A 103485-nucleotide genomic window follows, 5' to 3' on the forward strand; every position below is an offset into this window, starting at 1 on the left:
TTAGCCTGTGTTCGGTTCATTCTTGGCTGATAGTAAAAGCAGAGTGAACACAGAGGACCAAATTGACTAAAGTCGCGCAGTCTAATTTCCTCATATGTCAATTAACATTTCTCAGTAGATTTCAAGAACCTCAAAGTATTCTGTCCATCTTTTGAAGAAGCAACTTCTTCAATGATATGTTTGTTTTTGCCTGAAGATATTAGAGGATATCTTGATGCATGCTCAGTCATCCGGACGTTTTCAGTGGGAGAAAAGTTTCGTCACTGATTCAGGTGACTTCTTCAGTCTCAGCTGACTGCAGGTTTCAATCTTATAAACAGTATTCACAGAGAGTTGGGGAATGGCTGCAATCACAGAATTGTAAGATGGTGAAAGATGTGCCCTCAGGCCCCCTCCATGATTCAGAGATGGTCTTTCCCTTTTCACGTAAATGGCCTCCTTGACTCCGCGCTCAAACCAGCGTTCCTCCCTGTCCTGGATGTTACATCCTCATCATTGAAAGAGTGTCCACTGGCCTGTAGGTGTAAATAGACTGCAGAGTCCTGGCCTGACGAGGTGGCTCTTCTGTGTTGTAGCCAGAGGTTGTTTGGTTTCCCCGATATATAAATCCTGGCAATCCTCCTGCACTTAGCAGCTACACTATGTTACTCTGGTTGTGTCGGGGGACCCGATCCTTGGGGCGGACCCATTTTTGGCGCAGCGTGTTTTGGGGTTTTTGGGGAAACCTGCAGTCAGCTGAGACTGAAGAAGTCACCTGGATGAGTGACGAAACGTTTGTCCCACTGAAAACGTCCAGATGAACAGAATCAACTTCTGAAGATATTAGAGGATGGTGATCATTTATATCATCTGGCTCAAGTATTTCAATGTCACATTTTTTCAGACACCTCCTGGTTTCTGAAATGTTGACTACATTGCCAACAAAGCTTTCTGCAGAGCAAAGAGACATTCTTAATGGTAGGATTTATACAAACAGTAACCAGTTCAGAGTGCACTGACCTGCAGATAACATCAAGTCTTCATGGAAGAGGACTCCATGCAAAAGCAAGTGATAGCATTTCCAGATGTGGAGATTTTTCCCACTATATTTCTTTCTTTCCGAGCTACATGTGCTGACTGTTTTGATGTTTCGCACTAACAAGGAAATGAGGCTTGAACTAGGGCTGGGCGATATATCGAGTTTTTAAAAAATATCGATATATTTTCATACGAGATATAAGATGTGACAATATCGTTTATATCGATATAGTCTATGTTACGTTATAATTATACTTGTGGAGCCGCAGGTTTGCCTCTCTTTCGTCCACTTTTGTCTCTACGCAACGTTACTCGGCCTCGCCTCTCCTGCACTGAACACAACTCCCCCATAGCTTCACCTGCAGGCAATGACAAGATGAAAGCGGAAAATCTCCGTTAGCGAGTTACCGTGCGTGGGGCTGGATGGCGTCAACGTGTTAGCGAGCTAACCGCGCTAACGACATGCAGCCCAGAGGGGCTGCACGGCCTAAAATCCTTTCCTTTTCTCAAAAATCGACAGTGCGCCTTATGTATGAATTCTGGTTGTGCTTACTGACCGCGAACCGATTTTATGTGGTACACAGCGCTCAGCAATCTGTCAAAAAATGTTTTAATATGACTTTGCTAAGCTACGGAGCTGCACCGCTTGATGGATTGTCGGAGAATTACGGCTACAGAGGAGGAGCCTCGCGGAGTGATACGTACTGTGTGTGTATAAGGACCACAAATGGCACCTGTTCAGAGACGTGGTGCAGCTGTGAAATCTGTCTCTTTGTTATTATGCTCAGCGTCTATTAGTTTACATTTTGACTGCACAATTGTGAGCTTTTTGTTATGCACAAAAACAACATTGTTTTCTTTTATTTATGGACCATGATTATTTAATATATGCTGATAATTTATTTTTGAGTAATATCTACGCTGTATGTAAATAAAAGTGCCCGTGTGACATCTGGGACACAGTGTGACTAAGAACTCTCTTTTTGTTCTTAACTTATGGCTTAAAAAAAAAAATCGAGATATATATCTTATATCGCCATCCAGCTAAAAAATATCGAGATATGAATTTTGGGTCATATCGCCCAGCCCTAGCTTGAACCACCCAGGTAGCCATTATTAACTCATGTTTGTTGGTTGAAAGCTTTTTTGGAAGCAATCTAGAGCAACAGCTGCAAGATGATCAGCACATAAACATAAGACTATTCAATTTAAACGTGACTCTATTACAAATATATGCTGCGAATCCACGTAATAAAAACCTAATTATACACTAACTAAGAATCTCAGAGCTCATGAGACCCATTAAAGGAAGTGCACATCATGGATTTGACCCATTAGGACTGGGAATGTGGAGGATTCATGCTACTGGTGACCACAACATATTTGATTATAACTTAAAATCTATTTTATCAATGTAATAAAAAGTGTTTCTTCCACTTAAAACTGTAGTATGCTTCATGCCTAATGTGTCATTTGACTTCTTAGCAAAAGTGGTTTATGTTAATGTTAAAAAATAAAGAATTTGATCATTTTGTTAGTTAATACTCAAAACCAAGCCATGATGTCATTAGGACCTGCTTTTAAATAAAGCACAGGAGTGTTCTACACAGGGACAACGACTGTCACGTAGTAAAGTGCACTGTATGATTTAATTCTTTAAAACAAAGTGTTATTAGAGGGTTTTTTTCAGGTCTTCTATTAAAATTGATATATATCAGCACTACTTGGTCTGAGTCATACTGCTACATGGTTTGTGTCACAGTCTTATAATACACTTAAAACTTTGACAGACTCGGATTTTGTGGTAGAAACAATGAGCATTGCTAATTAAGTAAACACTACAGGGACTAATAAGAGTTCACATGCCTGACGCGTCCAACCGACTGTAATCTAATTTGTAGAAACAACACCAACTTACAAAAGAAACAAAAAACATTCTCCTGTGCAGTTAGTGAATAGCCTGGGTGTGTGTGCAGATGTCTGGGTGTGTGCGTGGCTGGGCCTGGGTCTGGCTGAACCGTGGCTCCTTTGGAACATGGTTATGGATGGTGGGGGTTGCCCCTCTGGGCACTGGCCAGTATCCACACCCTACTTAGTGCCCTGTGGACCTGTTCTCAGCCTCTGGCTCTGACTGGGTCGGCTACTCGTTGCCTCTGGTTCTCTGAGACTTTGGCCACAGTTGTCATTAAGGTGTCGGGCTTCAGGTCTTTTGGGGTCTGTGGATGGGCCATCCTACCCCCAGCATGGCTCTAACGTCTTCTTCAAGAAAGAAAGCAGTTGGAGTCATAGGATAGCTCAACTTAAATATACTGAAGTTTCTTCATTAAAAAAAATATAAATAAGATAATCACAAAACATTAGTGAATACTTCACTGGGTTTTTAACAACAACAACATAGAAACACAACTGATAATGCAGGAAAATGTCTATGGGATGTTTGAAATTGCTTTACTTCATCCACTGTTTTGTAGCCCGTTAGCTCGCTTTGGTCACATAAGTTAGTATCCAGTCAGGTTCAGCTCCAAAGTGCTCCTGAATTCTAAGCAATTGTCCAGGTGTTGGGTCACATGCCTCCACACAAGTGTACTCGGCTGCAATGAAAGAAGCAGTGGATGGTGTACACCACAGTGAAACTCAGAGCTGCTCCTTTGTGTCAGGAGGTGATCCGGTGGCTCTGCGTCATCAAGGAGAAACCCGAATCAATCGGCATTCCCATGGGATCTTTGAATCCCCTGCCTGTAAAACAGGGATGTTACTGCATTAAATCAATAAATACTAATATTTCATTATCATCATGAAAATCAAATCAGGCCTCTCAAAATATGCCAATGCTTGTATATATGTCACACAGTGGAAATTTGTATTTATCTTGTATATTGTTTTTATTCTGATTTTTAGTGTTTATTTATGAGTGTCGTTTTATTTGCATGGTTTTATTCTGTTTCTATTGCATGGTTTTTAGTGTTTTATGTGACATGGTTTTTATCCACTGTGGACTGGCTGCACATGGGACAAATTAGCTGATAGGGACCACCTGCTGAGGCAGGGGTGTGTCCAGAGGTGGCCTATCAGCTGTATCAGCACCTTTTAAAAGCAGGCTAGCTGAGCACTGAAGAAAACAAAAAGGCCCCAGACTGGAAGGTGAATGCGAGATGGCCGGCGTGACACAGCGACCCAGTCCTGACCTCATGGAACAACAACAGTAGGAGACAGCGCGTGTGATTGGCAGCAGGGCAGAGGTTTAGGGTCTCTACTGTTGTTTCCTGGGTGCAGCTGGATTGGGAGAGGGTCGCCATGGCCATGACCCAGGGCCGTTTCTGGGAACATTGTTCTGGCCCCTATTTGTTATTTTACAGGACACCGACGCAAGGGGAGCTGTGGCGGTGGTCGCATGATGGATTCAGGTGCAGAGCGCAAGCTGGGCTGGGATATGATGGGCCCGTGGAAGGACAAGAAGATGGGAGGCGCTTCCTTGTCTGCCGAAGACGAGGCTGGCGTGGACTCTGCTCTAAAGCTGGAATTCCTGGCCTGCTGATGGACCCATAATGAACATGTGGCATAATTATAGCAGGGGTTTTTAGTGAATGTAGAAAATGGTGGTTTTTAGTAGATTGACAACATTTTATTACGTACATTTTAAGAGGGTTTTTTTTTTTTTTTAAATATTTGTGCTCCAAGGCCGTAATAAACTGTTTCTGATCAGACCTGCTTCCTCTCTGTGCCCTGGGTGTCTGACTCGCTTGCTCCCCTTGTATTTTAAAGAATCTTTAGCAGGACATTCTGGCACGACTGCTTTAGTGTCCCTATGTGTTACATATACATGGCTTATCCACACAGCTGATTATTAAGGGTGAGCATTTGTTTTCTGTGCGTTTTGTGTGCTTGTACAGCATTTGTCTATTTGCTGGTGTTTTCTTAAGCTGCAGAGCATTTGGCCTCCCAGTACTACAATGTGAATAACAGCTGGAACCCTCAGCTTTGTGTTTACAGAAGGGAAGGAGCTAACCTGAGGGTTGCATAGCTCTCTGATTGTCTCTCTGCTTCTTTGTAGAGACAGCAACATGTTCCCAGATCCTTGCAGCAAATGTGTACACCGTGTTATATTTATGCTAAATAATGGACAAACTATGACTGCTTTTATTTATCATATGCATCAGAGTTGTAAGAAGTGAGTAGATTGTGTCTGTATACTGAGACCTGCAGAAAAGTCGGTGATTTTGATAATTGGACAGACAGTGAGAGAAGAGACCCCCTCTGAGAGCCAAGCAAATACATCAGCTGGTTCTAATCTGTAGACTCTATTAGTCAGTACAGTCACAATGTGAGGTCCTGAATCATCCTGCTGTATTTTCTGTAAAAACACATTCCAAGGAAGGACTCTGCTGATAATAGTTATTTTTCCAATCACAGCATCCTTTTTCCCCTTTTCTGAGCTAATGACAGCAAATACTTCTAGGATTTTGAATACAGTAGTAAATGACAAGAATATCACAGCAATGACTGAAATAAATGGAAACCCTTGCTGCATATTTAATCTGCTCAGCAGCTTTGAGTGTTCAAATGCATTTAACAGATGCCACTTCCTGTCTCAGGTGACGTGATTGCCACTGCTCAAAGAAAGCTCTCCTCTAACTGAACTGTTATTTCCAATAAACTTTCAAACTCAACACTTTAACTTACAAATTCTTAACACAACCTGTTCTCCTCCCTTCTGGTACAGAGCACTGTACACCAACATAAGCAGCCATCTACAGTTTCTCTCCACAGGCTGTCACGCTGATGAACACTGTATTTAAACACACCACACCTGCTGCTGTATCACAGCATACTGTACATATTATTTTTATTCTGTTGTACATCTTTCTCTCATGTATATGCATTCATAGTTAATCCTTCTGTATATAGTAGGTAAGAGCCCAATTCCTTGTATGTGTACACGTACTTTCTCTGAGTCTGACAAGTGAACATCAGATAATGTCGAGGTGACTGTTGTTGTGATTTAGCACTGTTTATAAATAAAAACGAATGAATGAACAGATTTAGCTATAAAAATCATACCACATTTCATTAGTTTGAGTCGATTACTGTTATTATCTTTATTAGTATTTTTAGTACTCTATACAATCTTCTTTCCTCCCGTGTTAGTAGTCAGTTTTGAACGCAGGATACAAATCCCTTGAAATCTCATTGTCATTTGGGAATTTAAAAATCGAAGCTCCATCGGCAGCTGCACTGAAAGCAGTCTGTACACAGCTGGATTTCATCCAAGGTGGCCAGAAATGATTTCTTTAGTGCATTCAGGAATTAGCAGTACAAAGGGTGACTGATGGCCATTTCACAAACAAGGCCAGTGTCACAAAACAGCTGCTACAGCCACTCTCTGTGTAACAGTCACAGGGTTTATGGAGTGTGACATTATTTCAATGAACTATTACAAGCATTATACCTTTAAAATGGCAACAAGAAACAAACATGAAAGAGGGTTTTGTTCAATCGCAGCTCCACAATTCTGCTCCAACACAGCGAACTTGTGTTCAGCATTTTTCTGTGAGGGCAAATTGTGTCTCCTTCTGGACATTTATGTAGTTTCCCTTCATTCATTGCTGACTGAGGCAACCACACTTATAAAACACAGGTAACAGTTATGAGCAGAGATGTGAAACTGAGTCAAATTCCATTACAAAACAAAGACCTCTGTTACTTTTATAAGCAGGAATTACTTCATCTGGGACATGCTGAAACGAATAAACATGTCAATAATCAGGACGGTGTGTGTGTGCGTGCGTGTGTGTGTGCGTGTGTGTGTGTGTGTGTGTGCGTGTGTGTGTGTGTGTGTGTGTGCGTGTGTGTGCGTGTGTGCGTGTGTGTGTGTGTATTCTGTACCACATAGAAAACATATTCACAAAAAGACTTTCTCTGTACTTTCCCTCCTGTCACTATGAGTTTAGATTCAAGAGTTATTTAACTGTCCCGTAGTCCAGAGTCAGAGGGACCAGATGCATTCGTCACCATTCTTTCCCTCTGACACAGGGTTTGTTTATGTAAACGTCTTCACAGTTTTAAACACAGCTCTGCGCCCCTGCTGAGGGGTCAGGAGCTCCCTGTTTCTCATGAGACCCCGAGATCCAGTGGTAGCAGTCAGCGGCATTCTTATCGTGTGCCGTAACTCTATAGCGGTTGCAGTAGACAAAACCGAGTGCCACCATTACGACAATGAAGATGCAGATGGGTATGAAGAGTCCCACCATGAGCCAAGTGCTCCCCTTTGTCTGGACAGAATCCGAGCTGTCGTCACCTTCCTCGTCCTCTGTTAGGGGCGGCTGGGAAGAAGCCAGCCTGGTGGGAAAGGCCAGGTTTTGACTGGGGGTAGATTCCACAAAGGTCATTTCCTCTTTGCTTAACTCCGCCTCTGTGAACTGAAAGTTTTCCCTGAGGAGATTCGTCTGTGTTTCTCCTTCTGGCTCTTTGTGGTAACTGGACTCTTCAGGCATGTCTGTGACAGAACCCTGTGGAATCTTGCTTGAAGTAACGAGATCCGCCCCCCAGTTCCAAGCTCCTTCTACTGTTGAGGTGGGGTATAAGCGAAGAGCTGTAGTAGCTTCACCCTCATCTTCCTTGTACGGGTCTGGGGTAGCGCTGGAGCTAAGGACATGAGGAGTATTGGAGGCAGTTGCTGACAAAACCTTCAGCTCAGTCTGAAATCTCTGATCACCGTTTGACCAGTCAGCTCTGTCTACAGCTTCTTCTTCATCTTTATCAGTTCCCTGTGTCAGGGGGTCCAGCACCAGTGGGGGACTGGTGGCCCAAATTACATCAGAATTCAAAACTCTGGTGGACTCTGTCAGCCAGTCCAGAGACTCCTCCTCCTGTGTAGGCCAGTCAGTGTGGCGCTGCTCTGGGTTCCAGCCATAGTCCCACAGAGGTCCAGCCTGGCCTGTGACCCAAAGAGAAGGAGGAGTGACAGCATATTGGTCGTCTGCTTCCTCTCTCTTCTCACATGAATAGTTATCAGACATGAGTTCAAAGCCTTCACTGCAATAGCACTCAAAACCACCTTCATAATTCACACACATCTGCTCGCATGTTCCAGGAATCTCGCACTCATTGATATCCTGGCATTGCCTGGGATGCTCAGGCACTAAGGAATAGCCCAGATGGCAGTGGCAGATATGAGAGCCTGGGGTGTTCTCACAAGCATGTTCACATGGGTCATTTATACACTCGTCAGTATCCTCACACTCACCCCCATCGTTTATATCATAGCCCTCGTGACACTGACATTCAAATGTCCCCACGGTGTTCACACAGATCTGCTCGCAAGGACCTCCGAGGCACTCGTCTACATCGAGGCAAGTGCGTTCATCTGGTGCAAGCGTGTATCCATCAGCACATTCACAGTAGACATGACCACCAGCTGCCATGCAGAAATGCCCACATCCACCATTATCCTGGTCACATAGGTCGTGTGATATAGAGGAATGAGAACAAAGAGGAGTTTCTTTGGTCCATCCCACTGAGCCATCTTCCCTCGTCATACATGAAGCCGTCTTTTCTTCTTTGGCGCCTGAAGGACAGCGTACGGTAGCAACAGATCCAACGGGTACATGAGTCAGCAGTGCGCTTAGAAGGTTAAACGGTGTGGTGTAGGTAACATTGCCTTCTCCCTCACTCCACAGGGGAGGGCACATGCCTGCGTAGGCATAATGGCACAGATACCCATCTGCAGAGACTGCACAAGCACTGTCTATCCATTTAAAATTATGATCCTGGTCTTCAGTGCTGTAGCCCATAAACACACAGCGAGGCACTGAACACGAGTCAGGGGAGTCCGGGTTCTGCCAGTCGGTGTACTCTGTGTCCTGGTCACCGGTAGTCCAAGAGAAACCTCGCAGCGGGCGCGTGGTAGTGCACTGGCGAGGCTGGCGCTGAAGGCCAATCCATACTTGGACAGTAGTGCGTGAGTGGCGCAGATCCACAGTGGAAAAGAGAGTGGCAATAGCGGTTGCGTCCACCTTCCGCTTGATGGTGGCCAGGTTGCCACCTTTTTCTTTGCAGGCCCTCCATGACTCCAAAAAGGTTTTGCGTTGAAAATAGACAACAAAGCAGCCATCTGTGTTACAGAGTGCATCTCTTTGTCTCAGGTTCTGGGCCAAGACTGAAGAACATCCAAAAAGCAAAGCCAGCAGGGAGGTTAAGAGGAAAGCACTGCTCACCAGGGAGCCCATTCTTTATTTTAAACCGGCTTTATAGATCCTCTCTCTGCTTGCCTCTCACCCTGATTTTCTTTACACTTTTATCATCTGCCTTTAAAAGATTTTTCTTAATGTGATGTTTTAGTCTTGGTCTGAAATGTCCTCCCTGAATTTTAACTTCTTTTCCTCTGTGGTCTTCACTCTATACTGCTGAAACAGATCAGCACTGGAGTGTTTGCAGGCTCAAGACTTCAGGAAGCAGAGAGGGAGGAGAGAAGAGGAAATAGGAGTAAGAAGGAGGGAGTTATAGCAACAAGCAGGACGAGGAGAAGGGCAAAGAGGGAGGGAGTTAAAGGGAGATTAATATGTTATTGAAAGGGGAGGGGTGAGAGGGAACCCTGTGAATGTGTATGTCAGAGTTGGGGGAGGAATAGCAAACTGATTTCTTTTTCAGAGTATGTCATATGGTTTTCATAAGTTCCATCTGTGGACATAGTTGGTACTCTGCCATTTGGACAAGCAGACAGATATGTATGTGCTGATGCATCCAAACTCGTTCATATACAGAGATAAAATCGTGACACTTATCTCAAATGAAGATTAAATGATAGTTTGAATAAATATTCTTTCTAGAAAAACATCAAACATATTCTGTCTTCTCTTCTATATATTCCACCTTCTGAAACCTTTCAGTATGATTATGATAACACATTAACATGTATGCCACTCATGGCTTCCATTATGTCTCTTGCCTTTCAACATGTTTAGTGGTTATGATTGTCTTATCTTTCCTTTTCAGTTCTTCTGAAACTTTCCTTCTGTGCAAAGAGAGCGTTTTACCTACTTTTACTGAGGGCTTGCTCATAAGAAGTTAATCGTTTTCATTCTATGGAGCTGTGAGGTCCTGACTTTACAATGTAAATGTGCTGAGATGCCTGTTGTGTGAACTGGCTCTGAGTGAATCCAACCTGGAATCAAATTTGATTCCATAGAGTCCCATGCGTTTATTCATGTATTTTAATGTGCATGTGAGTTTGTTGATAATTAAATAATTCTCAGTTATTTATTCTTAATTATAATGTGGCAATGCTGACATCATGCAGCTCAATTCTGTTTTACTTACACAACAACATTCACCTCAAGGTGCTTTATACTGTAAGGTAGATCCTACAATAATACATAGAGAGAAAAACCCAACAATCACATGACCCCCTATGAGCAAGCACTTTGGCGACAGTGGGAAGGAAAAACTCCCTTTTAACAGGAAGAAACCTCTGACAGAACCAGGCTCAGGGAGGGGCGGGGCCATCTGCTGTGATTGGTTGGGGTGAGAGAAGGAGGACAGGATAAAGACATGCTGTGAAAGAGAGACAGAGGTTAATAACAGATATGATTCAATGCAGAGAGGTCTGTCAATGCATCACACAACCCTTGGACACAAAGAGGATACTTAGTTCAGCACAAATTGTCTTTACCTACATGAAAACAACAGCGCTCTCCTCCATGCTAATAATGCCAGGGCAGTAAAATGGAGACTAGTGCTTTAAATAGGACCTTTTAGATGGAGAAGGCTCTGGTTGTGTGTGTCTGGGAGAGAGGGTTAGGAAGTAGAGAATGGCTGGGGGTTCACTACTGGAGCCCTGAGAGTCTGACATAAATCAAGTTGCCTGCTTCAGAGTCTATAATGTGTTGGACGCACCTCTAAAGACAGAGATGTGAGGAGGGAATATTAATGCACCTTTTTTTTCTGTACTACACAAAAGAGCAAATAAGGAGATAATACATTTGGATATTGGAAACTGCTTACTTAATGTAAACAGATGTGATGTGATCTAAGTTACGTTTTCTATCTATGTTCTGTTTTATTATCCAAAATTCAGAGACCTAGTGCTCAAGACACAGACAACTTTTTCTCCACTGTGTGAGTCAAGCTCCAAAACCACTAATCAACAATTGACCATAATTAAAAATCACTATGTATTACCATTAGAAGGTATATACATATATTTTGGGTAAATTACAAGTAAAGAATACATCTTTTAGCTATCAGCTTGAGTATCTCATCTAAAGATATTTGGCATAAATACTCCAGTGCTACTGCGGGACAAGAATGGAAAAAAATATAATAAAAATAAATAAATAAAACCAAAACATAAAGAGTAGTCTGCAAAGACGAAGGAACTGTCGACAGAACAAGCTGGTTGACCTGTATCCTGCATCAGCGCTTGCTTCATCCTGCTGCATTAACTAGTTACCTACATGAAGACTGCCATAAGTTTGACTTATCCGATTGCTTTGTTTCACTTAATGCGCCTTATAATCCGGAAAATATGGTAAATCTACCTTCCTTTAGCATGTCCAGAAGTCCAACTTTTTGTGCGATGGTTAGCATCTTCCTCTGCCTCCTGGATGCTACCGCAGGTGCCTTTGTGGTGCAAAACATTTCGTTGTGTTAGTTGGGGAGAAAACATACAAACATACAGTACAGCACTTCAGAGTCACACTGCTAGGATAGAAGATTTATGTAAATGTCTGTACTGTACAGGAGACACGGCACAAGATTGATTGACAGCGGTCTGGACGCAGAACACAATGTGCTGTTACACAAATTACACAAAAACATTCGCGAAACAGCAAAACCGTAAAAGGTGAGCCGTGTTATAGCGAGGGACCACTGCATTCTTAGAGCCCAGTGCTCTCAGTGTATCAAAATGTGTTCAAGTAAGACAACAGAGATGTGGACTAACAGGACTGTTTTTAGCTGTGCACTTTAGTCTACACACACTAGGAAACTTTCTCTAATGGTGCTTCTTCACTCTGCAGGATCTTTCCTTCCTGCTTCAACACAAGATTTTCAGGGTTGACTTGTCAGTTGGAGTTATGTGACTAAAGAATTGAAAGGTGTGGTGCAATGTAAAGAGTTCCCTAACTGATCCTATTTTTAAATGAAATCTGTAAATAACTGTTTAGGAGCTGAAACAAGCTTCAAAAATGAGCTTTATTGTGAAATCAGCTGTAATTATAATTAAAGTGCATTTGTACTGTTTGTTTAACACGTTGCCATGTGATGTTGTTGCTATGGAAATAACTGTGTCCGTGATGCCACACAGTTCTTTAATTTAAGAAACACAACAGAAAACGGTCCTTTCCCTCCTGCTGGTAGGACAGCCCTTTTGCTGCTTGGAGAGGCTGTCCAGCATTAGCTGGAAGGGCTACAATTCCAGGTCCCGCCCCCAGCCCCCTTCCAGGTTTTCTGCTGTCAACAGAACCTGAAACCCAAACCAAGTCTGGTTTTAGACTGCTGCATCCAAATATAAACAACAACACAGATTTCAATCCAGTAAAATAGCTTCACGTCAGGTCTGACCACTGAACAAAGTCCTCTGGTTCAGCTCGCCTCAGTCCAAGCTGGAAGACAGAAGAGGGTTTGTAATACTCAGCTGATACCTATTGAAAAAAGAAAGGGCATTTTTTCCCTTCGCTGCATGAACCACCCCGCCTCTCCCAGTGTTTGGGAGGGTAGACCACTCACAGCTTGTCTTTCTCTGGTCGGCGTTGCCAGAGAGTGAAGAGTCTGTTTACCCTCTTATCAGCAAACCCCTGAAGGCTCCTGACTTCCACCAGGGCCTGGGCCAGCTTCAGGACATTTTGTCCTGACTAACAATCAGGACTTTGGACCTCATCCTGAGAGGACTCTTTGGCGCAGATGTGGATACTGGATTGTTCTTTCTTTGTGATATTTTATGTTTAACTCATTAGTTTGGTTTTTGCTTGTTTAGGGGCAGACAGTCTGCAAAGGGGATGGGATCTTCGGGGATAACAGGAGGAGAGAAGCAGCAGAGAGTCGTGTAAGACTGCAACTGCCTAGTTACGGGTTTTATATCAGCTGCAGACACCAGATCCTGTAAGCTGGGTTTGAAGAGGGTACCACCATCGATTCTGTTCAATGATAAGCCGTGGTCTCCCTGAGCTGTCCCTGGGAAACAGCATCACCATCTGTCCAGCACCATGCAAAGATGGTGCTGGACAGATGGTACAATGTGCTCACCTTCTTTGGCAGGGAACAGAAGTGGCTGGAAACTAAGGGAGGCCTCGAAGGGAGGTGATCTGTTGCTGAAGAGGTGAGGCTGTTGCGGGTACACTCTATCCAGCGGAGCTGCTCACTCCAGATGGTCTGAGTTGGTGGATGCAGCACAATGGAGAGCAGCCTCCAGCTCCTGATGAGCCCGCTCTGTCTGACAATTTGTTTGCAGTTGAAAACTCGAGGAAAGACTGACCATAGTGCCCAGAGTGGGACAGAACTTTGGTGCTGCGTGACCCGGATCTTTGGTGTGCTGAGGAAGGCCGATTTGGCCTGTGGCGAGATCGTGAGGCGAGGCGAGCAGAGGACCGGTCCAAATATGATCAAAATGACACAGCTCTGGATGGCCCAGTTACCAGGGCATGGAAGGATGACAGACTTTTTTAAATGAGGAGAAGGAATTTTCTGGGATTGAAGGTGCTCTGGGTAAGTGGTTGACTAAAGCATGCATAAAATAAAAGCTATCATTTTGTTATTGATTGGTAATAGATGGATAATTAGCCACATTTACAGCTGTATTGACTTGTTGTAGATGCAGTCTACTTCATGTTTAAGGACTTTAATTAACAGATTGAAAACAGCGACATTAAGGGAAGAATATGCAGCGCCACACTATCAGATGCCTATCAGCACCTTTTGTTCCTCCTTCAATTAACTCTCAATCACAGAAAACGCGGAGCTCCGAAATAAAACTTACACCGTTAGTTCATCATTTTCACTCTGTACCACTTCTCCTCATCAGGCTGTGTGAAGCACAGTAAACAAAGAACCAGTAAAGAACCAAGGATAAAGGAGGACTAGTGCTGTGTCCCAATTCCTAGGCCCAATCCTTCAGAGGACCCAGCCTTCGTGGGCCGGGTCCTTCAAAGACCGATAAGGCCGCGAGGCTGTGAAATTGGACGGTCTAACCTTCAGATTTGCGTCACCGCTGTCTCGGTGGAGTTTAATAAACTCGGCCGTCTGCTCCTTGCTATCTAAAATATAACAGGACACTGAAGTAAACTCTCGACCGTCTCACACTTCTGTTTAATCCGTTTTCTGAGTGACGTTTATTCAGCTGTGTGAAAACTATAACTTTAATCTCAGCCAAACCGATTTCCTCAGGATCAAATAAAACACTGAAAAAGCCAAACAATAACATTTTTAATTTTCTGGTGGAAGTTTCTAAAAATGACAGTCTTCATTAATCCCATGCAAACGTACACTGTCCAGAACAACCTGACATACTACAGAACAATAACACGATTCATTTCACAGATTGGAGTGTAAAGAAATTAAATACACATATTCAAAGGACCAGACTGATTCTGTTCTACAGATTGATGAAACTCCTAAACTCTTCATCCACTTTGAATGTGGATACCCTCAAATTAAAGCATCTGTGCTCGACACATTATGTCCATGTCCTTTAAATAACTCTACTTGGAATGTGACTCAGTCAACAAGTAAAAAAACAAAAGTCAGGTCCATATATATTTGGACACTGACACAACTGTGCACCCATTTTCTTACCTGAGCTTCATCATGAGCTTTGGGTACTACCAGGAAAAATGAAACCATGGATAGAAGCAGCTGCTGCTGTCACTACATCTCAATATATCCCGTCAAGGAAACGGATTTTGCCTTGACGGGGTGGCTGTAGTAGCTCAGGAGGTAGAGCAGGTCGTTGGATTTCTAGACATGCTAAAGGAAGGTAGAATTACCGTATTTTCCAGATTATAAGGCGCATTAAATGAAACAAAACTCATTCTTCTTACTTCCTCTACTTCCGTACCATTGATTCATTAATGTTGAGTTCTCTATTCCCATTTTGTGGACCTGAAAACAGGGTTTGATCTTTGGTTTCATTCTATAATACTGGACTTATGTTTCTACGAAGGTTTGAACTTTGAGAGTTTAAACAAGAGAGAAAAGTGTGAAAATGTTCGTGCCTGTATGAGAAAAGTCTATAAAGTGTGAGAAGTTTTACAGCCTTAAAACATCTATAATAGTTGTAAAGAATTAAGTTGGCTACTTCGTGGATTTCACCCATCGGATGTTATTTTTAGAACGAAACTCCCGCGATAAACGAGGGACCGCTGTGTATGATACAGTACTTTGTCGTTGGATCAAAGGGACTGTCTTGCTTTAAAAAACAGACAAAGGACAAGATTACTTAACAGTCAATGTTTAAGAGACAAAAGCACAGACGCTGGCAGTTTTATAAAACGACATTCTTTATTTACAAATTTATATTTTGCAGTAAATGCAAAATTCCTGTAAAAGACTGTTGTACTAAAACATGGTTCTGTAGCCTCTAACTGTAAAACAAGTGGGACACAGTGAGCATAAAATACATGCACATATCTGTACACTGTCACCAAAATACATCTGATTACAAAATATAGTGCTCGATACAAATATCTGGAGTTTGGATTCAGCAGATGTCTCAGATTTCACATATGCACGTGTGAAACAATCGTCCTTTGCATTTCTGTATGAAAATAAGGAGCCGTTTAAGCAAAAATAGACTCTGCCTTCTGCCTATTCTTTCACATGTACAGGTTGTGCATCTTCAGTAGCAAATACTCACTATTGGCTGAGGAAGTATTTTTCTCCAACAACAGTAAAAAACAAACAAAGAAAAGCCTCAAACCAGTGCTTCAGTCTGATCATCAATCCCACATCTTCAAGGTAATGTCAGTGGGAGGAAAGTGAAACACTTGCAGTCAAATGAAGACGAGGAGAAAATACTACGACTATTTGGTCTCAGAGAGAATAATTAGATGGAAACTGCTGCTTCCACCTGGTATGAAGTGTATATCCAGTCTCTGTGAGGTAACGTCAGAGGCAAGACAGTGAATCAAACCAGGACAGGATCTGTACTCACACTACACATGCTCACAAAGAACTATAACTGATGCTACCGGCCCCCAGCATGCGTATGCATTTGTTGATTTGATGTGTGAGTGGCCACATAACTGAGCAGTTGCAGAAACCATGTTTCAGCTTTTATTTCAGGACGTGTCGCCTCATTTCATGGGTTGCATTTTCATTTTGGGTAAAGCCAGGAAATCTGGGATTCATTCAGTCGGGATTAGGAGAGTACTGATTATCAGTTTGCATATATAAATATATTCTTACAGCAGTCGATCTATACAGCACTTAAATCAAAATTTAAAAATAACTGCATGCTTTTCCTGATTTTAAACCCTAACTCTGAACATAACCTGGTCTTAATCAGTTTATGTGTTTGCACTAAGATGCTAGTGATTTAACCCAGTAAAATAGATCCCCCATGTGTAAGTGTGACTCTGTATCTCAGGTCAGGTCATGCACCAACTGGAAGGTTGGTGGTTTGTTCCCGGGCCATCTCAGTCTGTATGCTTAGACATGACACTGAAAACCAATTTGTTCTCCAATAAATGACTGAACTGAATTTTAGAGCTGGTGTGAATGAGGCATGTTGTGCTCCAGTCGAGTGGAAAAGCACTATATAAGAACCAGTCTGTTAATGATGCCGGTATTACTGGAACATGTTTACATCCTCTGGGCTCAAGTAGTGCAAGCCAGCAAGACCAAATTTGTGCTGAGTTTTTCTTAAGATTCTGAAAGCTTCACAGTTTATTATATATTATTAATAATCCTATTTCTGCATAGAGGTAGGCCCAGAATTAGACAAGAGTTTTTGTAATGCTGCCTCTGTTTACTTCAGTGAATCAAGTGGATTTTAATCAAACAGTCAAGTTATAGATTTTCAGCTATAATTCAAAGGTCTTAACCAAAGTATCGCATCGTGTTTAGGAATGACAGACATGTTCACATGTAGCAGCTCATTCTTCTGTCAACGACAGAAACATGAAACACTTGATTTTATAGATGTTTTTCTAATGAACGCATTAAAGCCATACATCCAAAATAATAAATAATCAAGTATCTAACTCTCAGGCTGTTACTTTCATCCTCTGGGTTCGATCAAGTTAAACTAGCTGTAGAAGCAGTGGCTCATCTGGTGTGTTTGTGGCAGAAGGGAAACTGCATGCCTCTATCATACAGGATGTTAGCAAAATGGTAGCAAGCAAACTTGACGACTTAAACTTTAAAGCACCTTGAGGCAACTGTTGTTGTGATTTGGAGCCATATAAATAAAACTGAACTGAATTGAATCTACTTTTAGAAATATATTAAACACAGGATGGGATGTTCTGCATTGACACCCTTCCTTTCAATACTCAACATCTGGCTTGTTAGCCTTAATGTTCACTCTGCAGAGGTGTGGAGTGCAGCTTTAACTGTTCAGATATCTGTCTGTGACTGTTGTTGGCAACACATTTACATAAAGAATGTCATTTTATAGAGACACACAGATGAGGACAAAAATATTTTCAGTTTGTCTTTTTTGACAGAGCATTGGATTTTCAAAATAGCATTTTTAAATTCTTTAGAAAGCACATATTACTTCTATTTGCACATAAAAGCAGAATCAAAGTTCAATGTAGTTATCCCCCTGACAAACTGACTTTATTGGGCCCCTGCACAAAGCCCCGCTCTGCAAAGATGTGCTTTAACTTCTTATAAAACTGAGAGTCATCTTCTGACTTATACACAGACTTTAGCGAGGGCTCAAGTCGTCAAACATCACACCAAAATGAAAAGAAAGACTTGAGGAGAAGAATGGTTGATGCTCACAAAGCAGGAGATGGCTATACAAAGTTATCACTGGGTTTCAAAACTGGCATAAGAAGTATGATCGAGAAACTCAAGGAGAACCACACAGCGCACAAATAAAACACGGTAGACGAGGAGGTGAACCATTTCAAAGACTCTGGAAAGGAAACTAGTAAAAGATGTTCTCAAGACCGCGGAACAACTGCCAAGACTCTAGACTTAGCCAAGCTTGGAATCAGTAAAGGACTGCAGACCAAGAAAAAGCCAGACTGAAGTAATCGAAGGAGAACCCTGAGAAAAATGGTGCATGCTGCAAATATGCTCTTTGACCAGATTAGATTAAATTGGAGCGCTCTGGTCACAAAGACCACACACCCCAAGGGACACCATCCCTGCAGTCAAACATCATGCTGCGGGGCTGCTTCAGTGTGTCTGGAACTGGGAATCTTGTCAAGGAAGGAATCATGAAGAAGGATATGTGAAGATGATAAAGCACAACTCAAGCAGTCAGCAGCAAAACTGGACCTGGGTCATCGTTTCGTCTTCCAACACGACAGCCCAAACCATACAGTGCTCGTTGTGAAGACCAAAACAAATACTAACAAGCTGGGGACAATCGTTCCTGCCCTTATCTGTAAATGCAACTGAATTGACTGGCATGCATTGTTTGTGGATTGACTCTTGTAAATTGATATTACTAAAAGAATCGTGAGTAAATCACCCAGCACAGTGTGTGACTTGATTACCAGACTGGATCTAATTTGAATTAAGTCTTCCTTCACGAGGGTACTGGACTCTGCACACTATTTTGTATTACTGGAAAATAAAATAATAATATAATCTTCTAGACCTTTCAGTAAAATGTAAGAAAAACCCCATTAATAAAAAGTTCAGGCGCTGTGTTTTGGAACAGGGTGGATCGTAACATCAATGTGAAACTGACGCCCAGGCCAGCACTGTTTCTATTCAGCAGTTAATCTAATATTTCACCACACAGCCACATGGAAACTGGCAGACGGTGTGTCTAGTGGTGCCTCCTAAATATTGTAACTGGTTGTGTAGTACTGGGAGCAATAACTACACAACCAGAGTTGTTCACGTTGTTGTGGAGGAATTTCAGCCCATTCTTCTCTGCAAAATTGTTTTAATTCAGACACAATGAAAGGTTTTCGACCACCAACAGCGTCGTTACAGGTCATGTTGCTCACTCTGAAGCAACAAAGCAGCCCTGACAGTTACACCACCACCACCACCCACGTTTGACTGTTGGCATGATGTTATTTGTAGGAAATTAAGTGTTAGTTTTACACCTGATATACTGAGAGGGTAGTCTTCCAAAAGGCTTGACTTTTTGTCTCACAGGTGCACAAACTATTTTCCCAGAAGTATTTGTGGTTGTTTAGGTCAGCCCTCGTTTCCACCTCTGAACTTTCCCACAGAGGCCATTTTTTCCTCTTTTTGTATTCTTCAATGACAAACACTGACCTTAACTGAGGAAAGTCAGGCCTGCAATTCTTTAGATGTTGTTCTGGGTTCTTTTGTTTCCTCCCGGGTGAGTCATTGATGCACTCTTGGTCTAATATTAGTAGGCTGGCCACTCTGGGAAGGTTCACCACTGCTCCAAGTTTCTGCTATAATAGTGAATATCAGGTGTGCACGTCGCTTTTTACCTGCCTGGACTGAACAGAGCAATCAAGCACTTATGAGTCAAAGTAGGAAGCAGACAAGGAGATAAGTTCGAGGGAAATGATTTTTCAGTACCAGATGACTGATGCCATCGGGATGATAAACAGAACTGAAAGGTCCTTTGTTCCTTACAATCAGTTCATTCTGCATTTCCCAAAGTGCTTCGCTGCCCTCGACTGACAGCTTCAGGGAGGTAAGGCCGAGACAAAACACGCCACATGAAAAATGTTTGGAATTAGATACGAACAAAAATGACATATTTCACTGACTGAAGATCAATCTACAAGCTTTTCCATACGTAGGACTTATTGCTGAAGGTCAGAGCAATCTACTTTGTCTTCACAGTAAGAGTGCAGCTTTGTGTCTTCAAGTTTTCTGGGTTTTTTGTTTAGTTGTTTGTTTTCTCCAGTCTCACATTAGCTTTAACCTGTGACTGGCTTACTAGTGGACATGAAGCAAGCAGAGACACTGGGCGACTGTACCAGTCTGTCACTAAGAAGAAGGGTCAGGGCACACTGTTGTGTCACAGAAGTCTGGTGCAAACAGCTAAAGCTTGAGTTTGATTGTTGTAACTATTCTCTCATGATTATTCTTAATCATGCACAGGTCAGGTAATAGTTAAACCATAGTATCTAAACCACTTTGCACTTTAATGAAATGTACCTCTGTACATTGCACATTGTGCCGTTCAGGGTTCAATTCAGGAGTTTCCCAGTTGGGGCTTATCATCTTATTAGTCACTGACTGGTCACAGATGCTACCCTCTTTAAAAATACCAGCTGCTGCCAGAGCTACTTATAGATGCACATTTGCTATCAAACCTCCGACCCTGAGGTCAAGGTCACTGAGAATCAAACTCTTTCAGGATTTTTAGTAGACGCACCAACTGCATCAATTTGAAAATCCTAGACAACTTAGTTATGATATAGTTTTTGTGTTCACAAGAGTGTTAGAGAACCTGACCTCTGACCTTGAGGTCACTGAGATTTACTCAAAGCTTCCTGTTTACTTGGGTTTTATTCAGTTTTTGCTGAATGTATTTGTTTGGCTTCAATATGATGTAAAAATAAGTGGTTTACATAATCTGGTTTATTTAAGAGGGCGCCATCAACAGCGACAATCCTGAGTGCTTGTATTTCTGCCTGCTGATGGCGAACGATGGTTAAAACAGCGACAAACCTTTTGTCCTTTGGGCATGTACTGGTGACTAATTTCAGCAACACTGACTAGCTCTTGTTTGTAGTAAAGCGTGTTCACATTGCTTGCTTCTCTCTTAAATTATGCCCAACGTGTTGGGGTTTGATTTAGTTGAAGCTAAATTAAATGAGTCCTATTCAGTCTGCACACATACGATGTAGGAAAGTCTAAGAAATCTCATTTTAAACAGAGACTAGATTACAAACTGGAACCTGCCGTGGAAAACTGGCACAAAAGTGAAAATAATTAGCAACTGACGTGAGCAACTTAGCAATCGCTCTGCACATACACAATATACAACGGACTATTTGTTGAAAATATAAATTAGTCATGTTTCTCACAAACAACGAGCCAGGTGAAAGGAGCAGGAAGTACGTTTGTTTCCAACCTGTCCTGTGATGTCAGTGAGGTGATTGCAGCCATCGTAATAATGAAAACATGAGGTGCAGCAAAGCAGACTCACAGGAAACGAGTCAGACCGAATGGAGTCCATCACAGAGTATACTGTGGTACCTTATCACAGAGATGTACCAGCATTCTAAGGACAACTTGCTCATCTGTGTTATGTCAGTTCTGCTGCACTATCCTGTATCTGTGTGGCAGTGTAGGACACATGAGCTGTCTTTGGAAATCGGCTGTCCCAGTTTATTCTCAGCTTAGTCTCAGCAACGCGACTCTAACTTCTGCACACCATGAGAACCAGTTACAGGACTGGTGCCACATAAATACAGACAAACAAAGTGTCTACAGACCGAGGAACAGGTCTACAGAGTTCCTCCCCTCTCTGTGGCAACAGAGTCGTCACTGTTGGCCCAACAGACCTTAACTCTTAACGCTAATGAGGAAAAAAAAAACAAGTCAAAAAAGCAAAAACACCCTCAATTACTTCTTGACAACAGTAGAAATGTGAGGGTGGGACAAGGATCAGGAGAGGCAGGAGGAACTGGGAAAGGAGGTGAGGGTGCAGACTGGGAGGCTGTAATAGGAGGGGTCGGTGAAGGGGAACAGAAGGAGAAAGAAGAGGAGGACCCCCAGCAAATAGGAGGAGAGGACAGTGAGTCGGTAAGGGTGCTCCAGAGCTGTGCTGATGGCAGGGAAACCCATGTAGTTACAGAAGGAGTGGCAAAGTACCGGACCAATCAGGTGGCCTGTAACAGACAGAAAAAACAGCCATTTACTCCCACTGGTTGACAGCGTTACAGCTTCCGTCAGCTTCCCATTCAGCTGTGACAGACTAAAACAAATGCTTTGATTTAAAAATAATCCTTTAAATCCTGTAACTGAAAATATTAAAACTGTGTTTTAAAGACAGAAGAGAACATTTGGACAAGAGGAAAGAATTTTAGATAATCAGCTAACGTGCAGCTTGGACACCAAACTGCTGAGTGATGAAGAGTATAGTTTATATACAGCAGACACCGCTCTCATCCAACTGCCGGCCTGTAACCTACCTCAGTACCACACAGTACGATGAACAGGCACACTCAATACATGAGCTACTGGTAGACGGAGCAGTTGCTCCACACTGCAAGGCCACACTGGCCACCCTGTGCACTGTGTGACACTTTAAACACTCATCCAAGGCCAATGACACCAACGTCCAGCGCATAACTGCTACAGCAAATTAAATTACTTCATCACACTTATTAACTTAATGTCTCTAAATCCCGCACATATAACATTGCTGGAGACAAGGATAAACTATGACGTAGGCTTGTGGAACAAGCTGCAGGCTGCAGTGTCCCGAACAGTTAACTACATATACCATAGGCCTTTATATACGACTGTTTAATATGGAAAACATTTTATTTTTAGGTTTTACTCAATTAAAGTGGTACGCAAAAGTTAATTATAAGTTAATAAGTTAATAATTTTCATGTTTCTCCTTCATAAATCGCTGGTTGTTTGGATCAGCAGTTTCATTTAAACACAATATTTGAGAAGTGAAATGAAGTTTACAGGATTTACAGAAAGTTTGCAATAGTTACTTCAACTAAGTTAGGCAGGTGCATAAATGTGGGCACCCGCATTGTTTTATTGGTTTGGATGCCTTCAGCACTAATTATTGAAACATAAAATTTGTTTGGTAAGCTCATTGACCCTTGACCTACATACACAGATGAATCCAGCCATGAGGAAGCGTATTTAGGGTGGCCAGTTGCAAGTTTTTCTCCTCTTTGCATCTTCTCTCGAGAGCAGCAACCTGGGAGCCTCAGCTCTCAAATGACCTGAAAACAAACCATGTTCAACATCATGGTTTAGGGGAAGGATACAAAAAGCTATCACCTCCCCTGGGAGGAACATAGTGAGGAAATGGAAGACCACAGGCACAGTTCTAGTTAAGGCCGGAAGTGACAGGTCAAGGAAAACCTTAGATAAGCAGGCGATGGATGGTGAGAACAGTCAGAGTCAACCCACACACCAAATGGAGTCACTGTGCATCGTTCAACTATTCAGCGCACTTTGCACAGGAGATGTTGTATGGGAGAGTAAAGCAGAAGAAGCCTTTTCTGCACACACTCCACAAACAGAGGTTTGAGGTTTGCTAAAGCACATTTGGACAAGCCAGCTTCATTTTGGAATAAAGTGCTGTGGACTGATGAGACTAAAATTGAGTTATCTGGGCATAACAAAGCATGGCAGAAACAGTACACAGCATTTAAAGAGAAACACCTGCTGCCCACAGTAAACTGTGATGGTGCTTCCATCATGCTGTGGGGCTGTGCCCAGTGCAGGGACTGGGAATCTTGTTAAAGTTGAGGGTCGCATGGATTCCACTCAGTATCAGCAGATTCTTCAGAACAATGTTCAAGAATCAGTGACAAAGTTGAAGTTGCACCGGTGCTGGATCTTTCAACAAGACAACGACCCGAAACACTGCTCAGAACCCACTAAGGCGTTCATGCAGAGGAACAAGTCCGACGCTCTGGAACGGCCATCTCAGCCCAGACCTGAATGTTATTGAAAATCTGTGGTGTGAGTTAAAGAGAGCTGTCCGTGCTCGGAAACCATCAAACCTGACTGAGCTGGAGACGTTTTGTAAAGACGAAAGGTCCAAAATACCTTCAACCAGAATCCAGGCTCTCATTGGAAGCTATAAGAAGTGGAGGCGGTATTTCTGCAAAGGTGGATCTCCTAAATATTGATGTATTTTTTCTGTTGGGGTGCCCAGATTTATGCACCTGCCTGATTTAGTTTAAGTAACTATTGCACACTTCCTGTAAATCCTAGAAACTTCGTCTCACTTCTCAAATATCACTGTGTTCGTCTGCTATATGATATATTTAAATGAAACTGCTGATCCAAACAACCAATCATTTATGAAGGAAAAGGGTGCCCAAACTTTTGCATGTCACCATATATGGCAAATCAAACTTGTCCATATTCAGTAAACCTTCAATTATTTTGTAACTGTAAAAAACATTCAGTGCACTTCAACGTTGAAAGCTATGCACAAATGATCTTAAATCCTCTTTCACATACAGCAGATATATTTTTCCCAGTAATGCACATCTGTTGGCTCATACGATGGCTGATCTGTGCATTTTATTTTAAAATGACGTACTGGTAAGTTTCTTTCATTTAGTTTATCTCAGGTTAATTGCTGCTTCAGGACTGATGACAGACAACATTTCTGTAAACGCTCTTAAGCCCAGGCTTGGACTGCCCGGCTCAGAAAACCCAAACTTAATCATACCACCCAGCGCCGGGCCGACGGGACGCTCCAAGAACAAGAATAGTGAAGGAAAGCCTCTTACCTGTTCTGATGAAGATGAAGGCTGTGTAGGCTCCAAACACTGCCGTGTAGGAAAACTGAAACACTGGTGCAAAACAGAAGAACAAAAGTGCATCTTCCTGCTATCCTGTGATGAAGTCACAATAAACGCAGTGAAAAAGATGTTCTCACCTGCAGAGACGAAAATACCCAACAGAGTGCCCTGTCTGAACCTCAGCAACTCAATCACATGGTGGAAGTGAGCTGGAAGAGAGGACAGAGCAGGCACTCAGACATGCTGCAACTTCAACACAGACATTATTGGAACACACTCTGTATTACTTATTATACACACTGCTACTTCCAATCAACACAAAAGTTAGGGGGAAAAAACTTTCCAAAAAGCACTCAAAGTCGTGGCTTCTTTGTTTGACTTGTGCTCTTTTGCAGCGATATTGTCTGAGTGGCGACACCATCGTTCAGAAGAAAACTGCAGGGCTTCCTGCGCTGTAATGGTGGGTATAAAGGCTAGTGTCCTGTAAACAGGGTAGCGACAGAGCTCAGATTTTGCCTGTAAGTCTGGAGAGGATGAACCAGGCAGTGATCAGACTACAGCAGATGGGGGACAGAGGTGCTTTTGTCCCTGGTGGACAGTTCATGTGCTGGCTGAATTCTCATGTCTGAAGAACAACGAGCAGGGAGTCCAGGTGTTGTCCTCAGTGTTCGGTATATGATGCTTTGCTAACACAGGCCTAACAAGGTGAACTCCTGTGGAGTATGAAATGATTTAAACTCAGTGATAATGGTCTCTAGGTGAGGGACTGCATGTTTCTTTCCCAACACTGCGCCATCTAAACACCAACCTTTGTTTATATACAAACAGATTTCGCCTCCTCTTTCAGAAAGCTCCGTATAACGATCCACAAGCAGCCGGGGATGTAGTCACCTATCTAGCTTTTAGAGAAGCACAAAGTTGCAAATCTGGCAGTTCATCCGTGTTGTTGGCAGTATATTTGCCAGGTGAATCGAAGCGTGCATCCCCGCCGAGTTTACGGACACTTTGTTTCGCTTCCCTCGTTAGTGTCTCTTGAGCCCGTTCAGAGCTGCTGCTCCTCCAGCTAAGAGCTAAACACTCTGGGTGGCACTGACTCGGCCTGCAGTAACAGCGAGGAATCCTGGAGTCATTTTTGAGAAGGACACATCTTTCAATATTAAACAAATATGCAGAACTGCTTTCTTCCATTGGTGCAATATTTTGTAAATTAGAAGCTCGTGTATTTATTTCTTCTTAGCTGGTTTTATTGTAATTCATAATTACAGTAAAACCAGTAAAAAAACAATTTAACACAATTAACGCATCTGGAGTGCAGAATGACTCAAAATCCCTGAAATGTTTCTGTAAACACATTTCGGGCAGTTTGTCCAAGCAGTTACCTTCGAACATGCAGGCGGCAGTTGATCTGGTAGTGACGGGCAGCTGAACCAGTCAACTCAATATGGAAGATGATAAACGCACATCGGCCCTCTCGATGGGACTTTTGAGTATTTATTTCAGCACATTGTGAAGTTTTTAAAACGGCTGAATAAAAACAGAAAAATAAATAAACAACTTGTGGCTAAGCTGGAAAAAACTTGCACTCACCCACTCCGAAAAAGAGGGGGCAGGTTATGATAGCGGTAGAAGGACCAGCACAGGGCACCAACATGGGCAACATGCATGCTCTGAACACCAGCTCCTCAGTTAGCGGCGCCACCACTTGATTCCTCAGCCACCGCATATCGTTGGCACACAACATCCAGAACCACGGGTCTAGAGGAAGAAGCGAGAGCAACAGGTGTAAACCAAATTTAGAAACAGATCTAAAATCATGAATCAAGAATAAAACACAGCACAGCTTGTTGGCTCACCAAAGGCCACCCGGATCCCATCGGTGAAGCTCCACGGACAATCCATGGCCAACTGCATGAGTGGGCCCAGAAACAGGACCTGCAGCACATGGCCAGACAAATAAAAGTACTTCCAAATATTTGAGATGTTGCTGCCATTACCAGAGCTGCATATAAAATGTATGTTTTCTCCTCTGTCCACATAATGTCATTCAGCAGTGAGCACTGACTGAATGACAGTAAAGGAAGCTGAATCTGAAAGTCAAACAAATCCGAGCATCTGTGTCTTTCTTGCATCTCGAGTTTCTCACCTGACTCAAACCATTGTTTTAGCATTCCTACTGCACACGTCACCACTGTCTCGCTGTCCTCATACTTCACTGGAACTCGTGATTTCCTCATGTGGGGCCACAGTTCCTTCTCATCATAAGCTTTCTATACATCCACAAAGACAGTACGACTCCTGACCTTCTTTATACTTCAACAACACTCTGAAAACAAACATCTGTCGTGTTATCTCTCAACACGAAGCCCTCGCCCTGAACATTGATCATCACCTCTCTTCATAACCGAACATCAATAATTTTTCCCATAGCTTCATGATATGGTTCATCAACTTTATCCCTCCATAGTTACAACAGCTCTGCACATCGCCCTTGTTCTTGAAAACCATCACTTCTCTATCTCTAGGTATCCTCCCACTTTCCAAGACTAAATACTTGTGTTAAAAGGTTCACTGAAATCTCTTCTAAACATCCACACACCCCCACAGACATGTCATCTAGACCAGCTGCCAGCGTTGCCCTCGCTGTCCTCCATCCATCCTCTTCACTCTCCTTTTTCTTTCCTCCAGCTCCTCAAGAGGTTCCACCTCTTCAGTACATTCGTTCAAGACTCTCTATGACTCTGTCTAGCCACATGGTAGAAGTCCTTTTCTCCTTCCTCAGTGTCAAGCCTCACATGTGAGTCACTATAAGCCTTTTTGTTTTTGCCACCAGCCTGTTTGTTGAACTCATAGACTCTGGGTATTTCCGCCTCCTTTCTTCATCTCCCTGGCTACTTTTCTGTTGTGGTTGTAGGTGAATGTAAGTACGAATGAAAGCAACACTAAAATATTTAACTACAGATTCACAGTTCTCAGTATATTTGTATAAATATCACATTTGTGAATATTTTTAGGTTGAAAATAAGTGTGTGAACATTAATAAAGTAACAATTTAAATTATTATTTGAAATTGTTTCTATACATTCTCATATTTTATTCTGAGTGACATTACAAGGACACAAAAGCGTGCATGTTTCCCACAACTGATGTTTTCATCATTCAAACTAAAGAAAAATAAATGTTTTCTTTCCCAAACTATTCCAATCAAGCAGTTTAACGAAGAACATGTACTAACCCAGTAGTAATGTTAGGTAAGCACACTGGCTGTTTCTTACCATGGTGAGGAGCAGAGGAAGTATAATGGCAGGAATGAGGCCTTCAAACCGGATTCCCATGAGAACCAGCAAAGACGGGCCATTCTGACACACAAATGAAAACAGAAACTGTGATACAACGCAGCACAAAATGTCCATCCTGAGGTACTGGAACACAGCACAGTTATCCAAGATCTCAACTCACCACGACGCCTGCAGATTCTCTCCATGCCCACACAAACAGGGGCGACAGCCCTGACACAATCAGGACGCTGGTGAAGCGTCTCTTTATGACAGCAGGATGGTCCCTGAGGACAGGGGACACGCACAGAACGTTATCCCAAGCACACAAGCAGGAGATACGAACAGCTTCTGTGTGCTGATAAGATGGAGGAGCTTTGGTTTAATAATGCACACATAGAGAAGCACATTAAAATCCTCCAACCAATAACAAATCTGCAAATGTAAAGTGATGCGTCGCAGACACACTCTGGTATCAATGTGAATGATAAAAGCCGCGCTGCATGGAGTCGTGCTGAAGACTGAAACAACCCAAAAGTTTTCAGGTTCATTTCAGCCCCGTTCAGTCTTACTGATAGATCTATAACTCACAACAGCAGTTGCCTGGCAGGATTTACATTGTAATAAAACTATTTAAACAGCGGGCTGTGAAACGGTTTTTTCATGCTTTAAAGTTGCCCATTTAAATGGTAACTGGTAAGTGGGCTGGTTCTTATACAGCGTTTTCTCCTCTGAGCACTCAAAAGACCGTCTGCAAGCGCCACAGTTTTCAGTGGCTAATTTAGTGGTCGTTGTGATCTGGGAGGTGATGTGAGCTGTGGAAGCATGCATCACATGGTCACTGCAATTTACATCCATTCAGTTGGTGCAAGAATGTTTTAAATATTTGGTCCTAATCAGATTTCAGGTTTCTCCACCACAGCCCCCCCTCCCTCCTTCTCCTTCCCCTCTCACACCTGTGTCATTAATCTGAGTACAAATGAAGCAGGTGTTGACATTGTGGAAAACATCCTGTACCAAAAATGAAGTGTCCAGCTGAACTGAACGCCTACAGAGCAGTGGCCCGCACATCGCACATCATGAAAACCTTGGAACAGCTGATTCTACACCGACTGTGACTTCAGGTCAACAACATACGAGACCCCCGTCCTCTACATGCTTCACCGTGCCCAAGCTCATCTGGAGAAATCTGGCACTCATGTGATCTTTGACAAGCTCACAGAGATTACAGACTACCTGACAGAAAGACCACAGTCAGGTTGGAAAACTGTGTTTCTGGAACATTAATGAGCAGCACGGGGGCAACACAGGGGACTGTCCTGGCTCTGTCCCCTTTCACATCGTGTACAGCAGACTTCAAATACCATTCGGAGTCCTGCCACATCCAGAAACACTCAGATGATACTGCCATTGTGGTTTTAACAATGGACAGAATTCTGAATATAAGGATCCTGTAAAAGTCACAAAAACGACCTCCTGTTGAACACCTGTAAGATGAAGGAAATGATAGTAGAATTTCAAAGATTCAGGCCTCCTCTCCAGCCTGTGAAAGTCTTTGGGCTGGACATAGAAATATCTAGGGTTACACATAGGTAACAAACCACACTACTCCCTAAATACAGAAAAAATATACAAAAAAGGGCAGAGTTGTCGCTTGTTGCTAAGGAAACTAAGATCTCTTAACATCTGCAGTACAGATGTTCCTTCAGTCTGTGGGGGCAGGTGTGCTGTTCTAGTCTGAGCAGGGATGGAAATTGAGAAGCAGTCCCTAGTAGTTCAAGTCTTTGTTAGTCTTCTTGTCAGTTCAGCTCATCGGTTCCACTGGCACTTACACTACAATCAGCTGATTTCAGTTGATTAGTGGTACAGTCTACATATTTTTATGGCACAAAAAGACAAGAGCACGATGTGTGGGACAGAAGCACCTCGTTATGCTGCTAACACAGCGTTGGCATCTTCACAGACGGCTCGCTGCGCCTAAGCTATCCAAGAAGACAGAGGAGTGAATGCTGATCCGAGCCCAGCAGCCAGACGTTGACCTTCAACTGGTAGCAAAAGCAGTGATGAGCAGTCGGGCTCATGTTTGTAAATCACTGTGGTGATCGTTTTAAAGCAGCAGTGGGGAACTCCAGGCCTCGAGGGCCGCTGTCCTGCAGGTTTTAGGTCTCACCCTGGGTCAACACACCTGAATCAGAGGATTTGTTCATTACCAGGCCTCTGCAGAACTTCAAGGATCAAGGACACGTCTAAAACCTGCAGGACACCGGCCCTCGAGGCCTGGAGTTCCCCACTCGTGCTTTAAAGTCTCCTTTTTTGGTTGATGGTTTTCATCTTTGCTTTCTGGTCATACTTGCATTCTAAAGGAGGACACACACATGATCTTTCTCTAATAGAGATTTGTGGTGGTGCCTGGGTCAGTTTACAGTTAAGTGGTAATTATCAGACAATTCATTTCAGATCATTTTACAGAGAAAGTAACACAGCAAAGAGTGTAAAAGTTACTATTACCTGGAGTACTTAAGTAATGTACTGCATTATCTCTAAGAGCAGTGTTCTGTGTGATAGATCGCTATTTTGAGTAATGACCCAAACACAACAAAGAGGGGAAATACCTCCAGCATGCAGAAACCTCTGACCACAGCGTGCAGACTAACGCCTGTAAATGTCTCGAGGGAACCAGTGAGAATCATTAACACAATCAATAAGTGATATCTGTGAATCACTAAACACTTATCAGTTCCCATCACTATGAATGGAGTGGTGATGACGATGAGCTGCCGCAGTCTCTGCTACATTAGTACCATCAAAGACAGCAGTGCTAAATGTCTGACGTTACTGTCAGTGCAACATTTTCCTCCCAGAAAAGTTGTTAAACCAAACAGGAGGGTGGAGGCCAGCGTTTTGGTGCATTAGCTTTGTGCCATCCACTTGTTATGACTCTGTGGGCAGGTGTAAGCAGCTGCTCTCTACACCTGTGCAAACACAGTAGATAAGAGGGGAAGAAACAGGAGAGTTTCTATTGTCTAAGGAGCTGGGAAACAAAGGCGTCTGGACTTCTTTAATCCCGTGCATCTTATGGTCCGAAAAATACATATTTGATTTTTTTATTTGGCACACTGCAGTTTAATGTTGCAAAGCAGCTCTTTTTAACTTCAGTGGATATTATACATGGTTATGCTCAGGATATGTCAGCACATTTCTACTGGAAATGCCTTTTGGTTAAACTGTCAGCAAGGAATTTGCATTTGCACTGTTAAATGTTTATACAGCTTTAATGCACATAAAAAACAGCTGCTTGTTTAAGTGAAAATAAATGGATGATGGGGTTTTTGCGCGAGTAAAGTTGTGGAGTTTTACTTTGTCTCGCAGAAATTATATCGTCAGTTATAAGGTTATCGCAAATTTTCAAATATATATTGTGATATATATTTTTGGCCATGCCGCCCTGCTCTAGTAGCAAGGAGACTTATGGCGTAGCACTATACAGCTCATCTATCTTTGTACATTCTCACGACTGCTATGAACCACTCACCATTCAGTCCTGGAATAAACACTTTTCCCTAGGAACAAGCAGAGAGTCACTGACGGGTCTTAGGCCCATTTGACTGGCGCTTTAGTAATCAGCTTCACAACTACTACCAGAAACCACTCACAAGTGGTTAGAGAAGCTGCATTTTCTTTCCCTATATGACTGGGGCCAGCTAATATGAACATCGCAGTATAGTCCTGTGGCGTTTGCTATTCACAATGATAGGTGACAGGATACATGCATCTTTACACACAGTGACACTTAAGACATCATCTAGTCTCTGCCCTGGTCCATTTTGAGTGGCAACATAATCAACACAACTTCAAAGTAAAGCCTGAGCCAGGCGCTTGTGATATAGTGGAGCATGAACATTTTGTAGTACAAGTATCACTTAGCTGCAGAATGAACCAAGGACTCATTTTTCCTCACAGAAAGGAATCCATTATTTTTTGTGCAAACTTCTGCATTGTTAGATTTTTGCCTCGACTGCCATCAAGTCGTTGCCAAATAGGATTCCATAAATTTAGCAGCCCTATTTTGTAGCCATTCAAATTTCAAGATCCCCTGATACAAGCACAGGAACGAAAGAAAAACAATCAGAGTCAAGCAAAACAAAGAAAATATTGCTTTTGCAATTGGCCACTTTGTTATTAAATACTTGCTCTGGCCCAGAATCTGACAACTGTTGCATCCATATATGCCCTTGTCAGATGACAGGAAATTCTTTGTGCGTCTGTGAGTGAAAAACTGAACCAAGTTTTACTTCAAGTTTAAAAAACACCCTGAGAAAAGAAGCTGTCCTAGTCTACAGCGGGGGTGGAGAACTCCAGGCCTCTAGGGCCCATCTCCTGCAGGTTTTAGGTCTCACCCTGGGTCAACACACCTGAATCAAATGATTCATTCATTACCAGGCCTCTGGAGAACTTCAAGAGAGGTTGAAGAGTCGTTTAGCCACTTAAATCAGCTGTGTTCAAGGACACATGTAAAACCTGGTCTGCAGTGTGCCCAGGTGGAGGTAAAGTAGCAACAGCCCTGGAAGCTCCTTACAGGTTAATCCAGTCAGAAACAAGGAAGCTGTCATTGCTTCATTACTGCACTGGTAGCCACACTGTGACATGAGTACTGAAGATTATCATAGAAGATACATTTCCTCAATAAAACGAACGGAACCGCGTGAAAAAGCTCACTTGCAGATGCCACCAGCCTTTCTTCAGTGACTCTTTAACATGCTCCACAAACATGCAGACTGATCAATTATTTCTAATTAAATATTAATTCAAACTTGATGCAAACTTGAGTATGGGTAAATAATACAGGAATGAAAGCAGTTCACTGACTCTCCTTTCAAATAAGCCCCACTATAAAGCGTATGTAGCTCACCTCGGCAGGTGACTCCTCCACACATATAAGCTGCCAACATAAAAACAAGCCAGCATCAGACAGAACAGCACTGACAACCAACACAGGCCGTCGGGAGGGACCAGCTCTCCACTGCTGTGCTGCATCTTCTCTGTCAAAAAGTTGGCTGGTAAATCATCTTCCTCTGTCATAATGAAGGCGAGCCAGGACTAAACCAAACAGCTGCTAGGAACCAGAGGTGCTGCTGGGTCATTTACCAAGATAAAACATTGGCCCACACGACCTACGAAGCTGTCAGTAAGCTCCTTTCAAATTGCGGGCTAACGGAGCTAACTGGTTTGCTAACGTCTACGGCGCTTTCTGATTACGTCATCGTATCTCCTTTCCGATATTTGCTGGTGCTACCGTTAGCGTCCTCTTCGTCTTCTTCTGGGTCGTGGCCGTGTGGGATCTACGATGCGATTAATCTACGATGCAGGTGCGTACCAAAAGTTCGCGATGACCAAATGAAGCTTTCTGAAGCTTGTATCGAAACAGGTTACTCGAAGCTTTTCAACACTGTTCTCTGTGGTGACATCTGCTGGCCAGAAATATGAAGAGCAGCTTCAATCTACAACTTGATATTAACTTCATTGAGCTTCATTCTGACTGCCCACTCTACAGAGGTGAATTGACAGTTTCGGTTTAATATCATGTAACAGTTCTGTGATATCGGGCCCATCTTTTTTTTTTGTTGGGGGGGGGGGGGGGGGGGCGGGGGGTGTTATTTGATTAATAAATACTTTGGATCATTTGAGCATGTGCCACACTGTTCTCCTCTTAGTTCCTCCACAGTGACATCTGCTGGCCCAATTTGGCTATGACTACATCTTCATAATGCTTTCCTGTGAAGCAATTCCAAACAAAGCTACTTATTACACCAGACTGTCAATAACGGTGATCAACACTGAGGATTTTGGAGAAATCCTCACACAATCAAGGCAAGAAACATATTGAGCCTGTTAAAGACAGCAGGCTGTGACTGTAACAATTAGTGTTAACATTTGTTAACATTTGCGTTGCTCATAATAAATCAATTTATAAAGTCAAACATACAGAGAAAAGACTGCTGTGTTTGCTGTAATACACAGAAACGTTCCTGAACTTTATCACTGGGAGTCTGGACTTTTGGTCATAGTGTACCTGCATAGCTGGGAAGAAAAGGGGGGATAGGAAAAAACACATCTGTCAGGAAATTGTTTTTCTAGCTTTTTTTTCTATAATATAAATATACTTTTTATGGCGGCGCAGTGTGTGAGTAACAGATCATAGTGAGGATGATGTCACTCAATGCTACAAATAACATCTTCTGTTGAAAGCAGGAAAAATTGAGAGCACAGACGGAGTCAGAGCTGACCTGCCTGTTTTATTTTCTCCTTGAAAGCAGACGTGGTTTTTATTAAGATATTTTAAGGATTTTACAGCCCAGTTGTTTTTATATCTATATAATGTATATTTGATTTTGCTTTGGGTTCCAGTGTTTAAGTGAATGGATAGGCTAGTCTTCACAATCACCCCAACACTCTTGGGGATTCTCCAGTTTTCCAGTGTTTGGTTCACTCGGGTACATTTGGACCTCCACTATCCACAGTGACATTTCACGTCCTCCCCGCAGGACATCTCTTCAGACTTTCAGCCATTGCTGTGGTCTCTGGAATTAGGATAATTCCCTTTTCTTCATCCTCCAGCATCATTAGATGGGCAGCGCTTTTAGACACGTGCAATAATTTCACACTGTTCTGATGAGAGTGGGCTAATGTCAGTGTGTAGGCCTGCCAAAGGTGCTCCTACAGGTTATCCGAGGTCATAAACACATTGGAGCATTTGGTATGTGCAATGTTTCAATGTGTATCCACCTCTTGAATTAGCTTCTGCACCCGTCCAAGGCGGGTGTTCAGTGCAGCCCAGGCTGATTTGCTCCTGCACCTCTGTCAGCCTCTATTACAAAATTAGCCAACAAAAAGTGATGAATTCAAGTGTCACTGCAGCAGCAACTTATACAATATGGTGCCATTTAGAATATTGGAATAAAATAAAGGAACTCTTCTTTTCAGTGGTACTGAAAACTGGTAACTGGTAACTTTGTAATTCCCCAATGAGTCAATTCAGCACTTTGTTACAGCGCTGAAGCTACAGGTGAAAGACTGTAACTATAGAAATAATGACCAAATGGTCAGGGACTGTATTGTATTTGGAACTTGCTCATCAATAGTAAGGGAAAAGCTGCCCAGCTAAGGAGCAGACCTAAACAGACATAGGCCCCTCCCATGAGTGAGCTCAGATGCAGCTAAAGGCTATGGCTAGCAACAGCCACGAGGTCCACTCAATACAACATAAACATGGAAGAAAGGGCACAGTAGGGCACGCTGATGGGTTACGAGAAAGGTTAGAAGCACCAGTTAAGGCACGTGAGACACCACAGTACACAAGCAGAATGCTTGACAGTGTCTGAAATACAAAAAATATTAGTTTGCAAAAGCCTATAGAACGAAGTTTCACATGAATCAGGTCGTAGAGAAGTGCGCTCCATCAAACTGTTTGTGGTTACTGTAACTGAAGATGAGGCTGGCGCACATGCAGACAGAGAACTTGGATGCGAAAATGTAAAGACAATATTCAAGCTGGATACCAGTGCACAGACCAGCATCATGCCCTCATGGCAAATAAAGGGCACTCTTCTTCTTAAAACCATGGATTTTTTTGCACCCAGCATTTAACACAAGCTTCTTTTTTTGTCTTGTTGTGATACAGCCTGAGTTTATAATCGGTCTATAATCTTTAGTAATGTAATTGATCTTAGTTTCCCCAGTACCCTTGTGTCTTTACCCTGTTTGGGACGAGGATTATTGTGCCTGTTCTTTGTTTTCTATGTTTCAGAACTTGGTTTAAGTCCATCCAACCTTTCAGTGCAGGTTTTAGTCCAATTTCTCTGACTTTAGGTCAGAGACACAATATAAATAATTCATTCATTTTTGAATATGAAACCTTTTTTTTTTCCCCACAACTTTACTATATGCAGATGAATAAAGTATAACATTGCAAAGCCTCTTTGCTTTTCTGTTGTTTTACATGGTTGCATGGTCATAAATGGTTGCATCGCTTTGTCTCAATTTTTAACAGCTCATGGTTTTCCTGATACATTTATTTAACGCATCATATTTTGCCACACATACCTTATTGTAGAATTCTGTAACACAACCTTTTGTTTCAAATTGGCTTGAAAGGTTTTTTTATTGAATAAATCATGCAAATAAAGCAAAACAATACTAGATTTCCTTGACAAACAATCACCAGTGAACATCTAAATACATTTCATACTTTATTGGCCTCCTAAAATGGAAATCATTCAGTAAAGAACAGCTACTGTTACCATTTTTGTCCTGTAAATCTACATTTCAGTGACATTGCAAAACGGAAAATACTCCCAGGAGACACAGTGAATGATCTGAAATGACTATTGAAGCATATAATAAATTGAACTGTGTATTAATCTTTGTGTTATTTTATTGTATTTTTTAAATTACTTGTCTTTTATTATTTTATTCTATTATGATGTATGTGTTGTTGTTTTAAGAAACTGGCCGTATGGCACTTTTGAACTGAGCTGAGGAGAGAGAGGGGGAGACAGAGGTGACATCGCACTGTCTGCCGTTATTTGTGGGAGAATCGATTCTGGCGTAAGATGAACGGAAGAGAGATGATATTGCTTGTGATGCTCTGCGCTTCCTGTTCTTCTCCATCACTCCTCTTTACGCTTCCCAGGCCGTGCGGCGACTGAAGCCCCCGCAAATATTCCCTTCAACAGGAGGAATTCCACACAGATCCGAGCCGTCCTGGACCTCTGCTGGCAAACATCCGCGGGTACGGGCCTGTTTATCCCCATTTTCCATCACCTGTCTTTCTTACAGCTTTCCTCTTACAGCAGCTTCCTCTACAAAACATCAAATGTCAGGAGACGCCAGCCGGCCTGTCTTGTGCTTTATTCCTCCTCTGGAGAGGTGATGGGAATCCAAGTCGCCTTTTAATTCGTGGATTGTTGACTTTATCGCCTATTCAAGGCTGACGTGAGTCTTTATGAGGTAAAGAGATTTATGTGATGTCAGACTAATGTGAGTGATGAAGAACGGGTTTCGTTTGGTTGTTATATCGGCTACTGTGTACATGTCGTACACAGATATACGTGCTTCTGCATGGAGGGTGTGTGCTCGCAGTATGTAGCTTATGTTGTTCGTGCGGGGGAATCACCTACGTAAATGTCTTATTTTTCTCTGTGTAGCCTGTTTGTGTGATCACATCTGCTCAGATTACTACACGTCCTCCGTGCACACACAAACATGGCCCGGAAAAAACGCAATTGGCTGCAATCCGCGCACACATAAGGAATAAGAAGAGGAGAAAGAAGCCATATTTGAATCATCTTGTATCACAAATCAAGCCTTTGTGGTGCATTAACACTTCCATGTGACACTTCCAGCTTCTAGACGTTTCCAGAGTGAATGAGGCGGAGGAGGATTTGGTGGGATGGTCCTTCAAAAAGGCTCAGAGCGTTAAAAGTAACAGTCCTTCGACGATATTCACGATGCAACAATAATTAGTCATTTGTAACTTGATGGGATGTGACCGTACACAAAACACACGTCTGTGTATTCTCAGTGCTGCTGAGGCTTTGTGCTGTGATTCGGCTGCTAGTGGCTACAGACGCGAAGCCAAACTATTCCAAAGCATATTACTGTCGCCAACATCACTAATGAACATGCAGTTCTGTGCTGTAGTGCTAAAAATAACACAAAACAATAGTCTCACCTTTACAGTTGTCCTAGGATAAAATACTCAAAACCATTTTTCAATATCACATGAAATTTTGGACCCCATTCTGCAACAACTCTGAACGAGAAGAAGCAATTCTATGAAAATGTAAATGATAATTATCAACCAGTTTTGTTAACCATAAGGTAGATTTAACAAAGTATTTAAGTTTAGAGGTTGTATTCGCTTTGCAGATGATTTAGCTCTTTTCGTATGCTGAAGACAATATATTTCAGAACCAACTAATGAAGGGTACAACAGTACACTACCTAACACATTTAAATAATTAAATTATTGTATAGGAAGAGAAATATGGAAATGTTAAAAATTAACTTTGGATCAGTGTGATTTCAGCTATGCTAAAATGAAGGCATCAAAAACAGAGCTTTCTTTGATCCAGCGACGGCCTGCATTTTAAAACTGACCTCACAGCGTGCTACAAAAAATAATCTCAGTTCAGCTACAGTTTTCCTGCTGCTCTGCACAGCCAGCAACCCACCTGGTTCTCCAGGCGTCTGTAATCCAGTCAGCCACAGCTCCATATCCCATCGGTGACCCATTCAGCCCAACAGCAATTATTGCTTTTCGGGGTTTTTAATCTAACGACTGCCTGCTAGTTTCTATGTTAATGATTAAAAACAGCTAACGTGACTGTTGAAAATTACTAATAGTTAATCTGCTATAATCATAAAGGACCAGTCGCACACGTCGTTGCAAGAAAAATGTGTTTCTTCATGAGGTTTTCCACTACTTGCACAGCTTTTCAGCTGCTTCAGGTCCCAGTACTCGAGTAGAGAAGGCATGGTTAGGTTGTGCTTGCCGGCTGTGACCACCAGCCTTCCCTGACACGAAATCCTAATCCCACTGCTCCACCCCTCCTCTGCAGGTGAGCCACAAACCATACCCGACCACAACGGCAAACACTACTGTGTGTCCCAGCAAGATTAAATTATAACTGTTGAAACAGGAGCTTGACCTCTCAAAAATTCCTCCTAAAGTGTTGTTCAGTATTACCTACGTTGACTACTTCAGCTGTTAGTGAGAGGACAGGACCTGTGTGCTTGCCTGCCTGCAGCAGAGGTGTCTAAAGTTGTGTCGGCTTGAGGAGGCATTTATGAGACTGCTGATATTTGAAAGTGTGATTTAATATTCGCTTTAGCATTGATTATTATCTGAGTATGCTTTTTTTTAACTACTACCTTTACTACCTGGGTAACAGGCAGGGGTTACAGATATGGAATGTGGAGGACCTTTAAGGTCATGTGTAAGCGGTGCAATGGATACAGTGGTATGAAGGGATTTTGTCACTTTCCATAAGTCACACAATAATTTGTATTGTGCGTTCCCGTTGAGTCTTCTTTGTGTTTAGGCTGTGATCAGCTGATTTGTTTCTGCTGCTGCTCTGGGATTTTTTGCTCTTTGTGTATTTTTGTATCTAAATTGATTCCACCAGATATAAGTAAATGCAAAATGAGCTGTCATATAAAAGCAGCATGAAAGATAAGATAAGATAAGATAAGATAACCTTTATTAGTCCCACACGTGGGAAATTTGTTTTGTCACAGCAGGAAGTGGACAGTGCAAAAGTTATGACGCAAAAATTAGAATACAATAAGAATAAATACAGTACACAGCTGTACAGAATAGAATAAAATAATATACTATATACAGTAGAATAAAATAGAATAAAAATATACAATAAGATAAAAATAGAATACGAATGCTATATACAACTGAGTAAAAATACAACGATGCCAGAAAAGATTATTGCACTTAGTGTTATTGCACATGTGTGGATGTGTGTGTTTGTTCAGTTAAAGTCTTTGTTGTGGAGTCTGACAGCAGTGGGGAGGAAAGACCTGCGAAATCTCTCCGTCCCACACCGTGGGTGCCGCAGTCTCCCACTGAAGGAGCTGCTCAGTGCTGTCACAGTCTGCTGCATGGGGTGGGAGATGTTGTCCATCAGGGATGACAGCTTAGCCGCCATTCTCCTGTCACTCACCACCTCCACTGGGTCCAGAGGGCATCCTAGAACAGAGCTGGCAATTAAGTGAGTAAATCTAATCATCTTAAACTTATTGATGTCTGCCATCCTTGATGTAACCTTACAGTGACACAAGCATCAGTCTGCTCTGCACCAGACTAACCAGTTGAGCCTGCATTAAGCTCTATTTAACTGCTTGGTATTTTTATGTAACTTTTAAATTACCCAAAATTTTATACTTTAGTTTGCTTTGCAAGATGCTTTACAAAATAGCAATACATGCATTGATCCAATACCTGACTTGGAAAAAAAAAAACCCAAAACAAACAATCAATCAGTCAATCAGAACTGAATGGATGGATGAATATTTCCGTCCATCCAGTCAGCCATCCATTTTGTGCTGCTTATCCAGGTTCAGGTAGTTAGGACAGCAGTCAGAGCAGAGAAGCCCAGGCTTCCCTCACCCCAGCCACCTGTTGGGGACACAGAGATGTACCTAAGCCAACCAAGAAATGTAATCTCTCTAGCAAGTCCTGTCCTAGAACCTCCTCACCAGTACGAGATCCCCGGAATACTTCAGCAGGCATCTTAGTCAGATTCCCGAACCACCTCAGCTGGCTCCTTTTGATGAGTAGGAGCAGTACCTCTACTCTGACTCCCTCTTTAATGACTGAGCTCCTCACCCGGGCGAGGCCAGCCACTCTTTGAAGAAAATTCACATATGCTGGTTGTATCCGTCACTCGACCCTTTTCCAGCTGAGAACCACAGTCTAGGACATAGGTGTCGAACTCCAGTCCTCGAGGGCCGGTGTCTTTAAACTTTTCCATGTGTCCCTGCTGTAACACACCTGTATTAGTAGGTCATTAGCAAGACTCTGTAGAACTTGACTCCATGCTGAGGTGGCAATTCAGCCATTTGATTCATGTTACAGCAGCTCATGACTGAATGAACAACAATAAAAGTACTTTTAGAATTAGATTTTTTCACAAACTTAGATTTATTTACATTTACTTGAGGTTAGGGGTTGACACATCAGCATGCAGTCAGTTCTTACTAATGACCTACTAATTTTATTCAGGTGTGTTGCAGCAGGGACACATTTAAAAGTTTCAGGAGTCCTCAAGGACTGGAGTTCAACACCCGTGGTCAAAGTGCTAATTTTCATTCTCACGTTTCACAGCCAACAGAACCACATCCTCACCAAAGAGGAGACCCTCCCCGACTTGGCTACCCCTAGATATCCGATCCATGAAGAGAATCTGTGGCAAAGGCCAGCCACCAGAAAGGTGTTTGACTTACTTGCTACAGTTGTAGAGCTTGAATGGCCCATAACAACTGGCCAAACAGCCCCAACTCCTGAAACTCCCTCCACAGGATACCCCGAGGGACTTGGTTGAATGTTGTCTCCAAGTCCCGAAATTACATTAGTACATTGGTTGGCCAAATGCTCACAACCCCTTAAATATCTTCAAGAACATAAAGAGCTGGTTTAGTGTTCCACGACCAGGGCAAAAGTGGCTTTATTTCTCCTGAATCCAAGGGCTGACTAACGGATGGACTCTTCTCTCGAGTACCCTGTGATAGACTTTCCCTGGGAGGCTGAGGAGTATGATCCTCCGGTAGTTGGAGCACCCCCTATGGTCCCCTTACTTATGGGGGAGTTCGCCTTGTAATAGGAAGGTTGCCGGTTCGAGTCCTGGCTTGGACAGTCTCAGTCGTTGTGTCCTTGTCCTTGGGCAAGACACTTCACCCGTTGCCTACTGGTGGTGGTCAGAGGGCCCGGTGGCGCCAGTGTCTGGCAGCCTCGCCTCTGTCAGTGCGCCCCAGGGTGGCTGTGGCTACAATGTAGCTGCCATCACCAGTGTGTGAATGTGTGTGAATGGGTGGATGACTGGATATGTAAAGCGCTGTGGGGTCCTTAGGGACTAGTAAAGCGCTATATAAATACAGGCCATTTACCATTTACCTACTTAAACAGGGGAGTCAACAACCTAGTTTTCAAATCCAGAGGCACCCAAACCCCCAAACCCACCCAAAGACATGTCAGTCCTGACAGCCCTACATCATCCAGAATCTTCAGGAACTGAGGGGGAATCTCACCCACCCCAGGGGTCATGCCAGCGTGCGGTTGTTTAACAACATCAGTGTGAGAGCATTGAAGTCCCCAATAGAGTCTCTGTGTGGAGCACTCTCCAGCACCTCATCCAGGGATTCTGGCACTTAGGTACAAACGATAGTCAGGACCTGGGGCCTGAGGAAAACTCCAACGCACAGGCAGCGAGCCAGGGAGATACATTTGCACCACTGCCTCCCATTGGGAAACTCCAGGGTGGAGTCCACTCTCCAGAAACTGGTTCCAGAGCCTCTTGGCATGAGCCCAATTATATCTGGTTGGTATCTGCCAACCTCCAGCACCAGGTCAGGCTCCTTCCTCACCAGTGAGGCGGCATTCCAGGGATCAGAGCACCAGGTCCCCCACCTCTGACTGCCTCCCAGTCCACTAAGGACCGTAGAATATTACATTACAGAGCAATCCTTACCTTTGAAGAACACATCTTCAAAGGTAAAGATTATTTTAAGAGATAGAGATAGATCATGTCTTTTCTTTGGTAATACTTGCATATTAACACCCTCTTAGAATACTCTGGCTTTTAGAAAATGAAAATATTAAAGCGACTACAATGAAAAAACTGAGATGAGATCATCCCATAATAGCAGCACTCACGTCTGATGTGGAGAATTTGGACAAACCTGTAATAGCATAACATCCTGACCTTGACAAGTACATTTTATAATAGTTTAACAACTTAAAGATAAATAATAATACCCAGTGCGAGCAGAAAGACACGTGCAGAGATCAGAGGCTGACTTTGTTACCGGGGGAGGGTAATCGTTCATGACACTGGCTTGTAGGATTTGTACATAATAAAGTGTTACATGATGCACAGTACACATGCTCTGTGGCTCTCTGCCCTGCTTTCAAAAAACAAAAATGTCCACGTCGGAGCTGATGTTTAATAAAGTTACATGTTTACAAATATATCTGCCCTTATTTTGACAACTAAACTGGATTTATGGGGAAAATAATACGTTTATTAATCTCAACCAGAGTGACTAAGAATTCGTCCAAGGACAGAAGTAGAACATCTTTATTTAAATAGATTGAAGAACACAACTAGTGAGGCAGTTTTGTCCTGAAGCCATATTTCAATGCAGAGTTCATATGTCAGGGGAATATATTTAGCTCTCTGTTCATTTGTTTATAGAAGAGACAAATTTGGCTTTTCTGTCTCTTGGGCCTTCTTCCCTTTCTTCCACAGACAAACTTGCCCTGCCTCTTTTTCTTAACCATTTATGACATTTAATTGAAGTAAAAAATGACCTCTAAATTTACCTAAAGCCAAAATTGTCATCTCGATGTTTGTAGAAGCAACCTGATCTGTATTAAGTGATAATCAAGAAGAAAAAAGCAAAAGTAAATATTGGGTCAGGTCTTCACAGTTGAATTAATTGAATACTTGCCTAATAAGCGAAAAGGTTTATAGAAACATTGTCTTACAAAATATGCTTTTCCATATTTCATAATGTCGTTCTCTACTCCTGAAAACTGTAGTGTGGCCCTTAAGGACAAATCACATGTCATAGTATAAGCACTAAAACTAAATCTGGAAATGCTACAAATAAAAAACAAAAATTTTAGGTCCTATTAGTTATTCACTTTAATAGTTACTCTCCCCCCGTCTCCCATGGAAGAAGGAGGAATTCATAATCTGTTAATTATTCACAATTTTTGAATATTTTTCAACAATGAGACAAATTATATATTATAAAAATCAGTATTTACTTACATACCTTCATAACTATGTCAATAAACCTTCTGCTGCTTTACAGTCAAACTATTGTAACTAAGTACTTCTGGCTACAGTAGCTTAGCAAGTGTATCCACTCTGCTCAGAGCTGCATCCCTGTGTCTGCACACACAGGATGTGACTGTGGGTTTATTAGAAAATGTGTGGCTTAGAACAGGCAATTCATCACCCTGACACTTGTGCGCATGCACTTGCTGACACATATAATCAAACACACAAAAGCACCCTCCTCTCTTCTCCATCCACAGAAAGAAATTTAAGGTTTCTTGTGTCTTTTCTTTCTCCGTGCTCCACCTGTCCCTGTCATTTAAACCCCAGCTTCTTCTATTTTCTACATTGTTTCTCTCATTCTGATCACCTTCTTCTTATAGTAGCTTTCATTCATTTCCTACATTATTTTTCATTTTCCATGGATTTGTATGGAGGACCAGAAGAGTCACATGCATCAAATTAAAGCATTTTGTGCTTCAGTAATGAATTGTGCAAAAATAATAATAATAACAATAATAATCCATTATTAAATTCATTTACAATTTCATTTTGCGATTCTTTTATTTATTTAGATATCATGCTAGTAATGTATTGTTTGATAATTTACTTTAAAATAAAAGGACTAATTATGTGTTAATATTTTAAAATGAATTATGAATCATTAATAAATATAAAGAGAATCAATAAGAAGTCCACATTTTTTGCTCTAAGGTCATCATTTTATGTTAAGAACGTAGCCATCGTTGTCAAAGATAAGAGAAGGAAACTTTGTGACCTGTGCAGATCCAAGTGTTTACCTGCTAACTGACCCACAGAGTTTTCAGTCAGGAGATTGTCTCAACCCCACTTTTAAACCCTCCTGGCACCACATTATTGACAGCAGGAACATAAAATAACACACTGTTGTGTAGAACAAGTCCTCGACACCCTCGCGTTCAAAACGTATTTTGATAGGAGGAACAGCAAATTTAGACACATTTGACAGGGATTTCCAGTTGGTGAATTTAAATGTATGTGAATGATAGAGCATTCTGATTGGCTAATTTTTTTTATTGGTGGATTGGGTAAAAAAAATAGTGCAGAAGATATCAGCCTCTTTGTCTCCTGCAGTGCAGATGATTGGATGAACCACAGGGATCAACTGCTGCCCAGACTGTGGACTTAAATTTCAACGCTCCAATTACAACTTCCAAGCAGTTCAGCTGTTTTCTTGTGGATTCTAACTCCTTAGATGAGTATAATTCAAGTGATTTGAGTCTGTGATTATCATTTGGCTTAATAAATTATCCTGCAGTCAAAAAGACTAACTCTTTGTGAAACACGTAAAAACCTGAGCATTAGTTTACATCTTATAAATAGCTCTTACAGGTTAGTCCAGCCTTTAACAGTAACAGATCTTTGGGGCTTCGTTTTCCACGTAGTTAGCAAGTGCATTGATATAGAGAGAAGCTGCCAAGGTGGGTGTGGCTGGTGAAATTGGTACTTTAAGCTATTCCAGAAATAAATTTACCCTGTCCTGCTCTCACATATCTGAGGGCTTCTTCTGTGACAAGCTCATTATGGTGGAGGTCATCCTCTCTTCATCCTCTCTTCTTCTAATTTATGTTTTCTGGTTGAGCTACGACCAAAGGCTCTCAGGTACTGGCCAGTTCTTAGTTGCTACCAAAAATCCCCTCTGGCATTTTCTCATACAGCCTTCATAGTAATTAAGACTTCACGGGACAATGGCTGGAACTGTTATAGAACTTATAGTCTTACATTTAGCAAAAACCTGACCGGTGGGATGTTGCCACCCTCAGGTTCTTGGTAGAAAAGGCTGGCCTCTGATGACATGTGCTGTCTTACCTTGTTGTTGAACCTTTGCCACCAGGAGCCAAAGCATCATCCTCCTCTCTTCAATAGCAGGGAGAGGTCTCTGGAAAACCACCAAGTTTCTGTTTTGAAGGAAAATTGACTTTGCAGCATTCCAAACTGCATCTTGGTAAAAACAGGAAATGAACTGTGGAATAATCTGATCAGCCAAGGCGGTGCATTATATCCATTATATGTGAAAGGTTAGCATTAATGTGGCGCCAGTGTCCGGCAGCCTCGCCTCTGTCAGTGCGCCCCAGGGTGGCTGTGGCTACATGTAGCTGCCATCACCAGTGTGTGAATGTGTGGATGACTGGATGTGTAAAGCGCTTTGGGGTCCTTAGGGACTAGTAAAGCGCTATATAAATACAGGCCATTTACCATATGTGAAAGGTTAGCATTAAGTACTAAGGAGCCAAAGACTGGCAGATATGTGTCTCGTCTTTGTGGACGTCGAGGTCCTTATTGTCCGGAGCTGCGTTCTAATGCCAGAAGTAGCCTTCAAGCTCCCAGGCTCACTTTTTGACATCTTGTATTTTACTTCTCGGATTTTAACAAAGGAAACGTCAAAGGAAAGTTTGAAGATTAAGGCTTCAAACTTTCGTTTCGTTTATCGTTAGGGCTTATCAGATGTTCCCGTAATCCTCCTCTAGTTCCACTGCAATGGGTCTTGGCTGCCAGGGGCTTCTCATGGTTCTTCTTCATTCACCTTTTTACACACTACTCTGCATTTAATCCTGAGATATTATTCCTGTCTGGCTCTTTTGACCTGCCTTCCTCCGCTCACCTTCAGCCACATGGCTGCCCCCCCTGAGCCTGGTTCTACCAGAGCTTTCCTGATAAATGGAAGTTTTTCCTTTGCACTGTCACCAAGCGCTTGCTCGAAGGGGGTCGTTTGATTGTTGGGGTTGTTTCTATATTATCTCAGAATCTTTATCTTACAATATAAAGTGCGTTCTTGATATTTGACACTATATTAATAAAACTGAACTGAATTCCAGTGGGTGTGGACGCTTTAAGAGTAAATACAAATTCAAAACTGTAACACAGAGAGTTTCGATCCTTTGTAGACGCTCGACCCAGCTGGATTTTTACTGGGTGAGGTGGGTTTTGTTTTTTTAAATTTTGGGGTTTTAGTTTTTGCTGTATGTTATTGAGACAAGCATCAGGACCCTGTTATCTAATGTCAAATCTTTTCTTTAAATCAATGGTAAACAAATATAAGTGAATAAAATCTGAGAAATGATTTTTTGCAACTTTTGCTTGACTTTTTTCTGTGTATGACGACAGACAGTTACATACTTGCATCGGTCATGTAGTAAGGAAAGGTGCCTGCATTAAACAGGCTAATGTGGGCGGAGTTTCTTGCTTGTTGAAACATGTCTGCTGCCACAAAATGAGGAAATTCATGCTCATGTACTATTTTTAGGATTATATTTGTAGCTCCTTGCTGTTAATGTTGCTGCTCCGTTAAAGTGTGGAGCAGCAACATTACCACCACGTAGCAGCTGCCCCTGTACATGCTGATCTACATGGTAGCTGCTGCAGTCAGTAACTAAGCAGAAACCTGAGTTTCAGTAGAACAGTTTTTATATGAAATGAAAGCTTTGTGCTTTTAGCTAATGTTATGCCAGCCTAGCCATGAAGGGGAGTTAGTGAAAAGCTTTCCTTTCATTTGTTGGAATAGCGTGCACATCGATTGGAAAGCTGTTGGGCGTCTAGCACGGTGTCCACTTTAGTTCAGATGCTGTTCTGTTTCACTAAAGAGTTCTAAAAATGTAAGAATAACTTGTAGAGAGAATTGTACTTAACATTGAATCATAAATAAATAATATTCTAAATATAATTCCCATTTGTGTGTATAATATAATAATAATAGATGTTTAGTGTGTGTCTGTGATGTTACTTATCTGTGACTGATCTACATCTAACGTCTGAGTATGTTGTGACTGTAACCCAAAAGCCTTCTTCAGTTCATTTACACTGTGATGAGCTGCCTTAGATACCGTGAATGCTAACATGTGCTTATTTCTATATTTAGGATTGAACTGTGCTGAATGCTTTACCTCACTGTTGTGAAAATGGCTTTGAGACTAATGGATAGTTTTGTTATTTTACAGATACGTGATATTCTGCCTATGAAATGCAGTAGTTGGTTTCCATTTAGCTCTGTCATTGTAAAAGCTCGTTAGGATTGGTGAGTATTTCAAATGTGTTTGAATCACATTTGTTTTGTTTAAGAAATGCTCTGTACAATGATCACATGACAAATGTATTTAGTTTTTTCTTTCCCTCTCCTCTGTGAATGTGGATGAAAACAAGATAAAGAAAATTATAAATGTATGAAGCATGTGCAACAAATATTTTTCATTCTTTTAAACAGATTGAGACATGCACTGACCAAACGTAGACTTTGATATACAACAGACTTCCTCTGAACCTCTCATAGAACTTATCAGTGAGCTGCAAAGCTTAACGCCTTAACTTCAAGCTTCGGTCTACGGCTGCATTGCTGAATCTCTGTCTTCAGTGGATGAAATGCAGGACACTTACTCATCTCTTCCACTTTGGCTGTTGCTGTGTACCTTTACTTGCTGTGTGGCTGCACGTCAGAGCTTCAGTAAACAAATCAAAACCAATTCAACTTCAGGACAGAAGCATGGTTCATTTGTTTATACTGTGTTATAATCCAAAGGATTATTTAACTTATATCTGACAATAATTAATATTATAAATAAAAATGTTAAAGCAGTAAAAAATACTTTTGGACCATTTTATAGATGAAAATGTAAAATAAAATAAATAATAACGTTATAATAAAACATTAGAATGATGGCTTGCACATATCTCATCAATCTCAAAACCCATCTTTTTCTCAGCAGAACATCGTCCATGTCTGCTCAGTGTTATAAATATATTTTAGGGCGTCATGATTTGAATTATTAATGTCGTGCGACTCACAGGGATATTTTTCTGTGGGGTCCCAAAACCTTGGCAGCACCCACGTGTGCAGCTGAGACAGTTTAGCTGCTTTACATCAAAGCGTCCACAGAGGAGACCACAGTGAGACACCAGAGGACATCAGGACTGTCCTTCAGTCTTGTGGAGTCATTTCACTCTGTCGTAGCTGCTGCTGTTATGTTAGACCGCTGCACACTGACTTTGTACTCCTGGATACTGTCCTGAGTTTCAGAATACTCTGGAGGAACTGCAAGTATCGTCTACTTTGTTTTGGGGCTTGAAGGCAGCAACTTTCAAAGAAAACACTGACGAATCTGGGCCGTGTCCGGCTTTTACTAAATTACTATGAGAGATTAATATTTATGGACATTTTGGCTTTTCACAGAACATTTTCTGTAACAGACATTTTCTTTGTAATCCTCACAATCAATTTCTGTGCATGAACATGGTAATAGTCTTCTTTCAGACCACACTCAGGACTTGGTTAAGTCATTCACAAGTGTCTTGGCAGTTGTTCTGGGATCATTAGACACATTTCTAACTAGTTTTATTAAAAAGGCTCAGCAGAGGATATAATTCCTCCATCAGCTCAGGAAGAACAGATCGTAATAGACAGTGAGGCCTGCAGAAACCTTGGTGTTGTAATTTGGGACTTTAAAAATAAAAACAAATGTAATGAATGAGAACGAAACATCACTGCAAAGCTCTCGCACCCTGAACACAATCTGTTCCAGGTCCTCCCCTGTGGTAGGCACTACACAGCACTGCACCCCACAGGCGGAAACCCTCTGAACACTTAAGTTTCTACATAAAAGACTCGTCACACCTGCTGCTGAATCAAAGAGTCCTTTTTGTTTTTGTCTGTCTGTTGCTATTGTCTGCATTGTGTGTGTCTAATCTGCCACATACACTGAAATCAAAGAAATACCCAAATACTCGGTCTGCATACTGGGACAGTGAAGCTGATTCTGACTGTCTTTCAGTCTTTGCTATGTCGACCTGGGTTGTTTTGTACTGAGTGGCTCTGAATTTCTCATCCCAGGACTTGAAAATTGGAAAAACAGGCTATGTTGGATATGACTTTTGGTTTCTCAGCATCAGAAATTACTTTTCTCATGTTTAACCTGATTTCTTCTGTTTTTGGCATCATTCTCCCTCAAGTGACGGCTCAGACCTGATGTTTTTATACTGTATGTGAATTAAAAGCTAACCCTCAGCTTTAACTTGAAAGTTTGAACAGCACATCATGGTTGGCTCTATGACTAAATCAAAGAGTCATTTTTTCTCAGGGTCATAATATTGATGATTGAAATTTATGTTTTTTTTGCTGAAATAATTTTGTTATTTGTAAAAACAATTTCCAAAGAAAAGTATTATGTTCAGAAATACTATGATGAAAAATCTCTCGCTCTGTTAAAAAAGGACGTTCATACTGTGAGGCAACAGTGTTAACACCACCACATTGTTGCTTCGCAGCAAGAAGGTCCCAGGTTCGAATCCACCAGGGCCGGGCCCTTTCTGTGTGGAGCTTGTGTCTGTGTGGGCTCTCTCTGACTTCCTCCCACAGTCCACAGACATGCAGTTAGTGGGGTTAGGTTAACTGGTGAGTCTAAAGTGCACACAGGGGTGACTGTGAGTGCAAATGGTTGTCTGCTCTCTATATTAGCCTGTTGCCAAAACTGTTAAATTTAATAGTTCAAGTCACCAATTAACCCAACAACAAACGAATAACGAACTCAAATAGCTGAAAACTCATGTACACAAAGGAAAACATGCAACCTCCACACAGACGGGGCCACAGCCAACCAGAAGACTGGAACTGGGAATCTTCTCTGTGTGAGAAAACACTGCTTAACGGTGCAGGTGGTAGAGTTCGAGGAAGCTATGAATACTTTTATATTGCAGCCTGTGTGCTAATGTTGACCTATAATTCATGCATGAGATTGTTTGCATTTTATCATCTGTCACACCATTGTGATATGATCAGATATTAAAGATGTGCTACACTACAACTTTAAATGTACGTTTCTCATTCAAACGCACAGGCTTTTATGATTTTCTTCTGACCTGTTCTCCCCAGCAGCGAGCCCCAGCTGTGGCCGGTGGGCATGGTTTTGGAGGGTAGCTCAGAGGCGTTGTGTCCCCCCCCATCTCTGGAGCTGCGCCCATCCTGCAACAAGAGCCAGCCCTCGCCTCCTTTGGGCTCAAGCTCACAACCCCACGATGGAGTCTTTCCTGAGGACAAGGAGCCTGTAAAGTATGGAGAGCTCGTCGTCTTGGGGTATGATATTAAAGTACTGTGTGCTCTGATGTACGTCTGATGTTAACTTCATGAATCTGCCTGATTATACAGGTGTGTTCATTCATGTTTGGAATTCTTAGGCTTCCTTAGCTCCAAGTCCCTAAAGTTGGACTTCCAGTTTAGAAAGTCCAACAAAAGCAGAGCATTGAACATGCTCTGTCTGTACACTGCGTACAGTGCACTGTGTTGCTAGCAACGCATGAATGGCTCAACCCTCTGCCAAGGAGCAAAACAAATTCTCTTTCTTTGCTTTTCCAGCTTTACTACTGAACAAATGTTTAAGCTGGGAATGATGTCACTCCCAGCTCTGACATTTGACCTTTGAGTGTCAAAAGTTCCACATTAAATGGAAACCGTGTTTTAGCCATGAGATGCATTTGATAGACAGATGAAAATATTAGTAAATAAGATAATAATTCCCATCTTATTAATTTCTGTACTCTCTAGATGTGCTGTAAAGGTCTTGATGCACTATATATTTTCTTGATTAGAAACAGTGGGTCAGTGTAGGTCACATGCATGTATGGAGAAATGATGATTCAGGGAATAGGCTAATAACAGTCAAGCCCCAGATTTTCATTTGGCGTCGAGGTCAAGGATATCTTCCTGTCTGCTTCTGAGCCTCTTTCAGTGTGGGTTTGATTTTGAGATTGAAAGTCCAGTTATGACCAGTTGCACTTGCACATCTGGAATTTCACCAGGAAGCTTACTTACTTACTAAAGAGCATAAACTTGCCAACTTGTCTTCAAACTGATTTGACGACTAGTTTTCAACCACTCGAGGTTTTGCAGACATGTAACCAATAACCATGTGACATTAACTTGACCCATAATTTCTCTGTATTAAGTTCTTCTTTTTTAAGTGCTCTGCAGGCTTCATGAAGCTATTTCAAAGTTGTTATTTGAACACTGCTGCTTTTCAAATCATTTTGAGTCTTGTCTTTGTACTTTAGATTGGAAAGTTATTTCAAGCTAAATTAAAGTGTATTACCAGTTTTACCTTGGTAGATGTGCATGCGTGTATCACTCCTATCAGCTGTGTGGGCTACATTTTGTGGGGGCGGGTCAGGCTCTTTGGAATTATCAAACAACCTGACGCAGCACTAATGTTTTTGTCACTTTTTACAGAAACTCAAAGTAATGCGAGTACTTCCAAGCTTTAAACACTGAATGGTCGTACTCTGTCCTGCACTCCATGTTATCCATTGTTGATCTGCACATGTCGCACGCTCGTACGTCACTGTCATGACACACTCTCACAAACAAAATCACAGTTTAGTAACACAGTGACGCAGCCTGCTTACGGGAAAGTACCGGTAATGTAATTACTTTTTTGGGAATATTATCCCTTATATAACGCAGGAATGACTTAAAAACATAAAGACCTGGATGCCATCTAATTTTCAGATTCTACATTCAGATCAAACTGAGGTTATTGGCCGTGACACTAATAATCGTAGAAATAGAAGGATCTAACCAGATTCTTACTCTGGACTGCACTGCCTCGGCCTTCACTGTGAGGAGCGTCGGAGTCATTTTCGGCCAGGATATGTCCTTTAGTGCACATATCCTTACTGACCGAACACAATCAGTCAGGCTTGCAACCAGAGACCATCCGCCCTGCCACTCAGCACTGGCTCACCACAGGGATGTGTGCTGAGTCCACTCCTGTACACCATCTACACCACTGACTGCACCCCCCTATCCCTGCAACATCATCATCAAATTTGCAGACGACAGCACGGGGCTCATCACCAACGATGATGACACCGCCTACAGAGATGAGGTCCAGCGTCTGACAGAATGGTGTGACTACAATTACCTCACCCTCAATACCAGGAAAACCAAGGAAGTGGTCATGGACTTGTGCAAGACAAAAGCTGATCCCCCTCCCCTGTCCATAAAAGGTGAGTATGTGGAGAGGGCGTCCTGAGATGAGTTGGAACAGGCTGCAAACCTACTAGTGTTCTTCTATCACGCCACAATCGAGAGTGTTGCCATCCCTGTGGTACACTGGTTGCACAACAGCCGATAAGAAGAGACACCAGAGGGTCATCAGAACTGCAGCGAAGGTGATCGTCTGTCCACTCTCACCCCTGGACTCCATTGTCAGCTCTAGATGTCTCTCTAGAGCCACGGCGATTATAACCACCACCTCTTCAACATCCTGCCCTCTGGCATCAGGAGCAAAACCAACAGACTAAAGAACAACTTGTCAGAACCATTAATGCAAATTAAGAGCATGAGCAGACCTCTGCCATACAGTCATTCTGTCGCTGCTATTGACTGATATTTTGGTCTTTCCTTTTTCTGTACAATATTCTGGCAGATGTGCAAATACCATCCTCATCCTTAATGACCACAGCCCTTAAACCCTTATTTACTTATTATATCATATATAATCCCCTTGTACACACACCCACAATGTTTCTGTAACTCATACACCGTGTATATAGTGTGCTTATAGTGTGCTCACGTGGTATCATGGGGTTATTTTAACAAACGAAGGACATTTTGCCTGATAATTATTTTCATCCTCCTGTAACTTTACTGTATAAAGAGCTAAAACCTCTTTCAGGAGTAGTTAGTCGTTATAAGAAGTGTTTGTGAACTAAAAATGAAGAATGTGGGATACTGTTTGTCCGTGATTAAAACTGTTGTGCAGGTGAAGCCAAAGGCAGGAATGCTTCATCATATTTTCTAGTCTTTGGCTTGGAAGGAAGTTGGTTTGGAAGCATATTTGGCGATGCTTCATCCTCTGCTTTGCGTTTGTGTGGGAGCCGCATCAAAAACCCGTCCGTTATGCTAGCAGTGTCCAAGTGTTCTTTTTTTTAATTCATACTGTGCCCCCCCTGCAATGGCCCTGCGCCCCCCCTGGGAGGCACACCCCCCATTTTGAGAACCACTGGGCTAAAGTTGTGTCTCGTTACTCTTAAGTGTTCCTGGAATCTCTGCGTCATCACATCCTTATCTTCTCCATCCACCCTGAGAGTAGGTGAAGTTGTTCCAGAAATATTTGTTGTTAAGCAGTGTGCCAACATGCTTTCAGCACACTGAAATCTTTGGCAATGACTGAGCATGAATTTGACTGAGCCTGGTGTTCGCAGGTCTTGCTTTAGCTCAAAATGAACCAGAATCTGTCATTTTAAACAGATATGGTAAAAAATGTCTGATAATGATGAAAAAAGTCCAGCATTCTTGCAAAGTGTCATATGTAAGCAGACACTAATGAAAAAACAAAAATAGGACTGACCCAATGCTCAGCAATGGATGAGTCTTTAAAGCATACTTTTACTCGTGTTGTGCTTTTGCGGGGAGTTTTTCCAGCTCCTCGTGATTTGTCAGCGCTCCTCACTCCGGATGTTCCTGCTACCTCTCTCTCCTCTCTGGCCCCAGCAGCTAGCTCCTCAGCGACTGTAGGACTGTAGGACTGACGCTCGCTGCATCTGCTCCACCCAGGTGTCATTGTGGATGATAACATCATTCACGGCAGCATGTGCAGCGTGTGGATGCAGCATGGTCCATGAGGCGCAGCAAAGTGGTGCTCTGACCAGGAGGAGTGACAAATTAGTGCAAATTACTGTATATAGAGTGGAGAAGACCTTTTTTTCCCCTTGGACTGTGTAGACAAGGTAATCTACCAGTAGCATGGGGCATGGGGTAGGCGTCAAACCGTGATCTTCACTACAAGAACGATGGGACTACACCAAGCTTTCTGTGACTCCTCTGTCACCCCCATCTCCAGCATAGCAGCCACTTCTTTCCGAATAATTTGCTTGTTAAGCACAGACAGTCTATAGGGACATGAACACACTGTCACACGTTTGAAAATGATGCTCTAAAAGCGTTGTGCAACCAGGCATTGGGAGAACACATCTCAGTGCAGAACCATCCACTCTCTGGTGTTGTGTGAGATGGTCATCACAATGGAGCAACGATAGAATAGATCGATTTGACACATAATGTGCTACAGAAATAAAATTGACATGATATTGACATTAGCAGAATTTTGCTAAGCCAGCATCCAATATCAACATCAAAACAAGCAAAGCACTCTTGTCACTCAGTACACACAACATCATCATCAGACATTAAAGACTGGCTGACACAGAATTTTCTTACCCTAAACAAAAATAAGACTGAAGTTATTGTTTTTGGATCAGTTAACTCATACCCTCGGCCCTTTTACCTGTCATCATTCCCAGACTGTAAGAAATCCTGGAAATAGCTCTTTTAAATTAGAGAAGCAAGTTTTCAGAGTTGTGAAGACCAGTTTTTATCAGTTCCGTGAAGTTGCAAAGCCTTATTTTCCTCCTAAAGACCTGCAAAAACGTATTCATGCCTTCAACACCTCTTGATTGGACTACTGTGGTTCTCTTAGTCCAAAATGCTGCTGTATGTCTTCTAACAGGTGTTAGAAGGTACGATCACATCACTCCAGTTTTATCAAATTTACACTGGCTCCCTGTCCATTATCGTGCTTATTTTAAGATGCTTTTACCTACTTTCAGTTTTATGTTTTAAATAAACACCCAGCTATTGAAGCAATAGCAACTAAACAGCACTGAGATCATCTACCCAAATGTTTTTAGTACAGCCGAGGTCTCGATTAAAGCATAGAGGAGATCGAGCCTTCTCAGTTGCAGCGCCTAGACTCGATACTCATAGTTCAGAGTCTATACAGTCTTTCAAATGCTATCTTGAAACTCTGAAGACTCTGAAATTTTTTTTACATTGGCTTTTAATTCGAGTTCATTTTGAGTGACACCAGGTCCTCTTTTTGTGTGTTTTTATGTTAAATATATTGTATTTGCTTCTTGCTTCTTTCTATTCGCATGTCTTATTTTCCTGTATTTCTTTTTTCTTTTGTTTTCTCTTGTTCATGAACTAACTTGTGAAGCACTTTGGTCAACTTTGTTGCTTTTAAATGTGCTACAGAAATAAAAATGGACGTTGATATTGACAGTAGCAGAGTTTTGCTAAACCAGACAGACTATCATTGGAAAATGTTGTTACTGCGTAGTGACAAAAATATTTATGTGACCCTGAAAGGGGATCCAGCTCGTGGTTACAGCAAGATGGTGATAGATTGTCTGACACAGCTAGAAAATGACAATCCTATGGACTGCAGGGGAAAGCTACACCAAGTCTGTACTGAAAACCCAAACGCCACCCAGCCATTGGCTCAGTTTTTTTGGATAATACCAGGGTGGAAATAAACTCTCAGGACATACCACAAGTCACTGATCACATTAACTTGGTGGACAAACACATGACGTTCACCAGGGAGGATCTGAAAATTAAAGGCTAGATTTCTTAGACTGTGAAATTCAGTAATGGGCATTTAAAAGTTATCATGTAACATAACCAACACATACAGATGAGTAAATAAGGTTTGACTCTTATCCAGTGAAATACAAGTTTGACACAAATTGTGTTCATTCTGTGTTATGAAACACAATGAAAACCATCCTCACCCACAGATGCAGCAGCAAGAGCAGCAAAAGTACATGATATCAAAAAAGCATTGAGTGAATGTGAGGACGCTCCAGGTAATCCAGGAGAGAAGGATCACCGCTCCATAAACGAGAACCTTCAGTGGTCCCTTATATGTGAGCAGGCCCATTTTTTCAGAATGCCACCTCTCTGTGGCTTTCAAACCCCACAACACTTTGCATTAAAAATAGGTCCACTCCCAAGGTCAGCTGCCCTGGGACAAACAGGTTGATGCAGTGCACTCTGTTAAGTTCCAGGAGGATTGCTGTAAATTACACATCAAGAAAACCAAACAACCTCTGATTGAATGGATGCACGATACAGAACAGCTACCATGTGAGGCTAGGATTATTTACACCTATAGGCCAGTAATAAGGGGTTCAAGGATTCAAGGAAGCTTTATTGTCTTTCTCATTGCATGTTTCCATGAGGTGGAACAAAATTACCCATGGTCCCAGTTTTCCATAAAAACAACAGAATGACAAGTAATAAAACAGTACCAAATAGAATAATACAAATAAGTGAAGTGCAACAACCTGAGTAACAGTATGGAGTATAGATATAGAAGTGTTTCAGTTTCAGTTTTATTTCTATAGCACATTTAAAAGTCTCAGGTACATCAAAGTGCTTCACAGACGAGCCGCATTTGCGGGGTTACAGCAGTAAAGGAGCAGGAAATACAATTATCAGCAAGACAAATACAGTTATAAAATGGTGACGTGACAACAAGCATGAACCGGGGAAACGTTAAAAACTAAGTTGTTTGGAAGGCAAGCTTGAACAGGTGGGTTTTTAAACGTGATTTAAAGGATTGGATCAATCGGCAAGCTGTTCCAGAGTTTTGAGTGTAGGTATAAATATTTTAGCAGCAAAGTATCAGCTGATTAAGGTACTACAGTAGCAGTTTCTTGTCCATTATGCACTGAGAAGTCTCAGAGCTTCTGGAATGAAGCTGTTTCTCAGTCTGGTGGTTTTGCGTTTGATGCTCAGCCTCCTGCCTGAGGGGACAAAGAGTGGGTGTGCTGGGTGAGTGGGGTCCTGCATGATACAGGTGGCCCTCTTCCTGCATCTGGAGGTGTATATTTCTGTGACGGTTAAGAGGCTGCCTCCGACAACTCTCTGTGCAGCCATCATTTCAAACTAATCCCTCTTTCAAAGATGAGGGTGATGTGCACATCCTGGAGAAGGAGGAATGCTGGCTTGAGCACAGAGTCAATGAGGTCATTTATGTGAAAAGGGAAAGACCATCTCTGAACCAAAGAGGGGCCAGGGCTGCATCTTTCACCATCTTACAGTGCAGTGTGCAGCCATTCCTCAACTCCCCTTGAATGGTATTCATGACCATTGTTCAATATCAGTTTGCATATCACCACAGTCTGACCACACACCTCACTGTCAGTCAGCAGTGCTAGCTTTGGTCATTATGCAAATGCACTGTTTATAAGTCTATGGAAACCTGCAGTCTGCTGAGACTGAAGAGTTCATTTGAGTGAAAAGTGATGAAACGTTTCTTCCACTGAAAATGCAACGCTCAGGTGACAAGCATCAGTTTTCTAGGATTCTAATTCATGTTATTTTTCATTCAGATGGTAGATCTGCACATGAGCTGTTGCTTAACAAACAGAATTATAATTAAATGTTATTCAGCGGTTACACGGGATGGTTAGTGTAGGCTAAAACTAGTCATTTGCAGTATTTTAAAAGATTTTTGTTGACCTTTTTTTCTTTAATCTGACTGCTGAGTATACTGACTTGCCTCTTGAAAGACTCATCAATTTGAATTTAAGTTGCTCATGTTTTTTAAACACTTGCCAAGTACTGCTTTTGTACAAGTTTCTTACTGGCTACAATTTGGAAAGCAGCCACAATGGCTCCTGTAACAGCTGTTTATATATTGTAGAATATAGTTGGTACAATTCACAAAGAGTAGTGAACTTCAGAGCCAGCAACATCAAAGGTCAGATAGCCTGTCGACAAAGAACACATCTCCAAGAGCTACCAACAGATATGTGACTGACATGAGTCGTTGTTTTACCACCTGCCAAATCCCACTTTACGCCATGCACCTACGTAGTACACTTGAATACATGGTGCATGAAATCGTTTCTTTCTGAAACAGATTTCTTCCTCATCCCAGGTTGCCAGTGTTGATTTCAAAAGTCCACTGACCAGCCCAGCACTGATGCAGTTTTCCATTGGGAGCACCTTTGACTTATATAGAATAAAAAAAAAAGAAAAACTTGCTACGATGTTTGTTTTTCTGCTAAGGAATTGTTTAAACTTAAGTCTTTATAGCCATTATAGTGAGGTACAATTGATTTTATTTTTCACAGGCACAACGGGTCACTGGCCAATGGGGACAAAGGTCGCAGAAGAAGTCGTCTGGCTCTTTACAAGAGACCCAAAGCCAACGGGGTCAAACCTGATGTTATCCACAATGTCTCAACTCCTTTGGTGTCAAAGGTAAGAAATCAGTTTGTTATACTATTAAGTAATTCATCATTGAATTGTCACTGATCTGAGCAAAAAATAAGTTACAATAAAAATATGTATATACTGCTCAAAACATTAACCTGATATTTTCAAACATCCACTCAGTTAAACTTCTGGGATATTGATCTAATCAATAGTAGCAGAAGGGCTTATTGATCAGTTTCACCTTCTGCTGGTTAAATACACAAGGGATCATGAGGGAACGAGAAATGGGAGGGAAACACAGCTGGAGCTAATCAGACACGACGAGACAGAGGAGGCAAAAGAGAGGGAGAGGGGGCGAGAGAGGGGAGGGGGCGAGAGAGAGTGAGGGAGCACAACAGAGGGAGAGGGGGCGAGAGAGGGCGAGGGAGCACAGGAGAGGGAGAGGGGACGAGAGAGGGCGAGAGAGAGAGGGGACGAGAGAGGGCGAGGGAGCACAAGAGAGGGAGAGGGGACGAGAGAGGGCGAGAGAGAGAGGGGACGAGAGAGGGCAAGGGAGCACAAGAGGGGGCGAGAGAGGGCGAGGGAGGGCGAGGGAGCACAGGAGAGGGGGCGAGAGAGGGCGAGGGAGCACAGGAGAGGGGGCGAGAGAGAGTGAGGGAGCACAACAGAGGGAGAGGGGGCGAGAGAGGGCGAGGGAGCACAGGAGAGGGGGCGAGAGAGAGTGAGGGAGCACAACAGAGGGAGAGGGGGCGAGAGAGGGCGAGGGAGCACAGGAGAGGGGGCGAGAGAGGGCGAGGGAGCACAGGAGAGGGGGCGAGAGAGAGTGAGGGAGCACAACAGAGGGAGAGGGGGCGAGGGAGGGCGAGGGAGCACAGGAGAGGGGGCGAGAGAGAGTGAGGGAGCACAACAGAGGGAGAGGGGGCGAGAGAGGGCGAGGGAGCACAGGAGAGGGGGCGAGAGAGAGTGAGGGAGCACAAGGGAGCGAGAGAGGTTGAGGGAAAGAAATGATGGAAACATGGACAAAGTTTCCAGACAGTGGAGGCATGGAATGAACACGAGAAGAACAAGGGGTCAGAAAGGGGACACGAGACACAAGGACACACACAGGCACATAAACAAACACACAGAGAGGGACACAGAGGACAAAGACACAACGGGAACCTAAACGGACAAGGAAGTCAAACAGAATCAAGTCAAAACTAATAAATCAACCTGAAATAATAAAACAAGAAAACTCAAAACACTGGGTCAGAACCATGACAACATGAACGGTTTTAAAGGTGGAGCCCACTGATATTTACCTTCCCCCTCAGTTTTTGACCAGTGTCCTGCATTTGAGGTGTTTATTAATGGGACCATTATGCCCAAACACCATATTAGGCATGCTTTTTTATTTGAAAAGCCCGAAGAACCGCCTCCCCTCCTTTTTTGTCTTGGCTGAAATGGCTGTTTTTCCATCTTTGCATCAGCCAGCCTCCAAAGTGGTACCCCAAACACTGTAACTCCCTCCGTCCAACAGCGCACTTCTTTGGGTTGGCCGTGAGCCCTGCATGCGTCACGGACATCTAGGTAGGCAGCAGCAGCTCCAGTGTGTGGACGTAGCACCATGAGGTGCTGGAAAGTGGCTCAGAGCAAGCTGAACTGAAGAGTGAGGAATTGGCACGACCCATACCTCCAGTAGCCCTTGGTTAAATCCAGCATCATAAAACAAACAGCAGTGCCAAACCAGTCCAGGAGCTCATTGACCCGGGACATGGGATTGGCATCAAACTGTGAGACTTCGTTCACCTTGTGGTAGTCAACACAGAACCATATAGACCCATCTCTCTTTATTCCAAGAACTATGGGGCTTCTATTACTCCCAGCTTCAGCATTTCAGCCAATTCCTTTTACACAGTTTGTGTCTTGTGCTCAGGTAACCTGTGGGGCCGTGAACACACCGTCACACCAGGCTGCACACCAGATTCATACAGCCGGGCAAAGTAGAGAACACATCTGTAAATCACTGTTGCAACACAGCAACATCCACTCTCTGGGCCACAGCTGTCAGTCTATGCGTTTTTCGCTTATACCCTAATTTTCACCAGAACCAAGGGATGTTTATGAATGTCCCCACACACACACCTAACCTCCACCCGCTCTGTGCCCAGCAGTGCGCCTGGGGGAACCAGGGTTTAGTGGACCAGGGTCTGCCTACAGCCCAAAGCCACCATAGCATGGAGTATACCTGCCTTGGAACTAGTGTTGGTCAAGTTACTTGAAAAAGTAATCAGTAACTAATTACTGATTATTTCCCCTAAAAAGTAATCCCGTTACTTTGCTGATTATTTATTTTCAAAAGCAATTAGTTACTTAGTTACTTTTTAAAAATATGAATAGGTAATAAAGCAATTCTACTTTTTCTGCATAATCCATCATATAAAATGTAATCAAATGAAAACATTTAAAACTTGTTTTATTAGTTTTAATCTTTTAACTTTATGCATCAAGCAAAAATTAAATTATATGCAACATTCTCTGACTGGAATAAATTTGTTTACCATTTAAACCCATTTCCTGCATAAATAAAATATGTTGTTGTGTTTACACTCACTCTTTCAAATAGATGCAAGTAAAACACAGCAGAAAATAAATAAAATCAAAGACTCAGCGGTCCTGTTGCTCTATTTTCACCTGTTTAGCAGGAGTGGGGCAGGCGGAGGTTTGCCCTGGTGCAGGTGTGCCGCGGCGGTCATGTCGGTGGAGGGATCCGGGAGTTTCTCTGTGAATTTCACATTCCCGTGGCAGCACACTTGGTGCTTGCTCGAAAGTTTCTGTATTTTTTTCTGTAAAAAGAAGTTTTCTTCCCACGCAGTAAACAGCAGACACTAATGTTTTTGTCACTTTTTACGGAATCAAACTCAAAGTAACGTCAGTGCTTCCACGCTTTAAACGCTGCACGCTCATACTCTCTCCTGCACTCGTTACATTATCCATTTTTGAGCTGCACACAGCTGTTGCCACGAACGTCACACTCGCTTACGTCATTGTCATGAGACACTCTCGCAAACAAAATCAAGGTTTAATAACGCAGTAACACCGTGTGCTAACGGGAAAGTAACAGTAATCTAATTACCTTTTTTGCAATAGTAATCCCTTACTTTACTCGTTATTTGAAAAAAGTAATCAGATTACAGCAACGCGTTGCTTGTAACGCAATACTGCCCATCTCTTCTTGGAACCTTACCGGCGACCCGGAACAGCGACGAAGTTTTCCTTGTCATAAGAGTTTGGTGGGCTCCACACCAGCTGTACATGGTATAAAGATATTAATAGTAGGACAGCAAGAATTAATAACAAACAAGAGGAGTATATACAAAACAGGAAGAAGGTGCACAACAGAGGACAGGACCACATTACAGGACAATTGCAAAGTGTTTGAAAGTAGCTCAGTGGACTGAACATCGAGTCCATGTGTGAACGGCCTGAGTTATGAGGGTTAGTCAGACAGTGGCTCTGATTTTTGGGTGGGTGGGCAGGGGTGGGGTGTGGGGGGAGTGTTTGTTTACCGTCCGGATGCACAAGGGGAAGAAGCTGATTTCTGGAGGTGCGGAACCTGATTGACCTGAGGCACCATCCCAACTAAGCCTTGTAGTTGGGAGACTAGCATGGTGGCATGGTTTCATAATGAATTTCCTCAATTGAACCTCAGATGGCTCTCCTGTTGTGTGCCTCACACGTGCACCCTCTGAGGTTTAAGTGTTGTAGCTAGTGCTAAAATAGTGCTAAATTAATCTTGTGTGTAACTATTGTGTGTGTTAGCAGCCTGTGGTGTATATGGATATATAGACATGGAGTCAGGACTGTTTCCTGTGGGGCATCTGTACTGAAACGTGAGGGTAACAAATATGCCAAAGTAAATAAATCAGCTAGGGGGCAAATACTTTTCACAGCACTGTATCAGTCCAGGTGCCAAAAGAGTTGAATCGGTCTGTGCAGTAAGCTCGCAGACACAGACCCAGCCAGGCCACAGCAAAGCTCAATAGTATAGAGAGCTTTGTGAAACAGTTGGGGATAGCCCCTTCCTGTCCCAACACGACTGTACACTAATTTGCAAAGCCAGGTCCATAAAGACATGGATGACAAGTTCCAGCCAGTATCTCTTAAACTCATGCACTAACTCAGGCTCTTCCCCACCTCAGAGGTGACATTCCATGTCCTTACTGGGGATTGATCTGCACAGGACTCTGCTCCTGGGTGCCACCCAGCACAGATTCCACCCATCACTGTGGCACCTCCTGCGGGTGGTGGGCTTGCAGGACGATGGGCCTATGTCCCTTTTGGTGCGGCCACCAGATGCTCACCCTCGGGCATCCTCCCCAGGCCTGGCTCTAGGGCGGGGCTCCAGTCAACCTATCCCAGGCAGTGTTCCCTTGATCGTGCACTCATAGAGGTCTTCTGAATCGATCTTTGTCTGGTCCCTCAACCAGGACCAATTTGCCATGGGAGACCCTACCAGGGGGCAAAAGCAGACAACATAGCCCCTGGGATCCCTGGGACACACAAGCCCCTCCACCACGATAAGATAGCGATTCGTGGAGGGGTACTGTTAAGACATTTATGTAATATAATTTTAAATAAAGTTATTCTAGTATTCATTCCTTGTCAGGATTCAGACACTTTCTGCCAGGTACTGCAATAAATTCTGCATTGTTTATTACCAGCATTCAGGTTGGGAGGTCACATGACTGTAACCCATGTGAAATACAGGGCTACTAAACCCCTTGTAATTATTTTGAGTTATTGTTTAGTATTGTTATACAGTGGCGCTCTGAAACTATGTATGATGACCTTACATGTTGTGCAAAGGAAGCGCCGTCTGTGTCTTCCTGGTGAGCTCTTTCTAAGGAAACTGGACTCAAACTCTGAGCACAAAGAAACCAACATCTGTCAAGTTATTTGTGTTGGAAAATTTCATTTCATTTTCAAAAACCTCCTTCTCGACCCACCTAAATGTCTGGGTCTCTGTTGAAGCTGATATTGCACAGGTCTTGAGTAGAGGCGCTGCGTGATGATGATCATGCTTCGATTGCACAAGAATATAGAAATAGATATAGAAAAGGACATAGATACAGCAAGATTACATCTCCCTCCCTTTTTTACAAAAAACTAGTCTCACTTAGTAGAGAATGAGTTTCTTAAATTGGGCAAAAGCTGGTTTTCAAATTGTTTTGCATTTTGAAATATGCGGGGTTTTTTGGTTATGTGTCTTGAGATTTAAAAGTGATTATTTTTACGTTTGGATTGCTTCTGTAAATGGTAGCTTAATGCATTAAGAACTAGCGAGCAATAATAGCAAACGTTGGCAAGATTTAATGTAACAATTATTGAGCAACACTAATGAGATCAATACAGTAACCTGGAGACCCCCAAATGGGAGTTATGTAACGTATGCACCACCTTGAAATTACATATTATCCGAGAAGTTGAAGCTCTTTTCTTTTCCCTCCTGCTTCAGTGAGGTGAGGTTTGGGGCCATTTCCCTGCTTTTCAAGTTTTCTCAACCAGTGCAATTCTTCTTTGATGGTCATCTGGGCACAGGTCTTCATTAAAGCACAGATGCTCCAGGTTTGGGAGCCCTATAGGCATAGGTCCTGGCATCTTTGATACATGATAATTCAAGTATCTTGCTTTCCATTTTTTTAGCTCAATGTTATTGACTCTCTTGATAGTTTCATATTTTTTTTCACTTCTTTACTTTCATAGTGGATTAATTCCACTGACTCTTTCACGCGATTAATAGCTTACAGGTCATTGGCTCTTTCATTAAAAATATACAATTATTTATATACAATTAAAGTTTTTCATGTTCGGTCTTGTACAAACAGCAAACTACTACTTTAGGCCAAAAAGACCTCATTAGACTTGGACTCCTCATTAGCGAAGAGAAAGAAAAAAACAGTTTCTAGTTTTAACCTCATCACTCTGCCAAAGCCTTAAAACTTCAGCTGCCATGGCTACGGGCTATTTATTTAACAGTCTTTAATAACCTTACTAACCTGAGCTAACGGAGTCGTATTTCTCATCTGTGCAAGTAAAACTAAGAGGGAAGCTTTGAATGCTCAACTCTGTGATCAAAACCAAATAAGTTGCAAAAGCAAAATTTATATGCAAGGGTTAATATTTAAATCTGCCTTTAGAACATGGTTAATGGCTGCATTAATAATGTAAAAAAAACACACCGTGCTGTCACATTGACAGTAAGACATTGAGGATAGATGCTGTCTGTGTTGTTGTTAATATTATGATTAGTATTTACAAAAAACACCTATATAAATCCAAGTGCTGTTGTTGTCTTTAAAAATAGAAAATGCTCTCCAAGTAGATTTTCTGGAGGTCAGTGATGTGATGTGGTTGATGTATAATCTGTTTTCCTTTGGCAGGCACTCAGCAACAAAAGCCAGCACAGCATCTCCTACACACTGTCACGGAGCCACTCTGTAATTGTGGAATACACCCATGACACCAACACAGATATGTTTCAGGTCAGTGTCTATACACACACACACACACACACACACACACACACACACACACACACACACACACACACACACACACGTGTGGTTGCCAATTCAACATTTTAGTTTTGTTTCCTGTTGTGGAAAAAGACACTGGACAGTAAAAAATCGTGTAAAATATTGTAACAACGTACCACAAACAGAAGACAGAGCCATACCACTGGACACTGGTCGGGGTGAAATCTGTTAGCTGTTGAACACCTACCCTCAGATAGTCTTAGCTCGAGGAAGAATATGAAAAGGAAAATAGTAACTGTAAAAACATAAGCTGAAATTTGATGATATTCATTTAAACTTGGACCTTTCATACCGAGTAACAGTATGACAAATCAAAGGATAATCGAGGTTTAATAATGGCTACAAGCCTTTATTCAAGCTTATTTATGTCTCTCAGGATGAAAAGGTTTAAAGATGACAACATTCTCCGATGTTCTTTGTCACTGATTGACCTAAATATCACATATTTACAAAATTAAACTAATATTTTTTGTTTTTCTGCTTCAGACTTTAAAGCAGTTGTTGTAGATCAACATAAAGCTGTAAAACCAGCAGCAGTTGTTTTCCAGTCTGCAGTCAGACCTGTGTGCCCTCAGCAGCTTGCAGTTGTTTTCCAGCCACCTTCTCGTATGAAGAAGACCCAAACAAAGCCAGGGCTCCACTGTTCTCTATTTAAGGGTCAGATCCATGAGTGGAGTCCCTGCTCCGTCTGGATGATACACAAAAAAAGTCTGCATGTTTTACAGGGACCTTTTGTGTGGTACAGCCTGGTTCCAGTAACTATTAAAATACTGTTCCTGTCACACATTGTTCTTTTTATAATTAAAACATGCACGAGCCAGGCTCGAAAGCATTTTGTTCGTTGACTCTCACTTTGTTGATAGTCAAAATGCAGCACCACATAGTAAACACAGAGGCGTGTCCGTTGTACATGGACTTGATTGGTTCTCGTGTGGTGCTTTTCTACTCAGAGCGGTCAAAGTGAAATCACTAATCACAAGTGTTGTACTACTTTATGTATTTGGTCAAATGTTACTGAAAACTGGCTTCTGCCATTCAAAACGTATGGACCCATTCTTATTGGTTAATCCAGGTCTCACCATTTTTCAGAATAATCATCTTTGTGCTGGTGTTACACTTTCCACATCTGCCTGGCAACTAAGTAAATCAATTCAGTCTTGCTATTATTGTAGGGCCAGGTTGTTGGCCTGTTCTTCCTTTACACAGTGAGGTCTATAAAGTTTTACTAAAATCACACAGCTGACAGAAACTGAAGAAAGAAAAAATCAGCTGGAACATATGATTATCTTCTAGAGGATTCTTCACCCGACTGATGCTTGTATGCAAATAATTGCACATATTTCTAAAACATGCACAATAAGACTGCACTGGAGTGTTTGTGCTCAGCATGTCTTTGTATGGTCTCAGTGGGCCCTCTCTCTCTCGGTTCTCTCAGATTGGCAGGTCCACAGAAAGCATGATTGATTTTGTGGTGACGGACACAGCCGGCAGCAGTGGTCAAGTTGGGGGTGCGGTGGGGGAGGGCGGAGGCCAATCAGTTCAGAGCACCATCTCACGATACGCCTGCCGCATCATGTGTGAGCGCAGCGCTCCCTACACCGCTCGCATCTACGCCGCTGGCTTTGACTCTTCCAAGAACATCTTCCTGGGGGTGAGTGTTCCCTCCCACGTGGGTGACAGGCATCGCTTGGTACGCGCCACTGGTAACCATAGCAACCACGGTAGTTTGACAGAAGGGATGTGGTTGTTCCACCCACGTGTGACATCAGAGCTGCAAGAATGCATGTCTGTTCATGTGATGGAGCTGCATGAAAACGTGAAGGGGTGTGTGTGTGTGTGTGTGTGTGTGTGTGTGCGCGTGCGTGCATGCGTGTGTGTGTGTGTGTGTGTGGGAGTTGTTACTCATGAGTTATGAAAGAGACTTTGGTCATGTGTTTAATCTTTAGTCAGTAAACAGATCACATATTATAACATTTCTGATCCAAATTAATATTCGGTGCTGTGTTTAGTGTCTTACAGCTGAGTTCATCACTCCCTGCAGACAACATCAGCAGACAGTGATGCAGGGCAGCAGCAGCATATTTTGCAGCATGAATGGTCTGACTATAATAGTGGGAAGTTTAAATCCTGCATTTAAAAGTGGAGAGGACGTCTTTCTCCTCTCCTGTGGCTGGTCTCATGGGACAGAGAGTTAAAGGCTCTGTCCCATGTAAAGTATTGAGAGCTGCAATAAGGTCTGTTGGGCCAAGCACAGATATCAGTCCACTGTCTGATACCAAGATCACTGTGTTGTTTCTGCGCTGTGAATCCTGACTGAAATTATGCAAACGATCACAGAGCCCATTTAGATCAACTTTTTCAAACAGCTTAATTATATCTACCTTATAAACCTGTGGTACCTAACTTATTAATAACAACAAACTCATCTCCGCTTTATTTAGAGGCAGAACTTTTTTAAAGAGTTTTACAGGGATGGGGTCTTGTGCATTTAGCGGCAGTCTGCATAAAGTAGCCCAGAGAGATCAACGGGAGAGAAGTGGTCTGTAAAGTATCAGCAGTTTCTGAAGCAGTTTGACTTGTTAACAGATGTGTGACTCGAGACGGCCGTGGTTACAAAGTTACTGAAGTCATCACTACTGCTAAAGCAAAACGATGCTCAAACGTGCTGCGACTCTTTGTCAGCCAGGCTAAAGTATTGAAAAGCAACATAGTGTCCTTCTGCTTTTCCCTTCATCAGTAACTAGTAACTAATACTAGGTTTAAAGGAGGTTTCTGAAACAGTTACAGTCTCTCTGCGCTATGTGAAATCCTGCATTTGAACACCATTTGTTTTCGGATGTGACAGGAAGAGACAGTATAGCAAGTAGTTTGCCTGAACTAGCTTGCAGGCTTTTCTTCATTTTTTATAATACTGTACTCACCAAATGAAATAATCTATACATGTTATGGTTACATACAACAGTTTTCTACTCCGGACTCATCAGACACTGGTGCCTTTGACTCCCTAAACACGTAGTCTGCAAACCTGTGGATAAGTTCACCAACTAAACCACTTTTTATATCTCTGGGTGTGTTCTCACCCTCAAAGATATGCACGTTAACTTAATTAATTCTAAATTAACTGCAAGTCTGAGACAGTTGGTGGGAAATCTGACTTCTACAATATATAAACCCAGATATGAGCTATCTGGGGATATTTTTTCACATTAGCCTCCGGCTGTTAGTTCCCGTACGGTATTTGAAATATTCCTTCCTTTCTAAATGTTGATAATCTTAAGAACCGTAGGAGAAGCAGGGGGGGACAATTTAAAATGTGACACCTCTGTGCTAAGAGTACCGAGGAATGATAATAAGATTGACAGCCCTGACAACGTGGCTATCAGAACTAAATTTCTGGACTGCTTTTCTACTCTGAGCACTCAAAGCGCTTTACACAACACAGATGTATAATATTGTTCGGAGCAGATGTTGTCTTTTCATTCATATTTAGCAGCTTTGTTGTTTGTTACTGTTGCCTTTCCGTCAGATCAAAGCTGTGTGGTTAGTCCCGTCTGACCTCTGGCATCAACAAGATATTTTCAGCCAGTATTGCTGCTAACTGGATTTTTTCTCATTTCTCTGTAAGCGGAGATGGATGTGCAGGTCAGCAGTTTCAGAAATAATTAGACCAAACACTTCTGGCACCGACCAACGTGCCACATTCAAAGTCACTTAAAGCACCTTTTTAGCATTTAGCAAAGCCTGACCAGAGATTATAGCCCTGCACACTTCAGAATTCATCCTGCTTCTTTAATCAGCAGTAACATAAACACTGAATCTAGTTTCACTGTCAGCCATACAATCCATGTTATGATGATGCACGCTCAATCATCCAGGTAAGTAAATCTCCAAAAGATCAGTGGTTGTTGATCAGTGGTCATGAGAATCTGCATAATTAAGATTAAGGAACTGACCTCCCAGCCCATTGTTCCTTCAGTGGGCTGGTTTCAGTCATTATGCAAATATCCTGTTTATAAGATTGAAAGCTGCAGTCAGCTGAGACTGAAGGAGTCACCTGGTGATGACGAAACGTTTCTCCCACAAAACGCTACGTCCAGATGAACAGGATCAACCTTTGGAGACGATCCATGTCATAACACTGTCTCCACTGTGTTTGGCAGATGAAGATGTATGAATCTGAATCTACTTCCTTTCCTTCTCCATCATTGTGGTACAAGTTTGTTTCATCTGTCCAAAGAATTTTTTTTTCAAGCCTAAGGAGGCTTTAAATGTTTTCTGGCAACGTCTATGTGGAGTGAATAAGGCACAGCGTGTCCAGGGATCAGTGTTTTGAGCTATTTTATTTACATCACAACACCCCAACCTGAGTCCCCGTGTTTTTAACTGGACGTGATTAAGGATGCTGTGCAGGTGCGCCCGCCCTCCCTGCACGGCACCACAGGCCACGCCCCACCACAGTCTAATTTGGCCTTCCTGTTTTGAGTGTAACACCTAGTTTGCGCCTTGTTGTTGTGCATATTTACATTCATGAAGCGGCTGTTGATTGTGGACCTGAAAATATTATGAAGGAAAGAAATCTACAGTCATTTAATTTAGTTTGTATTGACTCGACCAGCTAGATAGAGAGAGAGAGTTTATTCATCCCACGGGGAAATTGTTATGTTACAGCAGGTGATAAAGAATACAAATAAACAAGAAATAAACAACATAGTTAAAACAAAAGTGGCACAGGCACCTGTTAATGGTCTCATATATGATGACAGTGTAGCAGAGGAACAGCAGCTCCTGTGGCAGGTTGAACTCCGAGTTGCAGTGCGTATAACCTCTGCTGGGCCTTCATCCCGACAGACTCTATATGTGAGGACCAGATTGTGTGTAAAGGCAGATCCCAGGAATCTGAAGTGAGAGTATTTTTGAGGATGATAAGACGATGATGGTGGGAAGGTTTCTCAGAAAGTCCATGGTCATCTCCACAGTCTTGAACAGGCTCAGCTCCAAGTACTTCTGACTAGGGATGGGTACCGGTGTCCGGTGCCATGATGGTACCAGTTCTGACATAAACGGTGGTAACCAGACCGAAAAGCAGCGCACATTTATTTCGGTGCTTTTTTTCCTGAGCTGTGATACACTTCTAGCCAATCATTTTACGTTTCCGAGGATAGTAGGCGGGGCCAGGTACGTACGTTCTGTTAGAGCAGAGCTACAGATTAAAAATGCCCAAGGCGAAGCGGTCAAAAGTCTGGCTGTACTTCACAGCAAAATATGCAAACTCAGCAGCAACAAGTGCGTTAAGCTGATACTGTGATACTGTCAAAGGAGGTAACACCTCAAATCCGATGAAACACCTGGCAACGCATAGCGTTTTTTTTAAAGCCCAGAAATGCGCCGTATTTGATAGCTTGCTGCGAGACCTCACACCGAGCACATCTACTGCGGGTGGGTTGGCTGTTATGCAACATCCCCCAAAAACACGAAGAGTCCTGGCCCCTAGCCCTGCCAGTGTAGCATAAAGGATGACGGATGATGATGCAGCAGCAGCCGTTCTTCTCTGCGTGAGTAGCTTAATGTTGTTCGTGTGTAATTTACGTTGAGTAGGCTAACCACGTTATTACATTAATGCAGGTAAGGTGAACTAGCAAACATCATCATAGCTACATGCGGCTGTCTTCTTGTTTGATGGCAGATACTCCCTTCACCCTGGCCAAAAAGGCTAAAATGACCAAAGAAAAAGAGGAAAACAGCTAAACATGAGAGGTTTAGGACAAAGTTTGTGTTTTTTCCATTGTTTAAGCACTGCTTCCAGCCAAGAGTGATACCATATATGCCCCATAGCTGCAGAAAAGGCTAACATTGTTATCTTTTTACAAAAAACAGCTGAACATGAGAGGTTTTTGGACCAATTTTGTGTTCTCCATTCTTTAAGCACCAGTTTGAGCACCGGCACCGTTTCAAAAGTACCGATTTGGCACCGGTATCGGATAAAACCTAAACGATACCCATCCCTACTTCTGACTGCACCAGTCCACCTCCCATCGGTACACAGACTCGTCACCATTCTGGATCAGAACAATGATGCTGGCGTCAGCCACTAACTTCAGGAGAATGATAGATGGCTCTCCGGAGGCGCAGTCATTAGTGTAGAGGGAGAAGAGCAGCAGGGAGAGAGCACACCCCTGGGACAGGCTGAAATGCTCCTCAGCCTCACCTGCTGCTGCCTGTCCAACAGGAAGCTGGTGATCCACTGATAGGTGGAGACAGGCACAGTAAACTGGGGAGCTTTCAGTGGAGGATTAAAGGTTAACCTGAAGGCCAAGACATAATGGCTTATATCCCAGGTTGGTCGAGGTGTTGCAGGACATAGTCCTGCATCCTTGGCCAGTCTGTTTGCCCAGTAGGCAAACTGGACAAACAGGGGGTCTGTGATGTCCCTCAGGTGGCTCAACACCACTCTTTCAAAAGACTTCATAACCACAAACGTCAGGGCGCCAGGCCTGTAGTCATTTAATCGTATCATGGTGGATTTCTTTGGGATGATGGATACAAATCCAGAGACCAGTTAAAGATGCAGCTGAAAATGGTTGATCAGCACAGACTTTCAGGCAGGAGGGGGACACGCCCTCGGGTCCTGCAGGCTTCCTGGTCTTCTGTCTTTGGAAGAGCAGAAAGAGCAGACACAGGAGGAAAAAGGACAACGTAACATAATCTGACATCTACAATAATAAAAGTCACTTTTAATTAAAGATAACATTTGAGATATGATAAGATGAGATCAGGGATAACTAATATATTTAAACGGATGGACATAGTGTAGAATCTACATGGTAACTTACAACATCACAACCCTGCGTCCTGACCGTCCACTTAACCCGAAGTGCACTTCACCAGAACTGTAACTACAGGTTTGGTCGACGCAGCAACAACTGAAGGAAGGTTACATCATAAGTAGATTTCCTGCAGAAGTCTAAGTCAGGCATAAATCAGGCCCTAAATGTTACTTTTTCTTTAAAATGCCAACATTTATATTAAAGTAATATTTTTCACAGGCTGTTCTGTGTTTTATTTACCTCCATAAAACACTGTTGTTAGAACACGCTGTGGCAAGTGTGCACATTTTGTAGTCCACCCACTGTATCCCTGCCTGCACCCCCTAAGGAAACAAACCCCTCCAAACACCTGGGTCATTAAAACATGGCCATGCTCTCCTCCAGCTCTAGGACTGTGTTGATCTCACAGACTGGTCCATCTTTGGAGAGCAGGAACTGGAGACCTTCACTCAGGCTGTCCTGTGTGTACAGAATGTGACAGAGGCCAAAGCAACTGGTGTGGAGCACCCAATAAAGGCCTATTCTATTTTATTCTATTCTATATTTTACTTTCAACACAGCGGACATCTGGCGTCACATCTGGCTGTTCTCTTCTCCTAAGTCCATATTGATTCTCCTAGCCACTAAAAGAGGTTAGGAATAGGACACAGGAGGTACTTTTGGAACGCACCCCTAGTTTCTGATGAGCTGTGAAACAAGCGCAGCTTTGACAACAGCCGACTGTGGCAGTGACGTAAAGGCTGGATGCCAATAGGTGAGGAGCTTTATGTAAGCGCTGTGTGGGGTGAAAGGAGAAAGAGCTTGATTTACTTTGGTACACTCTTCATTTCTGTCTGTTTTTAGCCAGATTATGCACTGTAAATATAAATGAGGCCCAATGACACTAACCTGTGTAAATAGAAAATTATGAAACTCCACAAAATATGAAACAGAGACCTGATCATAGTTTGTATTGGGATAAATTTACATTAGGTTAAAAATGATCTACGACCTGTTTCATGCATCTTACTGTGATGTTTTTAGTGAAAAATAAACAGAAATATTTTGTTTTCAAGTCCACAAAAGCCTTTCTAAGCTAAATTACAGTCAGAATGAGGAACGAAGCCCTTTATGCTTAATAAAGGTTATTTTTATTGTATGTAAAATAGTTTTAAGTTAGGAACTCTTAGTGTGCTTTTCAAAGTCATCATCAAAGCCAGCATCTCTGTGCTTTAGTCAGTGCACTGGTCTACACTGAGCTAGCAGAAGGCAAACGCAGCCATAGCTGTTTCCTTACTAACCATCTCTAACAACGGCCTCCAGCACCTCACAGTCTTCACGTTAGCCTGACTATCTGCCTGCTCTGTGTGTGTCCATGTGGGGAATCTAAGGAGCGGGCTGCCAAATGGAGAACATCAGACGGCCTGATGGATGGTCTGACTACCAATGGTGTGCTGGTCATGCACCCAGCGGGCGAGTTTGTGTCTGAGCCGGCTCCTGGGGTCTGGAGAGAAATCTCAGTCTGTGGCAATGTCTTTGCACTGAGGGAGACACGCTCAGCCCAGCAGAGAGGAAAACTGGTAAGAAAGCAGCTGATGTGTTTCATGCAGACTTCATGTGGATACAAGTGTCCAAACTACTGAGCCTGGCTTAAAATTGCAGGGCTTTCTTTTGATGATTGATTCATCACAGACTGCAAAGCTAAACAATATCAAAAGCTACGAATAACTGTATTTAAAGAGTCTGTATTTAAAGAGTCTGTATTTAAAGATCCTGTTATGTTTTTTTTATTAATATTTCAAAAAGGAGGAAAGACGTCCTCTCAGCAGTATTAGCTCCTGATGTGTGTTTGAGTGCAATTCTTTAAATGGGATTCTGAGCTGCAGTTAAACTGCACACTATTCTTTAAACCGTGCAATAATGTAAAGCCCATGTAAAGGCCCGTGGCCACAAGGACCAAACAAAAGAAAAGAAAAATGTCAGTATACTCAGTATACAGTCGTACAGCACAGTCTCTCTGACATTTAATTAGGAGGCAATGATTTGGTTGGTTTCTCTGTCATCACAGAAATATCGAGTCGAATAACGAACTCGACTTAAACTAAACTAAACTTAAATTTAGGTCTTGGTTGACTTTATACAAACATTTCTTGGCCCAGGATAAACATCCAGTTTTTCCCAGCATGTGGATGATTTTAACTCCAGTAACAGTTTCAGCTGATTTACAAAGAAAAACGTTCTGAGGAAATAGACCAAAGCTGGACTAACACAGTGTCATAATTCACCACTACTTCCTTTGTTTGAAACATTCAAGCTGTTGGCTGCACACCATCCTGTAATGATGAATGAAATCTTATTTTTCAGTCCATTTCTGGGGCCTGCTGAATAATCTAAATCTAAATAATCTAATATAAAAGCTAATCTAATAATCGAAATGATCACAGAAGGTGTACAAGTTAAGTAAAGCAGTCAAAGACGAACTGCAGCTTAAGGACGGTGACCTTAGAGCAGCATTAGAAATAATGGAAATAGTCAAACTAGGAAGTATTTATTCTTAGCGCATTGAAAGAAAGATGCAAATATAAAAACAATAAATGCATAAACACACAGTTTTCTTTGTCTTTTGAGTAAATAAATTTAAATGTGACTGAATATTTTTTTCTGCCTGTGTTCAGACATCTGCTGACTTGTTGCTTCGTCGAGACATAAACAAACAAAGCTGCTGTCTGGTTCTACACATCAGCGGTCTCCAACCTTTTCTACGCCACGGTTTAACGTCAGACAATTTTTTTACGGAGCGGCCTTTAAGGTGTCGCAGATAAATGCAACAACATGATATGACCGAGACAAAAACTGTGGTACTTTGTAAATATAATAATAAATCTGAATTCACTGTGTAACTTTATTAGCAGCTTCCTCCTGAAATGCGCCAACAACACTGAGAGCAACATCATAATGCTTTTTGGTCGCTATGGTAACGTGTAAATATTTCTTTCAAAATAAGACACACAACTACAACACAGGAAAAGATGATAAAATCCTGAAAACCCTAATTTCACACCCGAGCCTCAACTCTCACAGACCGGTACAAACAACTCACAGACCGGTACTGGTCCCCAACCCGGGGATTGGGGACCGCTGCTCCAATGCTGTACACTCCATAGATTGCTACATCCCTTGAACCTTGAACCCTTGAACCCATTGTGTGGTGGCATAGAAGTGTAAAAGTTTTTCTAGTTTAAGAAAATTCCCAAAATTCCAGGAATACGAAAAATGATTTTGCCTGGTTCCGTTTCTGATAATGATGCTTTCCTTGCTTCATATCTACACTCACATTTTCCTTTTTCTGTTCTGCTCTGAAGGTTGAAAATGAGTCAAACACACTCCAGGATGGTTCACTGATTGATCTGTGTGGAGCAACCTTGCTGTGGAGGACCCCCCCCGGATTGCGGCATACTCCTACTCTCAAACAGCTGGAGTGCCTTCGACAGGAGCTGAACGCTGCGAGGCCTCAGTGTCCTGTGGGCTTCAACACGCTGGCCTTCCCCAGCCTGGCCCAGCGCGAGATTGTTGACAAGAAGCAACCCTGGGTTTATGTCAACTGCGGTCACGTACACGGCTACCACAACTGGGGCTACCGGAAAGAAAAAGGGCCCCCCGGCCCCGGAGGCACAGCACCTGCCGGCACAGGTGAGAGGGAGTGCCCTATGTGTCGAAGAGTAGGCCCCTACGTGCCGTTGTGGTTGGGCTGTGAGGGGGGATTGTACCTGGACGCTGGGCCACCCACTCATGCTTTCTGCCCCTGTGGTCATGTTTGCTCAGAAAAGACAGTAGCAGGGTGGAGCCAAATCCCATTGCCCCACGGCACTCATGCCTTTCATGCTGCCTGCCCTTTCTGTGGTACCTGGTTGACAGGAGAGCAGGGCCACATCAAACTCATCTTCCAGGGGCCCGTTGATTGAAGCGGAGGGAATTCAGTGCGGGCAGATTGACTAAGGACCTGCTGACTAAAGACTGTGTGTGCTGACATGATAAGCTGAAAGCAACTTGCAATAGTACATACCAAGGCTTCACACGGAATATGAAGTGTATGGAGAGTATGTAAAATAAATTGTGTTGAAAACAACGTGTCTTTATCTTTTTTTTCCTGTGTCAGCCTTCTAATAGCCAGACTGCTGCTCGCATCCATGTAGGATGCAGCTGGTAAACAGTACAAGCAGGGGGCGCCAGAGGGAGGAAAGGGTCCATGGTTGACAGGATCTCTAGAAAACACCAGAACAATCTATTAGTCTTTTTTTTTTTAGATTAAAAAAAAGACAGAAATGATTAACCTAAAAGAGACAACTGGACACTAGAAACGTGTCTAATTGCAGGAGGCCCCTTGGAAAATTACATTTTAAAAAGATATCCAAAGGATCATTTAAGTCATATTTGCCAATACTTAATTATTTCAATTATTTTGTCCTAAACGTTATGCAGCCGTCTGCCAGCAGTTAGCGCAGCATTGTTGAAAACAACATACATCTGTTAATCTACGCCTGATCGTTTTGTAAACGCTACTGAAAAAGTTGCTGAAATGAAGGTGGACGGGCTTCTCCCTTAGAGTGTCAGGAGCTCAGCCATTCGGAGGGGGCAGAGTAGAGCCGCAACTCCCCTAAGTTCAAAGGACACTAGGCTGTCACCTCCTGGGTAAGGTCTTCTGACCAGGCATGTCCTACCCAGAGGAGGCCCCGGGATAGACCTGGGACGCACTGGAGAGATAACATCTATCGGCTGCCCTTGAACACCTCGATGTTTCCACAGATAACCTGGAGCCGGTGGCTTCCCTGCTGCTGACCCACAACCTGAGAGGAAGAAAAAGGATGATTTATTGTTTTATTTTAGATTTTAAGTTTTGTTGAAGTAGTTATTAATTTTCAAACAGCTCGCATCATTCATAATGTGCAAGCTGCGCCACACTTTTCAATTGCAATTTATGAGTTTTTCAAATGTTAATTTGTCGTATTTTAGTAATCCGTGAACATCCTCTATAGCAACACGTTTTCATATTTAACATCAGGTTATTTAAGTGTTGTCTTCCCCGCTGTCTGGAGCATAACGTGTGATGCTGATAATGCACGATGCGAGGCGCCACACATTTATTCATTCTGTGATTAATGGTTTAAAATGCCTTTGTTAATAGTTTTTGACATTTTCCATTAAAGCAGTTCTCAAGTGTACCTATATATCTGAGTGTTAACTTAGTGTAACTTTTAATTTCTTTTTAATTTCTCTATATCTCTACATCATATATCTAATAATGTTATTATTAAAAACATTAAAATGTAAAAAAAAAAAAAAAAAAAGACTTGCAGATATCTCATCAGTTTTGCACAAAATCAAAACATCGAAGCAAAATTTTGATCAATTTCTGCACAGTATCATATTTTTAGAGTCAGCATGGTTTACAATATTAAAGTTCTGGGGCCCAAAGTTGGATGTTTTCCCCCACAGGGCCCCAAATCCTTGGCCTTGTGTCAAAAAGTAAGAAATTATAAATTAACTATGATTAACCACATTAGAGAAACTTGAAGGCCAATTACATCACAGCAAGGCGACAAAGGAATAATAAACACATAGATGAAAATAAAAATCTTAGGATTAAGCTCCAACAATCAATTAATATAGAAACCAGAGTAATAACAAAGTACAAACAAATATCAACAATTTTTTCATCAAATAATTAAGTAAGAAGAACAAACAACAAAATAATGTAGTAAGAAAGTAAAAAGAAGATAAAATAGTGATAATAATATAAAACAATAAATAAAAAAAACAAGGTTAAAGGTGAAGTTGAGATAAATAATGATAAATTAAAAGTAAGGAAACAAATACATAATAGCAAAATAAAAAAGTTCCATTTCAATACCTGGCATGATACATTTTACCAAAGGACTCGATTAAAGTGGCTTATTGGTCACAAAGTCAGTGAGAACACAACAATATCAGCAGTGTTTAAACGCCTTATTAGGGGCAACAAACTGAGAAAGTCTGTTTTTGTTTGATTTTCTTTTAAAGCCACAGATTGCAATCCTGTGGTTTTATCTTAAAAACCTTCAGTTGCTGAATAGTAAATGACTTCCTGTTGTGAATCATGACCCCTGGCAGAGTATCTTAAACCTGTTGTTACAAACCTGGGTTTTAGGATGGACAGTGAAGTTGGACACTCAAATTAGGGCTACTGTCAAGTCCAGTTTTTATCATTTAAGGCGTTTGGCAAAGCTAAGACCTAATTTATCCAGGTCACATTTTGAACAGTAATCCATGCTTTTACTTCATCTCGTTTGGATTACTGTGACGTCTGTATTTTGGAGTTAGTCGGTGTCTTCTCTCTCGTCTGCAGCTGCTCCAAAATGCTGCTGCACGACTTTTAACCAGAACTCGTAAAAGAGAGCTCATAACTCCCATCCTCGCGTCACTCCATCGGCTGCCTGTACATCGTAGAGTTCATTTTAAAATTCTTATGTTTGTTATTAAATGTTTAAACAGTCTTGCCCCACCTTACCTCTCTGAGCTTCTGCATCCTTACTCAGACCCCAGGTTTCTCAGGCCAGCTGACCAGCTGCTCCTGGAGGCACCCAGGTCCAAGAGGGGGCGGGGCCTTCTCTACTGCTGCTCCTAATCTGTGGAACAAGCTGCCCCAGCACATCAGAGAGGCCCCTTCACTGTCCACTTGTGAAACACGTCTTAAAACCCATTTTTACTCTTTGGCATATGACACAGCATGACCCTGATTTTGTCGTTTTAATCTAAAGTGCTCATTTTATTGTTTTAAATGTCATTTTAATTATCATCTTATTTTTTTATATTTTTATCTTTCTTTTATTTAAAAAAAAATTTTACTTATTCAATGTATCATTTCTGTGTGAAGTGTACAGCACTTTGTGTTTAGCTGGGAGTCGTTCTGAAAGTGCTGTATAAATAAATGTTTGCTTGCTTCTAATTGTTTGCAGTTGTAAAAAACAAAACACCAGCTATTCTACTTCATCATGTTCAGACACAGGGACTCAGCTCGCTGTGATCTCTGCTACAGTGGATGGATGCCATTTCTGTTCATCACCAGCCTATTTTTTAGGTCTCGTCATATTTCTTTTAACCTCAGTCATTCACAGCTCTGGTTTGTCACATTGTAACAACATGGCTGCTTTTTGATGTTGCCAAATTGTTGTTGAACATCACCAGCAAGTCCTGTTATCATCTTATTGAATGAAAACTTTATGTTTAAAGAATCACATGCACATGAGTCAAACCGTTACTAACTCTTCTGTTAGCTTAGCTTTTTGTTTCCAGTGGCGCCCAACTTGACCACACCCCCTGTCTTCATGCCAAAGGAGGTAATTACACATGTATAACTTGTTATGTCACGGAGCTAGCTGAGGTGTAGTCCACAGGGTGTAATGAAACTATAAATGTTACAACTTGTCTATGTCTTGGACCCAGACCAGTCTCATTCCTTCACAGTGTGTCTTGTGTAACTGAGTGGATGTCTCATGTTGTGACCCAGGTCTTGGAACTCGTCTGCACACTCCACTCTTTGTGGTGGTGCGATGGGTGCTGCCACAGACTCTGTGGTGCTCCGGGGCGTTGACACGCTGGCCCCGGGCCGGCCTTCTCCCTGCTATCACGGGTTGTGGGGTATAAAGGGAGCCTACTGAACCAGTCGTTCACTGTACTCTACCTCCCAGTCTTACCTGTCCCAGCCCTCCCTCCTACCCATGCCTTCATGCAGCACGTCACTCACACACTCGTGGTTTTGACGGGGTTTCGTGCTTCACATGGGGTGTATGTAAGGCCACTCGTGGGTTTGCTGGCTGTTCTGCACAATGGCCCCCACTTCCTTTTTTAATTACACTCGAGCCATCATGGTTTCCAACACACACACAAATACAAATTGAGGTAACCGTGGTACTATAGTACTGTTCTCCTTGTAATTACAGCTCTTTATGGGGCATTAACTGCTGGGCCATTAGATTTGTCTGACAGATACAGAAATAACAGGAAATAACAAAAAGGTTAATTTCTCACAGGCAATACTACATTTGTTAAACAAGAGTCGTGCACAAAGAGTAAACCACTAAGAAGGACATAGTGATTGTCTTTTCAATATACTTTAAATCAATCAATAATGAATTCAGAAATATGACAAACATGAACATGTGCAGTAGTAATAAGGCCCATAAATAGGCCTAATAAAGCACATTGTCGTAAAATGCAATGTGAATGCTGCGAATGCCTGAAATGCTTAAAAATATCTGAAATATTCAAAGCTGAACTTGCTGAATGACCTGATGTTATCAGAATATCAGCCAGCTTAACAGTAAAAAGCAAAGTATCAAAATGGAAAATGTGCTAAACAAAACTAAAAAGCACAAAAACTGAGAACTAACTACAGATCGTCAAAACGAAGAAGAGCTGAAACAAATGCTTTACGAGAGAGAGAAACAAATTCAGTGTGAATTCATTTATTAACAGGAACACAGTGGAAAGTAATCATATTATTTGGATTGTCGAACTGATTGATGGTAGGAACTACTTCTTGTATCACCTCTCAAGCATAATGAATGTTTTTGTGTGCACAGTCAGATGCATGTACCCTACTAATCGCACAATTACAAGCTTAGCAGATAACCTCAGGTTTAATCATGGGTTTCAATGTCAAGGTGAAGGTAAAACAGTGCATCTAAGCCCTGTGGCTTACTGAGCTTACACAACATTTGCAAGATTACTTACTATTTAATTTCTGTTTTTTTAATTGTTGCTCTCACATCGCCACCAGGGCTGCAGCTTCATTATGTCTGACTCCTCTCATGTCGTAATGATAGACCTTTTATACTAAGAAGCACAGCAAGCCAACATTTACAGGACATATAACACCCAGGCCACAGATTGCAGGTGTTGTTCCTGAGATATGCTGAAGCCACTCGCCTAGCTTGGGTCCACCAAGTGCAACAGTGCAATACTCCTGTTACCTTCATCCTCCACATCTTTTCAAGTTCTTCTTTCAACCCTTGGTACTTCTCAAGCTTCTCATGTTCCTTCTTCCTGATGTTGCTGTCATTTGGTATAGTTGCATCACTATGGGTACTACTGTCTGCTTGGTTAGCCATCACCAGTTTGCCCGTATCTGGAAGTCCCACCGGATCTTAACTCGGTCATTCTTGACAATCCTGTCACGTTTTTTACCTCGGGACATCCAGGCTACACTCAACGCAGATGTTCCTGTACTCTATGCCAGACACTTGGTTATGGCATACCACGTATGCCCTGGGTGCCTGCATCTTGCCTCCGCCTGTTTTGTTCTGGATTGTCTCAGGGGCATCTCTGCACAGCCTGCACCTAGGCTCTTACCTGGTGACTACCTATCCTCTCTTCACTACTATCCAACTCGACTTCTCCAATCCAGATGACATTCCAATGTCGCTGACCCTAGAATCAATCAATCAATCCCATTCACTCTTGGCTTACAGATCGGTGTTAAGCATCTAGAGGTGGTGGCTAACGATTACTCTATTCTATGGTTACTATCCATAGCCAGTGATCTTACTGAGGGGGTTCAGGCAGAACAGCAATGGAGCCAGAGCATCTCCTAGGTAAATCCCACACTTCATGGTGACTTTTGTGCAACTGGCTTCAAACTGGCCTCTAGTGTTGTTCACCACATTCCAGACTCCTGCCAGAGAGAACACCACGGATGGTTCGGTGGAGCTGGTTCATCCTCCTGGCTTCCATCTTTTCCATCTCTTCAAGTTTATCTTAAAACCAAGCATCTGCCTGATCACAGCTGCCATGGTGGGCTAGCTGCTTGGTTGTGGTGATGGGCACAAGTAGGGATTGTCCACAATGTTGCATTCACATCTTCTTGTCATCCAGGTTTGCCATCTTTCAGGTCAGTCTTTGTGTGTGTGTGTGTGTGTGTGTGTGTGTGTGTGTGTGTGTGCGCGCGCGCGCGCTTAGCAGGGAGAGAGCACCAAAGTGAAAAAGACAGCAGGTGACAGCTGAGCACCTGCTTTTTATAAATAAACATCAAGTGTCTTTATTAAGCCACTAAGCAGCAATAAATGAGTCCAAATAACACAGGAAACAAAATGGGAAGTGAAATAAACAGAAATGTTTGACATGTATCACATTCAGAGACAAAGACGGCCTCCTTATATTTCCATGGACTACACAGCAGAGCAGGATTCAGGGTCTATAAATCAGAAGAATATTAAGACTTGATGAAAGAAAACATTTAATTAAAAAATTAATCAGTGCATCATCATCATCATGTTGATTATGACATGACTGCTTGTTCAGCATCTATTCAATTAAGACTAAATCACCTTCTGCAAACTGAGGCTTCTATGTTAGTTCCACACATGAAGCAACCATCACACCTGCTTTATTCAAATCTATGCAGAGCTAGAACTTTCTGAAAGCGCGCACACACACACACACACACACACACACACACACACACGACTCAAGTTTTGGGGGGTATCTGCATTTTGTCATATTTTCGATGTTTGTCCTCATACATGTAGCAGTTGTGCTCACATGAGCTGGAAATGCTGCCAGGTTGAGAGAAGGGAGCCAGAATTTGGGGGGCTTCATTTTTTTTGACAGCAGGTCAGGACTGAACTGATCTTGAGGTTTACCAATTTTCTCTGACATCGTTGGCTAAAGGCCGTACTGGAAGTGCATATCTGGCCATAAAACCAAAAGCACTGGACATCCAGACACCCACAAACACAAGGCACAAGATGAAACTGGCTGCAGTATATAAGTACAGCTTTCTTAGGCATTCAAATTCCCATTCAAATGCAAACAAGACACAAAGAAGAGCACTAAATAATTTGATGAAAAACCAGACATATTCGTGGACTGAAACAACGTGAGGTCCATAACAGACAAAGAACATCAGTTTCCTAAAACTGCCTCAACCAGCACATCTCTGCACCGGCTTCATCTGCAAACAAGAAGGAAATCTGCTGTTATGAAACCGGACAAGAGGCCTCAATTAGAAAATACAAAACGAAATATAAAACAAAATACTAACAGAAAATTTATTGTAAGATAATTGCAGGATATTGCCAGTGTTGTCAGAAGAAAGCCCTGTTTCTATCAGCAGAACCAGGTTCCTTTAGAGTTTCCACTGCAGGGATTAGTTTCCAATAAAATTATTTTACCCCTTAAAATCCACTTACAAAGAAACTCTAGAGAGATGCTGGTAATGCTTAACATTTCAATCTTGTGTTCATTACTCTTCAGTATTTCACTCCTCTGTAGCTCCTTTGTTATTGGACAGAAGTTTTTACTGTTTGCAATCAATTTGTTGATCAATTTGTTGGCAGTCAAATGAGGTGAGGGGTGATGTTTACCAAAAAATATTACTCTGAAAACAGTTTCACTGCGGTTATCCTAAAGTACGTGTCCAACCTCCCACACAAAAGAGTCCTGTGAAGGCTCTTTAATGCCCCGTTCACAGTGGCCTCTGTAGCTCAGCACTGACCAGTCAGACGCAGAGAGCAGTGATCACGACAGCAGAACATGGTTGCTCATCTTTATTGCATTCCAGTAGACTGACTGGCTCCAGACTGCAGTGGAAACACAGACGAACTCCAATCTAAAGGAACCTTTAAGATCCTGAAAAACATTTCCTGGGACAAAAAGTTCTGCAGGCTTTGATGAAACATGACTGAGTGAATCTCTTCACTCCAGCTCAGTCATCCTTCATCATCTATGTGCAGTGTCAGGGAAACACCTTCATGGCCCGAGTTCAGTTTATCATCCATACAGAATGTAGCAAAAAGATGCTCGAGATAATCTAGAAATGGTGCGATCACAGTTTATCCAGCAGAGCAGCTCTGATTCTATTCAATACTTACATTCTGTATGTAGATAAATACAAATATTGGTGGTTTTATTGATATCTGAATTTTTGACTCAAATCAAAAACAACAACAAAACAACAGTAAGAGTCAGGCTCAGGTGACCCTGTGGTTCATCGTGCTAGCCTCTGCTACAAAGGCTTAGTTACTTTACTCTTACACTATAAAGAGACTGAGAGCAAGTTCTCCTTCTGCCATCTTTCACATCAACACTTTCCACCTCTCTACATGGATGAAACAGAGTGCAGCACTAAGGAGGCCGTAGCAGAGAGTCCCAGTCTGTTTGAGAAAGAGTGAGCGAGGCGTGTCCACACAGAACATGTGACTATATATTACACAATAAATGATACATGATGAAGCAAAGTCAGACCCGGGTGCTCGAGTTAAAAACTTTGGGGGGAAATGTAACCGTTCCAACACACAGACCAACAGAGAGAAGCAGACTCTGGTCGACACAGTCAGTGGGGTCTGCTTCCTGCTGGCTCACAGCACACGTCTGCATGTTTAGTACACTGGCTGACTGAGGCGAAAGAACGCTGACTCCTCAAACAAGAGTTACATAATAAAAACATTCACCTTGCTTTTGTCTAAACACACTATAAAAAAGTGGCTCAGAAGAGGAAGGAAACAGATGAAGGAGAGGGGCTCCCTGATTGGGCTTTCCCTAGACCATCCATCCATCCTAGACCCTCCTCAGGAATAACAACGATGCGTCACAGTTAGACTGCTAGCATCCTACAGAGTTCAGGTCATCCACAGTGTGTAGCGTAGTGAGTGTGTGCAGAGCGAGTGAAGTTTGGGCTGAGATCAGTAAAAACAGACGGAGCCCAAGGACAAATGCATTTGGCCAAACGGCTTTAATTTTTGTAACTCGTGCCATCACTACTGTGTGTGTGTTTCGTAGCAATAACCTCACTTGAATTTGAACCTAATCTTTTATCTCCATGTCATTTTAAATTAATGCCAATCTCCTGCCGTATCTCATTTCCTTCTGCCTCCACGGCGAAAGATAAAATGGTCTCAGTGTGTTTCCTGGTTGCTTTCCTCTCTGTCTAATCAAACAGGTCTGAATTAACCCTCATACAGATTCAATCTGACTTTGCAGTTTAGACCTCTGTCCGAGCAGGTCACAGGGGGAAAGTCGGGAGTGGGAGTGGGCTATATGGTGGGGTGTGAGTTCTACGGGTGATGGGAGGGAACAGAGTAGAGAAATCACTGAGATGGTTGTAGGTCCTTTAACAGCAGCCCCCTCCAGACTGCCTGACGGGGGTGCTATCGATTTTTAAGTTGGGCTTGTCCCCGCCGGCTGTGGCCCCAGGGCCCATGCGTTTCTTGATCTCGGCTGCCATGGTCATGAAAGCCTGCTCTACGTTTGTGGCATTCTTGGCACTGGTCTCCAGAAAGGGGATCACCAAAGAGTCCGCAAACTCCTGAAAAGATAAGAAGAAAATTCAAGTGCAAACAGTCAGAAATCTGCAGTCAGAATATTTCAGCCCATTAGGTGTCTGTGTGGGTTCTCAGTCATCCAGGTAGTCTAAGGAGTTTAGAAAGAAAGTTTCTTGAAGATGTTTCACCTCTCATCTGAGAAGCTTCTCCAGTTCTAAAACCAAATGTTGGAGAGTCCCAGGTGTTTAATCCCTGGTGGGAGTTGTCCCGTAAGACGGTAGTTGACCCACTCTTGATCAGGGTCACCCTTTCAAGTGAGATCACCGGATGCAAGATGTGAGTGGCAGTTGAGGCAGCACGATCTCAAAAATGCAACTTCCACTAGGGATTAAATACCTGGGACTCTCCAACATTTGGTTTAAGAACTGAAGAAGTTTTCTAAGCTCCTTAGACGATCCCCCGACACTACTCAGTGCAGCACTCTGATCAACTGAAGGCTTTTGAGGCAGGTTTTAAGAGAACAGGGTGACAGTGATTTACAACAGTCCAACAATAACATGAACTAGTTTTATATCCATCCAGATATGCCTTCATGTTTGATATGAACAATCAGGTCCCATCAAAATGACCTCGAGAGAGAGAGAGAGCGAGAGAGAGAGACAGTTATTCATAAGCAGCCACACCTTAGCAGTTGTGTAGTCCACTACTTTCTTAGTCGTCAAGTCACACTTGTTGCCCACCAGAAGTTTATTGACATTTTCACTGGCATATCGGTCAATTTCCTGAAGCCACTGCTTGACATTGTTATAGGACTCCTGTGCAATGAGAATGAATATGAACAAAAAGCCGTCTCTATACATGAATACAAAGTATCTTCAAAAATCAGGGCAAATCTTCCTCCAAACCCTGAGGAGAACATAGCAAGACAAGACTGTCATTTGTTACCAAGTTAACACTCCTTCAGATAAAAGTAGCAAGTATTGGCAAATATTTATTTATTAATTAAATAGACCATAACTCCATAAAAATGCTCACTCACTTGGTCTGTCACATCATACACAACTATGATGCCATGGGCTCCACGATAGTAACTGGAGGTGATAGTACGAAACCTCTCCTGGCCTGCAGTGTCCCACTGGAGGGATGAAGAGAGAGAAAGAGGAGCAAAGGGGAGGATATATTAATATATTACAATGATAACAAGCATATTATGATAGAAAACCAATTGTGTTTGTGAAAAATGAAACATTCATGAAGCCACCAGTTAAGCAGTGTCAACTGTTGCTTTTACCATTTAACACTGCAGATGTAAATGTAAATGTCCATAACTGACCCTAAATCCATGATACACTTAATAATAGACCAAAGTTAACCTGCACCGTCGTTGTTTTAAGTTTCTGTAGTCTGATTTCTGACAAAGGTAACATTTCTATAAAGTTGCCAGTAGACTGAATATTTCTGTTTTCCAGATGACTCTAGCCTTTTAATGACTTGGTAAATTAGAAAGCTTTGAGGAAACACATCTACCTTGAGTAGACACGCCTCAGGGCAGAGTCAAGAATACACTATACTGCCAAAAGTATTCACTCGCCGATCCAAATCCCTGAACCCAGGTATTCCGATCACTTCCATAGCCACAGGTGTATAACATCAAGCACCTAGGCATGCAAACTGCTTCTACAAATGAGTCCCTGTCAGGGGTTAAAGCCAGCGTGATATTGCTATAGGCTGCCACCTGTGCAACAAGTACAGTCACCAAATTACCTTCATACTAAATATTCCAATAACAAAGTGGAAGCAATTGTGAAGGACAGCAACTCAGACGTGACGTGGTAGGCTATGTAGACACGTTCTGTTGGGTAACTTCTCCTGGCAATCTGATGGACATATCTGAGTTTGGCGATTGCCAGAACAGTACTTGTCTGAGTTTCAAAGTGTAAAGCTTGTTGCAGGAGGTTTATGATGTAGGGCTGTTTCTCAGGAGTTGCCCAGTGGTTACAATGAAATCGTCCAATGTACATGTAGTATAAAAAGTTCAGCAAGGATTTGACCTGTCACTTCACAAACGATCAAAACAAACATCAGTTTGGACTTGAGGAAAAAGAGTTGTTGATTCTCACAAAGCAGGAGATGGATATGCAAAGTTATCACAGCATTTCCAAGTATCAAGAGCTGGAGTGATTGCATCATGAAGCAGTCAGAGCAAAAACGGATTTGCATCATCGCTGTGTCTCCCAAAATGACAACGATCTAAAACATATTTCTCTAATAGTGAAAAACTACCTTCAGAAAACTAACAACAACTTTACTGACTGGCCTGCACAGAGCCAACTAAAAATCAGTAGGGTTAACTGAAGATCGAGCTCCTTATCAGAGGATTATTAAATCTGGAGGAACTTGAGCTGGGATAGCTGGGAGGGAGAGACATTGGTGTGACTTGTCAAAAACTAAAGTTCACTCACTCCAGGTTCACCAGTCATGGCGTCAGGTCTGCTGTGTAAATATAAATATAAACTATTGACCCCCATGTTCAGTCCACCAAATGTAACCAAGCAAACAATCCACTTTCTAAAAGCTGACATCTCACAGATTACAGAATTGTAAGTTTTGTCACACTCTGGCCAAATTTCCCTCAACCAGCCCCAAAAGAAGACCATAAATGTGGTGCTCTGTGTGTACATGTGCCCTCACAATCTGCAATTTGATGGTCTTGCCATCCAGCTCGATGGTGCGAATCTTAAAGTCCACTCCAATGGTGCTGATGTAGCTCTCTGTGTAGGTGTCATCCTACAGAAAGAGGAGGGACAGCATGATTCAGGCCAGCAGCAAAACCAGTTAAAAACAGTCATTCAGTCCAACAGAAGTGAAAAACATCTTACAGTGAGGAAGTACTACTTACAGCAAAACGCAGTAGAAGACAAGACTTTCCTACACCAGAGTCTCCAATGAGCAGGAGCTTGAACAGATAGTCACTGAAATACAAAGAACAAGGCTGAAAAATTACCATTGCAATAAAAAACAAAAACAGTGGGAAACATTTTATAATACGACCCGACTAAGTGCAAATCCCCCTTTAATTAAATGGAACCATTGTTCTTTTAATTTGAAGTAGGGATGCTCAAACAAATGTGTACCAAGTCACAACAAAAACATAAATATACTATAATATACACAATATTACCTCATCTTACAACAATCAGACCTATGTGACTTTATAACAATGGACAATGCAACTTTTTTTCCTTTTACAATTACTGTTCAAACACAACTGTCAAAAGGAGCGTGCAGATAAACGTTAGCTAAGGTTAAGCTGATACGACTCGACCCCTGAAAAGTGCCGCGTTCTTCAAATCAGGGGTGGGCGATATATCGCATAGACTCGATAAAGGTATGGCAAGTGTTTCCACATACAATGGTTAAAATGGCTTTACTGAAACAAACCAGTATAAATTACCACGGCAACATTCACTTTTTTTCTTCCGCACACTGTGAATGCATCATTTATCGCCCCCTCCCAACTGGAGAATATTCTACCCGGCACACTGCAGTGAGCATGTGTGTTTGTATCCTACCAGACATGGAATAACAGCGCCAGGAGGAGCTTCAGGTGACGGTGAACAAAATGCAGTAATTTGCAAAACATGCTGTTAAACTATTGCTGCAAAAGGTAAAGTCGGAAAAGTCGAGCTGCAAAAGCACGAATGTTTTAAACGTCTCCCCACACGCCAAAGAAAACGTTAAGCTGTGACAGCTGTGGCTGTTCGTGGTCAGTCATTTTCATAGTCACTATCTAGACTTTTGTTTCTGTAATTTGAGGGCATCACGTTTTTTTAAATTGTAAATATTTTATGTTCACAAAAAAGCATCTTTTTAATTTCAATGTTTTAGTAGGGCTGCTCGATTATGGCAAAAATGATGATCACGATTATTTTCACTGAAATTGAGATCTCGATTATTTGACGATATTTATTTAACAATAACAATGTATTGAATAATGACTTTAAAGATTGTCAAAAAAATAATATAAAATAGTGTGCAAATACTGATAACAGTGCAAATGTTTGCAATATAAAAAATAAATGAAAAATGAGTTCTGACTCCACGAACCCATAATATTTCCACACCACTGAAGTTTTTTTACCTCTCTTTTCAACCAACAGCAGTCACTCTCCTCTCCAAATAACTTCTGCTTAGCTTTCCGAACTTCCTCTTAATCAGCGGTCCCCAACCCCCGGGCCTCGGACCGGTACCGGTCCGTGAGTCGTTTGGTAATGAGAGAGTTGAGGCTCAGGTGTGAAATGTATAGTTTTCAGGGTTTTTATCGGTTTTCAGCATTATTTTGTTATCGTTTTTATCGTTTACTCGGTTTTCCTTGGTCTTTTCACATGTGTTATGAATAAATCTTTATTCCGGTACCGGTACTAGTTGTATTTTGTTGTATTTATCCGCGACACCTTAAAGGCCGGTCCGTGAAAATATTGTCGGGCATAAACCGGTCCGTGGCGCAAAAAAGGTTGGGGACCGCTGCTCTTAATTGTTGTGACACGTGTTCGAAATGCAGAGAGGTGCGCTCGATTTGCCACACGGAGCAGCGCGAGAGTAAAGCACGAGGGAGGGGCTAATAATCGGCTCAGTCATTTTTAATGATCGCTGAAAGCCCAGATCGTAATCGTGATTAAAATTCGATTAATTGAGCAGCCCTATGTTTCAGTCTCATGAATTCTTGTTTGACTTACTTTTTTCTTGCTATGACTCTTTGTTTGTTAGAGGTCTATGATTGACCTCAGAGAGACGTACTGTGACAGCATTGCCATCTATGAAAAACCTCTGTGTGCAACTGATGGATAAAAAAAATGGTTAAAATAAAACATTTCAGTTCATTCTGATTTTTAGTATTCAAAGTAGAAAAACTATTAAATGGTTGGTTTAAAACGAGTATGCCAGCGCTATTTTAGGCACTCTATGGTTGAAACATTTGTTTTTGGAGGTTATTCAAGCATAATGTGATATATACGGTTTAACTACAGCCAGCTTTAAGGCCTGTGCTGATTAATTGAGATAGTTTGATCATACTTAAGACTGAAACGTCACTTAATGGCAGGACTTCTGTGAGCACTCCTGTAGAATCGGGATATAGAAGACACGTTGATGCTTCGAGGAGGTAATTACTGAAGTTAACTCAGAAAGATGAATCACAGAATCATTACTAGTTAACGTTAAAGGGATGGTTGGCTCAACAGAGCTCTGACTGTTTGTCAGCCTGGCTACAGAGCTGAAGAGAAACCTGGGGTTGTTCTTATTTTCTTCAATCAGTGATGAATAGTAAGATGTTCTGGCTTTGTGGAGGGCTTTCTTATAAAGCAACAAACTATTTCTCCAGGCTAAATGATGATCCTCTAAATTTGTGAGACATGTTTGAGAGTTCTACCAGTTAGTCAAGCACTTCTGACGTGAGACTTTCTTTTTCAGAAGACCTACAGAGTTTTACGCAGTGGAGAAGTGAAAGAAGAAGAGGGAGGGACGTTTGTGGAAAAAACTTTGCAAATAAATAAACGCTGCAGAGTCTTTGCTTTCGATTTGCACTTCTTCCCCTTATATGTTAACACTTTTATACCAATATTGTCTGAGTGGCAACACCCATCATTCAGAAGAATACTGCAGCCACTTCCTGTGCCTAACGGTGAGTATACTGGGGCCTTTACTCCTCCCAATTTATTTGCATATAGCTGCAGCAGACAAAACAACTCTGACTCTGAGTGTAGGCCTTCAGTGTTTTGTGTGTTAGAGAAGATGAGACTTAAAGAAAGAAGAAAGAGAGGACACTTTTTTCAGATGCCGGTTGTTACTTTGCATCGTGTTTTCACATCCCAGGTGAAGGGGACCCCTTCTCAGATGACAAAACTTAGCTATGACCCTTAATATCGAGACTCTGAAGGTGCGAACATGAAATTAAATTTGCCTCCACAGCCTGTGATGCCTACGAGTTCTCTGTCCTCTACCTTTGGTGTACTGCCACAAACTTAATGGATTAATTCTAAGTCTATGAAAATGTATCAAATGTAATTACACACTAATGGATGTATATTTACAAAAGAGTACAAACCTCACATTGTTGTAAATATTTTATAATATCTTTTCATGGGACAACGCTGAAGCTATGACACTTTGATGCAATGTGAAGCAGTCAGTGTACAGCTTGTATAACAGTGTAAATTTACCTCTGCTGAAAATAACTCAACACACAGCAATTAATATCTAAACCTGGCAACAAAAGTGAGAACACCTTCAAGTGCAAATGTCCAAATTGTGCCCAGTTAGCTATTTATTCCTACTCAGCGTCATGTTACGAGGTCTCAGGTGAGAAGCTGGTGTTATTGCTCCCCCACTCTCTCATTCTGGAAGTTCAACATAGCACCTCATGGAAAGAAGAACTGTCTGATAAAAAGAATTGCTGCTCTACATAAAGTTGCCCTGGTTATAAGAAGACTGACAGCACCCTGAAACTGAGGTGCAGGTCCAAGAACACACAGCGGTTTAACAGGACTCACTGGAGTGCACAGGCAGATTATGAGTGTACGATTAATCAGTCATAATCCCTTGTACATTCCTTAAACGTATAAATATTTATATCACGTGTGTGTGTGTGTGTGTGTGTGTGTGTGTTTGTAGATAGATAGACAGATAGATATGAACACATTCAGGGTAATTAATGTAACAAGTTCCATGGTGTGACATTCAAGAATTTCGAACTAAAGTGTGGACACTATGTTTTTGGTTAGCAACAGCCTACACAAACAACACAAATGAGCTGCCTTTGCATACATCTAAAAAGCATTGCTATGGAAATAGTAAAGTTTAAATGCAAGTGGGACTAAAAACGTATTTTTGTCGAGTGTTCCATACTGTGGCCGTCTCCATGGAGAAAGGGGAAACAGTGGGCGGAGCCTGTTCGCCCAGGCTACAGGTCAGCCATAACACGCCAGTACAGCCCAATCACCAGCTGGTAACGTTACACGTTTTGGCTCTGGTATCTGAAACGAACAATAACCGCGTTTCTTTCTTTGTTACTACATTAGTGTACACTGCACTGTTTTGTTAGGGGGTCGTGGTTAAAGGTCCGCGGTCACGGGGGAAACGGGAGACACGAGCAAGCAAAGTATTTGTTGATGTGTGGAGAAACCGCACTGGGAAAGCTGACACGTTAAAGAAGCTGTTCGCACCCTGTTTACAGAAGCCGAGCCGCTGTTCTCCATTAGCACAACCAGCCTGGTGTGATGTAGCAGAAAACTAGCCAAACACAATGATACTTCCTGGAAGAAGACAATAACAACAGCCGTGCAGCTGATTGTGTTTAATGTGAAACTCACTATTCGGGATTCATGCTTGCAGTCTGGATGTTTCTCTGTCGGCGACTCGTCTCTTCCTACTCAGGAAAAAAAGATGACTTGTATGTCCGGATATCAGAGGCACATCGACGGTTGTTTACCGTCCCCGTCACTGCTCTGACTCCTCCGCTGTAGTCGGCTTCTATCGGCTCTTATAGCTTTAATCCTTACGGACATAAAATCGTTTCCTCCGGTTAGGTTAGTGTATTTTCTCTCTTTCTGCCTTTCTGTGACCGTTCTTTGCTAAATGTATACGACGACTGCGCAGGTGCGGTAGTGACGAAAGGTGACGTGTAATTACGAAGCGTAAACCTTTTTTTTTAAATACAGAAATGGTGGCTCGTGGAGCTTGCCAGTAGCTCCCGGTGTTTCACGTTAAATGACTTTTACACCGGATTAGATTTTTTACATATTCTCCGTGTTCCACGTGCTGCATCCGCCGATTGGACGGCTTCGCTGACGGCTCGTCTCCCTGTGTGTCACGCGGATGACAACCAGCTGTTTAACACCTGCTGCTTGTTTAGGAATCACGCCCACGCTAACCTGTGCTGGTCAGGTTAACGTGGACATCTGTGTGGTCAACATAACGTCATCGCAGCCAGTGTGCCTTGCTTTGTTAGCGCAGAGCTGCTGGAGCTTGCGTTTACTCTCAGTGTGACTTTTCTGATCTCAAATTATAAAACGTGATTTAAATTTAAAGGCATCATACAGTTTATTGGCGAACCTGTGTGTGAGCAGGCTTTTTGGTTTAGAAATAAATATATTTAATGACGCACATCGATTAGATTAGCGACCGTTTACCTCATAGTTCTTCCACCGATCTCCTTAAATACTATTATATTCAGGAAACTCGTCATAGGCACAGGTAATCGATGGTTATTGTGAAAACTATCTTTAAATAATCAATCCCAGGTGTTAGGGGGAATATGCAAACATTGCCAGTGTTGATTGAGTTTATTTGTAATGTGTTGATTCAATAAATGAGTTCGAAGAATGAGAGTTGTTTTAGCAATTCAGAAATAAACTGGTGAGTCCACTACAAACCATCTCAGCAAATAAAAATGCATGTTTTTCTTTAGCTTCCTTTTCAGATAAGGATCAGCTCTAAACAGACACGTGTCTCATGGTGTTGCAGCTCAGCTGATGCCACAGCCGGAGGGAAAATGAGACTGAAAACATATGACCAGTTTAAATTACAACACCAGTTATTATGTGGGGCTAAATGAGGAATTCAAAGTCAAAGTCAACTTTATTGTCAATTCTGCCACATGTACAGGACATACAGAGAATAGAAACTACGTTACTCTCAATCCCTAGATAAAATAGCAAATGAACATTTAAATATAAGAGTGATTAAAAAATGCAGGTAAAATAATTAAAAAGTAAAAATTTTAATAAATACAATACAATTTTACATATAACAAGAAAGCTATACAATATACAATATAATGGGTAAATGACATTGGGTGTAAACCAGGCAGAGTAGTGCAAATAGGCAAATAGTGCAAATGGAGATTTAGTAGTGTACGGTATGAGATAGTGTAACACAAAGTCTTATGAGGTAATGGCAGTCCAATGCTCCACAAAGTGACTGGTAACTGGTGCAGGCCAGTGAGTGAGTCAGAGTGTGTGTGTGTGTGACAGAGTTCAGTGAGACCGTGGAGGAGAGAGGGGAGAGGGGGCAGAATCGGGAGGGAGTTAAGCTTCCTGACAGCCTGATGGATGAAGCTGTCCTTCAGCCTGCTGGTCCTGGCCTGGAGACTCCGCAGCCTCCTCCCCGACGGCAGCAGCTTGAAGAAGCTTTGCATTGGGTGCGTGGGATCAGCCGCTATGCAAAGGGCTTTTTTAGTGAGATGGGTGCTGTAAATGTCCTGGAGGGAGGGGAGAGAGACACCAATGATCCTCTCTGCAGCTCTCACTATGCGTTGGAGGGTTCTATGACATGTATGTATATGAATTGTATAAGTTATAAAAATTATGTATGATACCACACTAATCACACAGCATGAGTGACATCAGACAGATGTGAGACCTCAGAGCTCCCTTATTGAAATCATGTATAAGCTTCATTTTCTTCTCACTGTGTGCTCTGAGATATTTATAGTCCTTCACTATTTTCACATCGACCCCCTGCATTGAAACTGGGGTCACTGGTTTCCTGGTTCTCCTAAAGTCCACAATCATTTCCTTGATCTTTGTCACACTGATCTCTAGATGTTTGTGTTCACACCGCATGACAAAGGAGTCCAGCCCAGCCCAGCACTCCATCTCATCACCTTCACTGATGCATCAAACCAACGAGAGTGAAGATAGCAGGTCTCTGTGCAGTCTCCATATTCCCTCTGACTCTGCAGTATCGCTGTTAGCTCCTTTGTTTTGTTTGCTAGCAACCTAACGTTCCTCATTACAATAGACAGGAAGCAGTACAGCCCCATACTTCTATTTTGTAGAAGTGTTTATCAAATAAAAGGGCTGGTGAGTCTCGATCAATAAAGCAGCACTGACATGCAACAACATACTGTCCTACTCATGATGTCCAAAGTAATTTGTTGGTACCGTAAATGAAGAAGAGGAAACTCGGGATCAGTGATTGAGATTTAGCTTGTATATAATACTTTATTATGGGGCCATTAAATTAAGAGTATGTCAATGAAAAATAAAACAGAATATGATTTGCTGTGGAAAGAAAGGAAAGGAAGGAAGGAATTACTAAAAACAAAAAAATATTCCAAAATAAAATTCTTTGATTGTGTGGAGTCATTTCTGACTGACTTGGCTGAGTCAACCGACAATAAACATCCTAGAGAGGGTGGTTTTAAGAAGCAAGAGTTGGATACCATTAGTGGATATTTAATGATGATACAGAAGTTCCTAATCCCAAAATAGATAAAGATTACATGACTGATGTGTTTAAAGTAGTGCGGTCAAAAATAACGGGTTAACACAAATTAATCCGTTAACACGATTAAAAATGTTTAATGCAATTAACGCATCTGGAGTGCAGAATGACTCAAAATCACTGAAATGTTTCTGTCAACGCATTTCGGGCAGTTTGTCCAAGTAGAGTTACCTTCGCACATGTGCAAATGGGCAGTTGATCTGGTAGACGCATTTTAAGGGGCTGAAACTCCTCGACCCTTTGTTATGACCCGGCCTACGGGTAACCGGGACCCAACATGCAGGTGCGACTCCCCACTCCCACGACTCCCATGACAGGCCAGCAACACACTAACTAAAGGGGCTAATCAGCAGTTTATATTCTTCAAATATGAACAATGTCAAAATAACAAACAAAAAGGTTTCTCCCGTCTTCAGAAAGTAAAAGCAAACAAGACAATTGTCTAACCTAAGCTCCTACAAAAAAGAGAAAAAGGGCTTCTCACTCACTGCTGCAGTGCTCAATGTGTACACATGAATAAGACTTCACAAAAATGCTTTTAGCTCAACACAAAGATATCGTAATTACAAACAGCTCACACTGTACGAAAAGACTTTCTCACACAGATGCTCAGAACTACAAACAACTAGCTCTTTGTTGGGTGTAGAGCAGACAAGGGAGGGCGCTGTCAGCTGGAGGTTAAGAGGCTGCTGTCCATTCAATCATCCAATCCAGACTTCAAGAGCTTGTTTGAATTAGCCAATAAGCTCTCTAACCTGTTTCACCAGCAAATACACAGACACACCCCCACACCCAGCCTGGAGGGAGGAGATTCAAAGAACACACATACACCAATGGGAGGAGCCACACATCAAAACAGCCAGCGTGTGATCACAAACCACAACATTTCATCGAATCGAAACACCTTCATCTAATTTGAATGTATGTATTGTAATGTCTGATACCCTCAAATGAAACCTGAGAGTCTACAGATTATGTCTGTTATTTAACTATAATTGGAATTTGTTTCAGTAAACAGTTAAAAAAAACAACAACTTGTGTGAGAGTCCAAATACATGTGGACGTACCTGTAAAAATATATCTAAAGGATTAATGGATAGTTTTAAAATTACAGTAAGGAAGTATGAGAGAGGAGCAAAGAGTTAAACTGATAGTAAATGCATTATAGACGGTATAACTAGAGTGAAGTGGTAAAAGAACTTGATATGCTAGTGCGTTATTTAGATAAAGAAAAACTTTGGTTTAAAAACTATCAGCAACAGAGGGGCACCACAAGCAGCTATTGACTGCACAGACTTCAGCCACTGCACAGAGTCCTGCCATTTTCAGAAGTTCTCTGCTTACTCTGTGATGGTTAGTTGCATCGGTCAGGGTAAAGAGATGGAGTCATATAATGTGGTGCACACAGAATCATCTGCAGCTCAGTGTGACAGACACCAAGGAAATAAATGTGGATCTTAAGAGGACCAGGAAACCAGTGACACCTGTTTTAATTCAGGGGGTCAAAGTGGACACAGTGAAGGATAATAAATACCTCAGAGTACACAATGACAATAAACTGGACCGGGTTAAAAGAAAAATACTACTTCACACTACAGGAAGGGTCAGAGCTGTCGCTATTTCCTGAGGCAGCTGTAATCTTTTAACATCTGTCAGACAATGCTCGGGATTTTCAGCCAGTGCCATCCTCAATGGTGTTGCATGCTGTAGTTGAGGGTTGGGATGCCAACAGACTCAATAAACTCATCTGCAAGGCCAGTAACATTTTGGGGTGGAGCTGCACTCTGGTGTAGGTGGTGTACGAGAGGTTTAAGGTTTATTTATTTATATAGCACATTTAAAACAACAGGGTTGATCAAAGTGCTTAACAATCAGCAAAAATCATCGAGTCATTGAAAGGCAATGCAAGGGAAAAAAGTTAACAAATAAACAACAAACACACCAAAAAAAATCAAAGGTGACAAACATAAAACAGGCCTGATGATGATTTAAACTAATTTGATTCAAAAGCCAAAGTAAAAAGTTGAGTTTTAAGACGCGATTTAAAGGAATGAATAGACTCAGAACTACAGGAGGTTGTTCCAGCGTGTCGGTGCTGCAATTACAAAAGCCCGATCACCTCTGGACTTCAGCCGCGATCTAGGTTGTTCTAAGAGCATCTGGCAAGATGAACTTAGTGCTGTCCTGGGGTTATACAAGCTGAGGAGTTCAGTCAGATAACTGGGTGCCAAATTGTTTAAAATGTTAAAAGTGAGGAAGAGAATTTTAGAGTATAAGGTATTTGACAGGGAGCCAGTGTAAATTAGCTAGAACTGGGGTGATGTGATCATACTTTCTAGTACCTTTTAGAACCCGTGCAGCAGCATTTTGAACTAACTGCAGACAGTAAAGGGAAGCGTGTTGGAGTAGAGAGAGTTACAGTTACGAGAGGTGGATGTTGTCCAAGACGAGAACAATGCTAGATGATTCCTCCCACCCACTCCATGACATGCTGGCCAGTACAGAGGCATGTTCAGTGAGATACTGAGATTACCCAAATGCAATGCAGTAGCTGCACACCCTTACTATCATCTACGTTCAAAAAGGAGTTCAAACTAAAAGACAGCACATAAAACTAGGAAAGCAAACTTCAACTAATCTTAAGGGAACACAAACTGTAAGTTAGGACAAAACAACACAGGATGAGGCAACAAAGTCCCAACAGAGTCTCGTAGAATAAACGCACACCAGGAAAATTCTTCCCCAAACACCGGGGAACACAGCTGAATGGAATCAGACAACAAGACAAGGGGAAGCAAAACTAAACACAACAAACACGAGACGAGGGACTATCTAAACAAAACGAGTAGTAACAAACACTGAGAGCTGGGGCCCGTTCTTCGTACCTCGCTAAGTAAGTTAGCTGGATTAGATTGTTGACGATTTCGCGTGATCTTGGATCGTTCGGTTCCCCGAAGCTCATCCGGGACTTGCTGTCATAGCAACAGAGCCGTAAGCGTAAACCTGCTCGGGAGCAGGTTTACTTTATGTAAACAGGATTAGATCGCGGCCACGCAGGTATGTCCGCTTCATGTATACGAAAGCAACAGCGATATTCCACCACTGTTTCACCATAAATAAATAACATCAATGTAACTAAAGATAATGCAGCACCTGATCCTTTTATTGATGTCACACAGATACATACAGGTCATTTCCTAAAAAAGGGAAATGTACTATTAACATTCTATTACATGTATGTGATTATTACAGATGTAATTCATATTTCAGAGTAGTAATTGCAAATTACTTCGTGTAATCAAGATGAGAGACCACGGCTATAAAAGCGAAGGTGGATTTGGGAAGCCTGTCGCAGCCATGTCCTGTCCGTATACGCGACCAACCCATTGCGGAAGGTGCAAGATTGATGAGGAGAGTCCTCAGAATTCAGCATATATTGCGGGATAGACAGGATCCTTTAGCTCAGCGCGACAGTGTGCTCATTGAGAGATATCGATATTCCCGTGAGGGTATTATTTACTTAACCAACTTGTTGACGAGGGGGTGCAGGACCACCACCTGTCTTTTTTTGCTCTGCCCTTTTCTTGGTTGCTGTTATGAACAAACAAACAGATTATTTCAGGGTCTCTGTCCAAGAGACGAAAAGCAATATAAGTGATAAATATTACCATTCTGTAGAATATTCTTATATTTCACTTTTACTTGTTCCCATGTTCTAGTGGGTCCTGTTGTGGCTCTAATGTGAAAGGGGATATAATATAACATAATATAATATAATGTAATATAATATTGGATAATATAGTGTGATATGAAATTACTTACGAGTTTGATTTGTCAGCAACTTTCTGCCAGCCCTCTCTCCTTGCTTTTGCAGCCTTTGCAGTGTTCCCTTGCGTTTTAATTAAACTCTGAAACTCCTGAAATCCCTCAATCAAGAGTTCTTGCTCTGCTGCCGAAAAATACAGAACGCGCTCCTTCGACATTTTCGCCGACCAATCAAAGGGTTGCCGATCAATGTTTCTACTATCGATGCGTAGCCCCTTTTACGACACCCAGTGATCTCACATTACTTCATCCAGCTGTACTAATCGTCAACAGCAGGTGTGTTCGGAGAACCGGATTAGCGAGCTCACGGTTAGCGTGATGATTTGGTCTTGGATGTGTCATTTGATCTTGGATGTAGTAAGCGACGTACGAAGAACGGGCCCCTGGACAAACATGGACACATGACTGACAGAGAAGACAGAAAAGAAAACAAACACACAAATGAGACTGAACCAGAAACAGAAACACAAGGAAAGCAGGAAAAAACTGAGATTGAAAAACCTGACTGAAATCAAAAAGATACTGCATGAGTACGAAAGTATGAAATCAGAAAACATAGGGGAATTTTCACATAAATGGTTTGTTTACTCTGATCTGAAACAGTTGATGAGTTTGAAATGAGAGAAAAACCCAAGTGAACTACAAGTGAACCAAAATGGATCACTACAAACCACGAGACAATGTTCAGTCCACCCATCGTCCAAATGTGTCTGCGGTGGGAGCAATAAAAACAAATACAGGATGAAGCTGCTGTGTGACTATTGGAGAACACAGAGAATCCACTGCTAGTTGCTAGCCCATGCACACCTTTGCACATCTATAGCATTTTCCTAGATTGATATTGCAAACCACACGTTGCTACAGGTGGGCAAACAAAAATGATCAAAAATACAAGCTAAAGAAAACTGAAAACATCCCCCAAAACACAAAACAGGGACTGTGACAGAGTAGGAACATAGATCAACACTTTCTGAAACACTCAGACAAACAACCATGCCACTCACCTTTCTACCTGATGCTCTGTTTGAACTTCATAAGCTGTCTTGACCATGTCTACATGCCTATATGAATTACTAACCTGAGATTGGCTTCTCACGTCACATGATGTCAGACGGGCTTCTGTACGTACATTGTTGTACTGAGATTTTCCTAAGCAGAAGACAACACTGGGGGCATGTCGCTCGGCTACAACAGGAAACTAAGGCTACATTTTGCACTGAATCACCAATAAAAGACAGCAGAATATCATCAGCGTACAGTGAGATCTTATTGGAGGTGTGTCCTGTATTGTAGCCATGTATTTCTTTATGTTTCCGAATTGTTTCCGCCAACGACTCTAATGCGAGGCCACACAATAAAGGGCTCAGCGCGCATCCTTATCTCGTGCCATCAAATAGCTTAAATGGTTCGGAAAGGGTTTTTTGTTTGTGAGTATTCTGGCACACGGATTACTATATAACAACTGAATCCAGGAGACAAAATTAGGTCCAACTCCAAACTTACTTAATACTGCATATAGATATGACCATTCGAAACAGTCAAAGGCCTTTTCTGCATCAAGGCTCAGTATCACTAGGTCTGTGTGCGCACCGCGGATGACGTCAGTGCGCACACTGTGTCTGAGGAGGATGTGCGGAGGTGCTTCAGGAAGGTGAACGCACGCAAAGCTACTGGTCCGGACGGGATTCCCGGCCGCGTCCTCAAGTCATGCGCGGCTCAGCTGGCTGGAGTGTTCACGCACATCTTCAACCTTTCCCTCTCTCTGTCTGTAGTCCCAGCCTGCTTCAAAATGGCCACCATCGTCCCTGTACCCAAATCCTCCACCATCTCCTCATTGAACGACTGGCGACCTGTAGCCCTGACCCCCATCGTGAGCAAATGCTTCGAGAAGCTGGTCAGGGACTTCATCTGCTCTGCACTACCCGACTCACTGGACCCTCTACAGTTCGCATACCGCCACAACAGGTCCACTGATGATGCCATAGCCCTGACACTACACACTGCCCTGTCACACCTGGAGAAGAGAGACACGTATGTGAGAATGCTGTTTGTAGATTACAGCTCAGCATTCAATACCATCGTTCCCTCGAAGCTGGACAGGAAGCTGCAGGATCTAGGACTGAGCAGCTCCCTCTGCAGCTGGATCCTTAGCTTCCTGTCTGACAGACGCCAAGTGGTCAGACTGGGCAGCATCACCTCATCCCCCATCACACTGAACACTGGTGCTCCACAGGGGTGTGTACTGAGCCCTCTCCTGTACTCACTCTACACCTACGACTGCACAGCCACTAACAGCTCCAACATCATTGTGAAGTTTGCGGACGACACTACAGTGGTGGGTCTTATCACCAACGGTGATGAGACGGCTTACAGGGAGGAGGTCAGCGCCCTGACCCACTGGTGTCAAGACAACCATCTCACCCTCAACGTCGCAAAGACAAAGGAGTTGATAGTGGACTTCCGGAGGTGCAGAGAAGTACACACCCCCATCACCATCAACGGCGCTGCTGTGGAGAGAGTGAGCAGCTTCCGGTTCCTTGGAGTACATCTGGCTGAGGATCTTACGTGGTCAGTACACATAAACAAAACAGTGAAGAAGGCGCAGCAGCGCCTCTTCTTTCTCAGGAGACTGAAAAGATTCGGCATGAGCCCCCGCATCCTCAGGACCTTCTATCACTGTGCCATTGAGAGCATCCTCACTGGATGCATCACCACCTGGTATGGCAACAGCACCACCTACAACCGCAAAGCTCTCCAGCGAGTAGTGCGGTGCTCTGAACGGATAATTGGAGGTGAGCTTCCCTCCCTCCAAGACATCTACAGGAAGCGCTGCCTGAGGAAAGCGGGGAGGATCATCAAGGACTCCAGTCACCCCAGCCATAAACTGTTCAGACTGCTTCCATCAGGAAGGAGGTTCTGCAGCATCCGGTCCCGTACCAGCAGACTGAGAGACAGCTTCTTCCACCAGGCCATCAGACTGCTGAACACTTCATAGACACCTCAGCTTCACTACTGGAACTTCAACATTATGCACTCCATACTGTACAGTAATGCCACTGTTTTGCACATGTCTCACTCTGTATATTTTTATATATTTTATTTATTGTTTACTCTATTTAATTTGTAAAATATGTGTACACACACACACACACACACACACACACACACACACGTAGAAAAATATTTGGTATACACATCCAGAAATGCATATACTATTATATATTGTACATATATTTATTAGTTTCAGATGTAGCCATTCTTGTATTTTGCTTGTTTACATTATTGTATTTTGCACAACTCTGTTGCTTGTGAAGCTCGCACACAAGAATTTCACTCACATGTACTGTACCAATGTACCTGCACATGTGATGTGACAATAAAAGTGATTTGATTTGATTTGTATCTGGATCCCTAGAGGAATAAATAATGGTAAATGGCCTGTATTTATATAGCGCTTTTCTAGTCCCTAAGGACCCCAAAGCGCTTTACATATCCAGTCATCCACCCATTCACACACTGGTGATGGTAAGCTAGATTGTAGCCACAGCCACCCTGGGGCGCACTGACAGAGGCGAGGCTGCCGGACACTGACGCCACCGGGCCCTCTGACCACCACCAGTAGGCAACGGGTGAAGTGTCTCGCCCAAGCACACAACGACCGAGACTGTCCAAGCCGGGGCTCGAACCGGCAACCTTCTGATTACAAGGCGAACTCCCAACTCTTGAGCCACGATCGGCAGTGATGTCTGGCGATTGTGGGTTATGACGTCTCGGGTTATAAGATGCATGCCTTATTGGGATAAACCCTCTTTGATCTGGGTGAACCAGTTCACCTATGTGGGAACTAAGTCTCCTGGCTAAAGATTTGGCCAGTATTTTCTGATCTGTGTTCAATAAAGAGATTGGTCAGTAAGAACTCACCAATTCTGGGTCTTTTCCTGTCTTTGGAATGAGAGCCACAGTTGCTTCATTCAGGGTCTGTGGGAGTGCACCATCTTCCAAGGCCATATTAAACATTTTCAGCAAATATGGGGTTAGTAAACTGCTTTTTATAAAACTCATTACATAGACCATCAGGTCCTGGGCTCTGCCCGTTTTTCAGGGAGCGTATGGTATTAATCAATTCTGGACATGTTAAGTCTGCATCTGGAGATGTCCTGTCCTTTTGTGCTAATGTAGGCAAGTTGCATTTGCTTAGTAAATCCACATAATCACAGGGGTTGCATTACACG

At 42.4% G+C, this 103485-nt stretch overlaps 4 protein-coding genes across 18 annotated transcripts; 1 reads left to right on the forward strand and 3 right to left on the reverse strand.

The window, feature by feature from the left end:
- Window positions 1–4077: 4077 nt before the first annotated feature.
- On the reverse strand, window positions 4078–9759 carry cd248a (CD248 molecule, endosialin a). Its single transcript, XM_086285394.1, has one exon. It carries the CDS (start codon window positions 9240–9242, stop codon window positions 7077–7079), a length of 2166 nt encoding a protein of 721 aa, XP_086141520.1. The 5' UTR covers window positions 9243–9759; the 3' UTR covers window positions 4078–7076.
- A 5729-nt stretch (window positions 9760–15488) lies between these two features.
- On the reverse strand, window positions 15489–33143 carry rce1a (Ras converting CAAX endopeptidase 1a). Its single transcript, XM_086285413.1, has 8 exons — window positions 32772–33143; window positions 28047–28149; window positions 27863–27946; window positions 26444–26522; window positions 26178–26345; window positions 24728–24799; window positions 24579–24641; window positions 15489–21968 (listed from the first exon to the last, which is right to left on the reverse strand). The coding sequence occupies exons 1-8, from the start codon at window positions 32939–32941 to the stop codon at window positions 21745–21747; spliced, it is 963 nt and encodes a 320-aa protein (XP_086141539.1). The 5' UTR covers window positions 32942–33143; the 3' UTR covers window positions 15489–21744.
- peli3 (pellino E3 ubiquitin protein ligase family member 3) lies at window positions 33103–75975 on the forward strand. Of its 15 annotated transcripts, none has more exons than XM_086285396.1 (9): window positions 33103–33228; window positions 36552–36650; window positions 39410–39645; window positions 50333–50533; window positions 58384–58513; window positions 64891–64992; window positions 66482–66697; window positions 73241–73429; window positions 75212–75975. In XM_086285396.1, the coding sequence occupies exons 1-9, from the start codon at window positions 33223–33225 to the stop codon at window positions 75809–75811; spliced, it is 1779 nt and encodes a 592-aa protein (XP_086141522.1). In that variant the 5' UTR covers window positions 33103–33222; the 3' UTR covers window positions 75812–75975. The 15 variants fall into 15 exon arrangements, with proteins under 15 accessions (XP_086141522.1, XP_086141536.1, XP_086141537.1 ...); XM_086285407.1 differs by lacking the exons at window positions 33103–33228; window positions 36552–36650 and adding exons at window positions 36660–36868; window positions 47412–47488; XM_086285408.1 differs by lacking the exons at window positions 33103–33228; window positions 36552–36650 and adding exons at window positions 36660–36868; window positions 47412–47488 and having other exon boundaries at window positions 50336–50533.
- Window positions 75976–81905: 5930 nt separating this feature from the next.
- Window positions 81906–92988, reverse strand: rab1ba (zRAB1B, member RAS oncogene family a). Its single transcript, XM_086285414.1, has 6 exons — window positions 92512–92988; window positions 88044–88116; window positions 87836–87931; window positions 86184–86279; window positions 85828–85959; window positions 81906–85188 (listed from the first exon to the last, which is right to left on the reverse strand). Exons 1-6 carry the CDS (start codon window positions 92523–92525, stop codon window positions 84994–84996), a joined length of 606 nt encoding a protein of 201 aa, XP_086141540.1. The 5' UTR covers window positions 92526–92988; the 3' UTR covers window positions 81906–84993.
- Between the last annotated feature and the right edge of the window lie 10497 nt (window positions 92989–103485).

Source organism: Aulonocara sp. 'chitande type north' Nkhata Bay, linkage group LG3, assembly GCF_057382095.1.
Source record: "Aulonocara sp. 'chitande type north' Nkhata Bay isolate Kocher_YH1m ecotype deep benthic linkage group LG3, A_spYH_male_GT1.1, whole genome shotgun sequence".
NCBI lineage: Eukaryota > Metazoa > Chordata > Actinopteri > Cichliformes > Cichlidae > Aulonocara > Aulonocara sp. 'chitande type north' Nkhata Bay.

Bases quoted from the DNA above. Each gene is read 5' to 3' on its own strand.
- cd248a (XM_086285394.1), bottom strand. From the start codon at position 9,242: ATGGGCTCCCTGGTGAGCAGTGCTTTCCTCTTAACCTCCCTGCTGGCT.
- rce1a (XM_086285413.1), bottom strand. From the start codon at position 32,941: ATGACAGAGGAAGATGATTTACCAGCCAACTTTTTGACAGAGAAGATG. The intron at 24,800-26,177 runs GTGAGTGCAAGT...CCTCTCTTCCAG, and splicing joins CCCCCTCTTTTTCGGAGTGG to CTCACTTCCACCATGTGATT. The intron at 21,969-24,578 runs GTAAGAGGCTTT...TGTCTGTTACAG, and splicing joins CTTCATCTTCATCAGAACAG to GCCACCTGATTGGTCCGGTA.
- rab1ba (XM_086285414.1), bottom strand. The intron at 86,280-87,835 runs GTGAGGGCACAT...TCATCCCTCCAG, and splicing joins AGACCATCAAATTGCAGATT to TGGGACACTGCAGGCCAGGA. The intron at 85,189-85,827 runs GTGTGGCTGCTT...TTATCTTTTCAG, and splicing joins TGGACTACACAACTGCTAAG to GAGTTTGCGGACTCTTTGGT.
- peli3 (XM_086285396.1), top strand. The intron at 39,646-50,332 runs GTGAGTAAATCT...TGTTCTCCCCAG, and splicing joins AGAACAGAGCTGGCAATTAA to CAGCGAGCCCCAGCTGTGGC. The intron at 73,430-75,211 runs GTAAGAAAGCAG...TCTGCTCTGAAG, and splicing joins CCCAGCAGAGAGGAAAACTG to GTTGAAAATGAGTCAAACAC.